Raw genomic sequence first — 144179 nt, 5'->3', positions numbered from 1 at the left:
AGACAATAAGACCCATTTTGCAAGAAGAGATCACATATAGAAAGGGTTTCACGGAGAGTGACTTGTGCACAATCACCTTCTCCCTGCCTGGATCGGTGCCTTCATGGGGCCATGGACACCAAGGGCAAGTACATGGCACAAAAAAAATCAAGAGGAGAGCCAAGAGGAGGACTAAGCAGGCAGCAAAACCACCCCGCCTACACCTACAATGGATGGACCCCTCTTTCCTTAACTGGATGAGGTGGATAGCTCCAGATCAGTGTCTTCTCCTGGACACATGTCCACAGCAGCTGCAGAAGGAAGCCTAGCTCCTTAGCTTCAAAGCCCTTCTCTGTCTGGCCCACAGTCTGACAGGATGTGTCATGGCTAAGAACACAGTTGTGAGTCATCAGTCTTCCCATCTTTGTAGATTCTGAGTCCCAGAATTCCTTATATAAGGAGGAGACAATCATCTCGGGGTGGACTGGAGGGGAGGAAGACATGAGATAAGGGGGGTAAGACATTTGGCACAGTGCTAAGTACACAGTAAGCGCTCAATAAATGCATCGTTATCAGGGATGTTTTTGCCACTTCTCTTACAACCACTGCCCTCATTCACCCTCTTCTCCTCCTAAACCAGCCTTCTCACCCTCACTAAAGTCTGCCAAACCCTGGGCCTTTGTTTCTGCCCAGTTCGTTCTGGTGGGGTTGTCCCTTCTCCCACTTTCCCACTCAACAAACACCTACTCCTCCTTTAAGTGTCCATTCTAATGTTAACTCCTCTGAGAAGTCTTCCTTGACTCCTTGAGCAAAATGAATGTTTCTCACTATGATGCTTTCAAAATACTTTCTTTATGTCTCTGTCATAGGGCTTTTGACAGTGTGTTATAAGAGGTTCTTTATGCACCTGTCACCCTCCTCCTCCCCAAGAAGATTTGAGAAAAAGAACCATATCTTATTTCTCTTATTTCTCCCATATCTTATTTCTCCCACAAGAAGATTTGAGAAAAAGAACCATATCTTATTTCTCTCTGTATCCTCAATGCCTTACACAAAGGAAGATGCTGGTTGAATGAATCAACAGAAAGAGGCACGAACATGGGTGGATGGATGGATGGACAGACCAACAGATGGATGGATAGATGAATAGATGGATGGATGGATGGGTGGATGGATGGATGGATGGATGGGTGGATGGATGGATGGATGGATGGGCAGTGAGCAGTCCTCCTGTCCATGTCAGCCCAGACCTCAAACTCAGCTCATCCTCTATGGGCTCAGGCTCAACCAAGACCTAGTAATTACTTGAGTGATTACTAAAGTGAGCAGTAATATAGCCCAACTCGCCTGGACTGGAGCAACACTGCAGACTCAGAAACGTGGGAAAGAGAATTTTGAGCACCCCTTGGAGCCAGAGAAAACCACTCAGGAAGAGCCAGGCTCTGCATAAACCTGCAAGGAGCCTCAATGGGAGAAAATGATTTAATTATCAGAGTGTCACCAAACAAATTGTACACCTCATTTTTGGGTACTTAATGCTTATGGTAATTAACATTACAAAGATTTTTCTTCTCTCTTCTGTTTATATTTAGTTTAGCCATTCACAATAGAGCTAAAATTATTTCAACTAATTTTAGGCACTCTCACTGCATTGCCCCTGTGTTTTCTTCCCCAGCACTGATACCCAAATGCAATCTTTAACTTTAGAGACAGCCAAATGCAGGACAAATTGGAATCAATGCTGCCTTTGTCTTCGCTAATAAGTGGCTGCCACACAGAGGAGTGCAGAACTGCTAATTGGCCGATCTCAATAGGGAAGAGACAATGGTGGCAAGGGCTGGGGGATTAATTATAGGGCCGCCTTCTGCGAGCCCTGGCTTCCGCTGCTCCTGCCTTGCAGTGCAACAAGGGTGGGCCTCCCCACCCATCTTTAGAAACAACAAGCTTTCCAGCTGGAATTCTGCTACACTGGAGATTCAGACCAAACAGCCGGCACACACAAAGGTCAAGGGAGAGAAAGGATTGGAGTGAGCAGGTGGCCACCCATGAGGGAGAGGACCAGCATGTGTGTTGGGGAGGAGGGTGGGAATGAGTACGCACTTACTAGGATGGGGAAGATACGTGTGCCTGTTCAGGCATGTGCCATCCCCCTTCCAAATGAGAAATGAGGCCCCCTGAGACCCAGAAAGTTGAGGGACAGGCCCAAGTATGATAGGTCAGCTCCTTGAAAGAGGCACAGCCCGAAGCAGCCAGCCTTAGAGAAAGCACTCTTCCGAGCCTGGATTTCAACTCCATTTTACCTGATTTCCAAGCCCAAGCTCTTGGCACTGCTTTGGAAATCTTTCCTCTGCCATTAGTCTGTGTCCTCTGAAACCTCATTTCATTGTCTTTGGGGTAAAGAAATTACCTCCTAACTGTCCCTGTTAAAATGCAAATACCTCAGCTGAGCAGAGGAGCTGTGCATGTTAGCCCAGATTTGCTGTTTAAATTAGGCACCTGACACCAGGGAGAGTGGCTTCTCGAGGGAATGAGGCACGCAAGTTTTGGGAAGGGGAAGGGGGAACTGCTAAGAGGTAGCAGGCCCAGATGGAACTCGGTGGTCGTCTTGGGAACAAGGTGGAGAAGCACAAAAGGGAGGTCCCAAAGGCAAACCGGGCCAAATCCAACAATCCAAAACCGAACTTGGCATTCTCGTGCCAAAAGCCACACGCCCTCGCTGATTCCACATCGCGGCTCCCCTGGGAAGCCTGAGGAGGGTCCCGATGACGCCTTCCTGTCCTTGCCCTGCAACCAGTCTTGCTTACTCTACCTTTAAAGCATGCTCTCCCCTTCCTGACTCCCTCCGGCCCGTCTTATGCTTGGTGCGGAATTTGCCCCGTGTCTAAGTCAAATTGCACCAGACATTTGCTAAAAATGGCAAGACAGATCTTAGGTCAGAACAGGGCTGAGCTCAACTCCAAATATGGCAGGAGAAATTGGGGATGTATAGCCAAAGGGCAGGGTGAGAGCATGGTGGGGCAGGTGTGGAAAATGACTAAGAGGAATTTGGTTAGGTAGTGAAGGTGCCAGGAGTCTTGCTTACGTGGCTTTGGCGGGATTCTTGGTAAAACTAGGCTCAGAGACCAATGGTAGCAAACCAGGGTCAAGAGAAGGGCTCAGAGGAGCCTAACCAAAACAGGTCAAGGCCCCAGTCCCTGTCACCTCTCCCTGAGCCCTCTGTCTCCCTGCTCACTCCTCCGGCTCAGCCTCCATCCACACCCAGAACTGTCTGCCTAAACCCAGTCTGATCTCATCTAAACCGACACCCACTCCCCCACCCCCTGCCGCACTGTCCTCAGAATAACACACGAACTCCTAGTATGATGGATCACATAAGGTAAGTCATTTATACCCAGAGAGTCCTGGAAAACCTGACCCAGAAGAAAGAGAATTCTTTGGTGTTCATTCCTGATTCCATCTGGGTCCTGGGTTCAGAAGGGGTTAAACACACCAGAACAAGGGTTTCCCCAGCTAGGACCTCACCTTGCTACAGTAGAACTCTTGTTTCCAAGATCTCTTGTGCTTTATCTCCTTGGTTTTCACACCTCCCTAAGTACCAGGTTAGAGCTTCCTGACCGTGTCACAGATACAGGACTCTGGACCAGAGTGGTTAAGTGGCTTTCTCAGGTCACACAGCAAAGGGCTAGGTTCAGCCAGCATTCAGACCCAGTCTTTCGAGCACCATGATTGTAATTGCCCCTTTACCCTTCTAGATGATAAACTCCAGGAGGAAAGATACCATGGCCGTCTTGTTTATCCTTTGTCCCCGCTCAGCATCCCTGAAACACAAATACTCGATGGGAAAGGCAACGAAATCACTACTATTTATTGAGGACTTTTTTTTCTTAAGATTCTATTTATTTGACAGAGAGAGACACAGCCAGAGAGGGAACACAAGCGGGGGTGGGGGGTGGAAGAGGGAAAAGCAGGCTTCCCGCAGAGCGGGCAGCCTGATGTGGGGCTCTATCCCAGCACCCTGAGATCATGACCTGAGCTGAAGGCAGACGCTTAATGACTGAGCCACCCGGGTGCCCCAGGAATCCAGTTCTGGAGCTCTTTTCCAGCACGCCACACCTTCATTCGAAGAAAATACCTCCTCGCTTTCCTCTACACCCTGACCTCTGGGCTTATCTGCATGTACACACTTTGCAAGCAAAAGAGAACTCCCAAATATTAATGCTTCTAGCTAACGTTCTTTGGTAAAGATAATTTCAATGTTTTAAGATATTAATGTTCTTTTGAATGGTGTCCTTTCTAAGCGTTTCTGAGTAAACACCTCTATCTTGTGCTGATTGATTCTTGCAATCGTGCTATTATAACCTAAACTAGGACAGTCTGAGTCACATATTCAAGAGGAGAAATGGCTCAGGGTATAAAAGTGTGTGAGTGTGTGTTAATATTTTTTTTAAGTTTCCTTTTGTGCTCAACTCACGAGAAATATTTGAAATTCAAATAATGAGGTATTCATAGTGAATTTGCCTTCCTTGAGCCCAGGGTAAAAATAAAATAAAATGCTAGACCTTTTTCTTCCTCCATTATGTGATGCTGACTTTCCTCTCTCATTATGTTTACCTCCAAAATTTGAATGAGAGTAAAATTTACAGGAATTACTACCATTCTTCAGTACATTTGCAAATCAATTAAGAGGAGCCAAATTATGCTCCCGCTTTTTTCTGGGGCGCCCGACTTCCCCAGCTCATAGGAGCGCTGCAGCCCACAGCTGCCCTGCAAACAAAGCCCAGCTGTCACGTCAAGAAGCAGGCTTGGCATTTCAGTGTTCATCTCCGATGGCCAGGGCCACCAGAGGAACCAACCCCTTGCCTTGCCAGCAGCTCCACTTACATGCCAGAGGCTGAGTCTCCCACAGGGTGTTAATGGTGCCAGAAAAGCACAGGCTGTCTTTAGAGTCAGAGACCTGGCCTGTGCCGTCCCCAGTCTGCTACCTCCAGGCTCCATGACCTCTGGCAAATCACTTGACCTCTCTGAGCCTCCCTTTCTTTGGCGGCAGGGGAAACAATAATGCCTCTCCCAAGGTTGTCCCAAGACTGCGCTCTGGAGGAATGAGCCTACCAGCGCAGACACACATGGGGCCAGAAGCGTTTCCCTTCCTTTTTCAGAGCTGGGAGAGAAGGTGGGTGATACCCTCTATTTGCTCTCCCCGGTCCCTGAGAGTGTTCTTGCCTCTTGTCCCCAAATCCTACAGGAAAGGAGGATCCAGCAAGACCCGGAAGTTAAAATGCCACCTCCTCCGAGAAGCCCTGCCAGGTTGCAGCAATATCATGTCCTCCTTTCTTAATTCCCTCTGAATTAGGAGAGTTTTGTTCTCTCCCTTGTATTGTTTCTCTCCTCTCTGCAATGAAGCAGTTCCATGGAGGCAGGACAGCAGGTGATGGCTCTTTGCTGTTTCGCTTTCAACCGAACAAAAATTGTTGTGGTTTCTGTGGACTCTCTCACTCGCATCCCTTTGCTCACACCGTCTCTTCCACCTGAAGCGTCCCTGTCTCCACTGTCAAGTGGACAGGCTCCTACACCTGGACCAGCTGTGGGTTTGCCCCTGAAGATTCAGGGCTGCAGAAAATGTCCCACTTTCTGTTTTTCTTTTTTTCAATCTTAACTCCACCCAGGGCTGAGCTTGAAGGTCAGCTCATCGCTGACCCGCCTAGAGGACCAGATTCCAGGCTCCACCATGCCTCCCCCCGTCGGCCTAAGCCGGGCACTGCACGAGCTCCCCCAGCGCTGCCCTTCTCGTCCTGGAGGAGGGGGCCCCATGGGGTTTGGACTCTGACGTAGGCAGTGAGGTAGCTCTGGGGAAGAGGCTGGAGCCCATACGGGGTGATCTGCAGGAGAGAATGAGGTAAGACCGGTTGATGAAGGTTTGGGGGGAGCAGCAGAGCCCCAAGGAGGGGCAACCAAGAGAGGCCAAGCACTAAGGCAGGGCCTGGCAGCCACAGTCTAGTTCTGGGCAATTTAATGACTCAAGGTCAAGGCCAGCTGGGAAGAGAGGGAAAGTTAGAACAGGAAAGACAGGCTGCTGCAGGCCTGGGCCTCCTTCTCTGCATGTCGGCTTCCCACCTGTAGATTCGATGACTTTGAGTCACTGACCTCCAGGAACCCTGACAACGCGAACATTCTGGAATCCTCAAGGGTAGGCACAGCCCAGAGAAAGTGTGGCTGGCAGGGCCAAGACACTTCCCTCCCGTCTTCCATGCAAGCAGTCGGCTGACCTTGAAAGCATCATTATGGCCCCACGCTCACAGGGGCTGGGTGAGAAGTGTGGCCCAACTTTCTTTGTTTCTTTTCAGCACCGTGGACTAAATGCAGTGCCAGGGCTTTGCACACCTTCCTTACCAAGGAAAGTAGACCGCTGAGTTCCGATGGGCTCTGCCTGGCCCAGGGGTGCCCAGGGGTCCCCAGGGGTGACCTGCTTCTCTCACGGAGGCCCTGGGCTACAGGTAAAGAAAGCAGGTGAGTGGGTGGGGGGTGGGCAGGACTGGCCCCCCAGGTCCTCTGGTCAGAGTATGTGTCATCTTTCCCTCACTGGGGCTCAGGGAGCACTACATAGCTCCTCCCTGTCAGCCTCCTGCCCCAGGGCATCAGGAGCCTGGTCCCCGGGCCCCAGCCAAGGCGGGTCCCGCTCTACAGGGACGCTCCAGCCAGGTGTGCAGAACTGTGCTAAGCAGCCTGCCAGCCCCAACAGATGGCAGAGCAGAATCGCCATCCATCACAGCCGTAAGTGGCCAGCTCCCCTCCCGGTGCCCCAGACAAATGGCTCTACTCCACCCTCCCTCCCCCAGTCCCTCCATCTACCACCCCTGCCAGGCAGCCGGGTAGAGCCATTTACTCAGCGAGCCCTGCGTGCAGAATAAGGAGGGAGGCAGAGCTGAGCGACACACGGAGAGGCATCCATCATCCCCGAGAGCCAGCAGCTCGCTCTGCGTGGCGATGCAGAGGGTACCAGCCCTCACGTGCGTGTGTGTGTGCACACGTGCGTGCACACCAAGCGTCATCCCATCTGCCCAGTTCTCTTCAGTGGGCCTTGTCTTCACAAGGAAGGATGTGGCCTTGCCTCTCATGGAAGACCGGTCTGCCTGCCTCTGCCCTGGCTTTGGCTCCAGAGAGCAGGGAGGATCAGACAGCTCAAAGCTCAGGGCTGAGCTGGATTTCAGCTTTTGTATTCATCTATCCACAGGTTAGATTGTGTGCCAAGATATAGGCCAGACCGAGGGTCCGCTCAACAGTGGGTCATGTGCCGGGCCTCTCGGCAGCCTGTAAGTGAGAACGTAGGTCAGCCCACCTAGCAGTTGCTCGTCAGGCTCCAGAAATGACAGCCGTTGAACTGAGTATGGAACTTGAATCTCTGTCCGAGGGCTCTGCCCTGAGGAAAAGGGAAGCGTGGATGGGATGCGGTACCAAATCCCAGCTCTCCCACTAACCCTGGGTTAGCAATAGAAACTTCTGTGGTTCCAGCTAACAAACTGACCAAACTGAACAGTATCTACCTCCAAGGACTCCGTGTCCCCAGGCACCTAGTAGAGAGCCTAGAAAGGAGAAAGCACTCAACACGCAGCACTGATAAACCCTAGGGCACCAAGGGACAGCTAGGTAAGCACGTAGAAGGAGGAGAGTGGTCAGGGCAGCAGGTAGAAGAGGGGCAGGGCTAACCTCCAGTGAGGGAACGGGTAGGAGGCCATGGGGGGCAAGTGAGGACAGAAGAATCGATGTGTGCAACTGAGCCACTGAATGAACTTGCCAAAAATTCTCAGACTGGCCCTTTCCTCTTTATAATGTTCCAGAGTAGCACAGATAGAACATATTAGGGCACCTGGGTCTATTCTGTGGATGGCCCAAAACAAGACAGGGAGCTCATTTACTTGGATGGCACGTCCCAGGCTCACCACAGGTGGTCCAGCACCAAGACAGCTTTTCATGAAGATCCGCCTAACATCCTGCCCCTACTTTCAAGTACTAGAGTCTCTGTCACAAAAGATGGAAGGACTTGAACTGACAGAAGGTCTCGTGAACACGAGCTGCCAAAGTCCTGTCATCCTTCCTGGTCCAGTTCACCTCACGCCCCCAGGGGCAGCCTTCCCCAGAGGTCCCCTTCACACTTGCCTCCCTCCTAGTACTGGATCCCATGCCCATTCTCCCTCTCCTTGTGTAGTGTGTGCCTTCCACCGAGGCTGGGACTAGGTCTGATTCATCTTTCACTCATATTCCCAGAGAGCAGCAAAATACCTAACACAAATAGGAAACATGGGAAGGAAGGAAGGAAGGAAGGAAGGAAGGAAGACTTTCATTGCAGTTTTAGCTGTCCACAAGCTCCGAATGAGCCAAGAGAGTTATACGGCTGCTGACAAAAGTGTAACCTTAAGTTAGGCTGGATCAATAGAGGTATAGTCACCAGAACAATGGAGGAGAGTCCTTCTCTGTTCTATGCTACTCAGAATGCCCAGAGAGGGAGATGAGAATGTAGGTAGAGTCTGGGGAGAAAATAAAGCCATGAAAGTATTCAAGAAATCCAGGGAAAGGCCACACCTTGGCACAGCTAGTGGAGGTGTCGGACTTCCTGACATCCTCCAGGGAAGGATGGAAGCAGCAGGTGGAGTCTCGGGGCTCAGCTGGTGGCTTCTGGACTAGAGGGTGATCCTGACCCCCAGCTAGGCAACTTGCCGTTGCTGGGTCAAACAAGAGCATTGCCAAATCTCCTGAAACGGATAAATCTAAATTCCAAATATAACTTCATTTTAACTTTCTTTCCCAAACTTATGTGTTTACTTCAGGGAGGAGGTGCTGTTTTGTGGTTTCCAGGACAATGCAGTTCATAATTTTTTCACACCCTTCAGAGCAGGTGACAGCTTGCTTACAAAACCTAATTCACTGCCATGCAGGGCCCCGAGCTGCACTCTGATACACGCACCAATAACACATCACAATAAGGTTAGAGACAGACACTCCCTCCCTCCACCCCAAATGGGCATTTTCTGGATCCAGCCATCCAAGAAGAGAGCCACGCCAAGTAGACACCTTGAGTGAGGCCTCCCAAAACTAGCAATAAGGGAGGCCTCCCTGTGTAATTTCCTCTTGGGCCAAGCACCACCTCCTCACCCCCCCCAACTTAATTGCAGGATGAATTGTTATGATAATTAGCATTATTCACAGAGTTAACGGAGCACGGGGTCTAAATTTAGATTCCCTGCTGTAGAGGGGCTCCAAATTTCCGGGGAGCTGGCAAAGATGCTGGTGGGGAAGGCGGGTCTCTGGGATGGGGGTGCCCGATAGGGGTGCCCAATGGGGCTGCAGGAGAGTGGAGGGGGAGGCGGGCAGGGGCCCCTTGCCCCATTTTCAGGCCTATGGGGATCTTTAACTTCCAACAGAAAGCCCGTGGCTTTTGGCAGGGAGGACTCCGAGGAGGGAGGCCTTTGCCAAGGGAATATTGAGCAGAAGAGAAGGGAAACCCGTGTGTGCCGAGTGCCCGCTGGGTGCCAGACCCGATCCCTGGGTGACAGTGTGGTGGAGCATCTCAGGCTTGTGTCCAGGCCTGACTGTGACTTACAGGCTGGGGGCGCCTCGGGGAAGTGACTTTGCCTTTCTGTGCCCCAGTGTCTTCCTCTGTCGGTTGGGGGGATCCTAACACCTCTTTTGCAGGGCTGCAGGGAGGGGGGAAGGGTCAATGATGAGAAGTGCCTGGAACAGGTCCTGGCCAGCAGGTAATGGTCCCTGCTGGCTGAGAGGATGGTGATAAAGGAGAAGGAGAGTTGGGAGGGGACAACCACCATCACCACCCCGGTGGGAGGAAGGAGCACTTTGTCTTGTTCTGTGAATGAGGAAATTAAAGCTCAGAGAGGCTTGCAGGGGCGGGGGGGGGGGGCGGTGGGGAGCGGTGGCGCTGCCCAGGGTCAGAAAGTGTCCCAGAGGGGGCTTGGGTGGTTCAGTTTGTTGAGCGACTGCCTTCAGCTCAGGTCATGGTCTGGGAGTGCCAGGATAGAGTCCCACGCGGGCTCCCAGCTCCGAGGGGAATCTGCTTCTCCCTCTGACTTTCTCCCCTCTCATGCTCTCTCTTACTTGCTCTCTCTTAAATAAATAATTTTTTTTTTATTTGACAGACAGAGATCACAAGCAGGCAGAGAGGCAGGCAGAGAGAGAGGAAGGGAAGCAGACTCACTGCTGAGCAGAGATCCCCGATGCGGGGCTCGATCCCAGGACCCTGGGACCATGACCTGAGCCGAAGGCAGAGGCCTTAACCCACTGAGCCACCCAGGGACCCCTAAATAAAATCTTTAAAGGAGAAGGAGGAGGAGGAGGAGGAGGAGAGGAAGAAGAAGAAGGTGTCCCAGAGTCCTGATCCCTGCTGGAGGGAACTCTGCCCAACTCTGGCCAACCCTCCTGTGACCTCCCCCTCCCCTCCCATTGCCTCGTGGAAACGAAAGGCCAAGATGGATCCAACGAAGGCGAGGAGAAGCTAGGCCGGGTGGTCCTGCCCCCTACCTCTCTGTCCCTAACATCGTAGGGATGAGCAGAAGTGGCCCAGCGACTTACATTACACCTGGGCCCTCACCTAAAATGGGGAATATCAGTAGGAAGTAGTACCTACTTCCTGGGGCCATTGTGAGGAGTCAATGAGTTACTTTTTCTTTTCTTTTCTTTTCTTTTTTTGACATTTTAAGGTTTTATATTTTAATAACATGTATTATTTTTTTAATTTTTTTAAATTCTATTTTATGTTTTCAGTGTTCCAAGATTCACTGAGTTACTTTATGTTAAGCACTCAGAATAGAGCCTGGCACATATTAGAAGCCCTATTACTATAAATGACTATAACATTCTGGAAGGCCGGAGGCCAGCCCTGTTTAGAACCTTTGCCCTGAGATCCCACCTTGAGATTCCAAAGACAGTTTCCACTGTCAGCTCCTCATGGGTGGGACGTCGATGAGATGCCTGAGACTGCGGAGTGTGGGGCCTTCCTTTCCTCTGAGAAAAGAAAGGGACTTGGGTCTGAAGTTCTTTCCCCATCTCTGTAAGTCTCCAGGCCCCCAACACACCTGGGGCCCCCTGGGGTTTCCCACCTGTTACTGGAATTCCCAAGGGATGCTCCGCACCAGGGCCTGGGTCTGTAGTCTGAGCACAAAGCCAAGTCTCAGCCTCACTCAAAACATAGCTGAAGAAGGCCTGTCACTGGGCAGCCTGGAATGTCCACATGCATGGGGTCTGCGCGAAGGCTTTAGAGCCTGCGGCAGTCAGGAGATGTGGATTCAAACCCTTGCTCAGACCTCTACTCGCTATGGGCCTCAAGAAAGTCTGTGGGCCTTATGGAGCCTCGATATTTTCATCTTAAAAGTGAAGAGGTAAATCCCTCTAGAGGGTCGGTCGGTTCTACAGATTAAACCCAGCGATGTGATACTGTTGGTTATACCTGTAAGTTCCTCGCAAATGGGAGGGATGTTTCATGCCACGCAAGTGTGTCTCCAGGCATACAGACGTGGATGAGAGTCCTCTGGCAGGTTCAGCTGCTTGTGGATGAGTGTGAGGGGCTGCGTTCTTGGGCCTCCCCCATCATGACTATGGCTCCTCTGTCGTTGACCACTCTTCTTCAGTCCCATGAACACCTTGGATTCCTGATGGCCATCTTCCATCCCTCTCCTTCCCGCTGCAGGGCTCTGACCCACCAGCAGGCTCTCAGGTCCCACCTCGGCTCTCAGAAGCTGTCCCTGGCCCCATTTTCTCCCACAAGGAGCAGACCCAACTATCTGACTCCCTCGAATGTTCCTGCCCTGGCACTGGCATTTCTAACACAGCAGGCCCTGAGCTGAGCTCACCATTTCCCACCCCCTAGAATCGGCTCCTCCTCCCTGCTCCCCATCTTCAGTCAATGATGCTAACTTGTCCCCGGCAACTTAAGTCAAAAGCCAGGAGTCATCCTGGATTCTTCCCTACCCCATGCCCCCAACCAATCAAGCCCTCCACCTCCACCTCTGAAATGGTTCTTGAATTGAAACACTGTTCCCCAGCCCAGGTCCAGTCCTGCTCATCTCACTTGGACTAAGATGCAGCCTCCATTCCATCCCCTTGGCACCTTCTTCGTCTCCTACAAGCCACACTGTGGTCAACAAGTTCATCCTAAACAATGTATCTGTCATGACCCTCCCTGGCTTTCATAGCCCCCAGGGCTGCCTACAGCCACAGGTCTAAGTCTAAACTCCTGAGCAGTCCCTACAAGACCCCCATTATCTAAATTCCAAGGTCTGGTACATTCTGTCCTCAAGCTGCAGGAGGGTGTGAAGGAGGAGGTGAGTCACCTACAGGATGAATATTTAACTTATATCTGTTGAGCTCCATCTGTGTGCTGGGCTCCATGCAAAGTGCTCATGAGGTGAGCTTCCTCACTGAACCTTCGCCATGGGCCTCTGAGGTGGGCAGAACAATAGCCCCCAATGAGGTCCACATCCTCACCCCTGGAACCTGCACATCTGTCACCTTCATGGCACAAGAGACTTTGCTGGTGTGATTAGGTTAGGGATCCTGAGTGGAGGACGTTATCTTTCTTATCTGGATGGGTCTTATAAGAGGGAGGCAGGAGGGTCTGAGTCAGAGAAGAGGACGAGGTCACAGAAGACCATTATTCAAGTGATGTGTTGTGAAGACGGAGGAAGGGGCCATGAGCCAAGGAATACAGGTGGTCTCTAGAAAGGCAAGAGTTCTCCCTGGAGCCTCCAGAAGGAACATGGCCTGAGACCTCTTAATTTAACTCTTTAAGACCCAGTCTGAACCTCTAACCTCCAAAACTGTACAATAACAAATTTGTGTTGTTTTAAGCCTCAGTGTTGGTGGTTACCTGTTATAGCAGCCATAGGAAACTAATACGCACTATCTCCTTTTTATAGATAGGGAAATTGAGACTCGGGGAACTTCAGTAGCTGCCCGGCATTCAATAGTGAGTAAGTGTCAGAGCCTGGATTCGAACTTGAGCCTCTGACTCCAGAGTCCTGGGATGGGAATCCCGTGCAGAGGGAGGTAGACCTGGGTCTGACTAAAAGTCTTGGAATGAGTTCCACTGTCATTGGAGGTGCTCAAAAGAGGCTGAAGAATGATTCACTGAAGTGCTCTGACAGATTTCTCTATCAGGTGTATGTTTGCTCACACATACAGTGGTTTTCAAATCACACAGAAGCCGAACCCTCTACCAGAAGAGAGCTTCCTGGAATCCCTCTTTCATAGAACCCAGATTGAAGAGAAGCTTCCCTAGGTGGAGGGCATGGGAGCCCTGTCTGCTGGGGCTCCAGTGGGACCCTAGGGTCCCATGGAATAGTGTTTAAAAACATTGGTCTGGAGGCTTTCTGGGGTTGCTCCAGATCTGAGGTCCCAGGAACCTTGGAATTTCTCAGGAGACACACAACAGGTGACATGTGGTGTCACTCTGAGCCCCTACAGCGGGAGCAGGAGCAGGGAAGGTTTAAGAGCTTCTAACGATTTTTAGTTACTTAATTTTCCTAGAGCTTTGACAGGTCCCCATAACTTAGGGTTTATTTGCTTTCTCTTGAATGTCACATATAATTCTTGTCGAAATGTTTATTTGCCTAATGCAACTTTTAGTGCCTGGGTAATTTATTCCCCCTATTTGTCAGCCAGGAGGAAGGAAGGCTACTTTTAGCCTCTGGCTCAATTGTGGAGAGTAATACAGCATCTTCCACTTTTTCATCTCCATGACACGATGGGGTACCTTGGCAGCCAAACACCTTTCCCTGGGAAAAGCAAGGTCCACTCCACCTCAAGGCTTCCTGCCCCTCCCGCACAGTCTACAAGCTCAGTTCTGTCCAGAAGTGGGAGTTTTGTTTCCTGGAAAAAGATTTTTAAAAAAGGGAAGCCAATGAGGAGGTGAATTGTATCATCACAGGCCCTTGGGGGAGGCAAGAATCAATTCTACGGATGCAATGTTGTTTCCAAATTGAATCAATTCCATGAGTTCTGAGGAAATTCAATTCAACCGACACTAATTGAGCACCTACTATGTGCTGGGCCCTCTGCTGGGCTGGGGATTCAGCAATAAATAAGCCTGTGTTCCTGCCCTCCGGGGGCTGTCGGCCAATTGAGAGGCAGGTGTACAAAGCAATAACTGGTTGTAATCCGGGCTGTAATAGGGAAGCGAACAGAGTGCTGGAGAAATGTGGGGAGGAAGGTGTGCCCTGGCTCTGGGAGCCACCAGAGTTCACACGGCAGCATGGGTTGCAGACTGTTGTCCCTGGGGGAAGAAGGGAAGGCACTGCAGACACGGGGGTCTGTAATAAGGAAAAGCAGATTGGTCTGGAGCATGCCATGAGGACCTTCAGGGCCAGGGGCTGGAGAGGGAGATGCCAGGCATGGCAGGCCTTGGATGCTGTCCCTCATAGGCAACAGAGAGCCACGGATGGATTGTCTTAGAAGACAACTGTGGCCGCAGTGCCATAGTGAACCGGGATAAGACTGGTGCCAAGTGCCGTCCTTGGGGGTCTTTGCAAGAATGCAGAAGAGAAGTGGTGAGCTAATCCAAAGCAGCATGGATAGAGGAGGGAGGAAACAGCATGCCTGGGAGAGATTTGGCATCCGTTCGATGTGGCAGTGAGGGACAGAAAGGGGTCACGGATGCCATCCCTGAATTTGGAGTGCTGTCAAACACCAGGTCTGTGGACAAGAGGAGGCCAACTCTGGACATGTCATGTCTGAGTGGCCCGAAGAGCCCCAGAGAGAAGGGTGACCCAGTGGTTGCTGGAAATGAAGGTCTGAGAAGGGCCTGTGTGTGCCTGGCTCACTGGCCAGAGAGGACTGGGAGAGACTGCATAGAACTTGGGGCCCTGGGCTGGGCTGGGGCAGCAGTTTTCCATACCCAGGCTAAGCCTTGTCCCTGAGACACAGTCCTGGCCTCTCCAAGCCCCACCAGCGGAAACACATCTGGGGCCGGAGTCAGTCTCCAGAGAACTTCCCTGAGGCTTTGAGGTCCCTCCACAGGTGGGGGAGGGAGCCACACTGAGGAACCCCTGGTGAGGAGCTCCAAGGGGACAGGAGAGAAATGGGGGTACATGAAGAGATGGTGGGTTCCCAGAAATCTAGAGAGGGGCTGGGCTGGAGGGCAAGTTATGAGGGAACTGATAAAAACCTAATCCACTCCAGACCCAAATGTCCAACAGCCTCAGAAGACAGACTGTGATCAGGAGTGAGATAGGGCCACCCTCCCAGGTAGAGCAGGGACTGCCAGCTTCCAGAAACTTCTGGACGTCTCATGGGGTCATTTGGGCATGGTCAGGGGTGTGCATGGGCGAGACAGGAATATGAGAGCAGGGGAGCATTACTTACGCCACACTCTCACGTGATGCCCCACAGGGAAGACCAGCCTCGTGGTTGGCAGTGTAGCCTTCAGAATGAAGCTAGGCCTGAGTTCAAATCCTGCCTCTGCTACTGATGGAGGGGACCTGGAGAAAACTGTTTAAACATTCTGTGCTTTTGTTTCCTCTTCTTTGTTTTCAGTGACTTCCTCCCAGTTGTACTGAGATGTAGCTAACACATAGCCTTGGATAAAGCATGCAGCAAAACGATGTAACATGTATTGTTACCTGATGACCACAGTTAAACTGAGTTAACATCCATCATCTCCTATTGTTTCTTAATCTAAATAGAGAGATGATCATAACGGCACCCGCCTCATATAATTGTTAGAAAAATCAAATGAGGTGGGCACAGCACCTGGTATTTAATAAGTTAAGCAGGTGCCTCTTTTTTTTAACATTATCATCTTTATTTATTTTAAGATTTTTATTTATTTGTCAGAGAGAGGGGGAGAGAGAGCATGAGCAGGCAGAGGGAGAAGCAGGCTCCTCCCTGAGCAAGAGGTCTGATGGGGGACTGGATCCCAGGACCTGGGATCATGACCTGAGCCCAAGGCAGATGCCCAACCAACTGAACCACCCATGTGTCCCCAACATTATCACATTTATAAAAGAAGCTCTAAAAGCCAGAGTGTGACATCCGCAGTGGTTTCCAGAGAATGCCTGAATCTGGCAGAACCTGTTGTGTGTTCCAATCCTGGGAAGAAACATCCTTGCTGCAAATTAATACACACGGCCCCAGCAGGTATGAAGCCACACCAGACTTTGACTATCTCCTGGTGGTTCGCATAGGCACAGCCAAGGTCACACCCTCAAACCATGGTGGTCTCACCAGACCCTTAATAGGGGAGCCCCACTAGGAACCAGCCATCCTGGGACCACACCTCCAGCTCATTTTGCCGTGTGTTCAGCTCTAGGCTGGAACAAAGAGCCCTTTCCCTCCTGGGGAGCCTTATCAGCAGTGAGGGCTGCTCCCTAGGACTCCTCCACAGGAACTGGCTCTGGCCGGAGACCCACAGACACCCCCAAGGGTGATTGACAGAGGATCCCCCTTCCAATTGCCCAGGACTGCAGTCCCCTCTCCCCACTTCTGTGTTCACGAGCTCCCATTTCCTGAGCACCTGTTAAGAGTCGTCCCAGTGAACATACCAGCCAACTGCCCACATTTGTGCCAAGGAAGAGAAACTCTCAGAAAACAAAGAATCCAAAAGTCACTGCTAATCACATTTGCATAATACGGTTTTTTTTTCCAGCAGATTTACCTTCCTAATTACGCTTGTCTCTAGCCAATATTAAAGTGATTTCACATTCCCGGAGCACACCGGTGATGAGTGAGGCCACTTCCAGAGGTGGGCGAGGAGCTGGGCTAAGTCATCTTGGAGGCTGAGATTTTGCCACAAAGTGAAGAATTCCCAGGTGAGGAATTAAAAGGCCTACCTACATTCCTGGTGGGGAAGAAAAGTAACAACTGACTTTGCCCCCGGGAAGACCCCACATGAATTTAGCCAGAAATTCAAGGACAATCATCCAAGAAAACTAAGCAAGAGCTTGGAAGGCTTACAGGCAAATCTATACAGGCAACAAGGTCAGCCTTGACCAAGCCCAGGCACAGGTGATCTCCATCCTCTCATTGGTCTTATAAGGTGGCTCTGCCAGAAGCCAGACCTGGACTCTGATCTCCAACAGTGCTGGCCCAGTCAGGAACCAGGAATCCGCTCCACGCTCCCTCGAAGGTGAAGAGTGTGGATTGCAGAGTATGTGCCTGGGTTCACCTCCCAGCTCCTTCTCTTAATAGCTGTATGACAAACTGTGTTTCAGTTTCCTCCTCTGTAAATAGAGATTGTTCAACACCTACTTCATAAGGCTGCTTTCGGGACTAAATTTATGTATGTAAAGCTTGGAAGAGTCCCCAGCACGTAGGAAATTCTGCATAAGTACCATTTCCTACTACTTCTACCATTACCTCTGCTATTATAATGATTAGGGTTGTTTTTCTTGTCTTGTCTTCCATGTCTCAGAGGAAGGACCCAGGAAGGGAAAGATCACATTCATGCTCTTGCAAGAAAGTCCTCACTTCAGCCTCATGGAGGCCCCCTTACCCAGGGCAGGACGCTCAGGTTCAAGGTCCCCCAAAATGCCATTCTTTACCCTGCCTTTCCTTTTCCTGGCCCTAAGCCCAGTATGTGTTCTCTGCAGGGTTCTCTTTCTGATTCATTTGTCCTAAAGTCATTCTGAAATCCATGCTCAGGACTGGTTCCGATTCTGGGGCCAGGGTAGGCCTTCTTACCAGTTGCACCCCAGAAGTCCCATGATCTGTTCTGTGCTTTCCCCTCACTTTAAGGTCAGAGTGAAGGAACTCTCCTCTCTGAACCTGGAGTCGGGGAGATCTAGGTTCAAACCCCGGCTGAATCACTTAGTAACTGTGTAGACTTGAACAAAGCACTTAACCTCTGAGTTTAGATTTCTTTACCTTTAAGATGGATCCTTGATACCTGCCCTCTACAGGCTGTTTTGAAGATTAAATGAGATAATTCTACATATATGTGTTAAAGTAACAAATACGCCCTGCTATTTCAGTAGCTTATCACAAGAGAAGTGTATTTTTCATTTCTATAATAGCTGAATAAGATTGTTTCTGTTTAGTTGGTGGCTTTCCTTCTCATGGTGATTTGGGGGCCCAGGCTACTTCTATGTAGTGGGTTTCCCTCGCTTAGAAGCAATGAGCCCTGTGCATCCAGCCAATCAACAAGAAAGAGGGGTTGGAGAAGATATAGCTGATTCTCATTGACGTTGGACCAGAATGAATATGCATGATCTCCCCTCCCATTCCATTAATGAGATGAAGCCATGGGTCCCATCTGGATGTAAGAAGGATTAGAAACAGAAACAGTCTCTGGCTTGGTAGCACTTCCCAATGACAGCTCTACAGTATGGGAGGGGACCATAGGACACGAGCCTCTGGTCATGTCCGCTCAAGTCTGCAAGTGCTTACCGAAGTGTCTCAGGTGCATGGTAAGTCGACACAATGGCTATTTCTGCTACCACCAGGACTACCCCCACTGCTACTTTTGCTATTTATAAATAGTTACCTTGGGAAATTGAGATAATAATACTGATCACACAGAGTTGGGGTGAGCACAAATGGTGTGAGTGCATGAATGACACCACCTCTTCTTCCTCCTCCCACATCTGAGTCCCCAACTGCCCCTAAAGCCCTTCCTAGGGCTAGGCCTTCTGAGGCTGAGCACCTGCTGGGAGCCACACGTGGGACTCAACTCCCTTCTAAGTTGGAAGCCAGCCCCTCCCACTGGCTCCATGCCCACCCCAAGTTTGTCTAGGTCACTCATCCTTCTCCGTTACCCTCCTAGGAACCACTAGAGGTAGCTCCCCAGGTCAGGCTCACCTGATTTGTGCACAGTCAGAACACAATGCTCTCTGCCTGCTTCTCTCTGGAACTAAAAACTGGACTCAAAGTAAAGGGGGGAAAATGGGATTTCCTACATTACCTTCCTCCCATTCTCCCATGACTATTTCTTTTTCAATACAAATGATGTTTCAGGGGATTTTTCCAAGTCCTCCTCTCACCAGCCCACTCATTCCATTTCTGTTAATTCCTACTCCCTCCCACTTTTTTTTCCTGGACTGTTTACTATGGAAAGGATTTTATTTTCAGGAGCAGCTCTCCTAGAAGTTTTGGGCCACCCATTTCAACATGACTCTTCCTAAAACCAGGTTATTAAAGGGCAGAGTGGGCTTCCCAGGTAGGCAGTAGGGCCCTCCACATGATCTTATAGATTCATCACTTCACAAAAGGGAAAAGAAAGAGGCCCAAGTTGGAGACACAAACACAAGGGGTCTTCTGGGAGGAAGGTAGGAAGATAAATCCAAAGAAAAGGATGGAGAAGGTCAGCCAGGGCTCATCAAATGTGCATTCCGCCTCACTCTCTTTCTCCAGAATGATGCGGGGGGTGGGGGGGGGTTGATTTCTTGTTCCACCGCCTTGGCCATGTGTTTTTCAACAAAGCCTTCAACTTCCCTGCACCTCAGTTTCTTCACCTGTAAAATAGGTCCAGTTGCCCTCCACAGAGTATTATTGGGACAATTAAATAAAGTTAATACACGCAATACAGCCACACAGTGCATGAAGAGTAGTAAGGTGGCCAATACACAGTAATTCCCTTGCCTTCCTCCTTCCAGAACAAATGCAGGTTAAACTTTCTGAGCCTAAGGTTAACTGGTATTTTTCTAATAAAAAAGTACTTTTTCTGAGCACAAAAATAGCACCTTGATAGTATGTCATCAAGTAACAGACCTTTGCAATGTTGCTGAGGCTGTGTCTGGGCCTTGGGCTAAAACCAAGTGGCCGCAGAAGAAAAATCTTGCTGTACAAACTTTATATTTAGTTGTCAATATTGGATATTTTATCTACAAAACACCAGTTTTATACAGTTCAATAATCTAAATCCTGTAGTAACAAGAGCAAATGCTTATACAGTACTTACCATGTACTGAGCCTTGTTCTAAGCATCTTAGTACTCATTAAATCCTTACAACTCTGGAGGGTAGGTTGTACAATATATTCATTTTTTAAATTTTATTTATTCGCTTATTTGAGAGAGTGGGGAGGGGCAGAGGGGGAGGAACAAGCAGACTCCACGCTGAGCTTGCAGCTGGTTGTGGGGCTCGATCCCACGACCCTGAGATCACACCCTTGAGCCAAAATCAAGGTCAGACACTCAACAGACTGAGCCACCCAGGCGCCCCAATAAATTCATTTTATTGCTAAAAAATTCAACACAGAGAGGTTACATGACTTGTCTGAGGGGAAGAGCTGGGATTTGAACCCTGGTATTTAGCTCCAGAGGACATGATTGAAGCCTCTACATTTTCCTGCCTCCGGTATGAATAATCGAAAGGCCTCCAGAGTAAGATCGCGTGTATCCATATTGCTCTCAGATGAACAGGGGAAAAGGAAGCTGCAAAGCCAGGTCAGCATGGAGAAGAGGGCAGCTATCACACCCAGCAATCAGTCGGCCTGCAGTTCTTAGCCTGCCCCAGGAAGGGTGAGGCCGCTCCTCCAGAAGCAGAAGGCAGGTACTGGCAGGCTCCCGGCCCCACCCTCTTTCCCAAGCATTTCATTTCCCTGTCCTTTGTGACATGACTCTCATAAAACTATTCATTTCTTAATTCTGATGGCAGAAAGGAATTTAATCAAGTTGCTTGAATATGACGACAGCCTCCCGCTAAGCCAGCTGCCTCCCGAGGGTCATTGGGAGACAACGCCCTGTTAATATTTAGCTCCAACAGCAAACATTATGGCTTTCAATTTAGAAGATTATGCTTCTGGTTAGTTATGTATCATATGTGCGCGCGCGCGCTCGCTGGGTGGCTCATCTCATCAGCGCGGGAGCATTTTGCCAGGGTTATAAAAAATGCCATTTTCTCTGCGAGCCCTTTCCACTCAGTGATCCAGTGAAGTAACATCGAGATCAAAACCATGTTCTGAAAAATAATTGATCTATTCAGCAGCTCACAGGCCTGCATTCCAACCGCCCCCAAAGAGCCATTTTCGGGAGAAGCCAGGGGCCAACGTGGGAGAGGGTTGCGGTCTGCTGGCTCCCCGAGAGGGAAGCTTGGAGCTGTCCGTGGTGCTGAACCCGAGCTGTCCCAGAATTGCCAGTGAGTGGAAATGAATACTGGCTAGAGGGACTGGCTGATTGTCTGGGGAGCTGTGCCTATTCTAGGGTCTTGGATCATTACATTTTCCTTCTTTCCAGAGCTCCCAATCCTCTCTCTAATTCTGGATCCAACCCTCTAGTGCCTTCTCTTGTGCTCACTCTCTCTGGTGGCTGCCTTCATCCTGAGGAGCTCGTTCCTACTAGTCATTTCATGATTTTTCTTTCCTTTTCTTTCCTTTCTCGTCTGAACTCTTCCTTATGATGACACAGAGCCTCTGGTGGATCTGAGAAGCTTTATGTTTTAGAAATACCGACCCATCTCTATTTCCTCTACTCAAGCTTCCTCTCCCTCAATTTCTCTTTCTGTCTCATCACTATCTCCCCCACTTTGCTCCTTCCCCTTCCTGCCTATGTCCCTTTCCTTCTTGCCTTGCCTCCTCCTTCTCTACCCCTCCTTCCTCCTTGACACTTTCAATCCCTCTTTCCCTCCCTCCATTCTCCCTCTCTTCTCTTCTCTCTCCCACTCTGTCCTCAGAAATCCCAGCCGACTCCATCTCTCTATTCCCCTTTTTGCCCTCCATCTTCTGTCTCTTTCATGGTCTTTCCCAGTCTTTCTATCTTGTCTCTCTCCATTACACTTTCTCTTTTTCCCTCTCTCACCACTTTCTCATTCCTCTCTATTTCCCTCCCTCACTCTTTCAAGATCCCCCTTCTCTCCCTGCTTTGCCTCTTTCTCTCTCTTTGCCCACTTCTCTCCCCCTCTTTTCTTGCCATTCCCCTCCATCCCTCCTTCTATCTCACCCCATTTCTTTGTGTGTTGTTTCTCTCCCTCTCCCTTTCTCTCACTCTCTCCCTGCTCCCTTCCTCCCTCTTCCCATTTCTCTTCCCCCTCCCATTCTCTCTTTCTCTGCACACAGATCTCCTCTCTAGGAGCCCCCAGCTGCCTGGTGAATTCATTTCAGCAGCTATTAGGGATCAGCACCTGCCCTGATACTTGGTGGGGAAGATGAGTTTGAGATAAGAAGGGCTGTTTCAATCTCAGCACATCTGTAATTGCATTACCATTAAATTGCACCATTTTCCAAAGGTGAGAGCCCAGGGCCCTTGTACTGAGTCTTCTGTAAATCCACTGCCAAGTTCTGCATGATGTGGAAGCCCCAGGCAGAGGGGAGAGTAGAACCAGCTTGATTTGACCACCATATTAATCCCTCCTTGTCTTCAAGGTCTCTTGTTTTCCATTTTATTTCAAAGGTAAAAGAACCCCTGGGAATCATTATTTCCAACCTTCTCATCTCACAGATAAAGAAACTGAAGCTTAAAGAAAGGGAATTGCCCAAGGTCACATAGGCATGAGCCACTGGGTCTGCAGATGTCCCTCATTCTGCAGCCTTCATGTGAGCTAGGACTATAGCAGGGAAAGTGGGCAGAGGGCAAAAACAGGATCCAGAATTTTCAGGTTCCAAGGGTGTGACCTTGGTCATATATGCAAGGATCTGTCATATCTAGTGGGCATGATACAAAATGGGTCATAGGATAGCAACACCATGACTCCTTGTGGCCTGTCAGGTTTGGCCAGGGATACAGAGAACAGGATTCAGTCCCGAGGAGAGGACAAAGCTAGCAAAATCTGAATGGGGGCGGGGCGATTTGTGCTCCAGACAGATGGGCTGGTATACAGGGCAGGACTCTGTTTCCAGCTAGGACCTGGGAGACACAACCAAGAAATCAATGCAGAAGGTGGCACATAAACCAAGGCAATAACACAGAGGCTGGCAATGGGGATTGCAGTCTGGGGGCTCGCCCAGCTTGTGCCTATAGAGGGAGAAGCCGGGAAAGATGGAGTCTGGAAGAATAGAGTTCAGGATGGGCTGGAGCCCAGATGCAAGGGAAGGAGAACGCAGGTGGTAGTTGGGGATTGGATACAGAAGGAGAATTAAATACACCCTCTGGGTTCGACATCAGGAAGGGCTCCACATGGAAGGTTATGAGAGAAAACCAGATGAATGCGGGAAAGGGTCAGTACTGGCACAGAGCACTAAGCAGAAGAGCTCCAAGAGACCAGAGATGGTGTCACCTGGCACAAGGGTCTGTCTCTTTAGGCTCCATTCTGTCTTGTTGTCTCCCTATTTCCTGCTTCTTAAGGAAAATACAAGATTACATGGAACCCAGACTTGTTCTATACTAAGAGATCATTCCCAATGCCCACCTGCTGTTGCCCAGCCTGAGGAATTATGGGTTTGGGGTTGAAGGGGATGAGGAGGGCAGGGAGATCATTACCTCAGTGGCCTCTGGTACCCAGCGATCCCCACTCTGTAGCCTCCTGCACCAATAGCAGCAGGAATTTAACCAGGCAGGCTGAGCAGATACAAGTCCCCACCACAGCATTCCCAGCTCCAGGGCTGGGAGGCCAGCGAGCAAACAAACAAACAAACATCCAGCCAGTGTGTCCCTATGCCCCAGGGTCAGCCTGCCACAGTGGCTACACCTGCTTTGACAAAGTAGTTACTTTGAAGCCCAGCCTGATGCAGAGAGCGGGCAGCACTCAGGGACAAAATTGGGGGCTTTAATGATGTGAAATAGCTCCATGCGCAATCTGGGTGTGCTACAAGGGCTGCTGAGAGACTCTAAAAGCTTCCCGGGCCAGCCTGCCTCTGAGGCTGGCCCATTATGTTGTTTTGCTGCCTTGTGATCAGGATGAAGCCAGCCCCTGCCAGCCCTAGTTCCATGCACACTGCTCTTTCCCCCCAACTCCAGGCACCCATGGGGCCCCCACCACAGGTCATCGGGCACAAGGTTGGCTGCCCCAGCAATTCTTAGATAAATCAATTAGGATAAATGAGCTTAGTGATGTATGATGCCCTTGCTCCACTGCGTGCCTTCTGAACTATTAGTTCTCGGGAGAAGATTAATTACGGGACTGCCATGCTAATGCTCTTTTAATGGAATCTGTTATTTAAGTTTAAGAGCAGGTATCGAATATATGGGAGTTAGATACCTGTTATGTGCATCTCAAATCAGAAGCAATGGATGGAGCTAACCTCAGGATGGACCTGTTGAAACAGAGGAGCTAATAATCACTCTGAACCCTACAGAAGGTTGCATCAAGTCCTGGCAGATTTTCCTAGAATTAATCAAATGTATTTGTGGCATTAACTTTCTACTCTTCCTGGACAGGAATTAGGTTGGTAGAAACAGAGTAGAGAAGTGGAAGAGCTGCTAAAGGGAAGAGGCTGGGTGAGCTTAAATAAACCATGTAGGAGGATATAGACAGAAAGAATGTATTTGACTTAGGGTCATATTAATAGAGATATAAAATCATGAGCAAAGGAGGTTTGGTCTTGCCCTAGACAAAGAAGTCATGTTTCCCAAGTGACATTGACTAGTGACAGAATAGTGAAGTGGTTAGAATAATGAGAGGTCTGAAAACTGAATCCTATAAGAGTTGCAAGTATCTCCTGGGAGATGTGGATGGGGGGAAGCAGTGCTCCTCAGCACTGGCTACTTCTTAGAATCATATGGAGAAACATTTAGAAAATACCAATGCACAGACCTCCGTCCCAGAAATTCTGATTCAGTTGGTCTGAGGTGGATTCAGGCATTAGTAGTTTTTAAAATCTGCCCAGGTGATTATAACATACAGCCAAATTTGAGAACCACTGCTCTAAAAGCTGTCACAGGTAAGAGGGATTGCACTTAACCATGTGCAGCTCCAGAGAACAGAATACATGTGAATGGATTTTCTTCCCAAGACATTGGAATCCTGTGGTGGCAGGCCAGCAGTTTTTGTCCCAAGACATTAGAAGTTTTTGCCCCAAGACACTGTCCCAAGACATTGGAATCCTATGGTAGTGGACCAGCAGTGGATGGGAATGGAGTAAGCTGGTATAAGGTGTCGGGGCCAAAGTCTGGCTCCTCTATAGAAGGTGTTAGCAATTGAGGCACAGCAGGTAGGACAGGTAGAACAACCAGAGAGAGTCACATGGAGGTAGAAATAATTTGCAACCAACCTCACATTCGTCTACTGAATCTTTGTTAAAAAAAAAAAAAAAAAGAAAGGCAGAAAGAAAGAAAGAAAGAAAGAAAGAAAAAGAACAGAGAGGAGTCAGCCATATGGCCAGGATTCCTACTTTCCTGGGAGGCCCATGGGTGAGAGGTGATGTGACAGGCATCCCTGGGCAGAAGCAACACTCCAGAGCAATATGGAAGTGTCAGAGCATTATGGGCCAAGCAGGTCTTGACTGAGTATATTCATGGCTCCTGTCACTTGCAGGTGCACAGGAGATAGCATGGTCCTGCCCCCAGGAAGGAGGAGTCTGGCAGGAACTCAGCAGAAGAGCCAGGGCCCCACTTTCCTGGACCAAAGTTGGTACTCAGATGCTGTCCTGGAGGAACCAGTCAGAACCAGAAGCCCCTCTGGATGGGAGTAGTGGAAGCATTTGGAGAGAAGGGAATGAGTATTCCCTGCACACCTCCTGGAGGCCAGGCCCTGTGCAGGGGTTTCATATACATCATCCCTTTACTACTAATGACCGCTGTACTGGTTGGGGGAAGTTATGAACACATTTCATATACAGATGTGAAAATTGAAGCTCAGAGAGCTTACATGCCCTGCCTGGTCATACCCAGCTTGTGACTGCAAAGCTCTTTCTGTGGCCCCAAGCTGAGGACAATGCTGCCAACAGTCTACACCTGGCACTGAAGCCAGAAACAGCAGGCAGGTTGGTCGGGGCATGGAGAGCCACACCAACCCCCTGTCAGGCCTGGTCCTCCCTTGTCCCCAGAAGAGAGGAGAGAGAACTTATTGGGTTTTGGAGGCCTGAGAAGTCAAGGCAGAAGCGGGGGACATATAGGGTGCTGTGTGGGGGATATGGGATGGAGGATGAGCAGGAGCTCGGTGCCGTGTGGTGCTGGTTTCTCTAAACCAGAGATCCGAGGAAAACTCAACATCATCAGCCAAATGGGAATGGCAGCCTCTGTGCTGTTCCTTGCCATGGTATGGTGGGGTATAAGAGGTTTAGAGATATTACAGACTCTAAATGGGACAAAGTCACCTTGCCCCCGAGGTGAAGCATGATCCTCTAACACACCCCCATACACACACAAATATGCACACGTACACACAGACACAGACAAAGAAAAAGTTCATTTATACACAACCTTCAAATTATACCATGTTTATTTCCCTGTTGTCATCCCCAATACTCTGGTAAAGTCTTGTTTAACTATTCCAGTCCAGTCTCAACTAAGCCAAAGTCTTCCTATGCTCGGGGCAGAATAGCAGCTCAGGAGTGGAGTGCCCCTTAATGCACACAAAAGCCACATGATAAATATTTGGTGAATGTAAGAATGACCTCCCATTGTAATTGCAGTCTTAACAATTCATATATAGAGAACAGTGAACAATGAGATTTGATACATTTTATCTCAAATAATCCTATGACAGATATTATTATTCCCACTCTAACTTTTTTTTTTTTTTAAGATTTACTTATTTGACAGAGATCACAAGTAGGCAGAGAGGCAGGCAGAGAGAGAGGAGGAAGCAGGCTCCCCGCTGAGCAGAGAGCCCAATACGGGACTCGATCCCAGGACCCTGAGACCATGACTTGAGCCGAAAGCAGAGGCTTAACCCACTGGGCCACCCAGGTGCCCATATTATTCCCAGTTTACAGATGAGGCATCTGAAACTCAGAGAGGTAAAGTCACTTTTCCAAAAATACACAGCTAGTAAATGGAGCAGGAAGATATAGAACAGTGAGCCAGGTGAAGCTTGCACTTACACAATCTTAAGAATTATTTCGGCCCCGGTCTCTGGAAGCTCTCCTAGTCTCCCCCCTCACCAACTCCCATCTCTTTCTACACCATTACCCTGCCTTCTATTCTCCAAAGGACTTTTCACTGCCTGACTTTAATTACTCATATATTCCTTTGTTACAGTCTCTCTCCCACTAGTTAGTTAGTGAGCTCCAAAGGGCAGGATCACTTCCCTTGTTGTTCACCACCATGTGCCCAGTACCTAGCCGAGTAACCAGCGCACAAATGTCCCACTGAACTGCAATTCGTGCCTGGCTGAAGGACTGCTCTTGGGGGGTCTGATGGGGGGGTGGGGGAGTGGAGATATTCCTGGGGACATGACTGACTCCTCCATGTCCTCCTTTGCAAAGGTTCAGTAAACAAATGTGAGGCTGGTTACAAATTATTTCTGCCATCTTTCATACAATGGAGTTAACAGCTGGCTGAGCTACAATATATCAATTGTATAAATTTTGAGGGCATTTTCATGTTTCAATCTCCTTATGTATTTCTAGTTGACCAAACTTGTTCAAATTGCCATTAACTGCAATCCCATCACCTGGCTCACTGGGCAGGAAGGCAGTAGCTTGGGTTTAACTCCTCAAGGACCATGGAAGGGAGAGAGGAGAGGGGAGAGGTCTGGCACTGTCAAGGCATAGAGGAGGGCCTGCTCTTAAAAGTCAAGCAGCTGCTTTCATCTGTAGATCTCATGCTTTGCTTTTCTCTGGGGCCTCTGAGCACCTTCCATCCAAATCTGTATCCCCTCAGATCCTTCTCTCTTGAGACCTTAAAGCCATTTCCTGCCACATTTCCACCCCAACCAATGACTGATAGAGCCCCTCCTTAAATACAATCCCACTTCAAATTCAAAACCATGTAATAGACACGGGGAAGGAGCGATGTTGAAAAACTAGGGACTCTGTTTGGAAAAGTCATAATCCAGTGGGAGTAGGGAGAAAGAGGAGAGTTAAGAGTATCTTAGAGCAGGAATAAAGATTTGTGCTTCTCTCCATTCCCCGTGCCTGGCACAGAGACTGGCACATAGCTGAGATTAAACAATGTTTCCTGAATAAATGAATGAATGAAGGCAATATAAAGACCATGCATGGGCTTGGAACCACAGAACTGGCTTCAAATCCCGGTTCTACCTCTTTGTGATCTTGAGCCAACCACCTAACCACTCTGAGTGATGGTTTCCTCATCTTTAATGAGCAAAACATTCAGAGCGGGAAGGTGTCACATGACTCCTTCCCCCAATTTTCCAGAAGGAGAGAAAATCTTGTAACTGTCAGTAACATGCTAGAACTGCCAAAAGTACATAAAGGAGCTACAGCAATTGTGAAATAGAAGTCATAGTTCTATTTATTTTGCAATAATGTAAACTGCACAATGTTTTACTTTCAGATTAAAAAAATAAAAACCCTTCCACGAAAACTGTGAGATAATAAATGTAAATGGTTTTCAGCTGCTAAATTTGGGGGAGGGCTGGCTATTTGCTATGCAGCAGTAGGAAACTAATAAAAGTATTATTCCCATTGTATAGATGAGGAAACCAAGACTCAGAGAAATCACCAAGCTTGTCTCCCTTATTCACACAGGGAATAAGTGGAGGAGCCCAGATTAGAATTTAAGTTTATCTGACTTTGACGTCTGCATTCTTGCCCACCATGCATTCCTGCCTCCACTCTGGGGCCTTACACTCCAAAGCTAATTGGCCTTCCCATCACATGGTATGAGGTTATATCATCAGTCCCTTTATGTACTTGTCTGTGGCTCTCCTGTTCAGGGATTTGCCTTTGTAGGGTTTTAGGTTTCAGTCACTTCTTCATGAGAGTCAGTTGAGGCACATTGATCCCATGACTTCTTTTTTTTTTTTTAAGATTTATTTATTTATTTATTTATTTGACAGACAGAGATCACAAGTAGGCAGAGAGAGAGAAGGAAGCAGGCTCCCTGCTGAGCAGAGATCCCAATGCGGGGCTCAATCCCAAGACCCTGGGATCATGACCTGAGCCAAAAGCAGAGGCTTAACCCACTGAGCCACCCAGGCCCCCCGATCCCATGACTTCTGATGTCACCTTGGATATATGCACATGACCTCATCCCCTACCTGAAGAAGGTGATGGTGTACAAGACAGTGGCAAAGAAATAGGGGAGGGAGGGAGATGATGGCAAGGAGGTAGGAGAGCCAATTGTCGTGTCCTTTGTAAAGCACCCCTGTCACTTTTCCTGGGATGGAGTCCTGCATCAGGCTCCTTGCTCAGCAGGGAGCCTGCTTCTCTCTCTGCCTCTACCTATCACTCTGCCTGCTTGTGTTCTCTCTCTCTCTGACAAATGAATAAATAAAATCTTTTAAAAAATAAAAAACAAAAGACTTTGTTGCAGGGGCGCCTGTGTGGCTCAGTTAAGTGTCCGATTCTTAGTTTAGGCTCAGGTCATGATCTCAGGGTCTGAGACTGAGCCCCACCTTGGGGCTCCATGTTCACTGCAGAGTTTACTTAAGACATTCTCTCTCTCTCTCTGTCTCTCCTTCTGCACCCCTCAACTGCTCCCACTCTCTCCCACTCACTCTTTCTAAAATAAACAAACAAATAAATAAACTTTTTTTAAAAAGAAAGACTATATTGCAAAATACAAAGTATTTGAATGCATTTAAATTATGTATAGATTCCTGGCAACGCTGTGCAAATAACTAATTTTATTTAGTAGATGGTACCTATACATTGTCTTCAGAGTCTTTCGGCCATAGTATTTACACATTTCTCTTCACTTGTGGATTTGACTTTTTTTTTTAAGATTTTTATTTATTTATTTATTTGACAGAGATCACAAATAGGTAGAGAGGCAGGCAGAGAGAGAGGAGGAAGCAGGCTCCCCGCTGAGCAGAGAGCCTGACGTGGGGCTCGATTCCAGGACTCTGGAATCATGACCTGAGCCGAAGGCAGAGGCTTTAACCCACTGAGCCTTCCAGGCGCCCGGTGGATTCAACTTCTTGTCCAGCATCACACTTCTCCAGTTTTTACTAAAATGTCTTCCTTCAGAAGTATCTGTTTCCAAAAACTAGGCTACACGTTCATAAATGAACTTTGTATTACGATATGAAATCCTTCTCCACTGTTGTTTGTTCTTGGCATATTGTCCCATGTCCCTTGACAGTCAATCCAAAGTCCTCTGGGAAATGTGAGTTCAAACTTCGCATCCCAGTCCAGACCATTATGAGGGCTAAGAATGATATAAAATAAAAATAGAAGGATTGTGTTGGCGGAGAAATGAAAACAAACTGCCAACCAGTCAATGAAACAAACCATCAAACCAACCCATCAATAGGTAATTTTTTTATGCTTTAGGGCAAAATTGCTTGATACCAAATTAGTTATAGGGTGAAAATGCTAGCAGCAAAGACACTTAAAGTGAAATACTGGACATGCCCCCTTTCTCACCCCACCCTCATCAGCAGTTCCTCAGAGACCCCCAAAGCCATCTCAGCCCGTGATGCTACCTCACCTGTGCCACATTGCTGAAGGTCTGAGTGAGTAGGTCAGCATCACATGTGCCCTGCTCACAGCTCTCCCCCAGGGCAGATAGACTCACTGGCCTCCCCAGTGCATCCAGAACCCAGAGAGCTGGAGTCAGCAGGATTTGGTTCCAATCCCTGCTCTACCATTCATGCTCTGTGTGGCCTCAAGTCCTCTTCAGCCTCAGTTTGTTCATCTGCAAAATGGAAATCATCATCATCATCATCATCATCATAATAACAATAAAGTTCTTACTCTAGTATCTGGCATGTGTTCAACACTTAACAAGTGTATTAACACTTAGTTATTATAGTTACTATTTCCTTATCATTCCTTATTATTTCCTTATTTGCAAAATTGGGAGAATTCTGTATTTCATAGAACTATCTGTTGGTGTCAAACACGCCACTGTTGCATAGACCACTGAGAAGGAAAAATGCTCTCCGATATAACCCCACCGGCCAGAATAACCTTTCCCACCTCTAAGACTGTATCTCAGAATCAGTGAACCACAGAACAAGTGTCCGCCTCACAGAGCTGCTGTGGAATTGAATGGGGGTAATCCCATGGTGCTCAATAAATGTGTATGGACTGGATGGAGGCTGGATTCCCGTCCAGTGCTCTTCCTACTCTGCAGTCACTGACCACTCTGCTCACCCTGAAGCACCTGCAGGGCAGCAGGACAGACCAGCCGAGAGGTGCCTTCCATGAGCCCACTCACTGCACATCGCTTGGCTCCAAGACCCCCACCTGGCAGAGCCGTCCTTCCTGCTGCCCAGGGAGATGGCCCAACCGCTGTGAGCGGTCTCGTCTTCTGCAGCCGCCCCACAGGGAGCAGCCTTGTGGGACAGCACTCAGCACTGCATGCCTGAACAGCAGCGTCCCTAGTGCTCCTCCTGAGACTGTCCCTTTATGCCTCAGTTTCCTGCTCTGCAGAAAACTGGGGCTGATGACTCCTACTTCTTGAGACTACGAGAAGCCCTCAAGGCAATGTCCATGCTCAGATGTGAGGAGATCTTCCCCCCAGAAGGAAGTCCGCTAGACCTCTCCACTGCCCTCCTCACCTCCTCCCAAGCCCAAGGAAGTTCAGCGACTTCTCTCTCCTTGTCAGACCCAGCCAACCCCACTCCCCCAAAGCCAGTGTCTGCTGGGGCTCCAAGCCGGGAAAGGAGGCATCAACCTGAGGCCTCTCCCTAAAGGCCACCTGAGGCTAAGATTGCACAGGCCCCTCTTGATGCTTCCTTAAGAAATTCTTCCCAGGATCTGCTTTCTGTCCTTTCAGCAGTGGGAGCCCAGACTGCAGGTTGAGCAAGCCCAATGAATAAAAGCTTCTGGATCATCCTCCCTGCAGACCCTCAGTCAAGTTCAGTGTTGGGGGAGGGCCTGGGGGAGGGCATAGATACAGGGCAGCCCAGGCTCCAGTTTATAGCCTTATATCCCTCGGGCAGGACCGGCATCCACAACACCCAGTAACTTGTCCAGTTTTCAGGAATATGAGTTCAGGCTCCTCTGCATTCACGTCTCTCTCCCAAACACCTCTGCCTGGGGGCGTCTGTCCCTCCCCTGTCACCTCCTGCCATGGTGGCCAGAACGGAGATCACCCCTTGCAGGGCCACTGAGGCAGAGCACATGCTGGTCCCCCTACCCCCAGCACAGAGATTCTGGCTCACCTAGACCAGCTCGCAGCAGCTGCTTGGAAATAACAGTCCCCCTCTCTCAGTTATGATGAGCTCCTTATCTCTCTGTGCAAATTAGGAGCACTTCATGGTAATCCAGCCCCGCTCCCCGCCTCAGCAGACTCTCTGAAATAAAAAAGCTGGAACTGAGTCATCAAACATTTAAGCTCCCCCACCACCCCATCCCCCCAGCAGTCATGCTTAAGAGGAGAGAATGATGCTGCCTGTCCTCCCCAGCCTAAGCCCTTTGCCAGGGATCCAGGTGTCCGAGGGTCCGTGGTCAGCTTCCCCACAGGTCATACAGTCGTCTGCCCCTGGGAGCCCGGCTCACAGCCTACAGAATGCACCAATACTAATGCCCACTATTTATGGAGACCTCAGAACCAGCCAAGCCAAGCCGGGCACAGGGCCAAGTGCTTTGCATGAGTAAGTAACCTCATCTAAGACTCAAGACAGCCCTGTGAAATAGGGGTGTTAGCCCCATTTTTCAGATGAAGGGCAGTGGGGTATGGTGCTTTGGCCAAGGTTGCAGTGCCCGCAAGGAGTGGGAGAGAACTACAGCTCTTCCACCATCTGAACCACCCTGCTAACTGTGCCCCAGCCCACTGGCACACGCCCCTGGGGATGGTCAGGGCCTCGTGTCGATGCAGCTGTACGTACACACTCCCAGAATATGCCCACTCCCAGCCTCATGGGTCTAAGACTTAAAGTTAGATCTTTTTCCCTCAAATGGACCCAGAAGGAATGTGAGATGGGCTGCAAAACAGGCGGTGAGGCTATAAAGTGGAAAATCAATTTGTAATGGATGGAGCCACGATCTCCCGGAGGTGCCTGGGATGGCCGGCCAGCTGAGGAAGCCGGGCACCTGCCACCCATGCAAGCGGGGAGAACCCCACGTGTATGCTTCCCCCGCACTGCTCCCTGCTCCGGGGGCAGGACCCTCGCAGCCCTGCATTGTTTCCAGATTGCTGCTGCCAACAGGTACCCGCTTCCCATCTTGCTTCCCAGGGGTGGCTCCCTTGCAGGCACTGAATTCCACATGCAGCAAAAAATAAATATTTTAAGGCTCTGTGGCCTGAGTCACCGGAGTTTGGTGGCAGTTACTGCTCTGCAGCTGGCCCTGCCCACGGGCCTGCTTAGCATGCAATTAAGATGCAAAATAACATCCTTCAAAAGCTTCCCTCTGGGCCTCTTGCTTCTCCCTTCAAGGCCCTGGTGGATTAAGAAGATTCGGAAACAGTCAGGAGGCACTTCTCCCACCAACCTTAAGGAACAAGTCTCCCCCCACCCTCCCGCTGGGTTTATGGCCTTGGCTCAGAGCCCTGCCTAGGGTTGGCTGCCGACCTCCTCCTGGCTCCCTGCAAACTTCCCCCCGTACACAGCACACTCAAGTCTGAAAATTCAGAACCCTTCATTGATGCCCCATTGGTCTTGGTTTAGAATCCAACCAGGGACAGTGATCTCCAAGCCAGACCACTTGACTGGCCCCTCCTGAATTTGATCTCCTCTCCCTTCCTTCACCTGCTCCAACCACACAGGCCTTCTTTCAGTTCCCCAAAACAAGCCAAACTTTTTCCTGCCTCAGGACCTTTACATTTGCTGTTCTTCTTTCTCCTGATCTGTATATGTCTGGCTCCTATTCAACCTTAAAGATCACCTCTTCCAAGAAAGCTTCCTAGACCACCCCCATGTAATAAGAAGCACTCACTAGATGCCAGACATGGCACTTGGTACTTTATAACAACCCAAGGGTCAGCAAACTGAGGCATGGAGCTCATCAAGGGCCACACAGAGATGGTTTGCGTTTGAAGCCAGGTATTCTAGCTCCAGAGTATGGGTCCTTAGTCAGTGTGCTACACTGTCTCTAACTACAGTGGCTTCCTTCCCCCATCTGCCTCCCTGGCTTCTCCCCTTCTATCTTTATTCGGTTATCTTGTCTGTTACCCCTGTTGAATGTTGTTAGTTCCTGAATATAGAAGTTTCTCTTATCTTATTCTCTCCTGTTTCCCCAGTGCTCACAGCAGTGCCTTGCCAGTGTAAGTTCTCAATACTTGCTGGATGGATGGATGGATGGATGGACAGACGGACGGACACACGGATGAATGGAGTGTTGTAATTCATTCTACCTCCTCCTGCCCTTTTTTCTCTAGAGCATTGTGCCTGGCCTCTGACTCAGTTTATCCTAAATATCCCCTCCCCCCTCCCTCATCTCACCCGACACCAGGCACCCAGGCTCAGACTCGAGACAAGAGCTCCCCTGTGCCTCTCAGATGAGCTTTCCCAGGAAGGCCTCTCCACCCAAACAGATGCTCTGTGCTGGGCTTTCAGCCAACCTCTGGGACAGGGACAGTAAACAAGGAGGCATGGGGAAAGCACATCTTTCTCTAGGATACAGACTCTGGATCCCAGGATGCCAGCTCTACTTCTTACGTTGGGCAAGGCACTCACCCTCTCCAAACACCAGTTCCCTCATCTGAAAAATGGGCACATGATACCAACTTCCAGGGAAAGGTCATGACACAGTGTCAGTGGGCCAAGAGGGTCTTTCCTGACGCCACCCAAGGAGAACATAAACCTGAGGGTCAGACTGGGTCAGGAGTGGGTGAGGTCACCCTAGAAATGCCCAGTGTTCCTGGAGAGCTGGTCCTTGTGGGGATGCCAAGGTCACAAAGAGGAACTGAGCAGGAGTCCAGAGATGGAGCCCATGGGTCTAGGATCCCAGAGCCCCGGCCCCCAGGAGACGCGGGGCAGCAGCCTCAGACCCCGCCAGCTTCTAGAGTAGTAGAGTGTGGGGGCAGCAGCTGGCATTGAGGGGAGGAAGCAAAAGGGGCAAGTTCAGGGGCAGAATCAAAATGCCTCTCACAGCTGAGGTCCTGCCAGCCTTCCCTTCAGGTGTGACAGGCTGCCCCGGGGGACAGCTCACAACCCAAAGCAGCCAGACCACAGAAATGTCACTAGGAAACATCAAGGTTGGCGACCTGCAGGGACCGCAGAGGGTGGAGGGTGAGAACAAAGCCTGCTGGCCTCAACAGCCTGGAAGCCGGCCCATAGGATGGAAGAGGGAGCTCAGGCAGTCAGCTCCAGGCCTCCCAGGGAGCATGACCTCAGGCATGTGACTTGCCTCTTGTGAGCTGCACCAGCCCCATCTGATAAATGGGGTCCTAACCCAGCCTCTGCGCCACTGCGGCAACGAAAGGCCATGATGAACAGCAAGAACTTTGCAAATTCTCCGGTGCTCTGTGTACACTAAGACCCTACAGATACATTGCACCGTCAGACTCGCCTTTGTCCTTTTTCCACCGCACCCATCACGACTTGCTGGTAAGTATTTATTGTATGAAAAGTAAAAGTGTTGTCCCTGAAGCCAAATAGCCCAGGTTCAGAAGTCAGTCCTATGACCTCTTAGCTATGCAAACCAGTGCAAGTTGCTTACCCTCCCAGTGCCTCTGTTGTCTCATCTGTGGAATGGGAAGAACAGAGCAACACCACAGCGATAGAGAGGATTGAAGGAGTTAATAAGAGTTCAGTCGATGTGAGCTAGGATCACTCCTGCTGGTGCTGTGACTAGCACCGTCCACTTCCCCCCACCATGTGCATGTGCAAGGACACGCACCAGGGCACATGCGTGGGCACACATGTACATGAACACGCCATCGCTAGATAGTAAGTCCCACAAGAGCAGGCTGTAAGCTGCGTGGTTCACAGAGGTGGTGCCTTATACACAGCACTTTGCCAGTAAACACTTGTTGGCTGAAAGACATGTAAATATTTGAGTTCAGTAGCTGGGAGGGTCCAACTCCACTCTGCCCTCCTGAGCTGCTGGAAGCTCTGGCTCCTGATGGATGGCTGCTCCGGCTTCCTCCTCCTCCCCCTCCTCTCCCTGCCTCCTCCAGCCTCTGCTGGGTCCTACAGGGAAGCAACGGTGGTCTTAAGCATAAAGCAGAATCATATCGCCTTGAGCAACTTCTTTTCGTGCCCCTCTGAGCCTATTCCTTCCTCCGTACATGGAGGCTAACACCTCTCAGTAGCCAGTACAGAGGCTGGAAAAAAATAGGCTCTGCAACTGTCCCCAGGGATGTATCTTCCAAATGCCACCCCTACCGGACGTCGGTCACCTCTTTCTGACTCAGATCTGACCACAGCCCTTCCCAAGGCCATCTCCCCACCCTTGACCCTGTAAAGGTCAAGGACATGATCCACGGCTTTCACACCAACTCCTGCCCCGTCTAGCTGTTGCTTCCCTCTAAACTGAGCCTCCCAATCATCCCTGAGGACCAAGATTGTGGCTCTTGTCTCATGTCTCTTCCCAGACCCCTCATACATCTCTGGGCATCCAAGTGGCTGTTCTAAGAAGGCCCAGCTTCCCCAACCCCTCCAGGACCCATGAAGGGGTCCTGATCCCCACACATGGGCTGCGACGTGCCGCATGAGCACGGGTAAGGTACGTTTCAGTGTGTGTGTGTGGGAACCTACCTGCACAGACTGGTCCGTGAGCACCGAGGCAAGGACAAGCATTCACGCACACCCACATGACTGTACATGCACAGCAGTTTGTTAAATGTGCACACGCACGAAGGCGGACTGGAATGGGTGCCCACTGCCTGAGAATGGAACTCAGGGAACCACATCAGGGAGTGTCCCAAGCCCCCACCATACCTGTACCCCCAAGCTGCACCCAGGAAAAACCATTTAGGACTGAGGGCTTCAAGGTTGGAGGTGGGCCAGGCAGTTTGGGTAGGAGAGACAGTCAGTCCTTCTGGCCCCCAGGGCCAGCCACCGCGTTCTCAGAACCCATCCCCCACCCCCTACCCCCCCACCCCCCCACCCCCCCACCCCCACCCCCGTCAGCTTCTCCTGCAGCAAGTGGAGCCACTGAGGGCTGGCTACCACCCAGCAACATGCTGTCGCCACCTAGAGTCATCTCTGGGCATCTCTGCTGGCTGCCAGCCCCACCCCCAGCTCCAGGCTAGCTCCCACATTTGGCGGGGATTTGGGAAGAGGATGGCTAGGAGTGGAAGGAGCGCTAAGACAGGGGGAAGTCTAGCGTGGACACAGGTAGGATGGGGCAGGAGAGCTGGGTTTCAGCCCTAGCTGGGTCAGTAGCTCTTTATGTGCCCTCCAGCCCGTCTCTGTCTTCCCTGGGTCTCAGTTTTCCAGTCTATAAAAGGACAAACATTCACATATGCCTAGAGATACTCACGGGCTTTTCTCTGGCTGGGGAGTCTGGGGGGTTAAGACCTCACAGGGAGTGGGCAGGCCTTCTAAGGAGTAAGAGGCCACGTGAGGCCAGGCCAAAGTGGACACTCTAGCTCGTGCTGCCTCTGCCACCACAGCCGAGAAGCCAGTGCTGCCTTGGGTTCCAATCCCAGCTCTACCAGTTTCTCACTGTGGGACTTCGAGCCAGGTACCCAGTCTTCCTTCCTCTTTACAATGGATGCAAATGAAACACTTGGCATGGTCCCTTGGCCCCCGTGTGTCTAACTACTATTGCTTGCCCAAGAGGGCCAGAGATGGCTTCCCATGGGACCAGATAATCCTCATGTGCTTCTGCTGTGCTCCATTTTACCCGAATGGAATCTGCCAGAAGCTGAGTGAGGGGACAACTATTTCCCTGAATTGGAAGAATTTGGGTCACACGGTGGAAACCCTGGCAACCAACTCCAAAAGGATGGGGGATGGGAGGCGCCTGGCTGCCACATCCCATCTACCTCCATGGTGGTCTCCTAGACAACAGGAGGAGAGCACCTCCAGCCCCAGCCCCTCCCCTCTCCGGGAGGCCAGCCTAAGGCTTCCCCCCCCCCCCCCCCCCCCGCTGCCACCCAGGAAGGGACAGCTCACCAGCAAGGACTTGACCCACTACCCCAGTCTCTCTACATTTAGCCTGTGCAGCTCACAAAGCTCCTCTGGCACCAGGTCCAGGCAAGTAGAAGCTGTCTCACCCTAGGTATTGGGACCAGCAAGGCTACAGCTGCACCCGCAGCCCCTCGCTCCTCATCACCGCCCTCCAGGATCTGCCACGGGCTCCCTGATTGCTAATTTAGACTTTCCTGCCATCCCACGCAGGGGAATCAGGGGAAATCAAATTACCGAGTTATTCACTCTTTTTGTACAGCTGATGGGCTGATTAGCTGTCAATCACAGCTCACATTAACATCTGACACTGTGTGCATAACAATTACCAGTCACATTAAGGAAACCTTTCCCTTTCTCTCTAAAGGGAGAGACGGGAGGGGAGAGACAGGGGAGAGGAGGAGGCAGAAGGAGACACTGGAGAGAGAAGGAGGAAATTCAATCAGCATAATTAGCTGCATCAGAGGAGAGCATCACTTCACCAGCTGAGCAGAGCTCCTGACCCTGCCGAGGCCCCCGGCTGACCAGCTGCTCCCGGAGCCTCTGCCCACCTTGCGCTCCAGCAAGCTCCCGGACTCTCCCTGCAGCCCCAGCTCTGGCCACCGCAGCGGGTACCCCTTCCGGTCAGTCAACCGCTCGGCCCCGCCTCCAGGCACTTTTTGCTCCAATCAGGTGGGCTCATTCCTACTTACTTCCCTGGGATTGGCTCAGCCTGAAGAAGGGGGAATATAAAACTCCAAGGACCGAGGCAGAGGCGGAGTTCGGGTGGGTGTTTGGAAGGCAAAAACCTGGTAAGGTCCTTGGGAAGAGCAGAGCTTGTCCGGGACCCATGGACTGATGGGCGGGACGGTGTGTTTGCAGAGGTGCGCAGGAAGGCGGGCTCCTTGCTAGCTTTCTTTCTTATCACGGGGACAGATCTCAGGAAGGATGCCCTCAGCCTCCTTGTCGCTGCCCTGACCGGAGGAGCAAGTCACAGACAGACCAAGTGATGAACTCCATCCAGGAGGACCCTCCTGTCACCCCGAGGTGGGGGTAGGGGTGGGCTGTGGATGGAATCAGGAAGGTCCAGGCAGAGGAAAGCCTGGACTGTTCCAAGGCTGTCCCCACACCCGGGAGGTCCCAGAGCGTGAGGACACGGCGGGTTCTCCGGACCGCTGAGTTTCCTGACCCCGCGTGTTCACTTGTGCAGGCTGCCATAGCAAAAGACCACAGAGTGGGTGGCTTCACCAGAAGGGAAGTATTCATTTTGTTACAGTTCTGGAGGCTGGAAATCCAAGATCAAGGTTTCATCAGGTTGGGTTTCTCCTGTGGACTTCCTCTGTGGGTGCACGTGGTCGTCTTCTCTCTGGGTCCTGTTGTGGCCTTTTCTCCACGGGCGCATTCCTGGTGCGGACATATGTCTCATCTCTTGTAAGGACACAAGTCAGACTGGCTGAGGACCCACCCCAATGCCTCATTTCCCCTGAATCGGCTCTTTAAAGCCCTTATGTTCAAATAAAGTCACTTTCTAAGGTACTGGGGGTCAGAGCTTCAACAAATGAGTGGGGGTGGGGAGGCACACAGAGGCCCAACTCAGCCCCTAACCCCCAGAGAACTAATAGGGACACTGTTGTTGGTGTTGTCAACACCCAATCCCTATGACACTTGTCTAGGTGCTTTACAGGGTCTCTTGAAATCCTCACAGAGCTCAGCAGATCCTACGGGACGGGTATTGCTGTTGTCCCAACTCTACCGATAGGAAAGGTGGGGTACAGAGAGGTCAAGTAATGTGCCAAGCTAGCAAACAGTAGAGCTGGGATTCAAACTCAAGCAGCTGGCTCCAGAATCCACAATCCCAGCTGCCTCTCTACGAGGCCCTCAGAGGCTCCCTGTCCATGCAGGCAGTCTTTCCCAGCTCTCCGGAGCAAGCTGTCCCCTGGGCCCAGGTCCAACAGCCTCCATGGTAGGGCCACCTCAGGCACCCTCAAGCCCAGGCCTGGTACCCAGTGATCTTCAGCCCAGAGAGCACACCTCCCACCCCACCACGCTCAGGAGGGGCTCCACATGGAGCAGCAGGGAGCACATCTGAACCTAACAGCGGCCAATGCTCACTGAGCCCTTGATAAAATGCCAGGCCCTGGGCTGAGCGCACTGCAGGCACGGTGTCATCCAATTCCTGTATCAACCGATGATCCAGAGTCCAGTTTCTACACCTGTTTGCTCCCATTCCCACCCAGATTGACCTCATTTAAGCACACCCAAGGTCACTTCTGAGCCTCTGTTTTCTTTTTAGGCATTGTAACTAATTTACTCACTCATTCAAAAAATTAGTGAGTGCCTAGGTAGCAGACACTGTCCTGTATGTCTGGGATGAGTGGGAAAAAAAACAATAGAAAGGATTCCTGCCTTTGGGAAGCCTGTAACCAGGTAGGCTCAGATGGAAAAAGAACAGGTATGGAAATAAAGAAATACGATAATTACAAAGAGTAATATGCAATAAAGAAACAAAAATAGGCAATGGTCTGGGAATGACTGATGGTGTGCCGTCACTTTAGAGGGAGTGGGTAGGGGACACTTCCCTGAGGAGGCAGCATGGGAACTGAGATCTGAATAAGAAGGATCCCATAATGAAGGGGAAGGACAACCAAGGCAGAGAAGACAATGAGTGCAAAGACCCTGAGGTACATTTAAGGGACAAAATGAAGACCAGCTTGTCTGGAGTGGAGAGAACAGGAAGACTGGCAGGAGCTAACAATGAGGTTCTGCCCCTGAGTCTATCTTCACATCATCATATAGGATGAGATGACAGTTCCTCCCAGCATCTAATTCCAATCCTTCCAACTGCCTTGCTCTGTCCTCAGTGAAGAACAAACTGAAATTTGAGAAAACTCATCTGAGTGCCCCTCTCTGACAAAACACATCCCACCTGAAAGACAGGAGCCTCCCCTCTTGCCCCAGGTGTGTCCAGGTGGCATTTGAAGTGTGGCAGTGTTTGGGTCGGAGTCTCTACCGGCTCAAGAAAAATCTTTCTCATGTTTTCTGCTGCCTCCCTCCGTAGGCTGGCAGAGCGTGACAGGGAACATTTCTCGCCAAAGGTCCCCTCGTGTTGCTGCCTAAACACACTCATAAATCTTTGCCTGAACCCAGAAGCAAAGCCCTGTGTTTAAAATGAGAGGCAGGGAGACCCTGAGAGAGCTCTGCCCCACCATCCCCCCTCCATTCCATTCCCCTTCCTTTTCCTTCCCAGCTCCCAGATGCAGAAAGTAGAAACTTCAGGAGTCAGGATGCCTGGATATTTGTGTCTACATTCCCAACTACCAACGATGTCTCATGGGGGAGACAGGTGCGTGAACAAACAAGTCCAGTGACCTAGAGGCTGGGGAAGCTCATGGTTGGATGGGGTGGGCAAGCTCCATTCGTGTATTCATTCAACAGCTATTTATTGAACAGGCACTCTCTGCCAGGTGCTGTGCCAGGCACTTGGCTCATTTAGGGTCTGGTTAAGAAAACAGAAACCATTCTAGGCATTTCACACCGTGGGAACTCAATGCAGGATATGGGTTACACAGGTGATGGAGGAGTTTCGAGGTCAAATTAGTATGATCAAAAGATTAGCAACAGCAGGAAGACACCAGGACCCCTAGGAATAGAACGATAGGGAGAGGAGATGGTTTTAGTAGATCCTAGAAACCAGAGTTACCCTGCAGGGAGCTAGACAACACCCCCCCCCAACCCAGGAAGGCTGCCCAAAAGAATCTGGAACCACAGAGGGTACACCGTCTAGTGGGAGAGGCAGCTGCTGCCAGAGATGTATCCCAGGTGGCGAAAAGGTGAGAAATGCCCCCCAGCTTCTCCCTTCTATCCTCCAGTCTCTTGCCAATGCCTCTTATCTGCTAAACCCAGCCAAAAGACAGCTCGCCAGGAGCCTGGAAAACACAGCCAGTAGGAGTCAGCCGTTGCCTTCCCCTGTGGTAGAGGAAAGAAGGGGAAAGGGCAAGGAATGGATTGGAGGGCAAACAGTCAAATCAGGGGCACAGTCCTAACAACTTTGCAGAGAGAGGACATAGGACATTTGACGTGGGTTTTAAAACATGAATAGGAGCTTTCCAAGTGGGAAAGAGAGAAAGGGTGGAGGGAAAACCAAGTTCAAAGACAGAAGACGGGCGCCTGGGTGGCGCAGTGGGTTAAAGCCTCTGCCTTCGGCTCAGGTCATGATCCCAGGGTTCTGGGATCGAGCCCTGCATCAAGCTCTCTGCTTACCAGGGAGCCTGCTTCCTCCTCTCTCTCTCCCTCTCTCTCTCTCTCTCTCTCTGCCTGCCTCTCTGCCTACTTGTGATCTCTGTCTGTCAAATAAATAAATAAAATCTTTAAAAAAAAAAAAGACAGAGGAGGTGGCTTATTTAGCTAACAGTAAAATATTCTTGGCTGCCAGGAAGGGTGTATGAGCTGCAACAATGAGAAACTGGGGCCCATCTTATAGGGCCTTGAAGGCTGAGCTCAGGGGGGTGGAGTTTACCCTGTAGGCATGGAGCACCCCATTGGCTCTCAGTCACAGACAACTCACTAGTAAAAAGGAGGTCCCACATGTTGGGATGAAGGGGAGTGAGGAGCCTTTGTAACGGTTCTAGAAAATGATGAAGTCTGAACTAGGGCTCTTTGCATGAAGACAGGTGGTGGAGGAGGAGAGTGGATTTAAGAGAATTTCAGGATGTAGAGCCAACAGGGTTTGGTGGTTGACTGACTACAGAGAAAAGAGAGAGGGAGATGGAGAAACAAAATCTGGTATTTGTGGGTGTCTCCCTACCTTCTCTTTCCTTCCACCTGTGGGAGAGACCTCTACTTACCTCCTAATATCCAATATCCCCTCTTCCCATTGTATTAGAATCCCCAGTTTCTGGTTGGACAAAATACCGCCCAGGATAAAGACTACATTTTCCAGCATCCCTTGCAGCTTGATATGGCCACACGACTGAATTCTAGAGAATGCTACATAAGTGGAAGTGTCATGTGATTGCTCATGGAGCCTTCCTTAAAGGCAGCTGGGAAATGTTCTTTGACCCCCTCTTCATCTCCCTTCTTCAACCTGCTTCCTGCGCAGTAGGTATGATGGGTTGAACTTTGGCTGCTATTTTAGACCAGGGAGATAGAAAGAACCTGGGTCCCTGGGGGCTTGATGGAGTAGACTTGGCACCAACCTTCCATTGCCTGCATAAGACTTGCACGTGAAAGAAAGAAATATCTAATTGTTTAAGCCACTATTATTTCGAGTTTGTCACAACCAAACTTAATCCTGAATGATAGAATAACCCCCAATAAATCTCTGGCAATTATCTCAGTTCCTCCTCAATAATCCAATGATAGAGACAATATTAAGACTTCCAACTTATAGATGAGAAGACTGAGGCCAGGTGGGGTTAAGTCACTCGTCCAAGGTCACACAATGAGCAGATGGTGCCCGTGATATCCAAACTCTGGAAGTTTGACTCCAAGTGCTCTGACTTCCTCCGAGGCACCTTCTTTTCCCTTCCCAGATGTTTTTCATCTTCCCTCCTGCTTCTTTCAGCCTGACACATGCTTCGAGCAATAATAATGGCCTCAATAATAAGGATAATAATAATAAGAGTGCTGAGGTTTGTTCTTTCGTAGAACCGAACAACTTCCCATTATTTCTGCCAACAAATTAGTCTTAATTGCACTCTGGCATCATTAGGCAGCATTTGGGAAAACATAGAAGGTCCCCAAAATGTCAAGAATATAATTTGATCAACAAAACATCTGAAAGAAAAAAATCAGTGGATGCTTATAAAAAAAAAAAACCCACTGGGATGAATTTTATAATCTGTCCTTTTAACTCCTCTCTTTGTAAAAGACAAATTACACCTTGGTGGCTTCTGGGCTCTGCCTCACTGAACAGTCGCTGAGCTGCCTGTGACACTTCCAGCTGAATTTGTTCCCTACTGTCAGCCGGAGGGAGGAGGTGACTTCACTGAGAGAAAAAAGGGTTATTTGGGTTATTTCCCTGTTTCCACTCTTGCCCCTCTACAGTCTAATCAGCAGAGAGCAGCCAGATGACGCTTTAAAAACCTAAGTCAGATCATGTCTTAGATCGTGTCCTCTACTTGAAAACTGCCAGTCGCTCCTCCTTCGATGTAGAATAAAAGACTGAGTCTTATTCGTGACCTACTAGACCCAGCACGATCTGGTCCTTGCCCATCTCTGGCCTCACTGCCAAATCTCTGTTCTTCATTTCTGGTGCTCCTGCCTTAACACACCAGATACTCCTGCCTCAGGGCCTTTGCACTTGCTGCTCCCTCATCTGGGGATATCCATGTGACCGTCTCTCTCACCTCATTCAGCTCTCTGCCCGGTTACCTCCTCGGAGAGGTCATCACTGCCCACCACAAAACAGTATCCCTTGTTGCTATTGACCGTCTTGTTCTGCATTTTTTCATTGATCACTACCTGCCATCGCAATGTAAATGTATGTGTATATATATTTTTTACTGCCTTGATCCCCAAGTCGAATGTAAATGTTGTGAGGGCAAGGACTGCGTCTGATTTGCTCAATGCCTAGAACAAGGCACAAAACACGCTAGGTGCACCATAAACATTTGTTGGAGGAAGGGAAGGAGAGAAAGGGAAGGGAAGGCAGGGAGGAAAGGAAGACAGGAGAGAGGGAGGGAGGAGAAGGCTGGCCAGTGCCTGAAGAAGGGGAGAGGGAAGGCGTCAGAGAGGTTAGGGAATAAATTGCTCTTTAGGATCAAACAAACCGAACTTCAGTAAGAGGGTTCAGAGTTAGAGGAAGTACTTTTTGACAGTGAGAGTCATAAGTGAGGTCCTGGAGCTGGATGGTGCAGGGTTGGGGGAGGGGTAGGAGGAGATTTGCAGTTAGGAAGTGGGTTCCCAGAGCGAGGGTCAGAGGGAGGGAGGCCATCTAATTTTCCCCGGGCAGTGTGGGGAAGGCCAGGCAGAGCTGCAACCTGCCTCCCTCTCCCTGCCTTCCCGTGGGAGCAGCTGGAACAGAAGGGATCTGGGACTCAGGGAAGGGAGAGGGAAGAGGGTGAGGCTGTTCTTTTCTCTTAACCTCCCCACTAAGTTACAGAAGAAATCTCGAGGAGTGAATCATCCCTCTTTACAATCAAGCAGTTATTTAAAATGGAAAAAGGAAAAAAGACACAGAGAAAGAGAGAAAGCGGGAGATTATCACCCGCCAGCTCTCTCCCAAATTCCCGGCAATCAGCCACTGAGATGTGTCTAATCTCACGATGAGCTGCTATCCTGATTGAGGGAGCTAATTGCGGGGCTGACACAGCTTCCCGGGAAAGTACTTGTAGACAAAAATGCCAAGTGCTACCACCACCAACAAAAATACATCCAGCACACTCATAAGGGCTCAGGATCCAAGAGGCCCACGCTGACTGAGACCACACCCCACCCAGAGGAAGGGAGGGATGCTCTGGAGGCCAATTGAAACTCCAGGAAACCCTCCAGGGAGAAACGGGTGCAGGACAGGAAGAGTCCACAGAGTGGAGAGCCAATAAACCTAAGAAGGAAGGTTCAAACTCACGAGAAGTCAAATGCCAATTACAACCACCACAGTACCATTTTTGTGGGTGAAATTAGAAAACGTGTGGGGGGGGGTGCTTATGTTGCCTGTGTAGATAGTGAGGAAAAGACAAGACCCTGAGTAGATTTCTTAGGTGTTGAGGGTTTATCATCAAGATACCTGGGTGGAATGGGTCACAAGGGAACAATGTTTTTGGAACCTATGGGCACAGAGCCCTACTGAAGTAGGAAGAAATGGCTCTGCCTGTCCTGGGTACAGCTGAGCCACCTTCCTCTGCTTGTCTGTACCTGCCTAAATGGTACCCGGAGAGTGGGTTTGATGGTCACTCCACCCAACAAGGGCCTCCCCCCTGGTCTCCCTGGGGCCATGTTCTGGTCTGGTTTAGGCTCCTTCCCCCATCCCAGCAGTAACCCACTGTGGCAGGAGTGACTAGTTTCTTTTCACCCGGCCACGAGTCAGAGTCTCCAGAGCCTGGAGATGGCATCCAAAGCAAGCTGCTCGAGGCTTCATCGCCCGCCTGACAAAATAATAATACTCCTTCCTGGCAAAGATGTGGTGAGATGCACATTCCTGTGTGCTTTAGTGATGGAGTAAATTGATGCGAACCTTCTGGAGGACAATTTGACAAAACCTTCAGAATGTTCATTCCCTTTATATTCTTGGAATCAGGAGGGGGAAGACATGCTTCAGCCACTCCCCGCATGCCAGACACCCCTTTTTTCCCAATCCCCTTATAACTCCCATGCCCTCCACCCCATCAAGAAGAAGAAGTCACCGTCTGACTGGTCAGAGGCATCCGTCACCCCAAGTTCATTAGCAGCAGAACCCCAAAGCCAGGTGCCTGCAGTGTGCTCCAGGGCATGCTCCCTACGCTTGCGATGGACTCAGTGAGCACACCTGAGGATATGGCCCCAAGACTTAGACCCAAGGAGAAGGGGAGTACTTGGCCCCACGGGATCCTCGAGCCTAAGCCCCATACCCTGTGAGGGTTAATTTTATGTGTCAACTTGACTGATCATGGGGTGCTCAGAGATTTGGCTAAACATTATTTGGGGGTGTTTCTGGATGAAATTAACATTTGAATCAATGGACTTGGTCAATGGTTAGTCCTCCTCAGCATGGCTAAGCATCACCCAATCCACTGAAGACCTGAATAGAACAAAAGGTGGAGAAAAGAGGAATTCAGCCTCTCCTGCCTGATTGCTTGAGCTGGGACATCGATCTTCTCCTGCACTTTGCACTCCTGGTTTCAGGCTTTCGGACCAGGACAGAATCATACCACCAGCTTTCCTGGGTCTCCAGGCTGCAGACAGTAGACGACAGCTTCTCAGCCTCCATAATGATGTGAGTCAATTCCTTACACTAAATCTCTTCTTACATATATACAGACCCTAGTGATTCTATTTCTCTAAAGAACCACCGCTAATAGGAACCCCAACTTGGCCTCGCACTAGAGTCAGAATTTGGTACTGTGGGTGCTTGCATGGTCATGGACAAAGTGGCACTTAATCCCAGTCCTGCTGTGGTTCCTGCCCTATGGCTTCTCAGTATCCTCAAAGGCAAGTGAGCCATGACGGGGAAGGCTGGACTCCAGCATGTCTGAATTCCTGGCAATAGTAACAGCATTGAAATTTCACCCTAATTTCTGTATTTTTTTTAATGGAGGGATAGCCCATACAATGTACAAATATGAAGTGTAGTTGTTTTCATTGTGTAGCTTGATACTGGGTTTTCCCGTTCTCTAGACTCATGTAATGTCTACCAAGATCAAGATAAGGAACATTTCTAACACCCTGTAAGCTTTTATCATATGCCATGTATTTGTTTGTGTCTCCCGCCAGACGTGATCAACTATTCTGGTTTCAGTAAACATGAACTCATTGTGCCTATTATAGAAGTTCATATAAATGAGGTCATGCAAAAAATTTTTTGCATTCAATATAATACCTGTGAGATCCACCCATGTGGTTGCATGTGCTTATAGTTTTCTCCTTTTTGTGGCTATATAATATTCCACTGTATGAAAGTAAGACAACTTATTTAATCCATTTAACTATCAGTGGTTACTTAGATTATTTCTAGTTTGGGACTATGATGACTAGAGCTGCTATGGATATTCTTAGATATGGCTTTCTATGGACACACACTCATTTCTCTTGAGTACGTACCTGAAAGTGAAATTTCTGGGTCATAGCATAAGTATGTGTTTAACTTGAGTAAAAACCGTTTTCCAAAATGACTATACCATTTTCAACCACACCAGCCATGTATGAGAGCTACAGTTGCTTCCTATCTCTGCCAACACTTAGCAATCTCGGTATTTGGACTTCTAACCATTTGGTGTAGAGTGGAATCTCATTGTGGTTTTACTATGCATTTCTATGATGAGTAACAATACCGAATGCCTTTTCATGTGTGTATAGCTGTCTGTATATCTTGTTTGTGAGGTGCTTCTTTAAACTGTTTGCCCATTTTTTAATTGGGTGACTTAATTTCTTTTTTTTTAAGATTTTATTTATTTACTTGACAGAGTAATAGAGAGGGAAAGAACACAAGTATGGGGAGCAGCAGGCAGAGGGAGAAGCAGGCTCCCCCCTGAGCGGAGAGCCTAATGCCGTGCTCAATCCCAGGATCCTGGAATCATGACCTGAGATGAACACAGATGCTTAAACAACAGAGCCACCCAGGTGCCCTGGGTGACTCAATTTCTAGAGGGATCAATATTGGAGAAATAATCAAAGAAGCAACTTCATGCATGAAAACATACAGTCCAGCATTGCTTATAATATCAAATTTTTAAAAAAGAAAGAAAGAAACAACCTAAATGCTTCACACAGAGAATTAGTTAAGTAAATCATGATAGAATCATATATCCCAATGCTAAGTAGTCATTTTATTTATCTTTTTTTTTAAGATTTAATTTATTTGACAGAGAGAGACACAGCGAGAGAGGGAACACAAGCAGGGGGAGTGGGAGAGGGAGGAGCAGGCTCTCTGCGGAGCAGGGAGCCCGATGCTGGGCTCCATCCCAGGACCATGGGGTCATGACCCAAGCCAAAGGCAGACGCTTAACGACTGAGCCACCCAGGTGCCCCATAAGCAGTCATTTTAAAAGATGCTTATGATGAATGTTAAAAAAATGAGGAAATGCTTTTAACATAACGTCTTGATAATGACTTTTTTCTAATGTAAGCATTAAAAGACAAACTGGAAGGAAAACCCCCAAAATGTCAGTGCTGGTTATTTCTCAATGTTCTACAATGAGTACATACTACTTTTGTAATCAGGAACACAATAAACATTATTTTTTTTTAACTGCCGAGGCTATTAAGTCTGACTGAAATTGAGTATTATGAACAAGCCATTGCCTGCACAGAAACTATTCCTGTGACTTTCACCATCTTTGGGCACAATTTTCTCAGCCTGAATACCTTACAAACACCTTCTCAAGAGAAAATTGTTTTGTTTACTCCACATGCTGTAAAGGTACTTTTGTGTCTGTGTTCCGATTAGGTCTCTATCAAAGGATGCCAGTATACTGCTCGAATTTGAAAAGACCTAAATGGGTCTCGGTAATGGGGCATTTAGGAACAGGAAGGCTCATCTGCAAATGGACACAATTCCAATCCTAAGCAAAGGAGAGAAGGACCACAAGGTTCATGAAGTCAGGGACCTCTATGCCTGTCCTCTTCACGTTTGTGTCCCCGGTGCCCACCTTGGGAAATGGGTGCCATAAATATTTGTTGGATGAACGAGTGAATGAATTTAATGATAAGAGGACTGATTTTCCCTTTCAAACAATCCAGACCTGCATATACAAAAGAGTGTTTTCTCCACAAAGACCTCCCCTTGGGAGACTATAAATAGGTCTTACAAAAGCACTCCCATGGCATACTACATTAGACATTTCTTTTATAGAATTACTTCCAGACACTATAATATATTCCTCTGAATAGTCTCAGGTTGACAAATCAGGAAGAGTAGAAGGAAGGTGTCCTAGAAGGGGACGTTGGAGGTGAGGCTGGATTGAGCCACCATCTCTTTCTCCTAGGCACTGAGGAGACCCCAGACCAGGCAGGACTGTATGGAAAGCTAGATCCAAACACAATGGACCAGAATCACCTCCTCCAGGCTTCTGCACACCCTCTTCCACCATATCAGTCCTCCTAAAATTCCTTTTCATCCTGTAAGTTGCCTACCTCCAAACCATTAATGGCTTCACAATAGAGACGAACGCTATTGGGTCTTTATTATGGTCCCCCAGGGTCTGACTCCTGTTCCAGCCTCATCTTCCACGACTACCTAATGTGCAGTTCCCCCAGGGGAAGAGGGCTATATCCTGAGACTCCCTGTGCTTCCCACCCATTCTGGCTGGGCTCTGAGAAACAGAGCCCAGCCAGGTTTCTCATGGTGTTAGAAGGCATGGCCACCCAGGAGGATATTCATCCATAGCTCCATTGCACTAGAGATTGGGCAGGGAAGAGTTGGAATGATATTCTCATCATGCCGGGAAGCTCTGGACCAGTGGTTCTCAACCTCAGCACACATTAGGATCACCTGGGAAGCTGTAACAGAGTGGCCAGCTGGACACCAAGGTTTATGATTCCCTCTGAGTGTGGCTAGGAAGCAGCCTCCCTGCCAAGGACTAGATTTCCAATTTCCCTTGCATAGAGATGGGACCATTGACTGAGCTCTTGCCAATGGAATGTGGATAGAAGTCCTGTACATCGTATCTAGAGCTGGCCCATAAAATCCTCCCAAGCAATCCTCCATCTGCTGACTAGACGTAGAAGGCCAGGTGACCCTGCAAGCCAGGAGCTGATGATGACAGAGCCTCCAACAGCTGGGACCTGAATGACAGTGCAAGCATAACCTCTGGACAGAATGAACTTTACAGGAGCAAGAAATCCTTCTCCCACTCTAGGCCATTAAGATTTTCAAAAGTTTGTCTGTTAGAATCCCTAAGGCTACCTTAATATAGGACTTTTTAAAAATTTTTTATTTTTTATTAACATATAATGTATGATTAGCCCCAGGGGTACAGGTCTGTGAATCGCCAGGTTTACACACTTCACAGCACTCACCATAGCACATACCTTCCCCAATGTCCATAACCCAACCACCTTAATATAGGCAACCACCAAAGGGGCATGCCTGAGCCCTGGCCTCAGATTCTGACTTTATTCCCTAGGATGGAGCCAAGGTTCTGGTATGTTTTCAATCTCCCCAGCTGTCTCTAATGTGAGGCCAGAGAACCAAGTTCTAGGCACTCAGCAGTATTCATAGATCTTCAGAGAGTTGATTTACTAAATCATGGAGCCCCACTCTGGGCCAGGCCCTCGGCTGCTCCCTGGAAGTTTTTTCCCTCAAGCCAGTAGAGACTCAGCTTCTTTCCCACCCTCGACCGTGGCCCCAAATCCTGCTACCTTAGACATGAAGGCAAATAGAGATCTCTCCCAGCCAGTGCCTGCTTGGGGGGGGGCGGGGTGCCTGGCAGGCCTCTCTCCCCACCACACATCCCAAGACCCTGCCCACCACCTGAACCAGAGTGTGGATTATCCTGCAGCTGGAGAAAGGCTTAAACATTTCCTCTGGGCAGCACATGGTGTAACCTCAAGCACGCCAACGTCTTAGAGCATCACCCCAAACACTGGCAGTCCTTGAGCTGGGATCAGGAACAGAAAGATGGCTAAGATGCGGCCCCAGCCCTTGAAAAGCTCACGGTCCAGTGGCAGACGTAGACTATGGTGCTGGAGATGGAGCAAAGGGTCATCCAAAGCCATTCTGGGTTCCTCACCTACTGGGTGTCTAGGAAGAGCACCAAACCCCTAAAAGTGCCGATCACACTGCCCTCAGCTGACATCAGCTCACGTGGCCAGAGCCACCGTAGGTGCTGAACGGGGCATGGCAGGGGGCCTTCAGGAGGGTGTGGCTGACTCCTGGAGGGTGTCAGGGAAGACCTGAGAGAGGGCTTGAGGTTTGAATTGGGCCCTGAAGGAAAGCAAGAATTCGTTGGACAGACAAGAGGGACAGGCAATACAGATAGAAGTCGCAGAAGAAAGAGAGCACAGGAAAGGGTTTAGAAGTCCACCTGATCTGGTGGGAGACAGAGGAGCAAGGGGTTGGGGCAGGAAGATAAAGCTGGAGAGGGAGCTGGGATGGTTTGAACAGAGCCCAAAATCTGAGGCTCAGGGGTTTGGATGGCAACCCTTAGGCCCTCTGGAGTCCTGGATTCATGGTTTATGATGTGGATTTATGGTTTACAAAGAGGGATTATAATGGGGGGTGTACCAATGAGAAGGAGAGAGGCGGGAGGTGGGAGCCCAGGGGAGAGGCTATTAGTCATCCGGACAGAGGTGATCAGGGTAGTGGTTATGGTGATGGAGAAAAGGGGTACCCTTAGGATCCCCAGGGCTCCCCCCCGCCAAGAGGCGGCAGCGTCACTTGGAGAGAATCCTGAATTTGGAGCCTCCACATGCTGTACTCTTGGTCCTTCTCTTTATTCTCACCCTCTGGTTCCGTCCAAATCCCTCTTCCTCAAGAGAGGCTGTCCCTGTCCATCATATCAGAGCGGGTGATACCTCAGTTTGTCCCCATCGCACCCCCCTGTGATTTCATGACCTGTGACTTCATTCGTTTGTTCACGGGTTTCTGTAAGCCTGTGAGGACAGTCACCGTGACTGTCCTGTTTACTGCGAATCCCTGGCTCTGGGCACAGTGCCCGGCGCTGGGTGGTTGCTCTGCAGGGTACGTCACTGGCCTCTGGTCCTTGGTCTCCCTGCACCTGTGCTCTTTGCCATGAACTTCACCGTGCTCTCCCACTGCGGCTGGGATGGATCTCCCCACCTCTCCACTTGAGCCTGGCAACGTGACTCGCTTCAGCCGGTAGAATAAGGAGGAAAGGGCCATCGGCTCTCCGAGCTTGGGCCTCAAGAGACCTTGTGCACATCTGCTGCCGCCCTGGCAAGGATGTGCCAGGCTTGCCCATGGGTCTCAGAAGGGGGAGGAGAACCACCCCCAGTCAAGCCCAGCCCAGGGCAGCTGACCCCCAGATCCAGGAACAGAATTAACTGGGCTTGTAAGCCACTGTGATCTGGGGGTAGCGTGTTATGTCGCCGTCTTCTCTGCCTATAAAATAAAGGTGCTTCCTGGGGCTGGTTTAAACATCTCCATCCAAGGTCTCTGGTTTTTCTTTAACCATGGCAGCTCCCAGCTTCCCAATTCTGCCCTCTCCCCCTTCTGACACTCGCCACTGCCTTGTGTCAGCCCTCATGAATAACCATGCGGCATCCACTTTCCCAAGGCCAAGTTCATGGCTCCTGAGAGCCCCTCTTTACTGCTGCTGCCTCTTCTCCAGCTACTGCACCAAGGCCCTGGTTCTGAAGTGCAAATCAGAGAGCCACAGGCAGCGCCAGGAAGAGCCCTGTCCTTGCCAGGACGGCTCAGATGAGCCCGGGGAGGGTGGCTGGGCTGGATTATCCATATAAGGGGCCCACCTGAGCTGGTTATGAGACAGGAGGGCCTCAAGTCATGGAGTCTTAGGACTGCCTGGAACCAACCTTCACCTAGCATATGGGGAAACTGAGGCATAATTCATCTAACGTATGGAAACACACCAAGGCACGAGGAAGTAAACAGACTAGCCCAAGTCAATGATTCCGAGCCAGAGCCAGGAACCAGATTCCCGGACTTCCAGCTCAGTGCTCCTTCCACTGCCCCCTGCTGGTCAGAGGCGGATCAGCGCACAGGCAGAGCTTGGAGGCTGGGATAGATTTACTTCTTTGCTGACTTAGGCAACCCTCGAGGCAGGGGACCTCGCCATAGGCCAGATCTGTGCTGGGGGGTGGGGCATCTATTCTATGTCAGGTCCTGTGTTGGGGAGCTTATACCAGGATCTGGGCTGGGTGAGCTCCTGGGGGCCAGGCCATGAGCTGGTTGAGAGCCCACTATGTGCCGGTTCTATGCCAGGGGCCACCTACTCGATGACAGATAGCCCAAGGACTCCGCCACCTCCGCCTCCCGGCCAGTCACTCCGCCATCCCTCCGTCTCTCTCTGGATGTTCTGTCTTCCTCCCCTTGTTCTCAATGGGCTTCTGCCAGCTTGCTCTCCTCCCACTTACTTCTCTTCTCTGCCTCCGAACTTTTCTGTCTGTGTCTGTGTCTCCGTGCCCCTCCTCCGCCTCCCCGCCTCCCGCGTGGCTTCTGTCCCTCTCTGCCACCATCACTGCACTGGGGTTTCTGGTTCCATCTCTTTCCTCCCTGAGCATGAGCAGCCCTTCTCTCTCTTTCCCAAGATTTTCAAGTTCCCCGTCTCTGTGACTCTAGCACTCTCACGGTCTCTGTGCCTCTCCCCCAGCCTGCCTCCCCTCGCCCCACCCCCTGCGCCCTGACTCAGGGCTGCCTTTTCCCGTCAGCTACAGTGGCAAGCACGTTTGCTGAAGAAGCTCCGCTCTTTCTCCATGATGAGTAACAAGAGGCCGCATGTTTGCACTGGCTGGAAATCCTGAATTCCTTCTCAGCAAAGAAACACAAGCACCCTCTTGGTTTATAAATATTAATTATAGGCACCGGGTAATGAGAGAACAGGGTGGCTGTTGGCTGTGATCTCTGATTGTTTGACTAATCCTAGAGACAGTTTAAACAAGACACTTATTACCTGACGGGAAGCGGGAATGTGGAACGAGCATTGTGTCCTTTCATGAGGATCTTGGCTTGGCAAAATGGCAAGGAACACGCACTCACTAAGGACACCTGGACGGTGACCTTGGGCAAAGCCCCTTCTCCTTTCTGGGCCTCAGTTTCCCCTCTCCTGAGAATATGACCTTCTAACTCTTACCTATTAATAGGAAGGTGCCGCTTTGCTAGAACGTTAGGCAGGCCATCTCAGAGCACCTGCCAAGCAGGGATCGTGGACCCACAGAGGGAAGTCCCAGCTCAGAGGAGAGGAGCCTCGGGAGTCACGTGGGGGAGCATCCAGCTCCTCTAAATCCTTGGGGCGATTCATGGGTCAATGCCCCACCCCACACACACACCCCAGGGAAAGATCCTGGCTTGAGGCAAAATCTTGAGCAGGAACTGAGGTGTGTCCCGTGTTGCAAGCCAGACTTTCCAGATCTATCACCGGCTGGACAGGCCGTACCTCAGTTTCACTTTCTGCAAAATGGGAGTGACGAAGCGTAAATGTATGCAGCCGTCCTCCATGCCAGAGTTAAAAGTCGATCTAAATTGAATCTGAGAAGTCCCAGACTGGCCTTGTCTGCCAGAGGCCACTCTAACAATTGCCCTCTCTCCAAGCTCACATCTCAATTCAGTAGTTATTGACATTATGTGCAAAGCAGAGATGCAATTCCCAACACCCAGCCGGGAAGAAGGCTTGGTGGAGGAAAAGGAGAAGCATCTGGAACACGGAGTGAGCCTCTGAGAGGTCCCTGGCCAAGGTCCCCGTGGTGAGGTAATGTGGACTATTCCTTCTAGAGTATGTATTTTCTAAAAGATCTTTACATTTGCAGCACACCACACCGTCATGTCTTGGGAACACAAGTCAGCCTTCAGGACAGCCACTGGGACATATGTGGTCCCCATTAGGCAGACGCAGAACCCGAGCTAGGAGGCATCCCGATCTCTTGCCCAAAACCATGCACATAGAAAGTGGCCAAGTCAGGAGTCAAACCCTGGTCTCTGATTCCAAAACTCAGCTGTTGGTCCTCAATGGGTTCCCAGCCCCATTGGCCTGCAATGTCTCCTGAGGGCACAGGAGCCCAGCAGGCCTCCCCTCCCTGAGACTCTCCCCTCCCTGAAACTCTCTCCTCCCATCACTGCAGTGGGGCCCACGCCAGCCCATGGGAGTTCCTCACAAATATTTACTGTTGGAAGCGAAGAAGGAGGGAACGTTCTTCAAGGTTCTGGTTGTGTTTCCACCAGTGACTCCTTTCCTGATAGTTTAAAGACTGTGTACCTGAATTCAAATCTTAGCTCCAACACGTGTGTGAGTGTGTGAGACCTTGAGCAAATTAGCCTCTCTGGGCCTCAGTTTTCTAAAGTGTAAAATGGGAATAACATTAGGAAGGACTTTACTTCCATATAGTAAGTGTTCCATTGGTGTTGGCTATTATTACCAATAAGTGCCTCCTGGCAGCCCTCGTTCCAGATCCCCTGAGGACACCTTACCAAATTTCACATAAGGGCAAATGAGGAAGGAACATCAGGCTGATCTTGGGATCATGCCAGATGCCTTCGGCTAGTGTGGTGAAGGAGGTTGGGGAGGAGGTTCAGCTCGACCCTGGCCCTCGTGAAGCCAGCGGCGGGCAGAGCCGCCCCCACTGCCCTCAACCCTCCCAGCCCCCGGTCTGCGGACAGGCACCACGGGCCCCTCCTGGCTGACCCTGGACAGGGAATGAAAGCTCCCAGCCCTGTGGCCTCATGAAAGTCCCAATCCCGCAGGACTGGGAGGGGCTGGGGGGACAGTGACCTGCTTAAACAAAGCTTCCTTCTAGAGTGCCCCCGCACCCCGCACGCTCAGGCCCAGCTAAGTGCTTCCCGGGAACCCTTTCAACTCCAAGTACAGAAGCAGCAGAGCGAGCCCTTGGGGAGCCATGGGCTGGGCCTGCAACACAAATCAGAGCGCAGCCGGCCCAGACAGCGCCAGCTCTCAGCAGAAAGGAGTGTCTTCTGCCTCTTCCTGAGCTTTCTCTTCTTGCCTTCCGAGCGGCTTGAGAGGCTCCCCAGCCTTAAATCTTTCATGAGGCCCTCAACACACAGCAGACCTTCCCCAGCACTTCCAAAGCAGACGTGGTCGGCTCGGGGGCCGAGGTGCAAGCCCATTTTCACGCTGGGCAGCTCGAGGGTCCAGCCCTCCTGCCTCGGGTGCTCCTGACACTGCTCAGAGGTTTGCAGTATCAGTGAAATATGTGTGCGGCTCCCTCACATCTGTGTTCCTCCCCAGCCTCCCTCCTTCCTTCCTGCCCTCCCACCACCCCTCCCCCAGCCCTGCCAGACTCCTGCCTGCAGCCCAAGCCCTCACAGCTCCTCCTAAAGATTTCCTGGAAAATCTTCCTGCAGATTCCAAAAAGCTCAACCCCAGTCATTCACATTTTCCGCCCGAATCCATCCGTGTGCACGTTCATTGAGCTCCTATCCTTCCCCTTGAGTAACGTGGTCATCTGGGGCCAGCATCTCGGTCTGGGCCTCGACCTCCTCATCTGTAAAAGGAGGGACAGGTGGGTACCTACATCCGAGGGTGAGCGAGAAGCCATGAGAAGTTGCCCACAAAGCGTTTAGCCAAGTGCCTGGCCCACAGAGCCGGTGAACCGGGCGCCGTAGCTGCTACTAGGCACATTTCATGTTCGTGGAGCCCACATTGTGTGCTCGGCCCCAGACCCACGGAGATGGAGCCAACCTGCCTCCCTATTCTCGATGAGCTTGCTAGGACATGGAAGAACAAGACAGGTAAACAAAAATGCCCATACAGTGGGAGACGTTTGCAGCAGAGAACAACGGACCTGTTACGGGGAGGCCGGAGAAAGGGAGAGCTTGAGAGAGAGATGTGGGTCAGTGTGGAGGGACTGTCGAGGACTGGGGAGGAGCTCACCGGGCAGCCAAGGTAGTATAGATACTGCAGGCAGATGGGGCGATGGATACAAAGACTCAAAGGGAAGAAACAGAGCCTCTGAGAATGAGAGGCCCAGAGACAACGGCAAAGCGAGCTGCTGGAGGCCAGATTCATGCGGACCCCGTCGTCATAGGTGAGGCTGGACTCGGGCGGCAGGCAGTGAGGTTGTGGTGTGAGGAGGGTTTTCAGCAGGAGCGTAACAGGATCACACTCACGTCTTAAGCAACGCGCACGTTCAAGCCTGCAGGGTTTACATAACTTTTCTTTTTCTTCTCGAGCATTTATCCAGCCTAGAAATTTTAGAGCCAGCATTTTTCCCTTAGTTCTATTCAACCTGAAAGCGGCAGTCGTGTGCAGCTTGCGTGGTATTGAAATGCAGGTGGCCTCTGTGCAACAGTGTTGCTAAAATTACCAAAACTAACCACAGCCAGGGAAGGGCCATTATCGGAAACAGATTTTATTACCATGGAAACCAGCAGATAATGCCAAGTCCGGTCGTTCTTATTCTCCGAAAAGAGAGAGAGACAAGGAGAGGGGAAAAGAGGAAGAGGGAAAGCAGCAGGCGAGAGAAAGGGATTGGAAGGAAGGAGAAGCCGAGCAGCCTGGAGAGGGGCGGGGAGGGCTGGGGCATCTGGCGAGGGTTTCAGGCCGGACAAGCCTCCGTCCGTGGTCCCTGTCCTCAGTCCTCAGCTAATGTTTACGGAGTGCGTACTGCGTGCTGCAGGCTGGCAGGGAGCCGCGGGGAAGGCTTTGCCCTGTGACTTCCGCTGCCGACCCAAAATGCGGGGAAAGGTATAAATGCTGCCAGAAAGAGCTGCTCCAGATGTAGTTCAAGGCCACCCTGAGGGTCTCTGCTGATAGCATCGGACTGGAGGGTCACAAGACCTGGCTTAGAGTTAAGGCTGTGCCCAGAGTGGCTTGTGACCTTAGACAAGGTCATGGACATTCTCAGAGCCTCAGTTTCTTCGGGTGTCCCAAGAGGGACCTCCTGGGACAGTTATGAGGGTCTAGTGTGCAGGGCTGCCAAGGCACTTGGTAAATGGAAAGGGCTGTGGGCACAGAAGGCCCTGCCAGGCTCCAGGATTCCTGTGTCTGTATCAATATTCTGTCCCCTGATTTCAAGGGCTGTTTTCTCCAGTTGCCCTGCTCCCTGGCCCGCTGCAGCGGGGGATCCAGCCCACATAGCCCCACATGTGAAGGTGTAGGCACGAGGTCCCACTGAGAGCTCTAGGGGTGCTGAGCGGAGGGGCAGCAGGAGAATGGGGGGCCAGGGGGGGTTCTCAGCAGGGCTGAGACGAGGCATCCGCTGGCTCAGTCCAGGAGAAAGGGACACCAAAGACAGAGGGGGCATTGGTGGGCGAGACAAAATGAGGTATGCCAGGAGACCCCAGGAGGGGAGGGAGAGCCTACAAATACTCTGGGATCCTGGGGAAGGACTGAGAAGGAGGTTTCAGCTGCCAAAGTGGATAGTCAGGGGGAGCGCGGTTAAAAGGAAGCCTCAGAGAAGGTCCATCACAGCGCAGGTGCCACACAAATGTCGACCCCCTACAAGCTGGTGTCGGTCCCCTACGAGCTGATTCCAGATGCAGATTCTGCCCTCCCCCGCCCCCGGGCCTCCTGGCTCATCCCCACATTCCACTCTGAGAGGTGTCGAGTCTAAGTCACGTCCCTTCCCTGAGTCTCAGTCTCTTCGTCGAGGAAATGGGACTAAGAACACGCTCCCGCACACACGGGCCATCGGGAGGATTCCAGACAAAACAAAACCAAGAAATGAGAAGCACCCTATGACTGGAAGCCCCTGTTCCAGTGTTATGCAGTTCTGGCTATTTATACATAGGGAGACGAGCCTCCCAGGGTAACAAGGCACTTCCGTAACAAAATGACTTGATTAGACTGTTCTCTCAAAAACACTGCTCCCCAGCTCCCGCTTTCCTGCCGCCGGGCCGCGCCTCAGTCTTGCAGCTGCATATTAAATCTTCATCCCATCAGCACTTGACTGAATTTGTAGAAACAAAATGGAAGAGGGAACTCAGGCATGAATTAGCAGTTTAAGACAGGAATGAGATTACGATAAAATCCCCACTCTCTCCATCCATCAAAATGTAATAAGAATAGAAAACTAATGTGAAAATATCAACATGACCTATTGCTTCCAGCCTGTCATCACCATCCTTTATGATCGAGCCCCGCAAGACGCGAGCATCTCATTTCGCCGTAAACATCACGCTGTTGGCAGGAGACACAAACCGTGTCCGAAGCAGGCTGCACACTTGGGCAGAGTCTTAGGGGGGAGACGGGAAGGGACCAAGGGTGACGCAGCTCCCTGGCTTCCCGAGTCATGGAGCGTGAGAATGAATCAGGGTGGCTGGAGACCAGGGCTGTTTGGTTTTGTTTCTGACTCTCTCTCTGGGTGGGGAGGCCCCAGCCCTATCCAAGGATCCTAGCTCCTATCCTAGAAGCTGTCCAGGAAAGGACGTTTCCTAAGCTCTGAATGTCCCCAGCTGTGGCAGCAGTGGTAGCTGGCAAGCTGTCTAGCCGCTTGGGCACTGCGGGATACCAAGCAGGTACATGGGGGACAGTGGTGTTATCATTTGTCCTTATGGCAGCAGATGAGAGGCGGATAGGCTCAGAGAAGCAATGGGACTTGCTCAAGGATGCACAGCAAGTGAGGAGTGGACTCCAGGGCTGCTGTGCTCCTTGTCCAGTGCTCTTGGCCTGGCCAGCAGCGTGCCAGGATGGAGCTTACCCTGGAGACATACGAAGCAGGAGCTCATAGCCCCATTGCTATCCTGACTTTCTTCTCCCTCCAACCACCTCCCCCTCCACTCTGCTCTGGCTGCCCTGGCTTCCTATTACTCCATAAAGGCACTGGATTTTTTCCCAGTCAGGGACTTTGAACATTCTCTTCTTTCATGCTGGAATGCTTTTCCGGTCCCTGCTTACAGAGAAAACTCCCCATGCTTCAGGTCTTCTCCAGAATGCCATCTCCTCAAGGAAGCCCTCCCTGATGGACTTTCGGCCTCCACTCTCCCAGCTTCAGGGCCCTTGATTAGTTCCCTGACATATCAGCCTATGCTGTTCCCCCATAGTACATTCCTCAAGAATTATATCATTTCTGTTATCATTTAATATGTATCACCTCCCCAGGAGAGAAAGCTCTAGAGGTCCAAGACCCTTCTATCCTTGTTTTCTATCATATTCTTCAGGACCTAGCAATTGCCTGGCATCAATTCATCAATCCATGCAAACATCTTTAATGAGTACCTACTATGTGCCGGGTGCCTATAGCATGCAGGCTTCACTCTAGGGGAGGGACACATAAAATAAACTACCACGTATCAGCTGGTGATGAGAGAGAAAAGAAAACCAGAGCAGGCTGTGCTAGGTTTACATCTGATCTTCAGGAATGTTCTTTCAGAAGGTGTTGCTTGAGTGGAGCCTGGATGAGCTACACCAGTACTTAAAGGAACAGCATTCTCTGCCATAGGCAAAGTAAGTGCAGATGCCCTGAGGCTGGTAGGTGCTTGGCCTGTTCCTGGACACAGGAGTGAGGGGCCACTGGAGGACATAAGGGAAATTGACAGTTCTCAGAGGGTCATGGGCAGAGGAGGGGCATGATCTGATATGGGTCCTAAAAGGACAGCTCCAGGCTGTGCGGCGATCAAGTGCGGGGGACGAGGGCAGGAGCAGGGAGGGCCGTTAACAAGCTACTGCAGCAGTCTGGGTGAGAGATGCAGGTGCCTGGGACTAGAGGAGTGGCAGTGAAGCGGGACCCAGAGTATGGACTCTGAAGATGCTACCAGTGGGGTTTGCTAATGGATCTGATGTGGGTTAAGAGAGAGAAGAGTCAAGGATGGCATCAGGAACTTTGGCCTGGACAACTGGAAGGATGCAGTTGCCATGAACCAATAAATTGGTTTTTGGTTTTTTGGGTTTTGGGGGTTTTTTTGTTTTTTGGGGTTTATTTTTGAGAGAGACGTGAGAGAGCTAGCCTGCGTGTGCATGCACACACGTGCGCGGTGGGGGGAGGGGCAGAGAAGAGAGAGACTCTGAAGCAGGCTCCACGCTCAGTGTAGAGCTGGAGGTGGGGCTCGATCTCACGACCCTCAGATCATGACCTGAGCCAAAATCAAGAGCTGATGTTTAACCCATTTATCCACCCAGTCTTCCCCTCAAGAAATTGTTTTTTATGCTTAAGCCCATTTGAGCTGGAATTTTATCACTAAAAAAAAAAAAAAAAAAAAAAAATCTTGATGAATACAGAAACTAACAGGCCAGGGATAGCTGGGTGGGGAGTGGGAAGGAGTGGGAGGAAAGGACTCTAGGGTCTCCCCCCCAGGTGCTTAGGAGTATGGCAGCCTCATTCATGGGACATACAGGCTCCACCGAGGGTATGACTTGTCATCCTTAACGTCTTAAATTTTAGACACCAGCTGCTGGAGCTCTGCAGAGAGCTCAGGGCTGGAGGGAAATCAGTAACATTTTCCGTGTGCCTTCAGTGAGCCAAGCCCCGAGCCCAGCTCACTGTGTAAAAAACTCTATCAGGTTAGAACACCTGTCTCCATTTTATGGATGAGGAAACAGAGGCTCAGAGAAGTTATAGGGCTTGACCAAAACCATGCACTCAGAAATAAAGATTTGGGAGCCACCAGGAGAAACAAAGCCCTTCGCCCATGGTGTGTCATCATGAATCTGGGGCTAGAGGTGAGGAGACAGGTTTCAGCCCTCACTGGGCCACTCACTTCCCATGTGACCTTGAGGGAGCTCCCCTCCAGCTCCGTGCTCACGGTCCCCATCTGGGAAATGCCCAGCTTGGGCTTGACGATCTCCTCAGTTCCTTACGACTCTCATTCCTCCTCTTTGGACTTTGGGGGACCAGGGTAGGCAGAAAGAGTCTGTCGCCTGGGTTGAAGACATAGTGTACGTAGCACCTTCTCCAGGAAAGAGACCAGAGAAAGGAAGGGCTGTGGGCTTGCCGCAGTCTGCCGAGGGTCCCGGCACCCACCCACAGAGGGCCCCCAGTATGGTGGGGGCTGAGTAGGTGGGGCCGCAGTAAACAGCTCTGCTGGGAGAGTCTGGGAAACCAAGCCAAGCTCCTGCCCACAACCACTCACAGCATATGCTCTGCATTTCATTCATCATTTGCAAGGAGCTGCTACCCACTTTAAAGTCCCTTCCTGCTCCAAGAGCATTTGGGTCCTGCCTCTTCTGATCCAGCTTCTGCCCTTTACTCTGTCCCCTTCCACTGCCACCAACAGCTGGGGAAAATATTTTCCTGCAGGTTTGGGTGGTTCAGGTAGAAGTGACTCAGTTCATTATGGGCTCCATAATGTAAAGAGCGTGTGATCCAGGTCCTGGGAGATGTGCCTGGCAAAGTTCCCGCCACAGTGTGAGGGATGCGTCGGGGAGGGCACCCTCAGTGATGAGCGTGAGGACCACCGGAGGGTACACGGAGTAACTTAAGCAATGGCTGAGGTGGGATTTGCTGAGTAAGGCAGAGACTGCCAGGGTCAGGTTTCCACGTGGCGCTGCCGTGATTTGCTAATGTGGAGAAACGTCCACAGCTGGGTCCTCTGCTCTGTCAGATGGGATTGCAGCAAGTACATCGCTGTGTCGGAGGGTGGGGGATGTGAGGGGTACCACTGTTAAGGGACCCTGGAAACGTGGGCAATGTACAGACAAAGCAGGTCTGAGCCTTGCTCGTGGTTATCTCTGGGGCTTGGCACATAGTAGGTGTTCAACAAATCATTGCTAGGCAAACGGATGAGCCCAGTGAACAGCACCGCGCCCAGGTGCTCTAGGTGACAGCACCCACCATTGAGGAGGGCTTCTCCAAGCACCGCTCCCAGGGCCTGCCCCAGATACGGGGCCACAGATACAATGGAAGCAGGTCATCTAAGGAACCAACCCTATCTCTCCTTGCTCTCTTGCTCCCTCTCTCATTCTCGCTCTCTCTTCCTCAGTCTCTGGCTTGTGCCTAGAAAGAAAACAAAGAGAAACAAAGTATGTTACTCCGTGCACCCTCCCGTGGTCCCTATGCTCATCACACAGGGTGCCCACCCAGAAGCATCCCTCACGCTGTGGCTGGACCTTTGTCCCCCTCATCCCTGCAGAGACCCACCCACCAAGCCAGACCTTCCCAGGGTGGAAGCTGTCTACCCTCCACTCTCCTTCCAAAGCTGGCCCAGCAGCTCAGCACCTAGGACAGGGAAAGTGGAGCTTTGAGCTCCCCCGAGTCCCCCTCATAACCCCCATCCCCCACACCTGGCCTAACTCCTGCGTCATTACAATGGCCATGGAGCCCACAGGGCCAATGTCAGGCTCCAGTCTGGCAGGATGCACACGCATCCCCTCCCTGTCCTGGGTGACCCACCCCCAGCCTAAACCCAGGATGGACCAAGATGGCCTAGGGAGCCCCAAGCAACAGTGCAGATGGGCTGAACCGCAAGCCTAATGCAGAGCCTCCTTCTTTCCCGATTCTTTCATTCAGTACAGGCATCGATGACCTACCCTGCGCCAGCCACCTTGCTCAGCACTAACAGTGCCGTCGTGGCCAACCGGAAAGGTCCCTGCCCTTGTGGGGCTGACATTCTTATAGAAAAGAAAGCCAGTAAACAATGAGCCAACCAAAGAAATAAGACTATTTCAGATGGTGTTATAAGCACAATAAAGACAACACAAAGGTGTGCTGGGTCTTCTGACCTCAATTCCATTCCTCTCCCCCTCCCGCCACCCCCAGTATTCTCTGGGCTCTGAGGGGCTGAGCCCTGTGATGCATCCCTGGGTTCCCATCCCACCTGCTTCTCACTGGGCTCAGACAACGGGCAACCTGGCAGAAATGAAAGCCCCAGGGAAGAGAGGTCTGGGAATTTCTCTTCTGCTCCCCCATGCCTTGTCACCTGGCCCCGGGTGCTGACAGCCTCCCATGGTTGCTGGGTGCTGTGTTCCCTTGTCCTCATCATACCATCACGTTCCCAGCTAAGCGGGCCCTGCCTTTCCTCCCGAGCCCCTGATTGATACAGGCGGATGCTGCTGAAAGTGCTGGGAGACAGGGTAGGCAAGATAGCAGGATCAAGCCTCGATTGTTCAAGAAACAGAAAGACAGTCAGTATGTGCTGAGTGAGGGATAGAGGGAGGGAAGATGAAGTCAGAGATTGGAAATAGTTAACAGCTGGCTGAGCACAACCACCGCTCAGACAGAAGGGACCCCCAGCTATAAGGGACTCTTGGCCCTGGCGGACAAGTGTGCTGGGTGACCAAACCCAGGGGTAGGGGTGCATCAGCCGGGACCCAGCAGAACCACGGTGGCGCCCACCAGCTGGGTCCTGTGAAACCAGTGTAATAAAGGGACCCTGACGCACGTGTGTGCAGGGAAGTCACTGGCCGGTAGAGACCTCTAGGAGTACAACAACCCCAGGCGAGAGGGCAAGAGGACACAGCAGCCACCAGAAGCAGGCGGAGTTGTGTAGACAGAGGATTGCCTTGAAGGAAGCGGAGACACAGCCACAGTGACCACACAGGGAACGTTCCAGTGAAACCCACACCCAGCCTCTTCCCTGTCCCCGCTCTCCTGCTGCTGACAGCCGCTGGCCGCTGCTACCTGAGAGCCAGACAACATGCCCACAGGTCCTCCTCCTGAGACCCGGAACAGCCTGGAGAAGAGGGAAGCCTGGATCTTAGGAGGCAAATGGAAAACGTCCAGCCCTCTCATCATGGAGGACCTGGAAAATCACAGTGAAAGGTTTGGATTTCAGGCTAAGCACAGTGGAAAAATACCAAAGATAAGAGCAATAAAATATCACTAGGATCCTTCGCCTCCGTCCGCAGGGAGGCAATGGAACGGGCTCTGCCCTTGGCAGTCTGGACCGAACGCCTCCCAGAAGCACTTTGCGTTGGGGGTTGGGAGGAAGAAGAAAGTTGAGATAATGTCCTGGAATCAAGCCCCCCACCCCGCACCCCTGGGCAGGCGTGTAGCAGACAAACCAGTGGAAGAACCCCAGGGACCCCAGCCTGCGGGGGGGACAAACACAGGAGAGCTTCCTGAACAGGACGGAATTTGGTCTCCCTAAGAAATCAGAGAATGCCCAAGGCTTTCCTCCAGAGGCTCCCGCAGAATGACCGAGGAGGCCTGAGCGGAAGGCAGAAGCCCTCCCCAGACCCGGCTTTGCCAGGCTGTGAAATGGGGGAGCCGCCCCTGGGAGCCTGTCCACGTGCCTCTTTCTCCAGCCATCATGAAGGTTAAGGCAGGGATGCAGAAGAAGGGAGGGGGTGCGCCGGGCCCTCTCTCTGCCAGAGTGATGGGGATACGAGACAAAGGAAATAAATCATCTCGACTTGGACTCAGAAACCCAGGGTTTGAATCCTAGCCTGCACGTCACAGGTGCAAGAGACAGTGCAGAAGAGAGAGAAGACTCTAATGCTTGGGGTAATGCTTCACGGGCTCGAGGGCCACCTGCCCGTGAGCCAGGCACCGGCTCTGCATGTGTCCCCGACTTCCCTCTTCATATCATTGTACCAAGAGTCCGAGCTAGGTATTCTCACACTTATTTCACAGCAGAAGAAATGGGCTCAGAGGGACTAAGTCCCTCACCCCTACTCCTGCAGCTGAGCAGCACAGAGGCAGGAGGGAGCCCCAGCCTCCATCTTACCAGCACCCTCTCCACCACCAGCACCCCCATCCATAGGGACGGGGTCCCAAAGCCTGGGCTCCCTCTGTAGATGCTGGAGTCTCTATAAAGAGCCCAGCCTGATGCTCCTGTTTCCAGCCTCACTAGGTAGGAGCTGGATCCTGCCTGATTCATTCCTTTAATCAGGGATGGAGTGGTAGCAGCAGCTTCAGAAGAACTCTTCACACTCATATTAAAGTTAAGTCATTGCTTTAATATCCACGGGGCGGAGGCAGCTGCAGCTGGAGGCCTGCGGGCTTTCCGCCATTTCCGCCGATCTGATGCAGGAGGCACTGCCTGCCCCGGGGAGCTGGGGCAGTCCTGTCCCACCACCCCACGTCTGAGGCCGTTCTCTCGCCTCTCTCCCGGGGCCACGCCGAGGGGGGAGCTGTCCCTGCAGGTGCCTCTCTGACCATTCGCTGTGTGGGCAAGCCCTGAGTCCTGGGGGCATCTCTAAAGCAGATGCCCATATGAGTTCTGACTCCAGCCGCAGAACTTTCAAGCTAACCCTAAAAAAGTTATAATCCAGAAAGCTTACACAATTTTCCCAGGGTCACACAGCCAGCTAGAGGAAGCACAGGGGCTTGAACCCAAGTCCATGTACTCTTTCTACTCTGTCACGTGGCCTCGGTGTGTCCCATGCGGGCCCTGGGACAGGTGCAGCACACCTGGGCAGACACAGCTGGCGACGTCACTCTCCGGCTCTGTGACGTGGGGCCAACTGCCCCACTCGCTATGCCTCAAGTGCTTCATCGGTCACAGGGGGTGTCAGGCCACTGCTGACCTCGGAGGAAGTAAGAAAGCAGAATTGTGCTCTGCAGAGTGAGATGCACCTTGAGGATGTGGCCACCTCAGGCTTCAGGGGAAAGGCAGCCTCCCGGCAGATGTCAGGCCGGGGCCGGGAAGTGGCAGAGAAGGGCAGAGCAGGGGACCTGAGCTGGGAATGGATGAAGAAGCCCCAGCAGATTCTGGAGGAGAGGAGCCCTGCAGGACTTGTGAGCAGGAGGAGTGGGGGCCAGGCTCAGGGAGAGAGGGGGTGTCCTGCTTGGACCATCCAGAGGGGTTAGCAGCCAGCAGCCAGGGGCCAGGAGACTGCACCTGTTCAGGGCCGAGCGAGAATCGGCCAGGCTGGGGCGGGCTGGGGCAGGGCTGTGCACAGCACTGGCCTTGTCACTAGCCTCTGAGTCTCCGGCTCCTCTCTGTACAACTGAGAAAATAGATCTACTTTGCAGGGCCACGGGAGGAGTGGCACATATGGGACGTGCCTGACATCCAATAGGTGTTCGGTAAATGGGTCCCATTATGATCACAGCGATGATGATCGGTAGATTACTAAAAATCTCCCAGTCTGTTTTCTAGGCTACGGAGTAGAAATAACCAGATTTATGTCACAGTGTCCTTGGGGAGCTGAAGGTCATAGTCCATGTAAGCTACCAAGCACAGGGCCTGGCACACAGTAAGGGCACAACAATCACCAGTCCAGTCTCCCCTGTCCTCCTTTTTTCAACCCAGTGAGCAAATATGGTAGGAAGACAGGCTCTGGTTCTTTCTAAGATCTCTCCTCTCCCCCTTGATAGAGAGTGAGCTCCCCACCTCTGGACATATCCAAGGAAAAGTCAAATGACGTTGTGTCAGTGGAGGAAGGTGGTAAATTTCCCACAGGAGGCTGGATTCAAAGCCAAAAGCCCTTCCAGCCTGGAGCATGCACAATTCTGCGACTCTGCAAGCTCTGGGGTCACAAGATGGCCCAGGCCTGGCCTGCAGGGAGCACAACCTCGGACTTGGAGCCTGAAGGCTGTAGGCTGAACCCTGGCTCAGCTTCTTCATTTCCTCAGGCGCTCCCGCTGACTGAGGAGCACCTGGGGTGCCGCTGAGTGTCATCTACAGCTCCCCGCATCCCCGCCCCACACAGCCCCGGGCCCAGGCCCACCCCCAGCAGGTGTGTTTGGAGAAGTACATCCCAAGTCTCACCCCGTCCATGTTCCCCGGCTCAATTACAGGCTCAATATTATTTTCCGTGTAATCCCCAAATCAATATGTGTTCATACATATTTAATCGGGAGGCTGTTTTTATTAGAGTGGGGATTAGCTTTACATCTTTCTCCTCACTGCATAGAAGGCAGCCACCACTCACGAGGAAGATGAGCAGATTAATGAGGGAAAGGCCCAAGTGTGGGCTGGGCCTGGTGCCCCGGCCACGCCAGAGAGGCCGAGGGAACACTTCAGGGCCTGCCATCCCCCTACAAGGGGCTGGGGTCCTACCAGCTTCCTGCCTCTGGGGCCAGCCTTGCAGCCCACCCCCTACCCCCAACACCTGCTGGAGGTCCCCACCCAGGGAAGCTCCCCGGGGTCCTTCCAGACCTGCTCCCCACCTTCCCCCAGATAAGGAGCCAGAGGAACAGGGGCCAGCCCCTGTTAGAGGTCAGAGAGTGGAGGTCACCCTCAACCTTGCCTTCCAGAAGTAATAGATTTCTCCTTCCAACTCGGAGTCAAGGCTGAGCAGAATAAATTATCACCCTTCCACAGCATAATCACTGTCACACTCAGCCCCAGCTGCCATCTGCTTCCTCACCAGCATCCCCACCTAGCCAGGATGAAAGGAAGGTGGGGGGACGTGGATCTGTAGGTCACCGTGCTGGCCAGAGAAGGACAAGGGCAAGAACACTCTGAGGGCTGGAGCAGGAGAGGGAAGGGCTGGCCAGGTTCCTCGGGTTCCGCTAAAACAGGGCTGGAGCCGCTGTAAGTGGGTGGGTGGTAAGGCACCAGGCCCCAGCTCCTCGTCGTCTGATCTCAGCCTCACGGCGTCTCTGAGGGGTCTCTGAGGCATCTCGAGAAGGCAGAGCCCGTTCCCATCATCCACATGCCGTCCACATTTCGCAGAGAAGGAAACGGAGGCTCGGCAGTCTCTTAAATAGGAAGCAGCGGACCTTGGATTTGAGCCAGGAAGCGTGGCTGTGGGGTTTCGCCCTAAGTGGGTGGACTGCATGCCTCCCTCTCTCCCTTACGCAGTGGCGTCCCCTCCCCGGCACAACTTGGGGGCCATTCAAGGTGACATTGATAGATGAGAATATTTGAGAAGCGCCAGTTACTGGCAGGGAATTGCCAGCTACGGGGGAACGTGGGGACGGGGGGCCGGGCCCACGCCTTCACTCACAGCCCCCCACCTCTCTCCTCTACCCCTTCATGGACTCACACCTAACTACGATCGCCTCCACCTGCTCCGGGCTCACAGCTGGGTGGCGTGGATGAACAAAGCCAGGCACAGTCCCCGTCTCACGCAACGAGCGGCTTTACGGGCGAGGCTACCATCAGTCAAGTCGTGACATGCTAGGAGGTGTGTCTGCAAACGTAGCCAAGGGTCTGGGGCCCGCATGCGCCCCCCCCAACCCCGCCCCATGCACTCTTTCCCTCCCGAGCCTCACCCTGTCCGTCACCTTGCACCTGCAGCTTCCCCTCCAGCAGCAGTCTGGGACTGCCCTGTGCCTCTCCATCCAAGAACGCACCCCATATGCGATTACTAAATTGCAGAGACCAGGTCTGTCTTATTCGCCATTGGCTCTTACTCATCACTGTAACAAAAACTGCGGGAAGAGGAGCACAGGAAGGCAGGGAGGAAGGGAAGAAGCACAGGAGTGGGAAAAGGAAGGGAGTGAAGGAGAGAAATGAGGCAAGGAGGAAAAAAGAATAAGACGAAGGGAGGACATGCGGCCACTTTTGAAAACCCAAATGCACCCCGAAGGCCCTCTGCTTTCCTGTGCTTCTGCCTGCAGTTCAAGCTGCCCCCGGGCACTTGCGAGGTGGGAGACAGCCGTCAGGAACACAGTGGTGGGGGAAAGAGTTAAGTATCGGAGGGTTTCCCAAGAGGACAACTGTCACTGAATTAACTCCTTCCCAGAGGTCAGCGATCGTGCCTCTCTTCTCAGAGCCACCAGAGGCAGACCTCCGTCTGGAGGGCAGCATGACCTCCAATCACTGACTTCATGTCTAACGTCACCATGAATTTGACCAAGGATTGGGGCAAAGCCATCCCTAGAGGGTTCTTCTGTCCAAGGTGCCGCGGACAGGGCTTGGGGACAGGCAGAGAACATCAGAAAGCTCGTGTTTCTCCTTGCAGGCCGCCCTCTCCAAGCAGGTGCCCTGGGAGATGCAGCTGGAAGGACCGTGCTGACCCTGGGGCCGTCCGGGGTGGGGCAGCCCGGCTCCGCTCACCCACAGTCCGTGTTTGACGACGGGATTAATTCCCGAACAAAACAGATAACCTAGGCATGCGATTCCTCATTTCGCTGTCAGATGGGGATAAAAAACGTGTGAGAGAGAAAACCCAAGGGAAAAAAAATTAGGTAGTGATAAATTGGGAGGGAGCGCGCCAAAGAAACACAAGCCGTCTCTCTCATCCTGTTGCACCTGCTGTCACTTAATTTGAAGATATTCTAAGTGTGCAGGGCCTTCCCCTTGGCCCCTTCAGCCCTTCCTGAAAAGAGCCTGGACCCCTTTCGTCCACAGTCCCCGTGTCCTCCCCAAATGCAGCAATGCCTCAGAGATCCAGACAGAAATGCCAGCCAGGACGCCCTCCCGCCACCCGGACCGCACACAGCTGCCGCCGCTGGGCGCAGCGTCTCTCGCTGCCACTCCCCAGAGGAGAGGCCTTTGCTCCGAAGCCTTACAGTGTTAGTCCGAAGCACACAGGGGAGGGAGACGGAAGAAAGAGGAAAAAAAAAAAAGATGTTTTTGCTGTGATAAGTGTCAACCCTGCCTGCATATAAAAGGACTGGTTGTTTTGCAAAACGGAACATTATCCAAATACGCAGAAGCCATCCACTGAAGCAAGATTTCTTGGATGAGGAGTCAGTCGAGGGGCCGCCCTAGGGGGGAGTCAGAGCGGGAGTTGTCTCTGGGGGTTTCCTCACACCACACAGGGGCCAGTTGAAACAGCAGGAGGCCTCAGAGCCTCTGAGGGGCCCCTCTGGTGCCCCTTCTGCCCCAGGAGGGCCCGGAAGCTCCCAGTCTCCCTGATAACCTCTAGGAACAGAAAGTCTTCTGCCAAGCAGAGATCCTGGGGCCTGAAGACAGAGGGTGGGGACATAGTGACTTCAGAAAGTCAGCCTGCCTGAGGACATGTCTGTGAGCTCTGGGACACCAGCAGGAGTGGACAACAGGTCCTGTGCTCTGAGAGACTGTTGGTCCCTCTGTGGACAGGAGGCCGGCCTGGATGACCTCCGGGGCTAAAACCCGCAATGTAGGGATTGCCTGGGGCGTAGGTTAGGAACACCCACCGAGGGTGGATGGGCCCAAAACCTTCTAGAAAAGAGCTGTGGGAGAGGAAGCACAGACACAGAGGACTCCAGTGGTGATCAGAAACGGAGACTGTGTCAGACTGAGTCACACGGCCCCGCCCCCAGGAATCGTCATCTACACTTTAGAGATGGGGAAATTGAGGCAGAGAGGGGTAGAATAACCCGCCCAGGAATGTGGGGTTATGCATGCCACTCCCTCGCCCCAGTGTTCAGTCCTCCTCCAAAATACCTCTGGACTCAGCCCCCATCCCTCCGTACCCACCACTACCCTGACCCAAGCCACCGCCTTCCCTTCCTGGAACTGCTACCGTGGCCTCCGGTGTCCCCGCCATCAACCAGAGATTGCCTGATATAACGCAAAACAATCTGAGGGTTTTGAAGGGGCGGGGGTGAGAGGTTGGGGGAGCCAGGTGGTGGGTATTAAGGAGGGTACATATTGCATGGAGCACTAGGTGTGGTGCAAAAACAATGAATACTGTTACTCTGAAAAGAAATTTAAAAAAAAACAAAACGCAATGTTGTATCACCCCGACCTGAATATTTCCATGGCTCCCCATTGCCCTCGAGGTGAAATCCAGCCTCCCTAACCGAGCTCTTAAGGCTCACCCTGGTGTCCCCAACCTCTGTACCCTCATCCCTCACCTCTTCCTTCGTCACACTCCAGATCCAAGCCAACTGAACCAGTCTTAGTGTCCCCCCAGGGGGCACGTTCTCTTTGCTTCTGTCCTTTTGCACATGCTGTTCCCTCGGGCTGGCGCACCCTCTTCTCTCCCTCTCATCTGGTTCTGTCACCCTTCAGGGCTCCCTGTAGGTGTCACCTCCTTCAGGAGCCTCTGTGACCCCCAAACCAAGTTAATTCCCCACCCACTCTATTCTTCCAGAGCCCCCCATACCTCCTGCATCACATTCTACCAAAATTGCCCACATGCTGTCCGGAAGCCTCACTGGCCCGTAAGGTAAGGACTCTCTCTCCCTTCTTCCTTATTGTGCCCTGAGCATCTGGGGCCATAGCTGGCACACAGTAGGCATACAGGAATGATTTGCTGGACCAGGGATCCAAGGAAGGAATAAGTGAATGAGGGAACGAACGAGAACACCTGAGTAAGTGCTCCTTCTCCGCACACCCAAATGTGTAAAACACACAGGCAAGTCCATCAATAAGGCAAGCACTCGCTCCTCACAGCCTGTCCTTGGCTGAGAGTCGGGTGATGGATTTCCGGAGGTGATGCATGGGAGCGTGAGAAGGGCGGAGTGGACGCATGGAAGAATAGAATATAGATTTCTATAGATTAATCATTTGTCATTCCTGCTGCTCGGCACGCTCATGCACACACACTCCTTCCCTCCCAGGTGCCCCTCCTGCCCTGAGGAAGCACAACGCTTACTGCCCTTGGACCGTGCAATAGGGGTGCGCGTGCACGCGCGCACACACACACACACAGAACAACACAAACACACGCAGAGAGACATCTCATGCAAGTTTACCCATCACAAAACCCCCCAAACACGCAAATTCAGACACATACTCTGTCCCCCACATACATGTGTGCACGCTTACTCTGACACACACACACACAGAGGAACCTACATTTTCTGTGTCCAATCCCTCCTTCATAGATAAAGGGCAGAGGGGAAGGCCGAGTGGGCTCAGGGCAAAGCCCCCGGTTCCCTCCACTTGCTGTACCAGCTGGGGTCAGATGATCTCATGTGTGCCTCACAGGTCACTACCTGCCTTAGGCAAAGTTGCTAAGGAGGGAACTGGAAAGGAACAGAACCTCTTTCATCCCAGCTGAAGAGGAAGGAGCCCGCTGCCCCAGCCGCTCCCTGGCCAGCCACTCTGCTTAATGCTGGGCAGACGTGGGTCAAAGGAACAACCCCCCCAACTTCCCACAGACCATGCACCAGCCCCCCCAGAGGCCCTGTCTGGCACCCCAGGAGCCCCAAGGCTGCCCCACCTCTCAGGACCACACCCTTTACTCCAGCACCTCGCGGAGGAACCCCCAAATGCCTCCTGTGGTCCCAGATCCAGAATCTTCCTACATCTCTCCAAACTGTAGAGCCCCAGGACACGGACACACACACACACACACACACACACACACTCCTCCAGTCTCCAGACCCACCAGCCATGTGAGAGCTCTGTGTTCCCTGCAGCCCATGGGCTCCTCCCCGGACTTCCTCATCCTGGGGCTCCCTCTGCCTCTGTAACACTCAAAGACTTCCAGCATACCCTGGTCACTCTCCAAGGCCCTCCTAACCCACTGGCTCCCCACATTCCCTCTCGCGGTCATCTACATAAGCACTGAGCCTTTACCTTGAACCATCAGGAACATGGCCCGTGTCTTCCTCCAAGTCCCCATCCTGATTTCCGGTTATTAGAAACTAAACCCTCCCCAAAGCCTAGGGACCCCAGCCCCCAGGTCCTTGCTGGTTCCCAGCGAAGGCTATCTCTTTGTTGCTCTGACTGTAGCCCACTAAGAATATCCATAGTTAATTCAGTCCCATAGTCCCTCATTTGTTCACTAAGCAAACACGTATTATTGCTCGCTTTGAGTTACATCCAAAAGGATGGACAGTACTAGGGGCCTGCCCCCAGGGAGCTTGCCATCCGCGGCAAGACCCAGACACTCACAGAAGCACCAAATCCCAGGGCAGAGAGGGGCCTCGGAGCGGGACCAGGACACTGCTGGCTACAAGTCAACAGACAATGACCCTGCCCGATCCAGGGTCCCCTGGAGACATAAGAAGAAGAGCTTGAAACGAGAGGACCGACTTGTCCATGCCCCTGCTCCCAAGCATGGCAGATCTCAAACCGGCCAGGCGAGGGGAGGGCAGTCTCCAACTCTTAATCAACCTCAGAGATGCATCAGAAAGAACCAGCCTTTCCTGAGCACATCCACTGGGTCCCCGCTTCTCTGCCACATCCCACTGCCACACCAGTGTCTCAGCTTCCCCAAGGACTGGATGAGAACGTCGGGCACACACAAAGTCACACAGAGGGTGCCACAGAGGCTCAGAGAGGGTGTTGTTTCCTCCTGGGAGTCCCTGATCATCTGCCAGGGATGTCTGGGGGAACATCAGAACTCCGGGAACCTGAACTCCGCCAACCCTACAAGAGGGGCTGGGCTGAGCTGCCCTACAAGGGACTTCTCATGCCCCTTCAGCTGGACTCAGTTTCCCCCCTGGAGAGCACTTCCAAGCCAGAATGTTGGGGGGGGGGTGCTGAGACTGGGAGGGGCAGGTAGTGGCCCATTGCATTGTCTTTGATCTCAGCCACACTCCAGTCGCTCTGACACCCAGCCGCCTCTCCCTTCCCATCTCCCTTTGAAGTTGCTGTGTAAAGATGATGATAGATTACAGCAGTTTTAGCTGCCTGGGGTAGGACCTTCTCCGGCTGCCTTCCCTTTGCTCTTAGCCTATTTGCTCTGTCTGGGGGCCCCCCGAAGACCCTGCTCCAGACTGGCCAATGCCAGGGCTTCTCCGGACCACAAGGCCAGGGCATTTGTGCGGGGCTGACCCAGCACCTTTGTTTGCTGTGCTCCCAGGAGACAGCTCTGCAGACATTGAGCCGAGCATCCCTGGGGATGCCATCGAGGTCCCAGTGCTCCTAGCAATGGTGTGGTGAACTCTTTGTGGTGTTGGAGCCAGGTCCCACACCACCGCCATCTGCAAGTCTCAGATCAGCCCCCTGCGTGATGGTCGGCTCGGCACTGCACGGTGTGGGAAGACAGCCAGCATCCCCGCTCCCTGCTAATGCAGTGTTGATTCCCTTCGGACAAACTGCCTCTCCCCCATCCTCCCCAAGTTTCTGTCTTCCATCCGGCTGTTCTCTCTCTGTTCTCTCTGCCCCCTCCACCACCTTCCCTGCTGTTATGTCCCTCCCGGGCCACGAGAGTGAGCTTTGCAAAGCATAGGTCGCTTCCCCCCACGGAGTAAACCCCGCAAGAGCTTCTCAGGGTTCCCACACTGAAGGTTAAACTCCTTAACTTCTTGACACACGGGACCACCCACTCAGCCTCATCCCACCAGCCTCTTTGCTGTCCCACCACAGCCCCTCTCCCCCTCCCTGGGGCAGGCCTGAGCCCGTCCTCCACTCCCCACCCCCCACATCCCATGGCACAGATCCTGGAAGTCTCCAGCCCCAGCACACAGGCTCAGTCCTCCGGGATTCCATGCTCCCGCCCTCTCCCTGGGTGTAAGGAATCACTCATCCATGCGCCAGTGTGATCGGGATCTGCTGCCCCACTAAGTTCCATGAGAATAAAGACTTGGTGTACTTTTATTCAGAGCCATCACCAAGGCCTAACACCCTGTCTTGACCATCACAGGCACTCGGACCTTGTTTACCGAGTGAATGAAGGAAGCGGTGGTTTTGAGTTTAAGGGAGCCAGCAGCCCTTGGCCAGGCCACGGTGAGCTCACATCCTGCCATTCCAGCAGACCACATGTGAGGTTGGCTCCTGGGGAAAGAAATCAGCAACAAGGCCTTCCTCTCGGCCCCTCCTGGATGGCCCAGAGGCGTGCCACTGACGACTGAGTGCATGGATGTGGGTTCAAGTGCTAAGCGCAGCCCTTCCTGGGAAATCCACACCTCACTTCAAGGAAAGTCAGTGATGCTGAAGGGCCTGAGCTAGTAACCCCACAACTTCACACCCCAGGCCTCCTACCAGTGGTGCTCAGCTTAAACAACCTACCTTCAGCTTTAGAATCAAGGCCAGAGAAATAGGTAGACCAGGAAAGTTCTGGAAGCCACCAGAGGTGCTGCAGCGCCAGAAGGGGCCAGAATCTGGAAGTCCAGACCCTTGACTTCAAACCTGATACCACTGTCCCAGAGCGTGACCCGAGAGCTGTCCTCTTGCCCTCTCCTTCCTGTCCCCAAGCCAGGCCTCGGAAAGAGTATGCTTCCTCCTGCTGAGCCCAGCAACATGAGGCCTCCTGGAGGGGCGACAGCAGCCCCTCACCTCCTGGCCCTGTCCCCACCCACACCCAGCTCCACCCCACCCCCTCGAGCCCCGGGTTCTGATGTCTAGAGCCGCCATGCTCTTCGACGCTGCCAGAAATTAAGATGCACTGTTCTTGGTTAGTCACCGTGCGTCACTAAAACCAGGAAAGAACCTGCTTCTTGTCTTCCCACCCTCTCCTTCCAAAGCCTTTTCAAAGGAAGGGGGAGGAAATCCAGGCGACACCCTCTCGCTGCTCCAGGCGTTTTAATGAATTCCAGCCTTCAGGGAGAAGGACGGCTGTGTTAACGGTGCCCGTGAAAAACGAGGGGAGGAACAGTAAAGCAAATTTCTTTTTATTGACTTTTAGTGAGCTATTTAATCCAAACAGCTCATTATCTGCAATATAAATATACTATATAATGGATTTTGCAATAAGAACAATTAGTTTTGCAATTAGCATGAGAATAAGCTCTCCCCAACCGCAGAGAAGGCAAGGCCTAGACTTTGAGGGCTGTGGGAGTCTGGCTGGGGGGAGAGGAGAAAGCGCCCTCCAGAGGGAGAGGGCCGGGCTGCCCTCACCACCCAGTCCACTTGGCAGCATGGCCCTGGGATGCACGGGGACCTCCTCGTCACCGGCGGACAGGAGCACAGAGACACACGCGTGGGTGCTCAGAGCACAGGCTTTCCGCAGATCTGGGCTCAAGACTCAGCTCCATCACATGGCAGCTGTGCAACCTCGGGCAAGTCACCTAAGCTCTCTGAGACTCGCCTGCCTTGTTTGAGAACCAGAGCAGCACTCTGCTACCTCTTCGTGGAGCTGTGAGGAGGACAAGAGGAGGGGATGTCCCTGTCCCTGGCCGAGGACGTCCTCTGTGAACACTTGGAGGGTGCTGAGCTGGGCCTTCTTTGTAGCTCCTTGTCTGGCTTGCCTCCACGAAGGAAGGAATCATGTCTGTTTTGCTCACCACTGAATCCCAGCACCAGGCCAGTACACACTGGGCACTTAATAAATACTTATTGAGTAAATATTACAAAACGAATGAGACCCAATGGCTGCTTGGACCAGGGCCGGGTACACAGTAGGCACTCGCTAGACCTTCCTTGAATGGTGTTGCTCAGCAAATGAGACCCAGTAGCTGGGTCCTTCCTGTCACCTGACAGCAGGCTTGTCTCATGCAGCCTTGCAGACAGCATCGTGGCAGAGATGACAATCCGCTGCAGGCCCCATTTCTGGAATCTCCCGACCTGACGCTCTCTGCAGACTCTGAGGTTAGCTACTCAGAGGCAGGGCCTCCCACCCAGGTCCCCTCCTGTCTGTAACCCCAGAGCATTCAGGCCTTGTCCCTCCCGCTGCCCACGGTCCCCCATCCTTGCCCCGAACTGGAATGTGGAGCACACTGGTGCCCAAAGGCAATGGGGCCAGGGTTGGGGAGGGTGATCACACGGTGATCCAAAGGCAAAGAGAAGAGGCTTGAGGTCTTCCCAAATGTCCCAAATGCGATAGAATCGATGAAGGCACAGACTCTCGGCCACGTGGCCTGAGTCTGTATCCAGGAGCTCAGTCTTCCAGCTAGGCAATGCTGACAACGTGGCTAACCTCATTGGCCTCATCCGTAAAGTGGGAACAGAAATGGATTATCGATGGCCTCGAGTTTGGGGAGAATTACATAAGAAATCCATGGGTGTCACTCGTGCCTGTCACAATCAGAGCTCAACAGACATGAACTCCCATCCTTATCACCATCCTATGGTGGATTCCAATCACGACCCATGGACCACACTCTTGGGACCCAACGCAGCCCCCACCTGGTCTCTCTCCAGGAAGCTTTATAGAAGGTATTTCTCATCTTAGCCAGTCCCAACCAGCTAAGCAGGCTGGCCTGGGGATTCTCCAAACATACGGCACCATCTAATCTTCGCACCTTCGTGAGGGAGGCCTTGGTAGGGCCCAGGTGGGGACACTGAGGCCCCCAGAGGTTCCCCCACACACAGACTTTGTCCTGATGCTCCTTCACTCCCCGCCGTGTCAGAGGCTCCCATTTACAGCAGAATATGAATGACAGCAAGCGTTTTCCATTGATGGGTGCCAGAGTCCCCTTGGCACTTTCTACGCTTCATCTCGCCCTGGGCTCATCCTGTCTGCAGGTGGTGGAACCAGGACTCCACCCCAAATGCTCCTAAGCTCCAGCCTCTTCCCCAGGCACTCACTGTGATCCTGAAGACCCTTTTGTTCTCCCACTTGAGTCTCCAGATGTTTTATCCTGGGCCCTGCTGGGTAACTGTCCCACTGGCTTGAGCGAAACCAGCATGGAGCAAACGGGGATGGTGTCCCAGGATCCCAAGCCCTAGGGTTCCCCCGAGGCAGCCTCCGGGATACACAGTCCGGGCTTGCAGAAGACCCTGACCTTGGGCTGTGGCTAAAGTGACCTTCAGGCCCCCACCATGGCTGGCTGTGGACCAAAGGTCAAACACCTAGCATACACAGTTGCCAGGCAGAAAAACACAAGGAGCCCCAAAGGCTGATGGGAGTCTCTCTGGACTTAACAGCCAAGGACACTGGCTCCAGAGGCCCACAGCCTAAGGTCAAGTCCCAGTCCTGCCGTTCACTTGCTCCCAGACCTTAGGCTTGTCTCGTCTTCTTCCCGAGCCTCAGCCTCCTCCTCTGTGAAATGGAGACAACAGCCCTGCCTCCCGGGGCTGCAGAGAGATAAAGCATAGGAAACGCCAAACAGACCCTAGAGTCCATGAAATGGAAACTCACTGTCACTCGCATTCTGCTGTAAATGTGACACTCTGAGACAAGGCAGGGAGTGAAGTCAAGTCAGGACAGGGGCCGGGGCCAGCAGTCCCGGGTCTGTTTCCCCACCAGGACCCAGAGTCCCTCCCGGGGGTTTCTGATGCCTTCCACCTCGCCCTGCCCTTGCCCTCGCCCTCCAGGGCTGCAGCCTCTTCCCGTCGCCACCTGATTCCGTGTCCCAGCTGGGTGCGGTGGCCCTTCCACGGGAGAGCAGAACTGAGTGCTGTTAGTCACGGCATGGAGAGGTGCCATCCATCCGGGAGGCCAGGGGGACACGGGAGAGGTCATCTCCATTACAAACTGGCTATGATGAAGCCATTACTTACCGTAATGGGATCCTTTCAGTCGGAGGTGACGCCTGCCACAGCCGATAACGCCTGCCGCAGCTCCCGCAGCCAGCGGCTTGCAATAACACGGGCTCTCCCCTCTGTGACAGGTTCAAGCTCTCACGCTCGGCAGAAAGTCCATTTTCCAGCACAACTGGGTACACTTCCCCGTGACAAATGCCTGTTCGCCTTTAATCTGTTACGAGCCGAAGAGGCCCAAAGGAAGCAGTCCATCACGGGGAAGAATGTTTTCATAAGTGCGCTCTTGGAGGGCCCCCGAATGAGGGGGCAGTGCACGTGCCAGCTCTCTGAGTGCTTATGGGGGGCACTGGGGGGCCCGGAGCCACGTTTTAGAGGAGGGGGTGGGCCAGGGTGTGAGGGTCTGCGGCAAGTGGGAGGTTCACACAGGTGTGTGAGGACATGCCTTTGTGTGTCTGTGCCTGGGAAGGGCAGGGGGCATCCCTGCAAGGGAGCATGTCCTTTGTGTGTGCATGTGGGAGTGCAAATGTGTGTCTGTGAGTGAGGGCAGGAGGTGGTGTGATGTGTACCATGTGTGAGGAAAGGGAAGGGTCTGGAGGTGTGTGTTCAGATGCTCGTGTCAGGATATCAGGAGCCTCCACTGGTGTGCAACAGCGTCCAACGGTAGCTCCATCTGTGTGTGTGCATGTGTGTGTGCGTGTGTGTGTGCATGTGCGTGTGTGTGCTACAGCGTGAGGCCCACACAAGGACCTGGGGGTAGGTGGGGCTGTCCAGGTAGAGACCTGTGTGTGTGCACAGGATGGACCGTGAGTGTATGTGTGGCACAGGCGTGTGAGCATTCAGGTGTATACCTGAAGCAGGCAGAGTGGAGCTTCACAGCATAGCCAGCTCTCCCAGGCCTCCTGGGAGGATGGGGGGGCCACTGAGCATAGGCCCCTCGGTCCTCATAGCTCAACCAGGCTTTGTCCCAACACCTGGGAACTGCCCGGGAGGCTGAGGATTCGCACTCGGCTGGAGGCTGGGGACAGGGGCGGAGGAGGGTTCAGAGGCCAGAGTGTCCTCCTCCCGCCTAGATTCTGGGTATAGAAGAGTCAGGGTGGCGCTCAGGATGGGGACTGAGAAGTCGCACTCAGATCCAGGTTGAAGCCAGAGACGATGAGAGCCATGTCTGTCCGAGGATGGCCATGGGCTGGGAAGAGCATCCCAGGGAGGTCACTGGTGGTGTAGGAGCCCCCCATCCAGCCTGGACCAGGAGGAGGAGGAGCGGGACAGCAGGGAGCACCGATGGTGGGGAGGAGTGGCAGCTTCCCCCCATGCCCGTTCCGTGCCTGTGCCCCACCTCTCAGCAGGCCCTGGGACACCGGTTTACAATCTGAATCCGCCTGGACATCCCAAACCGCCTTTCCCAAGGATCGACTCGGTACCAACACCCCCCGCCGCAAACATGTCGTGCATGGTATTTATAATGAGTGTGAGCGTGATGATTACGAATAGCTAATCCGCATCGGGTATGTGCATGGGTTTCATGCACACGGTCGCATTTATAAATAGCGATTCATAGGGAGAACAATGGCGTATTGAGTCCCTGATGTGAACTTCCCACATGTCATCAACGATAACAGAGAGACCTCACCAAGGAAGGTGAGGGTCAGGGCGGGCAGCTAAGGGCGGCCAGTCCCACAACCGACAAGCAGAGGACCTGGCCTTGAACTGGGGTCCACCTCCAAGGAGCCCCATCCAGGGAGGTTTCCGGCAAAGACATCCCATTTCCCCCGCCTCTCACCCTGGAGCCTCACGCCGGCCCAGCAGAAGGCAAAGCTTCTCTATGCACTGGTTCACTGACGGGGACCACGCTGAATTCATTCAACAGTTGAATTGGGAGAAACAGCTCAAGTCCTCCACTTCGGCAGGAAGCAATAGCAAAGTGCCAAGGAAAACCTCCAGGTCACAAACCAGTCCACGAAATACAAAGTAGCATCTGTAAAGTGTCTCCCGCCCAAGGTTACACAGCCTGTGATGGTGGAGCCAGGATGCGGGCCACTCTCCCGGAGCTCCCGGAGATCCCCAGCTGGGGACCGGCATGAGCTTATTGTTCTCATTCCAAAGAGGACACACCAGAAAATGTATGGTTGTGTCTTCTGTTGACTGTTTAGTGTTCAAAGAGATATGTGCAAAAGGAGTGATCAGGACAAACCCAGGGGAGGCTGAGGAGGGACAGGAGGGGCAGGCATGAGTGGGGACCTTTGACCTTGAAGATGTTCCGTGTGACCTTGAGGGCTTAGGGGTAGGGAAAGGGGACAAACTCTGGGTTGGTGAATGTGAGGACAGCGAATGGCAGGAACTTGCCGAGAGAAGAACAGAACTCAGATGTACGGGACACTAGCCATAGGCCAGGCTCAGTGCTAGGCTCTTAAACCAACACCCCCATGTAACCACCCGACTCTAGAGCACAGAACAGAAAATATCCATTTGATAAAGGAGGACGCTGGCACTCAGAGAGTTGAAGTGATTTGCCCAAGGTCACCCAGTTCATCCCTGAGGAAACAGGCTCTGGAGGCAGATCTGGTGGGTCCCTTCCTCCCCACATCAAACCCAAAGCAACTGTGCACCCCACTTCTGAGCCTTCTGGGCAGACCTGTGGGCCCTGAGTATCCTTATCCACTGTGTCCTCCGCTCTCAACTCCACTGTGAGTGCCCTTCCCCTTCTGAGGCACCGGATCCTCAGCCCGGGGCCTGGGCCTCCATTCTCTGTCCTGTCCTCCTCCCGGAAGAGCAGACCTAAGACCTTCTCTCTGGTCTTTGAAGAAGTTGTTTGCGCCCCCCGGCCCCTTCCAGGGCCTCTCCTCCTCTGGGTGCTCCCACAGCATGGGGCTCAGGCTGAAGCAGGAACAATCTCTCTCCTCCCTCCTCTTCTTACCCCTAGTAGGTTTCTGCTCTGTCCAGCACATTCTATAGGAGGAAAGCAATCCAGCACCGACCATCTGGGGCTCCTTCCCGAGAGCCCCCTCTCCAGATCATGACCCTATCTGAGGGAGAGCCTCCCCCGTGGGCATTTAGCTTACCTTGGAAGGAGGGAGCAGCTGGCCTGGGAAATGGATCAGATAAACCCCGATTTTATCCTTCAGAGCTCAGACCAAACATCACTTCCCCAGGGAAGCCTTCCCTGACCCATTCCCAGGTTCTCACTGCACAGTACACCGGCTCCTGAGACACAATTTACAACCAAACCACAGCTGGCGGAATGCGACATTGGGTATTTGTCTCCCCTACTGGGCTGTGTGCTCTATGAAGGGGGGACGGCACCTAGGAACCCCCAGTATTCAGCACAGAACTCTGCACACAATAGGAAGGCAATGAACACTTACTTGCTGAATGGACGAATGCATGTATGCTCCGGGCAGAGCTGGGGCTCCCCTCTTCGGGCTCCTACAGTCCCCTGGACATAGCTCTTCACTGCCCCCTCATGCCCAGCCACTGGCCTCCCTTTCGCAGTCTCAAACTCACAACCCGAGGGCTGAATCTGGCCTGGGAATAGATTGGAAGTAAGTGATCTTACATATTTTTTTTAAAAAATCAGTATATTAATTTCTCTTGAAGAAGAGGACAATCTGTCAATACAAAGCCATCTTTTCACCTGACAACAAAATCAGGTGGAGTTGAGTGGCCAGTATCCCCCAGTAGCTGGGTCCCAAGGCTCCAGATGGCCGAGGCCCCCCAGGTCCCTACCCTTCTCACCCCAGACCTGCGGCACTCATCTCTGTGCCCCGCCCAGACACTGTAGCATTTGGATTTGGGACCTCCTGCTCTGTTTGCATCAAGCCTGCCCCCGCTAGACCGTGAGCTTTTTCAGGACGGAACATACCCTGCACAGGGCCTGGCACAGAGTGGAAGAATGGTAAGTATTGGCTGAATAGGTGAATAGAAGCCAGAGCAGAAGGAAGCCGCAGGGGGTGGTGAGACCAACTGAAGCAAACCTGGGTGTTAGGAGAAGAGAAAGCCTTCTCTGAAGGAACGGGAGCACCAGATTATACGCTTTTTAGGGATTAGCTGAGAAAAGATAATTGAGTGTACCAAACACTTTGTATTTTGTCTCATTAGCTGCTGTGATGCTTGCCATGCTTAACGTTGGGGGTGGTGAGTAGGTTAATCTCATTGAACTGATTTAATAAATAGAAATCCATTTTTAAATATCTCCCAAGAATGGAAATCGTGGACGCTGTGTCCTGGCGCCGACTGCCAGGGACTCTACTGCCACCTGGTGGTGAGGAGTACATATTGCAGGAAGAGTGTTCTAAAAGGAAAATCCTGCCAGAAGCCACAAAGAAGGTTCAAGAACCGGGAACCCTCCCACTCCCAGGCAGAAAAAAACCTTAGCAAAGGGAAGGAACAAAGTAGGGCATAAATGGCTAGTTTAAAAGAGAAATTAAATTAAGTGTATTTCAAACTACAATGACTGAGTATTTGAGGTACCTATGTCAGTTAAGGGCGCCCCAACCCTCTGGGAATTCTTAACCATAATCAAGACTGACATAAATAACTAATTCTAGGAAGACTGAGGTCCAAGTTCAGACCTGTCAAATCAGTCCTCTGAGTGAGGGCGTTGCAGGTTAACTTGAACTAAACACGATACCTGCAATATAGGCCAGACATCAAGCAAAATGCTTTACCTGGTATTTTTTCCCCAGGAAATCTCCTATTATTACTATTATGTTTTGTATGTTAATTCCAATATAGTTAATATACAGTGTTATACTAGGTTCATGTGGACACTATAGTGATTCAACAATTGTATACATTACTCCTCCAGTAAATCTTTACAAAAATCTTTTGGAATAAGCCCTATTATTGCCCCATTCTGCAGATCAGGAACTTGAGGCTCAAGGAGGTAAAGTCTCATGCCCATGGTCAAAGAGCTAGAGCACGGTAGAGAAAGGACTCAGACCTGAGTCAGGCTGGGCTGACTCCAGACTCTGCCATTTTGTTGAAGGCTCCTACCTGCTCTAGACCCAAAGTGGCCCCTTTGAGATTCCAGGCTTCCCCCCCACCCCACCCCCTGAAATAAGCACGTACTCTTCCAGTAGCCGCAGCAGGTCTCTGGAAGGGAGATATAAAAATACAGAGAAGTGTTAGCCCTACCCGCCTCACACTTCAATGGTCCCCACCCCCCACCCCACCTGCCCTCACCCTCCAGAGGTTCTCCCGGGCCCTGCCTATCCCATCCTGAGCCCGGTGCCCCAGCCCCCCGTCGCTGCCATGCTAAGTCCACAGCCCTTCTGGGTAGCGTGGAGCCTCGTTTGCTGATTGGCAAGTTCACACTATGGGCCTGTGCTCCAGAGAAAAATACAAAACCATAATTGTCCCCAGATTAGCTTGTGTTCTTTGTGGAAAGAAACAATACACAGCCTTTGTGTTTAAAGAAAAAAAAATTACTGAAACAAAAAATTTCCAGTTCACACTCTTTTGAATTGAGAGAAATAAGTAAACACTATTTCCCAAATCTGTGTTCACTGGGAAGCCTCCTTTTATTATATTTATGCAAAAACACGAGCCAAATCTCATCCTACGCCACTATAAAACACATTCGATAATAAAATGCAAAAGCTGTTTGCAAAGAATTACAGAGGATCAAGTTCTAGCCTATTGTGAGGAGTATTTTAAAATTAAGAGTTTTAAGCTTCATGTATCCCAATTTTATTTTGCAATAATCCATGCCTTTAACTTACCCTGTTTATATTTGCTCCGAATAATGTAGCCAAAAATCCACTGAACATTGATTGTGAAAAGGGTAACTCATTATCTGCTTTTGCCCAGAAATAACTGAGAAAGAAAGGAAGGTGTTTGCTTGTGCTCCCACAATTCTTCGGAAATATTTGCTTTCAGACATTTTGTAATATTGCGAAGTGTGCGTATTTCTGCATGGGAGCTTTGCAATTTTAAAAAAGATACCAAAAGGAGCAGAAAGGAGGCTAAGGAAGTCTGCACCTGTCCCCCTGTACCCCAGGTCACAGCAGAACCTAATCTGCATGCCCACCTGGGGAATTCTGGGACACCCCCCACCACCCACTCCCACCCCCTTCTACCCCCGCTCTCCTGGAAGAATTTACATGAAGGGTCAGCAGGTAGGATTTAGGGTGGTTGTTAGAAGGATTTCACACACTACACCCCACAGCCATGAAAGGAGTATAGAGAGACAATCCCCGGTGCTGGGGTGAGTGTGAGGACTCCCCGGGGAGGATGGTGGGTGCAGGAAAGCCACCCTATGTCCAGGGAGTCCATGAGTATACAGCTCACTGTGACAGTGAGCTGCCAGCAGCCTCCATGGGGCACTGGGAGCCCCGGTCAGCCAGCAGGGGAGGATGGACCGTCCCACTATTGCAGGATGAGGTTTAGCTCCTGTGCCCGCTGACCAGCTCCTAGGGATAGGGACCCCCCCCCCCAACCTCCCAGGCTCTACAGAAATCCCCTGGAATCATAGACCATAGAGGCTCAGACCTCTCCCTCTTTGGGGTCCAGCAGAGGTGCCCAGGGAAACCCGGGAAACGGTGGGCAAGGTCTGGTTCCTGGCGCCTGCCCCCCACCTCTCTTCCTTCTCTTCCGGCTCCGCCTGCCCATCTCTTCCGGCTCCCGTCATCCGTCTTACTCCATCTTGCTCACCTTCCTGTTCCCGGAACCGCCAACAGTCACATTAAAACTCTCTGACCTTTATGTAGAATTTTTTGCTCTTTGAGAGCACTTTTTCTCACATGCACACTTCTTAAACTGGGGGGCACACACCCTCGGGGCTCCTGTCCATGGGCCAGGGAGTTTGCAGAGCCACGTGACAAGCACGGCCCGTCTTGCCTGCATTAAAATTACCCAGTGGTAAGTAACTTAGAACACTCTTTGTGTTACCAGAAACAACACGGATCTTATATGCAACAGAGTGCAAACGGCACATCAAATTTTAAGCGGCAGCATAACTTCAAATACCTTGTGAGCTAGCAGCAGGCTGCTTCAAGTTCCGCCCTCAAAGCCCCAGGGTACCTGTTTACTCACTTTTGCCCTTAGGTTTTGCTTTAGTGGAAAAGTTGGAGAAGCTCTGACTCACTTTATCATATAAAATTCTCACAACAGCCCTTGAAAAAAGTGAGGCAGTTTTAGAGAAGCAGAGATAGGGACTCAGGGAGGCTGAGTAACTTGCCCCCAAGTTACCCAGCAAGGACTGGTGATTTCCAAGTCTACAGCGTCCTCCCCAAACCCACGGCTTCAAAACACATAGGCTTCTAACTCTATAGGCTTCAAGCCTGTAGAGCTTAAACCCAGGCGGCTGTAATTCTGACGTCACCTACAAAACCCACTGTCAACCCTGGATCCCCAGGCTCATAGGCTGAGGGCAGGAAAGCTAGGGCTGTATTGTACCCCCCGTTCTTGCTGTAAGACTCAAAGGGCAAGAGGCAGACACACAGGGACAAGGGGGGCCTGGCCTCTTCCTCAGTCCCCAGTGCCGCACCATATGAGGCTATGAAAGGGGTCCCACCCAGGAGTCAGGAGGCCGGAGTTCCAGCCCAGCTTCTCCCACGGGAGCTGTGTGGTGGGGCAGGCGTCTTCCCCACTCTGGTCCTAGAACAACAGGGTCCCTAGAGCTCCCAGGGGCCCAGAGCCAACGCTCTGGGTTCCAATCCCAGGTTTCCATCTACCAGCCAGGTGGCCCTGGCGTGTCCTTTCCCACGCCTGAGCCTCAGTTCCTCTTCTGGAAGTGAGCACACAATCCAGGCCTGGCTCACGGGATTGCTGGGAGGACTGAGTGAACTGATTCAGGCAAGGCCCTTAGAAGAGGGCCCGGTACTGAGCAGCACTCAGCATATGTGAGATGTATACAAATGAGGGTAACTAGGGTCGAGTGGAGACCCCAAGGACCCCCGCCCTAGCATCAGTGTGCCTGATTGGCGGGGGGGCAGGGGGAGAGGGGGGAACCACACAGCCTACCCCTTCTTCCCACTCCTGCTGCGTCAGACTCAAAAGCTGCCCCGTGGTTTGTTCGCAATGGGTAGCAAAGTCTTTCTGGGGTGCAGGGCTCAGGTGGGAAAAGCTTTTATGAGAAATCACTAGTGCCTCCCTGCCCCCAGGTGCCTTTGCTGGTGTCTGCTCAACAACCACTTACTGAGCATCTTCTCTGGGCCAGACACGGCCTGGGATGTGGGAGATGCCGCCATGGAGAACAAAGCCAGACACAGTCCCTGTGGGTCTAGAAAAGAGACGATCAACCCACAGTGCAATGACAGGGGGTGGTCAGTTCAATGATGAAAACTAAACCAGAGGAAAGGGACAGCAGTGGGGAAGGGGATTAGATATGGTGCTTCGGGAAGACCTAGTAAACGAGCAAGTTTACCATCGACTGATGGTAAACCATTGACTAATACTATTTGGCCACTCGGAAGCTTCTGAGCATGGCTGTTTCCCTGGCTGGGGAAACCACTGGCGTGACGGCCACCCAAGCGATCCCAACAGCCTACAAGGAAGAGGAGGAGGGTTCGAGCATAGCTGAAGGGGACAACCTGATATCAGTGGATATCCACCTTTGGAAAGATGCCAGAGGTGATTTGCCACGAGGAAACTCAGGTTGAAAATAAGAAGCTGAGGGGCGTCTGGGTGGCTCAGTGGGTTAAAACCTCTGCCTTTGGCTCGGGTCATGATCTCAGGGTCCTAGGATCGAGCCCCGCATCGAGCTCTCTCAGCAGGGAGACTGCTTCCCCATCCCTCTCTCTTTACCTGCTTCTCTGCCTACTTGTGATCTCTGTCTGTCAAATAAATAAATAATTTAAAAAATCTTTAAAAAAAAAAAAAAGAAAAGAAAAGAAGAAGCTGGGATTGATAGGGTGGGTCCAGACAATTGCCAGGTGCTGACTCCAAGGCGTCTCATATGCTCAAGATGAGAGAAGTCCCGAATCACACGTGGGCAGAGCCAGTTTCAGCAATGAGAAGATCATCTGAAAGCTGTATCACTCACTTTCCAAGTTGTGAAATAATGGCTTGAACTCAATTTTTCCAAGATAAACTTAGTGGTTTGTTTGTTTGTTTTAAAGATTTTTATTTATTTATCTGAGCGAGAGAGAGAGAGAGAAAGCACATGAGTGGGGAGGAGGCGTGGAGGGAGAGGGAGAAGCAGGCTCCCCGCTGAGCAAGGAGTCCAACGTGGGACTCGAACCCCAGACCCTGGGATCATGACCTGAGCTGAAGGCAGACACTTAACCCACTGAGCCACCCAGGCAACCAGTGTTTTCGGTTTTTACTGTTAATTGAGATAGAAATATTCTATGTTCAGTATTAGAATTATTGGTACCTTATTTTAGTATCAGATATTTGAATGTTCCTGAAAAGTACATGTATCAAAGGATCATAACTGCAGACAATTCCAATCAATACAAACACATCAGAACCTTAAAGTGATATTTATGACACTGTAATATTATAAAAAATATTTATTAGAAAATAAAGAAACAAGTTTATGGGATTATCTAAAGAACATTCTCAGTAGAGGAAACAGCAAGGGCAAAGTCCCTGAGAATGAAACAAGCTAAGGGGTTTGGTTTTATTCTCAGTGTGAGAAGGCAGTTTGCTCTTTCGAGAAACAGATGTGGACCATGTCTAGTAAATTCAGTCCAGGAGTCCAGAGCGTTGACCTACCTTGTCCAAGATCACTCACCATCCTAGTTTCTTCCCATCCTATTGAGACAGCAAAAAGCCCAAAAGACTACCTAAGAGCCCAGTGCATGTTCAAAGCTCTGTCTTCATTAATAGAAAGGAAAAAAAAAAAAAAAACCCACAGATGAACACAGCCTCCTCCTCACGCTGAACAGTTAGCCGTATTTAACGTACAGATCACAGCAGCAGGTAACTCATACATGGTTAGTAGCAAATGAAAAAATCAAAGCAAAATAAGTTAAAAAGAGACACAGCAAAGAAGAGAATTCTCCTCCTAATTCAGCCTTTCAGAACGCTTCAGGCACCCCGGAGGGCCCGGGGAGATGCCAGTCTCAAGCTTGCCAGGATTTCTGATCCTAGCGTATCCCCCATGAGGACAGCTTCTCTGACGCCTCCTAGGAGTTCAGGGGGTCACAGGCCAGAGATGGCTGAGGTGACATGGACCAGGTGTCACGGACTGGCTGTCGTGGGAGGTGCCTTATCGGTGCTGTCTCCTTCAAATCCCCCCCAAATCCTGGGAAGTTAGGGATTATCCTTCCCATTTTACAGATGAGAACCCTGAGTCCCAGAGAAGTTAAGAATCTTGCTAAAGGGAGTTAGTTTACATTCATATGAATCCTAGCCAATTCAGGATTTGTGTGAGCTCCCGGTTGAGAACGGGAGACGGGAGGCTGGAAACGGTGAGGCGAACATTTGGGGAGAGGAAGAGGGACAGAGGAGCCATACAGTAGAAGGACAAGACAAGGCATCTTTCTCCCGAATCTCACTCAGACCTCATGACTGTTCTGTGGGACAAGGACTATTAGTTCTACAGTCAAGCTGAGGAAACTGAAACTCAGAAGCCTTGATGGACCCGCCCAAGGTCGGCGGCCAGGAGCAGGGGCCAGAGTCCGGCCAGGTGTGACAGGCCGCACAGCCCACGGCTGCTCTGCACCTGGTCACGGCGCGTGGTGGTGGGACCCGGCTGTCCTGGGATCACAGCGCCTGGGATGCGGCCTCAGATTTTCCAGTGACTTCCTGTGAGACCTTGGACCCAAAGCTCGCCACTCTGAGTCTGAGTGTCCTCATCCATAAAGGGAGGAGGTGGGTGGACTGATCTTCCTCTTGACAGTAAGCCTCAGGGTCTGTGAGAATCATTAAGCCAAACACAAAGTGCTCAATGGCTAATTCCTCCCACCCCAAGCAGCACGCAACAAGGGTGCCTTGACTGTGTCCCGTCCTCACCCTGATCCTCCGCATCCCTGGCTTTTGGAGATCCTGGAGGCTCCCATCCTGGACAATCAGAGATCTGCCCCTCATCTTTACCTTCCCCCCACCTTCCCTGCCCTCACATCTGCTCAGCATCAAATCCAGTCCCCTCCGTCTCATTACTCAGGCCCCAAGAGGTGTGCCTGGGCTCTATCCCTCTCCACCTCTCCCGCCAGCCATGCAGAGCCTTCTGCCTAGTCCCCTGGCCCCAGTTTCTTCCATGAAACGGCTGGAGGGATCTTTGTCGGACCAGATTTTTTGCATGCTCCAAACCCTTCAAAGGCCCACCAGATAAGTCCCTAAGCATGACATCTGATATTCAACATGCTTTAAGATTGGATGCTAGTCCGTCTTAACACATTTCCATCCACCTCCCTCGTCCTTCTCACTCCCACCTCCATGTCAGCTGAGCATTCTGCTTTTCCACTGAACTGCCCCAATATGCTGTTCTTCCAGACTGGAATTTCCAGCTCCCTCCTCCTCTCCACTCCCTTCCCCTCCCTGATCTGGTTCCAACACCTTCCTCCCAAGCACCCCAGAGAGGTCACCGTCCTTCCCTCCTCTCTGTTCCCATGAATCTTTTTACAACACTTTGTACAGACCATGATTTATTCGTTTCTGAATCTCCAGTGCCTGGCACGGAGCCTGACACACAGAATGGATGTAGATGCATATTTGATGGATGAATGGAAGTTTGACATCTCATTCCCTCATGGGCCAGGGATTTGTTCTCGTCTAGAATGTCAAGTTACCCAAGAAAGCTCTGTCCATCACCCAGAGCAGCGCTGCCTGCACAGGCAATGCCTCCCAATGTCCCCTTCACCCACGTCTGGGCATCATGCCAGCTTGGTGCCCGGAAGGCTCCCTCTCTCCCTCCCTGGTTTGTGAGGACACAGCTTCTCTCTCCTTTTCTCCGTCCACCTTGAACCCCAGGTCCCTGGGTCCACGGGCAGGCCAGAGAGGAACAAGATGAAAAACCCATAGCAGGGGGACATGAGAAGTTACCAGAACTGGTTCCTGAGATGCAAACATCCATGTTTTAGGAAAGATATACAACCAGTAAGATCTGCCTAAGTGAAGATCCAGCCAACAATGAAAGCCCATACAACATGTCAAGTGACAAGATTGATCCATGGCTATTTCTGGGAGATGACCATGGTTCGCTGTAAAGGGAGAGAGAGGTTCCTAGGGGATCAAGTGTGCATGACCTGAGTTCATTCTGGCAAACATGGAAGGATCCGAAGGGCTATACACCAAAACGTCAAGGGGTCTATTTGTGGATGGGGGGAGATTATGGATTATTTTTATGTTCGTCTTCAAACTTTTATACTTTTTTTTTACAAAGAGCATAAATTTTTCTGTTCAGAAAAACAATAATGTTGTCTTCACATTGGAGGAAGAGGGCAGAGGGGAGAGGAAAGGAAGAAGAGCTAAATCAGAAATGGATGAACACAAATGTAACTGCCCCCAGAAGACCCTTCGAGCTTCTCCTCCCAATCCATGTGAGGACCCCAGGCCCAGGGAAGACTCCCAGAGCTTGACTCCAGCACTCACTGCAGACCCTAATCTCCCGCCTCCCGCCCACTCCTCCAGGACCCCTGTTCCTGCAGCACTAACACTCAGCCTCACCTCCTGGCTGATGCTGATGGGTCAGAGAGCTCGTCGAGACTGTTGGCTCAGACCAGCTTCCTTGTTTATCTGACTCTGAACAAAACACCAGGGCAGGAACCCAACCCCTTGCACTGGTACCCACAAGGGGGGACTCATGCAGAGACACTGCACTGATGGTCAGCTTGGCACCATGTGAAGACAAATTCCTGTAGGGCACATGATGGGAACCCAGGATGGAGGGTTCAAATTGATTAAAACGTGGACACAAATCTGCAAGGCTCTGGGGTTCCCTACAGAGGCTGAGGATCCCGGCCCCTCACCCTGCTCTAGTGTCCACATTGCACTACTCTGGTTAGTTAACCCCCCTACACCTTGGTTTCCCCACCTAGAAAGTGGGCCTGGTAATAACACAGGCATCACAGGAGGAGTGAGAAGGCTGAACCAGACTACACGTGGACAGCACTTAGCGTGGTACCCAGCACGCAGTGGCATTCAACAGATGACAGCTTTCATTACTGTTAGCAGAACTGTCCTCATCCTGCACTGGGTAGGTCATAGACATGCCGAGGCCACTGGCAGTCCCGCTAACAATGGGAGCCCGATGTGTCCTCATCGGTTACCATTAGGAGGCTGGCAACGCCTGAGGGACTCTGACGGAGGGAAAATCAATTGGGGTTCATGCACGGAAGAAATAACTACATTTGTCAGGGGACAATTGTTGCACAGAAGAAATATGAATGGCTCCATTCAGCTCATCCTCTTTCCTCCTTGAGAACATCTAGCCTTATTAAAAAAATAATGAGGAGCATGGTTGCCACCTTCATCATGGCTAGTTGGGAAGCAGAAGATGCCAGGCAAAGGAGGGAAGAAGAAAGGAAACCATCTATCTGCGGGGGGGGGGGGGGGGGGCGGGGAGGGGGGCAATGCTCAGGAGCTGCAGGGGAAAGAAGACGGTGTGTGCTAAGCACCAAGAGTGCTCCAGCCAGGAGTCAGGTGCAGGGGCCCCAAGTGGGCCTGGGATATGGTCCTGGATCAACTTTTGGTACCAGAACTTCTCCTCTTGCCTCCTGAATCCCATATGTCCCAGCCTATGGCTCTCAACTCAACCACACAGATGTCTCCAGCCTACCATGGCCAGGCCCATCCAGAGGTCAGAACCTGTTTTTTCATTCAGTCCACAGGTCTATGTGGATGAAGCTGTTGTAGATCCTTGGGGCCATGTCTTCTAGTCAACGAGATATGGCAGGTGCACAACTAAGCCCAAATCATGTCAACCCATCATGTCATGTTTCAGCTGAAAAATCTTCTGGGGATCCTTAGTGCCTACATGACAGTATTTGAATGCTTGAGCATTGCTTCTGAGGGACTCTGCAATCAGTCATAATGGACCCACTCCATGTCAAATCCAGCCCCATTCCTCCTCCTCTCCACCACTTGGCCTCCCCTGCTTCAGCCTTGCTGAGCACCAGTCTGTTGATGCCTTGGGGTCTTTGCCCATGCTCTACTCCTTTCTTTTTGACAAACTTCTGCCCCTCCTTTGATATCCTATTTGAGTGTCCTCTCCCCCACCCATCTTCTCAAGCAGCCCCCAAAACTCTTGGTCTCTTTTACTTCTGTGTTCCCAGAACAGTGGATGCAAATGTTTATTCTAGCACCTACGATACCACTTCATGTATTTTTATGTTCATCTTCCCCCACACAAAGCTGTGAGCTTTTTGAAGGCAAGATCCATGTCCTATGAACCCCTTAACGATATAAAGTACCTGGCACACGGTAGGGGTTCAATAAATGTGTAAAAAAAAATACAGATGGACAATAAATAGAAGAAAAAGTGCTCAACCTCCCTAGTAGCAAGAGTAATGCAAATGATAACAAAAACAAAGTGCGATTTTCACCTACTGGAGATGCAAAAATTGTGAAAGATTGATAATATTTGGTTCTAATGGAGATGTAAGGGCATGGGCTGGTGGGGGCAGGAATTGCTACAATCGTTTGGAAAGAACAATAGCTCCATGTGCTAACAATTAGGATGTGTATACCCGCTGACTACTCAATATCACTACTGCGAATTTATCCTATAGAAATAAAAGCACCAGCATATAAGCTGGGGTAGTTGTCTGTTGCTATGTAACAAATTGCCCCCAAAACTTAGGGGCTTGAGACAACACACATGTATTATCTCACAGTTTCTGTGGGTCGGGAATCTAGGCACTGGGTATTCTGGCTCTGGATTCCTCGCAAGTTGCCCACCGGGGTTGTGGTCATTTGAAGGCTTGACTGTGGATGGATCTGTTTCCAAGCTCACTTATAGCGTTGTTGGCAGAATTCAGCTCATTCAGGGATTTTGGTCAGAATTCTTCAGTTTCTCACCAGTGGTAGACCAGAAGGCCATCCTCAGTTCTTTGCCAGGTGGCCTTGTCTATGAAAGCAAACACATGAGACTAGCCAAAGAGAAAATACCAAGAAGGCAGACGTTGGTATTTTTTGCAACCAATTATAGGAGTGAATCCTATTAGTTTTGCTATATTCTATTCAGAAGAAGCAAGTCACTAGGTCCAGCTTGCATTCAAGGTGGGGAGAATACACATGGCATGAAGATAGGAGGTGAAGGTCATGAAGAGTCATGTCAGAAGCTGTCTACCACAGTTCACGCATGTGGATGCGTGTGCATGTGTGTGTGAGAGAGAGAAAGAGAAAGAGAGCATGAATCATGAATAAAGTTATCAAAGAACACCCCAAACCCTTAACAGAGGTTACTGGCAAAAGGAAATAGGTTTGGATAGATAGGAAAAGTAGGAGGATTTTTTTTAATTACTTTGATTTTTTTATTTTGATTTTTTTAAATCAATCTCTATTTTGTTTGACTTTTTAAAATAAATAGACATTCTTTTTATAACTTAAAAATTAAATGAATAATAATATAAGGTCATCAATGCCAAAAGTGTCTTGGGAATTGAAAGAGGGAAAATTCATCCTAGCTTGGAGAGAGGTGAGGAGAATCAAGGGAGGCTTCATAGAGGAGCTAGTGTTTGAAGTGAGCCTTGAAATATGAGCTGGGTTGGGATGTGCAGAAACAGCAGGAAGGACATGGGGAGGGAAGAGCGCAACAGAAGGCACGTTAACTGTCCCAGGGCCAAAGAGTGGTCAAGATGACACAGATAGACAGAGCACAGGTGCACAGCTGAGGCACCCAGGCCAACCTGGCACCTGTCTCCATCTCTCTGTCCAAGTTGCTGCAGAAAGTTCTGTAGAGACGTAGGCTGCAACTGAACCACTGGGTATCTGCAGAAAGTTCTAGACCTTTGTACTTGCTCATACTGCTGCCAAACTCAAGCCACGGCACTGATCCCGGTCTGAGAGGCCCAGGGGGAAAACCCTTAGGAGCTTGAATCCCTCCAATTGGGTCTCTCCAGAGGGACACTGCAAAGGAAGGAGAAATGCCAACATTGTCCTTCTCTCTCCATGGCTCCACTTAAGGCAGCCCTCCCAAAGACTGAGTCCACACTGTGGTTGTTCTAAGGACAAACCTCTTTACATCTCCTTGGCCATTAACTTCATTAAATTCATGAGCGCACCTCCAGAGGGAACTGGCTCCATCAGTACCACAGAACTGGGGCTGGCCCCAGTTCTGTTATCCCTTGGACAAAAGGGAAATTAGAATCAAAAGGCTGGACCCCAGAAAAGGGTCTTGGTTATTAAGTAAGTGTAAACTACAAGAAAATTCATCCTTCGGAGACTCCTTGATCACCAGCTCCTGGACAGGCCCCATGCTGGGCTCCAGGGAGGAGGAGAAGCGAGACCCAGCTACCTGCCTTATAGGGGCTGTATAGGGATCAAGAGACATGAATCAAATGATTCCAGAGTAGGATGGTGTGGACCATAAGGGAGGAGGGGAATCAAAAATTGGTTTCATCATGAGGAAGAGATGCATGGACTGAGTTTTGAAGAATGAGTAGGAGTTTGGTAGAAAAAAAGGGAGGACAGGCACTTCAAGTGGAGCCAACAGCACAGACAAAAGACATGGCAGTTCAGTGTGGCTGGAACTTGAAGGAGGGGGCAGGGGATGAGACAGGATTGGCAAAAGGTGAAAGAGGAAAGGTAGGTAGGGTCAGCAAGTGAGGAGTTTATAAGGCCAAGTGTAACAAGGCTTCTTTACTGTAACCGAGGGGTTTGTGGCTCATAATGTTCCCTCCAGAAAAGGAAGAGACTTTCATTTACATCCTTCAGGGTGTTTTATAACAAGTCTGTATTACTATTATAATACATTGTTAGTATTTTAAACTTTCTCTCTTGGCTAGTATCACAAATAATTCACAACAGCTGGCATTTATCATGGACTCATGAACATGATCGTGCTCATCCTCACACTAGCCCTCGGAGAAAGATACAATTATCCCCATCTCCCAGATGAGAAACTGAAAGCCAGAGAGAACAAGCAATGCTGAAGGTTACACACGCACAGAGACAAATGTGCCAGAATTTGAACCTGGGTCTGCTGACCCCAAGCCCATACTCCTGACACCCACTCCATAGCCTCCTGAGAGCACACGTGACAAGGAGAGGAGTTCATCACTTTCACAGAGGCCCTGAAGCCGGAGACAAAGCACAGACTCGGGAGAGCAGAACCACACTCAAACCATCTGGAGAGCCCGGTGCCCTGGGCACGGAGCCAGTGTGCCAGGATGGAATGTATCAGGCGCAGATGTGAAATCCTGGACTTGGGAGCAAAGCCCTGCCCCAGGACAGGTGGGAAGTGTGCATCCTGCCTGGGATTGCACACCCTGCTGAGGTGTGCACACCCGGAGGCCAGACCTGTGTCCCACTGGAGCTGGGACACAGTTGGCTGATGGGATGAGCTCCAGGCTGACTTCAGCCCATGCTTGTGGGGACTCCCTGGCTCTTTTGTCCCCATGGTCATCCCTGCTCATGTCTCCTCTGGGGGTCTGGTTGAAGCTGGAGCCCAGTCCTGAAGCACCCCAACCAAATGACAGGCTGACACACGGCTGGGACTCTTGGGGAGTTGGAGGAGCCCACTGCATGACTTCGGAGAATTGTCCTAAGTAAGTGATTTTTTCAAAGCCCCTTCTCCAGGATTGAATCTTATCTAGAAACCAGTACAAGAACTAGGTAAGAAGCAGCCAGTGGCGGGGGGCGAGTGGGGAGGGGGGCAGACTCTCGGCTGGTCTTTCTATGTGTCGCGCCCACCCCACCCCAGCCCCCGCCCCACCCCACCCGGCCCCAGATCTCTGAACACACTGTGAAACCCACTGAACTAGATCCCTTTGCAAAGCCTCTTAGTTCAGAAAATACTCTGGCCCTTTGATCCCTAGTGAATAATCATAGAACACACTAACACCTATTGAGCACTAACTATGCGCCTGGCACTAAATGCCGGCTTCACGCAAATCTTCTCAATTAATCCTCATCAGAAACCTACGAAATGCGTTCTATCACCTGGCAGAGACTGCACGCTGCCCGCCAAACTCTCTTCTCCCCCATCTAATGACAACTGAAGCCGGACACACGGCCAAACTACATTTCCCAGCGTCCTTTACAGCGCGGTAGGCCACGTGACCAGGCTTTGTCCAATAGCACGTGTGCAGAGGCAACTGCGCCACTGCCCGCCAGGGCGGCGAAGGGAGTATGTGGCGTCCTCCACCCTCTCTCCACCTCCGGCCTCGGACTGAGACCAAGGCCACCAGAGCGACTGTAGAAGCCTGGCGTTGAAGTGGTGGGTTGGGGTCCCTGAATTTACCCAGTGTGGCAGCGCCCTCTGCTGACCTGGAGCCCACCCACCTGTACCATTACCTGAGTGAAATTGCCACTCGTTTTTAGCCACCACCGTGTAGATGGGTCTGTTGGGCGCGCTCTGACCTTTCAGATCCTCAGTCCTCTGAGGAGGAAGATGGAAGAGATGAAATAACTTTCTAAGATCACCTAGAGAGCGGCAGAGTCTGGAGCCATTGAGTCTGACACTAAAGTGCCTGCCCTCAATCCATGACACTCACTGCCACCCCCCTCCCCCCGGGGAGGGTTATAAAATTAGAAATGCCCAAACTTGGAGCCCCCGAGATGTCCTTCAGTAGAGCAGGTGAATGGAGAAGTAAACTGTGGCACATCCATACAATGGCGTTATTCAGTGATAAAGAGAAATGAGCTATCAAGCCATAGAAAGACATGGAGGGACCTTAAATGCAAATCACTGAGTGAAAGAAGCCAATCTGAAAAGGCTATGTACTGTCTGATCCAACTATCTGGCATTGTGGAAAGGGCAGAACTATGGAGACAGTGGTTGCCAGGCATTCGGGGGAGGGAGGGATGAATAAGAGGAGCACAGAGATTTTTAGGGCACTGGAACTACCCTATAGGATACTGTAATGGTGTCATTTGTCAAAACCAACAGAAAGTATAGCACAAAGAATGAACCCTAATATAAACTGAGGACTTTAGTTAATAATAACGTTTCAACTTTGGTTCATCAATTATAACAAAGGTATCACACCATCACAAGATGTACACAATAAGGAAAAGTGGGGAGGGGATATATGGGAAAATCTCTATGCTTTCAGATCAGTTCTCCTATAAACCTAAAACTTCTCTAAAAATAAAGTCTATTCATTAAAGTATATAAAAAAATAAATATATACAACTTCAAGGAAAACTCGTGTGAAAAACTTAATATTTTGCCACATGCGATACACTTTGATTAGCACCCATTTAATTTTCCCAGCAAGCTGTGATGTGGCTACTATTATTATGTCATTTCTCAGATGAAGAAATTGAGGCTCAGAGAGGCCAAGTAATTTGCCCAAGCCAAAATTCCCATTTCTTTGACTTCCCATCATCCTCCCTCCATAAGACCTGCTCCCTCTACCTTCCATTGACGGAGGTTTGTCCTCACCAAAACAGGGTTCCGGTTCCCCAGCCCAGAAGAGCCTGCATGCAGGTGGCTGGGTGTCAGGCTGCATGGATAAAGGCTCACAACAGCCCATGAGAGACACTCCAAGGTCACAGGTCACCTAGCAAACTAGCCCCTCAGCCTCCCCGTGCTGTGCTCCTTCATCCGAAGAACACTCACTCAGAACAGATCAGTGCCCCTGCGCCAACCAACACACACACACACACACACACACACACACACACATGCACACACAACCCCTTTCACTTTGTCATTGACACTCTAACACACAGGCTTGGAAGGTCCAGGGGACAAGAGGCCCTTCAGTACTCACACAAGCCAGCATTTCTCACCAAGAACAGAGGGTCATTCGGGGACATTTTTTTTTTCCTGGAGATTGTCAAGACCTCCTTCAAAATGCATAACCACACCTGCACATTAGCTCAAGGCATCACTTTCCCTGCTCTCTGTAACCCCTGGAGGGGAACTGAAGGAATGTATCAAATTCTTAATTTAAGAAAAAAATCCCTGGCGCCTGCATGCGGCGAAAGGGCCATTTCGTATGTTGGAGGCGTTATGAAGAAAGTCGCTGCCTGGAAAATTCTGACTGACTGCGGTTCCTGGGATGCTGGGCCTCCCTGTGAAAGAAATAGGGCCTGATCCAGCTTGGGTGTTTAAAGAACATAAATGCAGGCCAGGGACAGCATGACGTCTGACTGTCGGGGTTGTGGACCATCCATTACCTTATGACAGGGTGAGATGACTCGGAACCTACCGGATTTTATTAAATGTGCTGGCTCTGTCCCACCATAAGGGGCAGGGACAACACTGGGGACTGGGGCGGGCAGCCTCAAAGCTGTTAATGTCTTTAAAAATGAGGTGTCCCTGGGCTTCCATCCCCTGCCGGAAGGGCCCACCAAAGTTCAGGGCTTAGGCCCCATCGTTTCCTGGCTGTGTGATCCCGGGTATACTACCTAACATCTCTGAGCCTTCTTTTCTTCCTCTGAGAAAGATTAACAATGCTGACAGGCTCTAATGAGATACACAGGTCAAACACATGGTTCGTGAAAATGTTCAGTAAACATTAATAATTTCGTGGTGATGGTGATGGTGAGAGAGCTAGGTAGGTTCTTACAGATGCTTCATCCAATCCTCTCATTATGCAGATGGGAGAGTTGAGGCCCAGAGAAGGGAAGTGACTTGCCCAAGATCACATAGCAAGCTGGGAGACCTGGGGCTAGAACTCATGTCCTTGTTTCTTAGACCAAAGCTTTCTCCTCTGCACACACTGGTCACCCACTGAGAATATCTCAGATAGGTAAATACTATGCCAGCAGCCATGTGAGTTCTGTACCAGAAGCCAGGCCTGGAACAAGGAAAGTCTGGGGTGTCCCCTTCCTCCAGCTCACCTAGAATTCCTGCTCAGCTCCCCTAAGGGCTAGGGTCGGCCTCGGCCCCTCTGTGAGAGCAAGTGGTTGAAAGAAAGCAAGGCGAGTAGAAGCGAAGCCTTCTGCCTTAGGCTAGATCTCTCCATTCCTAGAAAAGCCAGCAGGAGGAGACCCGGGTGGGTGGGTGGGTCATCAGCCCTTCAACCCAGCCCCACCTTCTTAAACTCCACTCCGAAAGTTAGCCCTTTGCTGCTCAGGCCTCCTGGTAGGCACCTCTTGTCTTCAGGACTAAACCAGACATTGAGCCTTTGCAGGTGTTTTGCGTAGACACTGGAAAATCACATCCACAACCTAGAAGAGGGGCATTGTCTGCAGGGGTGGCACTACCCAGGGTCCCCCAAAACCACTCTTTCATGTCCCTTTCTGAGTCCTTCTAAGTGGGCAGCTTCCACTACTACCCTCCTATCTTGGGAGCACAGATGGGTCAAGGCCCTATTCCAGTAAGCAGAAGGGGAGGAGATCCAGGTAAGTGCCTGGCTGGGTTTGCTGGGGTTTGGAGAGCATGACTAGCCTGTGTTCTTTCCTAAAGCTAGCCATCATCATCAGCCCCCAGGAGCCTCTACTAAGTGGAACCAACTTTGTTCTGTATCACAGGACCCCATCAGCACCTGGCCACAGCTAACTGGTCAAGAAGAAGACACCTGACTCAAAGACAGTTCTCACCCATTGACTGTCCAGCTGTCCTGTGAGCAGACCACAGTCGTATGGAGGGATTTGAACTAAGAGATTTGGAGTCAGCAGCTGTGTAGTTGGCGGGGAAAGGTGGTGTGAGGGTGGGGCTGCTTAGAGAGTCATGTGATCTCAGAAAGCTGAGAGAAGGTGAACAGTTTTACAGGAGTGATGGAGTGTTGGTGCTGATGGAGGTGGGAAGGAAGAATCCCAGAGGGACCTCTGCAGGGCGCTGAGACAGGAATGCAGGCCAGATGCTCAGATTAATGGAAATCAATATTACTTAGGGTTCCTCTCCCCAGCAAGGTGGGAGGATTCCCAAAAGGGCACAGAAACAGAAGCTCTAAGGCCACCACAGTGTCCACAAAGCAATGAAAGCTAAAGATATTCATGAAAGAGGTTGGCATTAATCCCTAGGAAAGGAGATCCCCACAAGGCCCCCAGGTATAAAAGGAGTAGGTCCCTGGGGTTGAGAATTGACGAAAACAAGAGAAATTCTCTCAAACCCTGAGCCAGAGCTCACCCAGGGGCTAAAGGCCACGGCTTCCTGACCTCTGGCTGCTGTTTTCCAGTACCTGGATGGGTATCTCTTTCCTGTGGAAAGTAGCAGACATTTGGACGTTTAATTTCTGAAAATACGTCATAAGGGCAGGAGAGACCCTTCTGCCTCCTTCTTGTGTTTAGAACGAAGACTGGTTGAATGGTCTCAGCTGGGGCAAGAGAGAAGGGAGGCTTTTTGCAATGAGAAGCTGCTGTGGGTGATTGGGCAGCACAGAAAGCCAGAGGGACCCCCTGAATCATCACTGCTAATGAAGTTAATTAGGGAGGAAGGCAGGAAGGAGGGGGCAGATGGCCTAAAGAAAAGTTATCTGGCTGCAAAGTCAACAGCGAAGACCTGACTCAGGTCTTGGTGTAGGTCTCATGTAGCTATGTCCAGCAAACTGGGTCACATCCATACCAGCCAAGGCTTCCAGGGCTGGAAAGAGCCCAACCCAGTCCCAAAAGCTAAGCCACAGGTGCCAAACAGAGGAGGATCGGATGCTGGAAACATCCCCCCGCCCCCCAAATTATACAGTGAATATGGACAAAGTGAGGAAATGTCCTGGGAGCTGCTGCGGGAAATCTACTCGGGTAGTCTGGGTAGCCTGCTTCCTCCTCCCTGGGGCCTTGGGGGGTGCGGGGGATGGTGTGCTGAGAACACCAGGAGATTAGCAGAGAAGGGAGACCGGGCTCTGGAGGGCCTCAGAAGCAATACATGTAAACTCAATGATCTGATTTGGACACTGCTCCTCCTCCCTCTCTTCGGGGGCTCGGGAATAAGAGAAGAGCTGGACACAGGACACAGGATCCATGAGGATACGGAGAGAAAGGAGAGGCTTCTGCAGAGCTCACAAGCTTGGGGGACAGGCTGGACTTGATGATTTTCCTTATTTCCAAACATGAGGTGCCACACTCTGGGCAGAAAAGAGGACAACCCTTGGCTCTCTTCCTTCTTCGTGTGCCTCATCCAGACAATGCCTTAACCTGACCCCAGCCATCCCCAAGGCCAGTTCTCGCCAAGCAGATCTGCTGTGAGCTGGGCAAGGCAGCCAGGCATAGGACCGCATATCTCCTTTACACAAGTAGGGCTCGATGTATGTCTGAGCAAAGCACTGCTTGCAGGGCATGGGAGAATGCATTCTTAGTGTTTAGCGACCAGCGGGACCCCATTAGGAGCCATTGAGCTGCAGGATTATCCATGGATCTCACTATCCATTCACCACTCCAGCTGCGTTCCCCAGGACAGCGATCTGGAGAGGCCCAGAGACGTCAGGATGGTGAGGGCAGCTGTGCCCGCAGCCTACTGAGCCATGCCCGTGGGTGATCAGCAACACGGGAAGACACGTGCCCGGGTCCACTCCCTGCAGGCACCACCCGTCTCTCTGGACACCAGGAGACCATTTCCATTGATGTCATCAGAATCCCATTCTTAACCATCACCTCTGACTCCATTCAACTTCCCTCTTCGTGCTTCGGCCTTGGGGTCATGGGTGGCTTGGCTCTGAACTTTCTGATAAGCACCTGCCTACGCCCAGAAAGGCTGACCTTCCCCCGTTTCAGGAGGCTTTTCTAACGTCTGTCTGTGTCTCTTCCACTTACTCATTCCACCCATCTTGGCTAGAATGAGACCCAAAGTAACAGTTGCCTCTGACCAAAGGCAGGCACAATCTCATGGAGGACTCTCTGTCCAGCCAAATAGCCAGCAAGCATCCAGAGCTTTGCCGATTCCAGCTCCACGTGGCCCGCCTTTGGGCCCACGTGATGATTTGCCCCACGACACTCCCTCATCTTCCCCAGGAGGTTGAGACCCATCCCCCAGCCACGGCCCATCGGCTTCCCCTCCCTCGAATGACGGTAACAAGAAAGCCATCACCTCTCAAAGGGCTAGACAAACCAGGCACTGTGGCAAGTATTTCACATAAATCACTCAGGGAATTTTCACAATTGTCCTGAGGATAGGCACTTTCCCCATTTTACAGGTGACAAAACTGAGGCTCATAGATTCACCAAAGGGCACCCAGCTAACAAGGGGCTGGACAAGAATTCTAACTCATGCCTATTTAACTCCGAAGATAGGGCTGGTCACCCCAGTCTAGACATCCACCCATGCCCTGAAACTCTCACAGAAGGGGTCAAGCCTTTCAACATTTTGTGCCCACATCGCCACTTCCTGCCCCTGCAGATCTTTCAGGGTCTACATTCAGTGCCAGTAGGCACCCCACAAATATCTGACAACAAAGGGATGAAAGGGCTAGCGAACCCTTATATTGCCATTCCAGGTTCAAGTGTATATCTTTTTTTTTTTAAAGATTTATTTATTTATTTATTTGACAGAGAGAGATCACAGTAGACAGAGGCAGGCAGAGAGAGAGAGAGGGAAGCAGGCTCCCTGCTGAGCAGAGAGCCCGATGCGGGACTCGATCCCAGGACCCTGAGATCATGACCTGAGCCGAAGGCAGCGGCTTAACCCACTGAGCCACCCAGGCGCCCCTCAAGTGTATATCTTGATGGCTCCAAGGCCAAGAGGATGGGACCCAGCTCCTTTGGTAGATCCTTTCTCCTGGGGGGGTCTAAGCACCTTCTCTCTGGACACCCTCCATGTCAGAATTCCTCTATACATTTTTGGGTTTTCTTCCTACAGATATTTGATTCAACAAATCCCTATTAAGATCGGCTGCATGTCAGGTTCCAGGGACTCAAAGATGAATCACAAACTACCTGGCTTCCTGAAGCCCACAGTCCAATGGCCAGGTAGGAAGACCCAGACATGGCAACAGGAGTTCAGGTTGAGCTAAGACAGCACCAGTGAGGCTTGGAAATGCCGGGGGAGAGGCTGTCAGGACAGGATCTGAGCCACCCTCTGGTCCTAAAATCAAACCTCTGCCTTTATCACAAGTTCCCCCCAACAGGCACTCACCTGCCCCTGCCTCCTTTCTCTCTTTGGTTCCAAGAAGGGGTGGAAAGATCACCAAAGCCCTTGCGGCCACTCAGAAGCATCAAGTCCAAGATCCCACGGGGTGACTTTGCAGGAAAAACTCAAGGGGTTAGAAGATGCTGAGCTCAGCATGAACTCTACGGTTGTATTAACAGAAGAATAAGCCCACTCATAGGAGGTGATTATCCATCTAGACCCCAGGTTGAAACTCAGATGCCTAGGTGCCAAACAGCCTATAGAGCAAATGGTGAAGGGTCCTGGTTTGGACTGGAGCAGGCTGGAGAACACAGGTCTGACCCAATACAGGCAGCTTCCACTCAGCCCAGCAAGAGCTCTGTCCCGTGGAAATACAGGCCAAGTGTGGCCTGGTCATGCTTTTAAGTGTTCTTCCTATTCTTGAGTGTTTCAGTTTTCTACTGAGGGGTAAAAAAAAAAAAAAAAAGGCAGCCCCAAATTTAGTGGCTTAAAACTACCCAAGGCAAGGAGGAACGGGGAGGGGGTGTGTGACGGGGACACAACTGGGCTGACCTAAAGTCTCAGGAGAGGGATAGTGAGGATAGTCACACAGCAATGCAAATGTACTTAATGCCGAACTGGAGGCTTCAAAGGGGCCGGAAAGGTAAATTTTCTGTTATATATATATTTAGCACACTCAAAAGTGACAAATTTTATTAGTGTTGTTAACAAAGTTGATAAATGCTTTAAATTTTCAATTATTCTCATCAGATGACACTACATTTCGCTTAGTGTAATTTTAACTGACTATGCAATGCAACATAATGGCAGATCGATCCACTAACAGAGAAATCAAGAAAATATCTTCTCTGCCCCCAAAAAATCCCCTGCAATGATTTCTCGTATTTTTATATTTCTTATTTTTCATTTTGTGTGTTGACCTCCTCAATTCTCCTTCATGTTGCCTCTCAGCCACTGGCCGGTCCAGCTGGGTTTCTTCCCAAGCAGGACAGCCTCAGGGTGCTGAAAGAGGGAACAGAAGCTGCCAGACCTCTTGAGGCCTAGTTCTGAAGTCATGCGATACCACTTCCACCAGCATCCAGCCATGGGAGCAGAATCCATGTGAGTGCCTTGAGAGAAGCCATCTATTATAGGAATCAGACCTTACACAATTACGGGGGGAGCTAGAAGCAAAAGTTGGGAGGAAACGTTGGAGGACAAGAGAAGGAGCCACTAACCAGAGAAGCCAAGTGCATCCAGCATCAAAGTGGGACTGTGAAGGGGGAGCTGATGGAGAGGTTGGAGCAGAGCCCCCAACTCCATGCGTCAGCAGCCCAGCGTCTGCTGGTGGGCTGAGCTGAAGGTCAGCGGGCGAGGCAGCCAGAGGGAGGAGCTGACAACAGAGGGAGAGAAAGGGACGAGCTGAGACCCACTGGACGCCTCTGCATCTGTCATTCCTTCTAGGATGACCTTCAAGAGTAATGGCCACCACGTCCCTTCCTCCTTTCGATCTTCTGTGGCTTCCTCTTTGGCCAACTCTAACGGGGGTCCGCACAGGGAAGGGGGGGTCTGTGTTCACCAAGTCCACTCAGTGCAAACCACCACAACCAGGGCACTTATGGGGACAGCATAGCAGAAGGCGAGAGATCAGGGCTGTCCTGACAACTCTGGGAGGTGTGCTCCCCAGACACGGCGGGAGCCTCCACCCCATAGGGTAGACTTGTTTTCAGCAGCTCCAAAAGAGAAGACATTAGGAAGACAATATGGAGCCTTAGAAACCCAGGCAGACCTGGGTTTGATCCCAGCACCTCAGTGTACAGGTCTGTGCTCAAGCTCCCTGAATCTCAACTTCTCTATCTTCAAAATACACAAGAAGAGCCCTAGCTTCATGGAGTTGCACCTGGCACAGTGCCAGAAGCCAGAGCCAGTACTCATTACTCTCAATTTCCCTTTCCCCCAAATCCAGGGAGTAGCTGCACCTACCATGGGCCAGGTGCATAATGGAAGGCACAAGAAATATCTGCTTAATTGTGCAATTTCTGGGATGACAGATTTTGGCTGAGATAAAGGAGACCTAGCACCATAACCACCCAATCCTGGCAGGGGCTCCGTTTGGGGGAGGGCGCTTCTAATTGAAAGAGGTATGCAAACCCATTGGGAAATGAGCTGGACTGGTGAGTTCTAAGAACTCCTAAGGTTCCAATAAATTACAACTCTACAAAAAGCTCAATGAGTCGATGAAGCATTTTCCCCATCAATTTTAGAAACGTTGCGCGTTTACTATAAAGCGCCCACCTCTATTCACTGCTAATGGGATTATAAATTAACACAAACTTTCTGAAGGGCAATTTGACATACTGTATCAGGACCCTTAAAAATATCTACACCATTTGACCCTGTGGGAATTTGTCCGGAGGAAATAATCTGTAATGGGCTCAGAGATACACGTACAAGAAAGTGGCTTGTTATTTATAATAGCAAAAAAAAGTGGAAATAATTGAACTGTCCAACAACGGAGGAATGATTAAATAAATTAGGGCACAGCCAAAAGATGGAAAACCACGCTTCCATTAATCTTAAGGATTTTCCCCACAATTATCCATTAGAAACAAGAAAAATCTCTAAATTCTAGTTCTTAGAAAGAGTCTCCTATTAAGTGCACTCTCTCTTAGTTACTTTATTTTAAACAACAAAGTACTATTTGGGGAAATCACATTAGCCCTCCCTGACCTCAATCAATGCTAGTCTGGGATATTTAAAGAGGTCACCTGCCAGAATCGGCAAAAAGGAGATAGAGAAATTTAACAGGGATTTAGTAATTATTCCGGGGGTTACGACCTCACAACTGCAAGTGTTGGCTGTCATTGTAAACAAGCTTTTAAAGATCACTTTTAAAAGCAATACAGTAAGTAGTTATGTTGTAGAGATCACTAATACACACTTATGGGACGAATAAAGACTAACCTAATGTTATGTAAATAGGTACTTGTGGCTTGGAATACAATTTCCAGAAATAACATTGTACACAGATTTTAAAAGTGTTGCATCTCAATCTCAAACAAGTTAGACCCCAAGATGGAAAGGCTGCGACCTGGACAGCTCTGCCAGGTAATTCATAAAGGGCTCTGTGGATGATAAAAGCACAGACATCCAAGATACCTGTAGAGTCAGTATAAAATATGAAAGTGGAAAAAAAGAATCTTTCTAAATTTGAGATTCTTCATGTTATCCAGTTTTAAATATCCATGTGTAACTGCATTTATAAATTAAGCATTTCGAGTCAGCATTTGGTGATTTCTCTAAATATTTGCATATTCAAGCCGACCTCAAAACTTTTTATTGAAACTTCCATTTGGGAGAACAGGGTGTGATGTCCTTGGCTACCATATATTTAGGCCTATGTGATATAAAGCCAGGAAAGAAAAGGTCTATGAAATGATATTAAATAGAAAACATAATTCGAAAATGTTATAGTGTGATTCTGCTTTTGTTTAAACACACACATGCACGCACACATGCAGCTATGGACACAGAAAGAAAAGACTAGGGACACCTGGGTGGCTCAGTCGGTTAAGCGTCTACGTTCAACTCAGGTCATGATCCCAGGATTCTGGGATCGAGTCCCTCATCGAGCTCCTTGCACAGTAAGGAGCCTGCTTCTCCCTCTGCCTCTGCCTGCCACTTTCCCTGTTTGTGCTCTCTCCCTCTCTCTCTGACAAATACATAAAATCTTAAAAAAGAAAGAAAGAAAAGACTAGAAAGAATCATACCAAAATGTTAACAATGACTGTACCTGGACGGTATGATTATGAAGTATATACAGCTTTTTCAAGTTGTTTTTTTTCTTTAAAATATATTAATGTGAGTATAGTATACGTAAATAAATATATAGTAATATATAGTAATAAACATACAAATAAATAAACATATAGTAATATACATATAGTATATTACATATAGTAATAAACAAATAAATAAACATATAGTAATGTTTTAACAGAGGGAGATAGTTTCTTAAGTCTTTTGTAAAAAAGTGCCTGCTTTCCTAGATTCTCCCTTGGGGCTATTGGAATATCTTTTGTTCCTGTTCATTTCCTAAATCATCGGGAACTGCAAATATATGGGGACAGGAGGATTTTAATAGACACATACGCGCTGGCCTGGGAACATGCACCTGCCCCATGAAAGGGAGAACAAAGCAGGCTATGACGCGATGTCAGTAACATGTATGTGATATGATTCCCCCTCTGAAGGAAGAGGGGTCGGGGGAGAGAGCGAGAGCAAAGGAGGGATGGAAGCAAAAGGATGTGTGTATCTATACGAGAAACATGTTTCCATAGGCAGAGCGGCAGGTCCTGGAGGAAACCCACCAAACTGCCAAAAGCCCCCTAGGGTAGAGAAATCCCATACTCTTCTGCATTCCTCATCTTTTTACTTGTGTGGTGCATGTTTATAATAGGATGTAATCGGCTTTTTGCTGATTCTACTGAAACGGGGGAATGCTGAAGGCGAGTCCCATCCATTTACATGGCTTCACTATTCCACAAAAGAAAAAAAAAAAAATTAACCAGCATTTCCTAGACCCCTCGAGGCTGTAGGGTACAAAGGAGTTTACAATTACAGTAACAAGCTGCGTTTCTGAGGTCCCATCTGCTAGGGCAGGACTTCTGGTCTCTAAGAGGACACAGAGACACAATTGAGCATAAAGAGCTGTTTGCTGAGTGTTTCCTGCGCACCAGGCACAGAGCCAAGTGCAATGCAGGCCTTAGCCGAGTTAACCCTTACGGCACCCTTCTATCCATTTTACAGCCGGAGAAACTGAGCAAGAACAGGGTGAGCTGACACAGCTGGTCAGTGGCAGGGCTGAGATTGGGCTCATGCCGCCTGGGCTCCTCTTGGGTGACTCCTATGTGCCCACAAACACACCTTCAAGCCACAGCCCTGCAGTGACAGCCTGTACCCCTCACAGAGGCCACCAATATGGAGACCAAGGCCCCCGAGGTTTCCAGCACCTTTTACCACCACTGGGCTGGGGCTGTGTAGTCAGGGAGCTAAGAGCCCAAACCGCAAGGACAACCTCTGAACCAGTCTCCAAATTTCCGGATTCCACCCTGGCCCGGTCAGTATCCTCCTCCTAAGAGATCCTCAGGGAAAAGAGGCCACCAAGGAACCACACAGGACCAGCAGCCTCTTCCTAGCTTGTCTCCAGACCCAGCTCCACTGGGAGCACGCTGGGCTTATCCAGACTTCCTTCTCCCAAACTAGGCTGAGCCACTTGCTTCCCCAGGCTAATTTCCGTCTCAGGACCCCGAGGCAAGATGGGCTCCAGTCCCTCCCTACCTCTCCCTTTGTTCTGTTTCTCCTTCAAGGGCCAGCAGAGAGACAGCCAGTAAGAGAGAGCCCCAGGCTGAGCAGACTCCACCCCCACAAGACCTTCTGAGGGCTGCCCAGCTGGGGAAGCAGGAAGAGAGAGCCAGGCAGAGAACTGGACCTTCTCCCATTTTGGAGAAGCCCTAATGAGTGCTCCACCCTGTCTCCTGCAGGGATGGAAGAGAGAAGAAAGAACATGCCCACAAGCCCTAGAGGTGGCCTCCTGATGTCCTTAACTTAGACAGGAAGCACCCTTCTTCCCTTGGGGGTAGGGAGGGGCACAGTTTCTGGCCCTCGATGCCGATCTGTCCTCAGGGAGGACTACAGGGGAGAGGGGACCCCCTCTCCACCTCAGTGCCTTAGTGCTCTGTTGCTGCTGCAGATGGTGGCCCTGTCACTGTCAAGCCATCAGTGAGACAGCCTGGGCCTTCAACACACCAAGCCCCCATGCTAAGTTGGGCACGATGCCCTCCCACCCTTTTGTGCCACACGGCATGGCACAGATGACACAAGCTAGCCTCTAAAAGCACCTCCCTGTTTCCACCTGCAGACCTCCACCCCCACAGACAGGAGCCCAGACGAGGACAGAATCGCCCCCTCCCACTACCCTAGGATGCTTTCCCCCCTTGATCGCACCTACAGACAGGCTCCAGCCAGTCCTCCTCCAGCCAGTCCTCCCTAGTCTCTGTACCCGCAGTCCTTGCCTGATGGTGCCTGACCCCACATTAGCTCGGGGTACAAACAGCCCTGCCCCCATCTGCAGCTTCACCTCCCTGTGTTCCCACATTCTTAAAAGGTAACAGCTCCCCCCACCCCCAAACCTCCATCAGACAGAGGTCCATGGTCAGTCTGCCCCTGAACCGGCAAAGAGCCTTAACTGACTTGTCGGGACGTTAGGAAAGGTCAGAGGAAATGCGCAGTGACATGCCCGGCGGGGGCCCGGGGCTCCCGGTCTGCGACCCCCTTTGGAAATAAGAGAAGGACCTATGAGCCTCTGGAAACCACTCTCCATTTCTCCTCTCAGATTTCATCTCCTCCTTGGTCTTCCTTTTGATCTTGTTTTCAAGCCAGAGATGAGCATTTCCACGTTGACTCAGGCTTGATTATAACTGACTCTGAACCTTTCTAGTGATTAAAGTAGCCGCGAGGCGATGTTCTCCAGAGATCTGTACTGCAGGTTGAATAATTCAAGGCATCCCTTCCAGAAGGCTGAGAAAACTGAGAGGAAAAAAAAAAATCAGAAAACAGAAAACTTTTTTTTTTAAAAGAAAAGAAAAGAGTAATTTCCCCCCTGCTGGCAACACAATAAGTACTTGATAAACGCCGGTTAATTTCGATTGACAGAAACACTCAGACAGAAATCTGATGGAGGACCAGCAGATTCTAGAGCAAGATACTGGATGCTTCCAGCAAGTGGGGCAGTTCAGGGCTCATCCTCCCTTCCTACCACAGGGTGATATGCTTAAGAGCTTCTGGTATTTTCCAGATGAGGACAGAAGCTTGAAATGGGGACAGTAGGGGAAAGGGTGAGGTGGCAACTGTTGCCTTGCTTGGCCTGATGGGCTGAGGTTGAAGCCAGTGGAGAAGGGCCTCAGTCCAGAGGACAGACCTACTTTCATGAAGGCTGACTGTGTGAGACTGAGTCCAGGCTGGGCTGTTCCGCTGCCCAAGTGGCTGGGTGTGACATGGTGAGGAGGGGGAGGGGGCCCTCTCTTTTCTTCAGCTCTAGCATCTTGTAGCAGAGTCAGGGAGACCTGAAGCAACGGTAGAGCAGGATCAAGCCATCCCTACTGGGCAGAAATCCTAGAAAGCAGCCTTCTCAATGACGACGTCAGCAGCAACAGAAGTGACCGGTCACCACCATCAAATGGCGAGCAGAAGGCTGCCCCAGGAGAAGAAGGAGAGGCATGGCTATGAGAACCAGCTACCATGGGTGACCTAACAGAAGCAAGAAACACTCCAGGGGGAAGAGGAGACCTCCCAAGAAACAGATGGATTTGCAGCTCTTTTAATCAAGGACTAGTGGTACTTTGACCTACAGGCTGGGCAGTCCCAATGGTGCAGGTTTTAGAATGTCCTACACTAGACTGGTCCAACGTTTGAGCATCAACACCTACTGGAAATCTCTAAGCTAGGAAGGCTCTGAAACCCTTCTGTCTGACCCCTCGTGGTACAGAAACTGAAGCCCAGAGAGGCTGGGTTGCCCAAGATCTCAGAGCTTGTGAGGATTGTGTGGGGGACAGACAGACAGACTGAGATTCGGGCCCGCTGACTGAATCAGGGCCTCTCCCAGCAACTCTGGCCATTGCGCCGTCAGCAGGTCGCTAATCTGGACCCCAGCTGCTGCCCCTCCCTGAGCCGGCACAGTCAGCATCCACAGATACCATCTACCTGGGCTTTAATGAGCTTCTGATGCTGCAACCAGGGACCTGAAGGCCCAGAAAATTCCAATTTCAAGCCCACTCTTTAGAGTCAATTAGCTTCACAAGCCCACATCCTGGAGACCCTAGGGCCCCAGGAGCCACAGAGCCAGCAGCTGGGGCATCTCCCCGAACACTGAGCCCCGCTCCTGGTGGGACAGCAGTCTTGGAAATGCCTCCACTCCTGGAAAATAGCCAGACGACTGGAAAATGGAGCCTATGTTAGTATAAGAATGGAATGAGAGCAGGGGTCTCATCCCTGGGCAGAACAAATCATCAAGGAATAGATACACTCTCTGCTTTCAGACCTCCCTCCAGAATCACTGCAGCTTGGCAAACCAGCCTCAGTTAACTCGGGAAGAGCCCAGAGAGGTTCAGATAGGTTGACCGTGCCACACCTGTTGGGTTCGCTGTCCAGCCCCCCTCCCATTTCCATTGACCTCCTTCTCCCTCCACCTGCTCAGGGCCGGCAAAGCAGGTGCTCTGCTAACCTGCTATGGCTCCGCCCCTATGACCACTGTTGATTGGACAAGGAGTGGGCATCTGGTCTAACCTGGACCAATCAGAGTCCCTTCCCTATGGATTGTGGGAAACTCCTGATGAGGGTGGAGAGAGAGGAAGAAAGAGATTAAGTCTCTGGTACCAGGGGCTAGAAACTGTGCAAGGGGCCTATTCCACCCACCCTGTGGACCAGAGAAGCGAAGAAATTCTGGCTTCAGAGAAAGAAGCAGGAATCCGAAAGGAACAGAGAAGAACTACTGAGAGTACAGGGACATTCAGAATCGATCCCGGTAACATCCCCTTCCTCCCTGGTCCTCTGGGGGGCACAGACACATTTGTTCTGTTTTCTGCTGAATTGTTTTTCTTCTGGCTTAAACACCCTTAGGTCCTTTAGCTGCCCCTCACTGGATATGATCCAGGATGCCGCCCCCATATTTAAACAGACTGGGGTGTCTTTGTTCCCTCTGGAGAGGAGCATAGGAACTCAGCCAGAGCCCCAAGTTCAAGTGGTCCAGGCAGCTGTGAGGAGAGGGTGACCCCAGCACCTCCCTGCTCCTCTGTTCCAACGCCCCGAGTCTGTCAGCCGAGTGGCAGCCACGCTGCTGCTTGGTTGGCTCATGGGAAGCCACATTTTCTCACCTTCCTTCATTTCACTGGAGTAGGGCTTTCAAGATGCTACGCCCTCATCGTCTGTCCCTCTCCATCTGCTCTCATCTCCTCGTCCCCTGGCTCCCTGCCGCTACTCTGCTTCCTGTCACACCCCACACAGAAGCCAGGGGTTGCTGCCTAGGACACAGAGCTGACCACCTCACACCCTGGGTAAGCCTTTCTGTGGCTCCCCTGCCCTAAGGAGAGAGTTTGGACCCTTGGGAGTAGCCAGAGTCTTCCAGGCTCTGCCCATCTCTCCAACCTGTCTCCTCCTCCACACCTCACGGCCGATGGGGACTACATCCTAGCATGCTGCCACACTTGGGGACCTGTCGCTCCTTCAGCCTGCATTGTCCTTGTCGCTACATCATGGCAGGCAGCTCTGGATTCAGACACGCTGCCTGGGTTGGGATCCGAATTCAGCCAACCAGTAGTCTACAACCTAGAGAAACTTCACTCCCTCTCTGAGCCTCTGCTGCCCCAACTATAAATTGGCAATAAAAACAACCTTCTGGGGCACCTGGGTGGCTCAGTGGGTTAAGCCTCTGTCTTTGGCTCAGGTCATGATCTCAGGGTCCTGGGATCAAGCCCCGCATTGGGCTCTCTGCTCAGCAGGGAGCCTGCTTCCACCTCTCTCTCTGCCTGTCTCTCTGCCTAATTGGGATCTCTCTCTCTCTCTGTGTCAAATAAATAAATAAAATACTAAAAAAAAAAAAAAAAAAAAAAAAACCTTCCAGGGCACCTGGGTGGCTCTGTCAATTCAGCGACTGATGCTTGATTTCAGCTCAGGTCGTGATCTCAGGGTCGTGAGATCGAGCCCCATGCTGGGCTCCCTGCTGGGCGTGGAACCTGCTTAGGATTCTCTCCCCACCCCACTTGTGTGCTCTCTCTCTCTCTCTAAAAAATGAAATAAAATGTAAAATAATGAATTTGCTGGTAGCCAAACTAAAAGGAGTAAAAAGAAATGGGTGAAATTGATGAAAACAAAAAACAAAACAAAACAAAACCTCCTTGCAGGACTGTGGAGAGAATTTGAAATAAGTAAAGCATCAAGCACAACACCTACAAGTTGCCTATAAATTGCTCTGCCCGCCTACTAAGGTTCTAGGTAGACCTAGAAAATTCCTATCCTTGTATCAAAACCCAGTGCCTGTGGTAGCATATCCATGAAGCTTTTCCCCACCCAGTCCTAGACTCGGACAGAGCTCCTGCCTCTGACCTGTAGCAACTTAAACATGCCCCTTTAAGCTGCTTGTCCCTCTACACAATCATCATCTACATCCAGATCTGTCCCCCTGACCTTTTATCTAAGTGACACCAGGGAAAGGACTGGGTCTGATTTCTCTCTGCAACCCCCAGTCCAGGCCTGGCATGCAGCAGAGATCTGTAGATGTTTACTTAATCGAATCACATTGGATTGCTCAAATCTTATTGAATTCTGTCACCCAGCATACTCTCCTGGCTTTTAGAAGTGGGACTTCCTTCTTCATCAATAACAATAATCATAGCTAAACCCTATTGATTGCTTCTTGTGTGCCAGGCACCTTCTGTGTGCATCTCGTGATTATCTCTTTTAATCTTTACAGTCGCCTATGAGATAGGCACTGTCACTAGCCTCGTTTTATAAATGGGGAAACTGAGGCTCGGGGAGTTGTGTTGGATGTCCAAAGTCAAGCAGCCAGGAAGTCGAGAAGCCAGATCTGAGTCTATGTATTCTGTTTCCTCTTTTTGCCTCTTTTGCCTCTTTTTTTAGCTTTTTATTTTTAAATAATTTTCAATTTATGGAAGAGTTGCAAACACAAGACAGAGTCCCCATCTGCCCTCTACCCAGCCCCCGCTAGCATTGATGTCTGCCTTAACTGTTGTGTATTGATCAAAATTAAAAATTAATGTGGACACAACAATATTAACAAAACTACAGACATTACTCCAGTTCCTTCCGTTTTTCCATGAATGCTTCTGTTCCATGACCCAGTCCAGCCTCCCAGGTCACAGTTAGTCATGCTATCTCCTTAGTCTCTTCCAGACTATGACCGTCTCTTGGTCTTTCCTTGTCTTTCATGACCCTGGCACTTTTGGAGAGTAACAGATAGATTTTACAGATGCTCCCCAGTTTAGGTTTGTCTGGTGTTTCCTCGAGAACAGTCTGAGGTTATGGGTTTGGGGGAGCACACTGCAGAGGTACAGTTCCCATCTCCTCGCATTGTACTGGGGATGCATGATACCAACATGGCTTGTGACTGGTGATGTTAGCACTGATCCTTTGGTTTCTCTCCTGCAGAGTTGCTATTTTTGTGCATTTGCTTTTAACCAGCATGCTCTAATGCCCCGCAATCAACATCATTGGTGCTGGGAAAGAATAGTGCCTAGTCCAGTGGGATAAGAGCCCAGAACAAAAGGATTCTGGATTGCCCAAGGCAAGGCCAAAGTGTCAACTGCCCCTCGTGGCACCCAGAGCATCAGGAAAGGGCAGTCTCCCCACACTGGGATCATCAAGCAAGGCTTCTCCAGATCACAGCCCTTAGGAGTGATCTGTAAGGCAGCAGGGAAGGATGACCATGCCAAGCAGGGAACCGGCCCCAGAGCCGGCATCCTTACAAGGAGAAGTCAGCAGGGACAGGATCTACATAAGAAGACAGTGGCTCAACTAAAATCACAAAAGGTCATCGTAGCCATCCCCCATCTCCAGGCAGGATTGGCTCTGTAACACCCCCCCACCCCGCCACCGCCCGCCACTGTCCCTTCAAAACATCTCTGTATTTATATCATAGAAACACAGAGCAGTGGTTTCCAGATGGGAAAAATCAAGCCAGTGGAGCATCTCACATTCCTCCCCAACCCCCTCCTGCCTCTGTGCTCCCAGCACACTTTGACACCCCTCCTGGCATTTATCACAGCCGCCTTTGCTCTTAGATGCAAGCAAGCGTGGTAGTGTGAGCACCACCCCCACCACCCCCACCACTGGACCGCAGGTTGCACCATCCTCCTTTGCCCCTCTTCCTCCAGGCACTGAGCCCAGGGCCTGACACACAGTAGGGGCTTAGCAAAGGCTTGTGGGCAGGTGGGAAGGGAGCAGACTCGCTTCTGCAAGAAGCTTGGAGGAGAATATTCTGAAGACATTTTGTGACTCCTACCACCTTCCAAGGCTCAAAAAATCATTTTAAAAACTGATGACTGTGAAATTTCAATTATATTCACGAGGAGAGCTAGAGTGAACCACAGGAAGCCCTGAATAGTGGCTTTGCATTCGAGGGGCCAGAGAGGGTGGAAGGAGATGCAGAATCCCCTGAGCCTTGACCATGAGAACATGGCCCGGTGGGGAACTAACCAAAGCCACCATTTGGCGGCCTGCGTTCACTTCTGGACCTGGCCTTCAGGGATCTCAGAGAACCAACAGCTGGTAGGAAAGGCTTTCTGCAATAGAATTACATGATGTCTACTTTTTTTGCCGGGGGGGGGGTGGTTCACCCTGTAGAAAACTGGGCACCAGAGCTCATCTCTTTCCCACTGGACTTCCCTTAAAATCAAGAGAAGCAAACACCTATTACTCCACTCTTCCTACAGCGAGAGCAGCCATGCCTCCCGGGCCAGCACACGGTGGGCACCCGTCTGGGTCCCCAGAGACAGCTTCAGAGGCATTTCACTGCAGGAAACTCCGGACTATTAGCCTCCAGCCCTGGACGCAGAGAGTCCGCTGTCCTCCTCTCCACACCCCGAGCCCGGCCCCTCTCTTCCTGTTTCCCAGGTGCCCCTCCTGGAACCTCCGCCCTCAGCAGCTCCCGAAATCAGGTGCAGCTGCCACTGTCACTGCTGCCACATCAGCGGGAATGCGCTCTGCAGGTCCCTGCTTTGTCGCTCCCTAGCCAAGGTCCAGGATGGCTGTGTGTGTTCGACCGGTCCTTAGCCTGTATCCTGCCGGCGAGGGAACCTGGGAAAGTGAGTTTTCTGATTGTCTGCTGAGGCTGTCTTGTTCTAAGACTCAAAAGCTAAAACTCTTAAATATGGGGACGTGGTTCCAGTGCAGGAAGACCAACAAGAATGGTAGATGCCCACTGCGGGGGGGCTTCACACAACCCGGAGTCTAGTGCCCATTTCTCTCCTTGTTGAGCTTCTCTGAGTGTGAAGCAGCAGCGAGCTCAAGACTGGGAACGATTGGCTGGATTGTGAGGTTCAGAGAACCCGCAAGGCAGGGGCCACCACATAGGCAAATCCCTTGGACTCTGTGACCCCAAGACTCCATGAGACCCAGGATCCCCAAAACTCCTGCTAGCAGTACAGGGAAGGGAATTGTGGGTCCCACGTGGCCAGACCCTCCATGTTGAAACCCCATGTTCGCTGCCCATGAAAGCAGAAGGTCAAAGCCAGAGGCAGAACTTATGTGATGAGCTGAGCTGCTTCCTTTCCCCCGAGGCAGTCAGTCTCAGAGGACCCCAAACCAAAAGCTGCACAGACTGCCTCAAAGCATAAACTAAGGTTCAAAGAGACTCCTCAGTCCCTGCCTCCCTAGAAGCTTCTGTTTCTTTAGCCACAAGCCCACATCAAGACACAGGAACAGCCATGTCTGCCCCAACATGAAGCCAACTGCACCCTCTTCCTGGAATCCTAGGTGCCTGACCCCTTGGAGTCTATCTGCACCCCTGCACCCTTCAAAGATGGGAAAACCATTCCACGAGTCCAAGCCATCCGCTTTCTGGAAAACTCCCACACCTTATAAAGCCCTATCCTTAGAGTCCAAGCCCAGAGGATCCTACCTGACAGCAGCTGGATAAGAGGCCAGTTGTCGAGCTGGGAGGGAGAAGCATCCGCCAGCCACTGGTCTTCCTTCCCAGGTCCTTACCCAAGACTCCGTGGGAGTTGGAAAGAAGGGCTACCCCAGGGAAACATGCTACAATCAAACCACCGTGAGAGCAAGATGGCTAACGCTCCCCCCAGCCCATCCCCCTACCCCCTGTGATTAATTAGGGATTTGCCACACTGGCCATCTCTTTCAGAAATTAGATGAAACCTTTAGGGAAGAGGAGCAGCGATCTGTGTTGCATAATCACACACTTGGGACACCAGCCCTCCCCCTACCCCACCTCCCCTTTAGCCTAGAGAAAAGAATAATAATAATAATAATTAAGCTGGTCTATTTATGGTCCTGAAAATCAGCAGTTCTGGGCCACACCTGCTAGGGTCGAGCTGAGCTGCGGAAAGACTCTGTGAGATGTCCCCAAGTCTGCCTAACTGTAGCGGGCAAGACGCAGGAGCTGCCAACATCCCTCCTTCGGGGAGAACACAAAGGTTATTTAGAACAGCTCGTTGATGGGGTCAAGGAGAGGAAGCCGGAGACTCTGAAGGGCATTTCACATCGTGAAATCCAGCCGGCGGCCCAGGCTCATCACTCAGCATAAGCCATACAGATTTATTTATATTTTGCACGAAAGAGGGAAATTACTTAGCCGTAGGGATCAATTCTTCAATCCAATGTTTCTAACATGGCAATAAATTTATTTCATCACCTCCCTTTTTCTTTCTCCTCTTCTCACAGCTTAAAGAAATAAGCCACCCTCTGGGGAGGCCGGGAACGGGACGGGCAGAAGGAAGGCGGGAAAGAAGGAAGGCGCCATGCCAGGAAACCACTCACTGGGCTGCCCGGCTCTGGGGAGCGAGCTCTGGAGTCGGGAGTCCCGAGTCTGGGGTTCCGACCATGGTTCTGCCACTTTTCCATGGTGGAAGTGACCCTGAAGAGGTAGGTCCATGAAGAGGGGTTAGCTCTTCGGGGCCCTGCTGGGTGGGAGTGAGGAGTCAGTGAGACCAGATATGTTCAGGCTTCCTGTTCACTCCCAATAAAGCAACATGATTGACTGAACATGAATTGTAACCGGATAGGATGACATGACCCATCGCTTCTCCCGACCCAGGCTGAACCATCTTCGATGTTACAGAGACATCATGGCTTGACAAGGGTAACCCCGGGGCCATTTCCCAAGGCCAGAGCCTACTTGGATGTCCATCCCCGTGCTAGGACCGGCTGAATCAGGGATGTTTGTGACGGTTCTGGCCAAAAGTACCTCAGAGTCCAGGGAAGCCTCCAGCAGCTGGACCATCGTGGTAAGTGGTCCCCCGGCATGGCACCCCTTTCCACTGGAGACAAGCTGGGGCTGATGTATGGGTCATGTCCGCACAGCTACTGGTTAACACAAGGCTGTGATGGAGAACTGTGAATGTGGAAAGGCCCGAGGAAAGGATGTCACGGAGATCAGGCCCAGGGACGCACAGGAAACCTGCAGCTGCAGTGGTGGAGCGGGGTGGGGGTGGGGGTGTCTAGATAGAGGGAACAACTAGAGGAAGCCAAGGCACAAGGGGGTAGGAGGATGCTCAGGAGCCTGGGGTGCGGGCGGCAAGGAGCAGAAAAGAACATCCTTCAAGGCCTGTGCCAGCTGTTTCCTCTCCCAGGAAGATCGTTCTGACCTCTGGTTCCGCACCTGCTCCCAAAGTAGCCACAGCCCACGCATCTGTAAGACTCCTTCCCAGTGGCTTCCAAGAGCCTCCAAATCTGGCCCCAGACCACCTTCATTCCCCCAAACCTTCCTTCCCCAAACTCAGCCCCTCCTGCTTACTCCCAGGCCTTTACTCCAGGCGTCTCCTCTACTTGGAATGCCTACCTTGCCTCCCTTCCTTGCGCCAAGCCTGAGTACCATGCTGTCCAGCTCACATGCCTCTTACCTGGGACACTATCCCACGGCCTTCCTCCTGACCTGTTGTCATCCCGCCACCCCCAAATCCTCAGAACGCTTTGTCATTTGGGCCGGCTCCTTCTCTACCTTGTCCTGGTGCACCGACATTCATTCCTAACCAAAAACTGATTGAGGAAAGATAAACAAACATGGCATGTGCGTTCCGTGGAATACCGCTCCGCAATAAAAAGCGACAGATTACTTGTACACACAGCAGCAGGGACCTCAGAAATTGTACGCTACGTAAAAGCAACCAAACACCAGAGCACACACCGTTAGTGAGTCTCATTACATCGATCCCGGAACAGGCAAGATTGATCTCTGATGCTAGACCTCAGAACCGTGGTTGCCTCTGGGGACAAGGGAAGTGCTGAAGAGGGAGGCAGGACCTGGGGGCACTTTCTGGGGCGATGTAAATGTCCTGGTTCTGTGCCACCCAACACAGCAGGCGCAAGCCACAGGTAGCACAGGAGCACCTGAAATCTGGCTAGTCTGAACTGAAATGTACTGTAAGTATAAGTCACGCCCTGGTTTTCAAGGACGTGGGATGAGTGAAATGATGTAAAATATCTCATTAACAAATTTTTATATTGATTACATGGTGAAGTAAGAGTTTGATTATATTACATTAAGTAAATATACCCTTAAAATTAATTTTACCTGTTTCTTTTTATTTTTTTAACAAGGACTACTTGTTTTTAATGACCCGGGTGGCTCACATTATATTCCTATAGGACAGCCCTGCTGTAATCTCAATTTAGGTGTTGCTCCATGGGGGGACACATTTACCAAAACTCATTAGAATATACCCGGAAGATTGGTGCATTTCCCTATACGTAAATTATATCTTCATAACAGAACAAATTTTAGTGAGCACCTACTACGTGCCAGCAGACACTGTGTTAGGTGTTATTGATACTGTGCTGTCAAAAGAAAATAGACCCAGGACACCTGGGTGGCTCATTTGGTTAAGTTTCCAACTCTTATTTTGGCTCAGATCGTGTGTGGTCTCAGGGTTGTGAGATCAAGCCCTATATCCATACTCAGCAGGGAGTCTGCACCAGAGCCTCTCCTTCTCCCTCTGCCCCTCCCCCCACCACTCTCTAAGTAAACAAATAAATCCGGAAAAGAAAAGAAAAAACCAGACCCACTCAGTCTAGTTTAAAAAACTGACTTTAAACAATTGCTCCAAAGCATGATTTTATCTCATTCTCGAGCTTAGTGCTGTTGAGGCAGGAACTGCATTGGGGAATCTTTGTCCCCATCACTGCCCAACACAGAGAGGGGTGCATGTCGGGTGCCCAGTGTATTCTGATGCGCTGAGCTGAACCACTGAACTGGCTAAAATTCACTTTCTGAAACAGGCGGGTAAATAGAGTCTGCCCAGAGAATGTTGCTGCCTTTCAACCGGACCAGCTAATATGTTACAGCTTTGGTCTCTTTGTAAAATTTCCATGACAGAAGGATCCAGGTCTATCACCATTCTTGGCTTGCTTCTTGGGATACAATCCTAGTCTAAGTCATGGAGCCTTTTGGTTAAATACTCTGAGCCTCTTGGGTAAACATTGTGAGGAGCAGGGTCGTCAAAATTAATATTTTTAAAAATATTTTTCTCATTCAAATTGGAGCATGTATATATGGACTGCTTTTTCCCTCCAGAGATTTTTTTGAGGTAAAGTATGTTAGGAAATATCCACGCAGGGCAGGTGCTCCCCGCCGGGTGGATGCCCTTAGGTAAGGTGTTTAGGAAAGGTTTGTAAATAGGCATGAGCCGGATTTCTTTCCAGACCCGCAGGCCTTGTTAGCAGAGCTACTCCTTGTCTATTGGCTCAGCGCACTCTTTCCACTGTGCCCACTTCTGCACATCTCGGGACAAAAGGGGAACCACTCACATGATCCCCGTTTGCTGATGAGGTTTTAAGGAAAGCCACCCCATGACTTGGTAGGAGTGACTTGGCTGTGTGGATCCATTAGAGACCACCGAAGTGAAAATCCCACTTTGAGCAGCAGCAGGAAGAACATCTGTATTAACTCATTTTAGGGCTGTTATCGACCTCTGCTCTGAGCTGAGCCTATGCAGGATCCAGGGGTCCAGGAAACACATAGAAGGGTCAGGTCCCTGACCTCAAGAATCCCACAGTCCACTGGTAGAGTGGTAGGAGTATAATGAGCATAGTCACTGCCAAGTCACAGGTAAGAAGGACCCAAAGAGACCATCTGGGGGGCATAAGGAAGGATGAGATTCATTCCCACCTGGGAAAGGCTGAGCCACAGCTCCTGGCTACCTCCTCTGTGCCGGGCACCATGCTGGGGTCAGGGTCTATACGGATGGCTTAGAACAGTCTCCTCCTCCCTTCATACACCTTCCCCTCCTCACAGCAGCCAGAGAGAAGGCTTAAAATCATGGATCAGATCATCTCACCCTGCTAGTTAAAAACTTTCCCTTTTTTGGCTTTGTTTTGTTTTTTTAAAGCACAAGGATAGGACCCATGGGCAGAAAGAGAGGCTAATTAAAAACTTTCAATGACGGGGCACCTGGGTGGCTCAGTGGGTTAAGGCCTCTGCCTTCGGCTCGGGTCATGATCCCAGGGTCCTGGGGTCGAGCCCCGAGTCGGGCTCTCTGCTCAACAGGGAGCCTGCCTCCCTCGCTCTCTCTCTCTGCCTGCCTCTGCCTACTTGTGATCTCTGTCTGTCAAATAAATAAATAAAATCTTAAAAAAAAAAACAAAAAACTTTCAATGACATCCAATTATACTTAAAACATAGCTCCATTTCCTGAGCTTATTGCATTGGTCAGCTCTCGCTGTGTAACACACCACTAGCTACCGCAACAGGTACTGCCTCGCAAACCCCAAAACACAATGGGCTCAAATGACAATAAAGTAGTATCACATGTCTGTGGGTCAGCTGGCTCAGATGATTTAGTCTGACTCTGTTCCACATGTCTTTGAACTGAAAAGTCCACCTGGATGTGTTTTTTCCATGCGGATGGCATAGTGCAAGAAAACAAGCAAAATATACAAACCCTCTCAAGGCCTCTGCTTCGAACTTCTGGACAAATATCACTGACCAGAGTAAATCACAGGGCCAAGCCCAAAGACAAGGAGCAGGAAGGATATTCTGCCCATAGTGACTCCATGGCTAGGGTGTGGATACAGGGAGGGGTTAAGAATTAGAGCCAATAAGAGTGTCTGGGTGACTTGGTCAGCTAAGTGTCTGCCTTCAGCTCAGGTCATGATCCTGGGGTCCTGGGACTGAGTCCAGCATTGGGCTCCCTGGTCAGCGGGGAGCCTGATTCTTCCTTTCCCCTGACCTCTCCTCCCTGCTTGTACTCTCTCTCACACACTGTCTCTCAAATAAATAATTACAAAGAAAGAAAGAAAAAAGAGAGAGAGAGAGAATTGGAGCCAATAATGCAAGCTATGATCTATCCTCTACCCTCATCTCCAAATTCACCTTGTACCACACCATTCTCTTTCTTCACTTCAACCACACTGGCCTTTTTCATTCCCTCATATGCAGCAAGCTCTTTCCTGCCCCAGGACCTTTGCACAGTTCTTCCCTCTGCCTAAGACAGTCTTTTCCTCATTTTTTGTGGGATGGTTTCTCTCATCCTTCTATTATCCCTTTAATGTCACTTCCTTAAAGAGGCCATTCACAGCTCCCAACTCAAGTGGGACCCACTCTTAGTGTTTGTCATGGTGTCCTTCGACACACCCTTCACAGTCTGGAGTGATCTGTGGCTTTTCCATTGTTCATTGTCCGTGTCCCCATGAGACCGTAAGCTCCACAGGGAAAGACAACGTGAGTTTTGTTCACTGAACCACACATCCTGAGCCTTGCACAGCCACCGGCACCTAACAGGTGCTTGGCTCCCATTTGAGTGAATAAATGAGTTGCACTTGAGCTGGCCTTTGGAAGAGGGTTGGAATTTGAGATGCAGATGACAGAAAAAGTGTTCCAGGCAGAAGAAGCAGCCCAGGCCAATGGTTCTCAAAGTGTGGCCCCCAGACCAGCAGCTTCAGCCCTTACCTGGGGAACTGTTAGAAATGCCCATTCCTAGGCCCCAACACAGCCCTCCTAAGCCAGGATCTCTAGGGGTGGGGTCCAGTAATCTGCCTTTTTTAAAGATTTTATTTTTTTTATTTGACAGAGAGAGAAAGAGATCAAGCACAAGCAGGGGGAGCTGGAGAGGCAGAGGGAGAAGCAGACTTCCAGCTAAGCAGGGAGCCCGATGTGGGGCTCGATACCAGGACACTGGAATCATGACCCAAGCTGAAGGCAAACATTTAACCACCTGAGCCACCCAGATGCCCCAGCAATCTGCTTTTTAACAAGCGCTTTGGATGATTCTGCTGCAGGCTGAAGTTTGAGAACTGCAGGGCTAAGCCAGAGGCCGGCACATTTTTTTTTTTCCTGTAAAGGACGAGACAGTAAATATTTTAGGCTCTGCAGGTCAGACAGTCTCCGTTGTAACTGCCCATCTCTGCTGTCGCAGCAGGAAAGCAGCCACAGACAATGTGCAAATGCATGGGCGTGGCCGTGTGCCAACCAAACATTATTTACAAAAGCAGGCAGATCTGCCTTGCGGAGCTGTACTCTGCTGGCCCCCGGCCCAAGCAAAAATATTGACTATGTCCCAACGCACATTACTGAAGCTCACGTTTCACATCTTCAACCAAAGAAATGAAAAATTCAGAGCTAAACAAATTTCTTTTCTATAAACATTCCATTTATTCAACAAATCAGTGTCTTCGTGCACCAGGCGTTCACGGTATGACAGTGAAGAGGACTCATCCACGGTCTTCCATAAGGGGAACTCAGACCATTCGGAGCCAACAACTTTATACGTGCTGTCCTTTTCATTCCTCACAGAAGCCCCACCAGGGCGCCTGGGTGGCTCAGCGGGTTAAGTCTCTGCCTTCAGCTCAGGTCTTGGTCCCAGGGTCCTGGGAGCGAGTCCCGCATCGGGCTCTCTGCTCAGCAGGGAGCCTGCTTCCCCCCTCTCTCTGCCTGCCTCTCTGCCTACTTGTGATCTCTGTCTGTCAAATAAATAAATAAAATCTTAAAAAATAAAAATAAAAAGCCCCACCAGGTGGTGGTATGCTCCCCATCGGACAATCAAGGAAACTGAGGATGGGGGTGGTGGGGCAAAGTGACTTCTCTCTGGCCACCCAGCCAGGAACCAGCAGCCCGGGGATTCAGACTCTGAACTAGGACTGCGTCTCCCAAGGGGTGGATCCCACAGTCAATCCAAAGGGACTGGGCCTGTTTTTTTAAAGCCGCCTGATTGCCTGACCAGCAACCCCCCCCCCCCCCGCCGCTCCCCCCACTCCCGCTCCTGCCACCAGCACCTGCTCCTTCTGCCCTCAGGAAAGCCAAATGCCGCTTGTCCCATCTGCCGACAGAGCCGCAAAATGCATCCAAACGAAATCGCCGAGATAAATCACAACTTTGCTGTGTGCTGGGTACCTCTTCTCCAATGCAACCTGCGGATCCTGGGGGATGGGGAGTGTTGCTATTATTCAATAACATGCAAAGTAATTTTTTAGGAAGAATGCACTTTTTTGGATGAACATTGATTGAATCCCATCTTCCTGACCAGAGAGTTAAATCAAGCCTTTCAGACAGGTGATTGAAACGATGCTAGAAGTCGATTTGGTTTCACTCAAACTCACCCTTGTGAGAAGTGAGCTAAGAGCTTCCCCGCTATCTCAAGAATCATCAAATTAAGAAGCTGGAGCTGACTCCAGAGACGCGGCTTCAGCCCCAGTCTCTGCTGGCAGCCAGCACAGAAGAGGCAGGGTCCCCAGGGGACCAGGAACCACTGACTCCCACCTCTCAGGTCTCGCCTTCCTGCCAATCTAATGCCTTCTGCCGCAGGTGAGTTTTGCAGGAAGAAATTCATGCATTTTCTGCAGAAACTGGGGCATAGAAGTGGCCATGGCTTGGGGGAAGACACAGGACTGTGCATGCACCTTGCCAGCAAAGTGCCCAGCCCCTGGGGAGGCAGCTTTTGCAGGGCAAACACTGGGGGGGGGGGGGGAGAGGTGCACTTGCTCACTCCTCCTGTCCCTTCCTGGCCCATCTGAGACCTGGTCCCAGAGAATCACTCCCTGAGAAGGCTCTGGTGCCCCCAGAAAGGCAGAAACAAAGAACCTACCAAAATGCTGGGGGCATTCCAAATTATCCTTTTCCAGCCTGGGCTCCTGGGGGCAGCCAACGTTCCCCCATCAGGCTCTTCACAGAGCCATCACGTGTTTTATCTCCAGAGTCTCCGCCTGGCAGTCACTCTTTCTCTCCTCCCGCTTGGCCCCTCCCCAGGGCCACTTCTTCCTCTTCTCCAAAGACAATGTCAGAAGAGTTTGCAGGTTAAACGCAAGCAAACCGTCAGAACGCCATCAGCCATCAGCGTAGCTCAGCTGGAAGCTTCCCACCGGCCTTCCACCATCACAGCTCCCACGACAAAAACACTTTCCCAGCCAGGTCCGGGGACAGGTGGGCAAAGCCTGAGCAGTGGCCTGCAGGCCCAGGGAGGGAGCCTCCTCAGAAGGCAGTGGCCGTTACCCTGGGAGCCTCCAACACCGTCACTTGAGAGTAGCTGGTGTTCCTGAGGAGCAAGCGGCCGCAGGCTTAGAAGGTGTCCCGCCTCCCTGGGGACTGGCCTTTCCGCACCCACCCTCCTTGGCCTGGTCTGTGACATAGGTGTGGCCAGGAGCTGGGGCCCACAGCTGACCATGACAGGCAAAAGCACGGCCACTGTTCCTCCCAAAACTGGATTAACCAAACGTGAGGCGGGTGTGGGGAATGGGAGTAACTGGGAAGCACCTACCCAGAAGGGGGTGAGCCTCGTTCATCTCCAAAACCCTAGTAGAGGGAGAGGGAAGGATGGAAAAGGAACTTCTTGGAAAGGGCCTTGAGCCAGAGCTCAGGCTAGAAACTGAACCGAGGGAGGATGCCATCTGGGGAGACAAAGGGATGTTGGCACCAGCCTGGACCCGGGGGGCCTGAGAGCCCATGCAGCTGAAGAAGGCAAGATATCAGCCGACCTTTGGGTGGGAGCAAGCCTCTGGCTGCCAGTCAGAAAGCCAGGTCTCCAGCCCCACCAGTCAGCCACCTCACAGCTCCCCCCACCCCAGTCTCAGCCTCCTCATCAGTAAAATGGGCACAAGGAGACCACCGCCGAAGCACCTTCTCGTATGTTCTCTGTGATTGCCTCACCTGTAGCAGCTGGTGTCTTGACAAAACTCCAGCCTGGGCACAATGCTCTGGGCAAAGCAAGGAGTAAGAGTGTGCTGTTGAACTAGGGAGTCCTCAAGAGGAAGATGGAGAGGATGTTAGAGACACAAGAACGTGCATGAGACCTGGTGGGAACAGGGAAGCTGACCTGCTGGGGGAGGGGGGCAGGGGGAGGAGGCACGGCCAAGCAGCCATGTCCCATTCCCACCCTCTGGTCTGAACACCCATTTCTAAACCCAGTCATTCCTCGTTGTCCTGTTTTGCTACCACCCGTTCTTTTCCCTCATGACACCCATCCTGACTTATGTTCTTTTTATTTATTTACAGGCCAAACACTTACAGAGCACTTGGATGGGCCAGGCGTTATTCTAAGTGCTTTACGCATAGTAACTCACTTAATCCTCCCAACAATCCTATAAAAGTCATCCTGTTGTTAATCCCATTTGACAGATGAGAAAACTGAGACACAGACCAAGGAACTGGCCAAAATCAGCACAGCTCGTAAACAGCAAGGCTAGGACTTGAACCCACATGCTTCCTAAGGGCGGGGCTTAGGTCCATTTCATTCATTTGTGTGTATTATCTAGCACATAGTAGGTGCTCAATAAATTCATAAAATCTACCAGGGAATGAAAGGACCCAAGAAGGCTGACGTGGGCTCAAACTGCCACCAGAGACCACTAGGAACAGGTGGGGTCCAACGTGCCCTGAGCTGGGGTCTCCCTGGGCCCTCAAACGGGTCCCAGAGTCAGGCTTGAACCCTCACTGTGGGAACAGGAGCCTCTGCCTTCCCGTGGCTTCTCCTGCCCCCTCCGCCTCTGTGGTTGGAGACTGCAATTAATTATGCCGTGTAATTAGATAAAGAATATTCATTTTTCATTAATGACAGTAAACTCTTGCTCTGTGGCGGAGTTCCTTATGTTTTAATTAAGCGGGGCTCCTGAAAGCCGCGTGGCTCCTTTGCGAGTGCTCCCTCTTATAATGAACAGTCACTTAGAATTTTAAGAAGTGAAGGAATCCTTCCCCAAGTTAATTACCTCAAAATTAGCTTAATCACAGCTCATTTAAACTTATCTAAACAACAGCGCAAGGAGTTTCAGGAAACAGAGGTTCTGACTTGGCTTGTTAGCGTCACAAAAAGTCATAATACCATGAACGTCCCTCTGCAGGGTAGCAGTGACCCTTGCTCCATTAGCTGAGGTCTGCTCAGAGCCAGAGTGATCACAGCATCAGAGGACTGAACCAGGAGTGGGGACATCTGGTCTCTTCCACCACCAATGGCACATCTGCGGCCACCACAGTTCCTGGAGGTCGTGGGGTGCCGAGGACCCCTCTCTTGCCTGCTCTCGGAGGGAGGACAAAGCACTAAACCCAGGGCCTAGACTGCCCTTCCCACCTCAGACACCCCACACACACCACCCATCACTCTCCAGCCTGGTCGTACCTGGCTTGTGGCCACTTACAGCCTCTCTCTACTGAGCATGTCCAGACCAGAGCGTCTGTGCAGAGGAGGTGATCAGGCCCTGGAGAAGGGCAGGCTCTGGGGGCCCGAAATTCCATCTGCAACTCTCTACAGGCATGTCTCCTGCCAGGCATAATGCCTGGCACCCCACGGGTGCTCAGTGTGCATTTATGGAGTGAATGACCAGCTGCATGGCCCCAGGCAGAGCTAGCAGAGCTAAGACCAGTTACAAAACTGCTAGAGATTCACTCCCTACAGAAACAGGATCATCTTCCAGGAAAGGCAGGCTGGGCTGTCCCCAAAGAACATTCATGGAGGCCTCACTGTGCACCCAGCACTGGGCTGAGTCCCACCTGTCAAGCATCTCATTTAATCTTCTCATCAGCCCTGAAGCATCAGGACGATTATTTTTTTTTTAAGATTTTATTTATTTGAGAGAGAGATAGAGAGCATGAGCAAGAGGAGGAGGCAGAGGGAGAGGGAGAAGCTCTGCGGGAAGCCTGGTGCGGGGCTCCATCCCAGGACCCTGAGATTATGACCTGAGCTGAAGGCAGATGCTTAACCAACTGAGCCACCCAGGCGCCCCATAAGGGCGATTAGTATCCTCTTGTCACAGGTGGGAAACCTGGCACAAAAAGGTGACAGAACTTGCCCAAGGTCACATCAGTAATAAATGGAGGCAGTAAACCCAGACATTTGGGCTTCAAAGCCCCTCTAAGGAGTCAACCCAGGCTGAGGGTGTGTAACCACAGGTATGAAGACGCTCCAGAGGGGAGCCCTGGGTTGGAATGCAAAAGAGAGGAGATGGGGTAACTCCTGGCCCCCTGCGTGTTGCAGGCTGGAAGGTTCCGGGGCCTCAGGCATTTCCACCTGCCCCTTGGACACCACAATGTTTAACCCAATACCGTGATTTGGAAGGGTGACGGGAGCAAGCCCCGCAGAGATGCCTGGGCCCCTCTCTCCTCGTTCCTTCCCCACCCCACACCCCGCCCCCACCCAGAGGGCAGGGACTGGGCAGGTGGGGAGGAGGTGGCAGCTCCCCCTCCTGGTAGAGCAGCTTGGGACTTCTGAGTGAAGGAGGCTGGGAAATCATTTATCTGCATCCTCTGTTCCACACAATTGGCTTTCCTTTGCCAACTCCCTGTTGGAGTGGGAATGCTCTAAAAGCCTGGAAGGGGCGTCAAGCCATCATAAAAGGCTTCCAAAAATAAGAAGCCCCCTCCCTGCTGTAGAGATAAACAGCTCTGGCAGCCAGCGCTCCCTGCTCCTCCTGCCCAATCCCGGGTCACCCTGACTCCTCCAAAGGACCCTACAGCTCCTGGCAAGGGGCCAGGACTTCCCAGCCACTACCTGTCCCCTCCTCCATCTCCCCCTTCTCCAGGAGAGGTGGCACCACTGTAATTCCGGCTGTCACTGCCCTAATTACACCCCATAGCCCTCCCGCCAGCACCATGCGCCCCAAACCGCCTGCATAATGGGCTTCTTTTTTTTTTTTTAAGACACTCTCTCCTTTTCACAGCTGCCTTTTGAAGGCGAACAATCTCACACAATGTCGCTTAATGACAGCGCAGCTCCACGATTCCCAGCCCCCAGCCCCCCAGCCCTCTTCCTCCCTCCCTCCCTCTCTCTCTCCCTCTTCCTCACTCTCTCTCTCCTTTTTTTTTTTTTTTTACGTGATAATCATCATAATTGTCATAATCACCCTGGAGTTAAAAGAAGGTACCTGGGACATTTCAATCAATCACAAAGTGACCTAATAAAATGTCAGGATGGTCTGTGCGGGAAGGAGGCTGGGGGGGGAGAAAGACAGATACACAATCACACACGCGCGAGTGCACGCACGGCACACCACACGGTGCACACACCACGCCACGCGCCAGGCCCAGAAGGCTGACGACACGGGAGTCGGAGACCGGTACAATTTCCTCTCGGTGCCTCAGAACAAAGAGCAAGGTCAGATCCCCTGGGAGAGGACCAAAGGCCCCGCCGACCCCCAGCCTCATCTAGAGCCAAATGCTCTCTCCGGCCCCAAAACACACCACAGGGGCCTCGGAGAAGAGCCCAAGAATGCAGGGACAAGGACAGTGAGTTTGGGTCCCTCTTTAATCTCGCAAAGCCTCCCCACACTCATCTGGAAAATGAAATAGCAAACCTACCCACCACAAGATTCTGTGAGAACAAAATGCTCTGATTACAGTATCTAAAATAACCTCTCTCCAGGTTCCTCTCGATCCAGTATATTTATTCTCTTCACAACGTCTACAACAATCTGAAAGTACGTAAATATATGTAATTGGCTTATGCACCCCCCTCCCCATCCCGGCTCTCGGGTCCTCAAGGGCAGCTTTATCCACAGTTTAGAAGCACGGACCCCACAACTAAACCTGCCGAGTTCAAATCCCGGCTCCACCACCTACCGGCTGTGTGACCTAGCGTAAATTAATCAGCCTCTCTGTCTCACATTTTGACATCTATAAAGTGGGAATAATAGTACTTGCCTTCAGGGTTGTTGCAAGGTTTAAAAAATATATTGAACCTAGGGAGCTTAGAACGGTGCTGGCTTATAGGAAGGGCTCTGCCGGATGTTGTGTAGACACTCTGATGAGTGGAAAACACACATACAGTCCTTAGCACTAAGAGTTAGTCTGCGTCAGCATTCCATACGTTTTGGCTATTATTACCATCTTCATGACCTTTATTACTATCACCAGGTACCTTAAGGACGGCTGTCCCCATTGCTCAGATGAGGCGTTGAGGCCAGGAAAGGCTGTCCAGGAAATTTCTCCCCTCCTCCCGGATCGGGGCAGTCAGGACCCACTCAGGTCCTCTCCCAGCCTCGGCACGTCCCCACTCGGGTGGACAGAGCAGCTGGCTCTAGAGGTGTTTAATAAACAGACACAACAGGGTCTGCTCGAGCTGCCCCTCGCCCGCCAAAGCCTGGAGTCAAATCTGCTTCTGATGTGTTGGGGCCACCTAGGAGCAGGCTCTGTGATGGCGAGGCTGAGCCATCTGCCACCAGCCTGGGGCTGTCGGGAGGGAGCCAGAGCTAGCGAGGAGCAGCCAGGCAGGATGTGAAAGGGCTTTGCCCCATTGTGCAGGGGCCAGCTGTCTCTCCAGCAGAGGCGGGGTGGGAGGAAGGGCTCAGACACCACGCATCGGCCACCACCCACCTGTTGGACACTGCTGGCCCCAGTGCCCGACTCAGTGAAGCAGTAGTTGGCAGCCCCACATGGGAAAGAGTGGAAGCCAACCCCAGGGTTCAGACAAAGGGGTCAGACCCTGAGCCAGACCCTTGTACCAGAACAGACGGGAAAGTTCTAGATGGTTGGAGCAAAACATGGAACCCATAAGCCCCGTCTAATAAAAACCAACAGATCAGCTGAAATCAGATAAGGTCAGGGTGTGATTAAATCTTCAGAAGCCCTAAAAAATGAAAAGAGTTTGCTACCATTCTCTTCTCCCACTACAAAATTCAAAATAAAATGTGATTTTTGGAAATGACATAAAATCTACAGGAATTACAAAGGCAACACGCAGAGTGGTTAGGGTCAGGAGCTCTGGCGCCAGGCTGCCTGGGTTAAAGTCTGACCTCAGGCATATTATTTGAATTCTCTGTACCTCAGTTTCCTCTTTTTGAAGTAGAAGGGACAATCACTTCTTAAAGCGGTCCTGAGGATTAAGGGGATAATATACTTAGACCAAAGCCTGTCACAGAGTGATTTCCCTTTAAAGGCCGCTATTATTATGCTTTTTGAAATTAAAATATCTGCCTTCCTGGCTTTTTTGGATTACAAAATTCCGGATGGGCTTCAGCGAACCTTCAGAAGTGTTACCCTTGGCAATGTCCCTGCTTGCAGCTGCCCTTAGCAGGTGCTCAGGTGTGCCCACAGAGGACTCCCCCCAGCCCCGGCAGCACCATGATGCTTGGGGCCAGCAGCTGGCCTGGTGCCAGAAGGGGCTGGGGCGTATGGAGCATCAGCAGGTCCCCTGGGGCCCAGGGTCAGTGTCCAGTCGCTGATCAGAGGCAAGGAGCAGTGGGAGCGAAGCTGTTCCTGTACAAGCTTCAAGGCCAGGCAGTTTCCCTTGCTGGGGGTGCGGTGGGGGTCCGTTTCCCAGGACAGAGCTCAGGAGCACTGACAAAGGGGTAGGACTCCGAGTGCCCCAGAGGTGCTCAGCTTCAATCCCTCCTGGTAGGGAGCAGGGCTGGCGGAGGCCGGGTTGGGGGGGGGGGTGGCGGGGCGAGCCACAGCCATAAAAGAGAGAAAGAACCTCTGCTCTCCACCTTCCTCCTGGGTCCTCTTCAGAGCAGCCGATAAAACACAGGGGACTTAGCTCTGTCTTGAAGTGCAGAGAAAATCAGATTTTTATAGTCACTCTTGGATTGGTATAGTAATTAAGCACTCAAAAGGAGAGATATCTGCTGAGAACAGCTTCTGGGTTGTCTGCCCAGCCAGCTCTGTCTCTAGAAACTGCTCTTTGCCGCCTGCCACCAGGCTGCAGCTGGGGGCTTCCGGCAGCCACGTGGGTCTCCCTCCTCCAGCCACAAGTTGGTGTTGGGGAGCTGGGGGGCCCTGCCAGGGCCATTGAGAGTCATTCTCCAAAAACCGGAATTTGGAGCCAAGGGACATTCAGCTCCTTCCAAGGCATTTGGCATCACTCCATGTAACCCCCAGAGCTGCGGGAGCTGAGATCTCTGCCATGGGGCCCCGAGACACAGAGGAAGCTGGTCTGCAGAGGAGGAAAAAAGCAAGACAGAGATGGGATGATTTGCAGCGAGAAACAGAGACCAAGAGAGATGCTGGTGGAGGGCTTTCTTGGCAGTTCTGGTCCTTTCCTGAGGACCAGCTACCTCTTTCCAGGAGACACTCAACATCCTTAGAGCAAAGCTCCCTTTATGACTGAGCTACTCTGAGCTGGTTTCTATTGCTTCAAAAAAGAGAGGATTATGTTTTCTGTCTCCGACACCGTGAATCTTAAATCCCATCATTAATTCATTAACAATGTGTGCATCAGGTATACATGCGTCCCCTTTTCAGAACAAAATGTGAAGAAGGGGAGGGGAAAGCCATCCTTAGGCAATCCAAATTAATTCCTCTGCCCCGTGTGGCCGGGGCTTGCCTTGGCTCTACATTCAAAGCCACAGTCTGGCGGCCAAAGGCAATTAAAAAAGAATTCTAATCTTTACTTGAATCTCTCAAAGCATTGTAAACGTGACCCAGTTCAAACCCTGCAGACTCTTAAAAACCCCTTTCCTCTTTTCTCTACCTTTCTCCAGAGCCTCACATCCTCCAAATCTTAAAATTCTTACCCTTGTACTCCGGCTCTGTCAGTTCTCCTGCCCGCCCCCTCCTCCCTTTCCTCAGTAACTCATTCCGGGAGTGTTTGAGGCTCCCCTTTGTCCCTTACCTCCATTTGCCATGACAAAAGGGAGCCTTGAAACAGCTGGAACTTCTGGGTCTCCTGCTGCTCCTCTGTCTGGTCTCTCCACCCGCCCCCTACCAGGGGTGCTCACCGAATCCTGAAAATGAGGCTGGCAAGGACTGAGGCTCTCAGGGGACAGAATAGCGGGGGAATGGGAGGCAGGGGCTGGGGGGGGAAACATTGGGCAGGCCAAGGATACTAGCAGTCTTGGCCTTGCCCCTTCGAGAACCCTGGAGACACAACTCAGTGTCCCAGGGGCAGCCAACAAATCTTGATTTCCCTTCCACCTGCGGCTTCCACATCCAGAGCCCCCTACTCCCTCCACCCCATGTCCCCAAGACCCCACCCCATCCTGACCTCCAGTGTCCCAGGGGCCCCACCCCTGCTCCCATTCACACCAAGTCCAGTCCTTCCATACCTCTGGTCCTCCTTCATCCCTGCTGCCGGCTGGCCACTGGTCCAGAAGTTTTCTCCAGGCCATCTCTCTATCCACTCTCATAGTCCGTCCAGGCTGTCATCACAACCCCTCACATCCATCACACCCCTGGAGCCACAGCCTCCCACCTGCTACTTCCTGCCAGCGCAGTCGAACTCCAGCGCTCACAGTGGAGCTGGGTCTTCCTTCTCCCAATATCATCACGTCCACTTTTGTCTTCCAGGGGCACCCCACTGCCTGGGATAACATGCCATTTCCTCTCCTTGGCATTCAAGGCCATCTCTCAGCCCAACCACCCCCCCACACACACACACACACATACACACACACTCCCTGTCAAAAGGTCTTTAGCTCAGCTCTGTCAGCTCGGGGGTAGGCCTTTGTTCAGCTGGCTCCCCCACCCCCCACCCTAACACCACTGGCACCTGTATAAATCCAGCCCCCACCTGCAGGGTCCCCAAACCCATGTTGCTTTCTTTGGGCACATAAATGTGATCGAGGGACTTCCAGTGTTTGATGGCACGTCACTCTGACCGTAAGCTCTCCGGGTCTAGTGCTTTAAGGGCTACAAAATCAGACTTCAAGGGCTACAAAATCATCACCATCATCACCGTCATCACCATCATCATCATCACCATCAGCACAGAACAGTAAGTCTAGTACACTCTGATTTTTTTTCAAGAACAAACAAACGATAACTCATGTTTTAGGTGTGTATGTGTATAAAGGTGAGTAGATGTGTGTGTGTGTGTGTGTGTGTGTGTATGCACACATGTGCAGAAAAAGAGAAGGGCACACTTTTGACATTGGTTATCTCTGGAAGGTGGAATAAGAAACAGGGCTGGAGAAACTTTCACTTTTTATTTTCTCTTAGTGGTTACATTCATTACTGCAAGCACATATCACCTATAATTTTTTCCTCAAAAAAAAAAAGAATAGAGGGAGACAGATTTTGGTCCTGACTCTGCACTACATCACTGCACTTAGCCAAGTGCATTCCCCTCTCCAGGTTTCAGTATCCCATTGTCTGGGCAGGTTTTGTCCTGAGCACACAAGTGCAAAGCAGGACTCAGCTGGTCCCTGGAGTCAGACCCCAGCACCTGGGGCCATTCAGGGAGCACCTGGCTGCTCCACCTAAGACCAAGGCAGGAGCCCCAACCACAGCCATACTTTCCTTCCCTGAGGGCTCCCACCCTAGCACCAGGATGCATGGAACAAATTTACCCACGTGGCTCAGGGAAGGGCGGCTCCTTTGTCTTAAGTCCCCAGGGCACATGGTTGGGCCTCATGAAGACCTTTAACACAGTCAAAGAGAATGTAAGCCTTTGGAGAGCAAGAGATTTCTATGGAAAGAGAAGGGAAAGATTCTGGAAGGTCCCTCAGAGTCAACCTAGACCATCCAGCCTTGGAAATAAGGATGCCATGAGACAGGGAGAGAAGAGACAGGCTAGAGTTGCACATATTTACAGGGGAGGTGGGGGTTTAAGGGAACCCTACAGAGACCCAGGGGGAACCCTACATACTTCCTAGTGCCAGGCTATGCCTGAGGCCCTGGGACAGGGGCCCTGGCCATCCTGGAGGGCACAGCCCTAAGCTGGACTGAATGAAGGCTAAGAACACAAGGAAGGCAAAACCGAAGGTCAGGCCCAAGGGAAAAGTTCTTATCTGCAAAGTGCCATTAGCAAACCTGCCCCCCTTCACTCAGCGCATGCACATGTGTGTTGTTGATGCTTCCTCGATGGGGCTCTCATTGTCCATGTCAGCAGCTGTCTTCACACCCTCTGACACCCTCTGTCCTACAGCCTCACCCTGTCCTGCAAGCACACGGTAGGCACTCAGGGCAGATCTGGGGACACAGCAGAGTGCAATGTTTTGGTGTCCAACCAAACTATGGAGTCAGATAGACTCACGTGCAAATTTCACCCCTGCCACTTGCCCCTGGATGTGTGATCTGGACAAGCTATTTTTGTTGGGATGTTTCTACTGTGGTTTGGCAGCTCCTTCTAGCGCCTTCCTCCATGTCTACACCCCACTCCGGGGTCACCCTACTCCCTCTCCTGAGAGACCTCCTCCCATGGCAGGAATGAGCCCTGTGAGGCCTCTGATCTCCCCACCCTGCACCTTCTGGCTCCCTATGACCCTACCAGGGTCACCACATACAGAGATGAGGAGGGAACAAAAACCCAGCCCACGCTCCATGCCATGCTTTGGCACAGTGCTACAATCCTCTTTTTCTGCAAAGCTCTTTTCCTAATTTGCTGAAGCTATCATAACGAGCTACAGAGGTCCCAGCCCAGGCCAGAGGACATCACTGGGTGTCCTTACCCGAGACACAAAGACAGATATAACACACACTCCCAGAAGAGTACTGGCCTCTTGAACTTCACTGGAAGTTCCTTATCTGGATACAGGGTCCCTGCCCAAGACAGAGAAATTCCATCTAGTGGCACACCCCCAGGGCCAGGCTGAGCTGCCCTGGTCCACAAGAGTCCCCAGTGAGAGCTATCAGAAGCACACAGAGGTGGGTCTCCAGGAACCCAAGCTCCCCAGCATCAAGCAACACTCCACACCAATTGCTTGGTTCAGGGATGCCTCACTGTGGCCCCAATGGTAGGAAATGTCCATTTCCTGGCTCCCAGTACCCAGCATCAGTCCAACTCAGCACATGTCCATTTAGCCAGAAGCGTGGGCCTTGGAGTCAACCTCTTTGGGGTCCAATACAGACTCTACCACTGTTTGCTGTATGACCGGGGCTTGTAACCTCACCTCTCTGAACTGGTTTCATCTCCTGTAAGACATAGCTAATAACTGTACTCATCTTTTAGGATTATTGCAGAGATTAAAAGTGATAATATATATTGGGGTGCATGGGTGGCTCAGATGGTTGGGTGTCTGCCTTCGGCGCAGGTCATGACTCTAGGTCCTGGGATCCAGCCCTACATCAGGCTCCGGGCTGCTCAGCAGGGAGCCTGCTTCTCCCTCTCCCTCTGCCTCTCTCCCTGCTTGTGTGCTCTCTCTGTCTCTCTCTCAAATGAATGAATAAAATCTTGAAAGATAAAATAAAATAAGTAGAAGAGAGAATCTATATCAAGTGCTAAACACAGGGCAGAGCACCCAGTAAGAGTTCAATGTAATTAGCTATTACTGGTATTCCAATAACTATTATTACATCAGCTCACATTGACTTCTGAACTTCTGATTCCACAAAATCATAGGCTCCGGTATCTGGAGGGGCCTCCTGTCAAATAAGGAAGCTGTAGGCAACTGGGTGGCTCAGTTGGCTAAGCATTCAACTCTTGGTTTGGCTCAGGTCATGCATGATCTCAGGATTTTGAGATGGAGCCGTATGTCAGGCTGCACGTTCAGCAGGGAGTTTGCTTGAGATTCTCTCCCTCTGCCCCTCCCACCTCTCTCTCTCTCTCCCCCCGCCCCCCTCTCTCTCTCTCTGTAAAATTAAAAAAAAAAAAATCAAATAAGGAAGTTGAGGCTCAGAGAGGTCAAGATACTGAGTAAGGTCACACAGCTAGTAGGACACTGAGCTGAGTCTCGAAAGCAAACTTCCTACATCAGCGTTATTTTTTCTGCAACATCCCCTGAATCCTCTCTCATTTGCCCTCTTGTTCTGGCTTCAGGTCATACATGGTTCTGTATTATCTTTTAACATCCTCATGTGTGAGTGTACAGGAGAATGCTTTTGTGTTTGTGTCCGCATGTTAGCAGGTGCCCAAGGGTTTGAGAGTTGGTGGGGCTTTGTTGTGTGCTTCTGGGCATACTCGGGTGTGTACGCTTGCATCTGTGTGGGTGAATGTGTCCACATACATTTGTGCTGGGGTGTAGGTGAGTGTGAGCATGTGCCCAAACACATGCAGGTAAGAGTGGATACAGGATGCCTTGCAAGCCTTCACTGTGTGCATGTACGTGTGTATAGCTGTAGGGGGGTGAGTTCTGCCCCCAACAGGAGGGAAAGATCACTGAAGTCAGGGCTGTGTCCTCCACTTCGTGGTGCCCTCCCTGTGCCTGGCACAGTGTTGGGCATGCAGCTGGCCTCAATAAACACAGGTGGAATGGCAAGTGGCGCGGGGAGGATTTCCACCTCCTCGGCAATCTCTGCTCCTAGCTCAGCAATTATAGGAGGGGCATTCCCTGGGGACCCCATCCAGCTGGGCCATCCCGTGCCTTCCCTGAATCAGGCATTAAGTGCAAAACAGCTGGCTGAAGCCATCCCCGGGGGCCAAGATGAAGTGGGTGCCCGGGGACATACCCCCAGCCTGAGGGTGCTTGCTTAAGCGGCAGTAAAGGAAACAAAAGATGAAATACATCAGCCATTGGCAGCCGTAAAAAGAGCAAAATCGCTCAGCGGAAAGCCGCGTGCTATCCATCATCCGGCCCTTCTCCACTTCAGCTGCCGAAGCAAGAGGGTTTTTTTAATGCCCTCCAATTCATTTGCATTCGTACTGCCACTCTTTTACGGTATCAGGGGTTGCCAAGAAGATCTGAGCGGTTTTTTAAAGACGTTGATAAACCATTTCCACCAGGGAATAAAAGTTTTGGGGGGAAAAGGGAAAAGAAAGTTTTCCAAAATAATGCATTCCGTCTGCAGAGTGACGGGTAAGTGATTCTGTAGATGTATTGGCCCCATAAAACAGAGCAAGGAGTTTGGCCCAAATGTGCTCTGTGCTGGTGAGATGAGCAGTTCATTCATTTTGTAGCTGAGTTGAGACCTGAAACTTTGCAGAGTCACTGGGAAGAGCTTCAAAGGCAGCCTGCACCTTGTGTGTGACCAAAGCTTTGTGACCCCTAAAACACATATAAAACTATCAAAGTCTCTGAGCCTTATAGCTTCCTCTAGGCACCCCCACTGGCTTTGACAGTGTAGCAGCAAATGAGTCAGCAGAGAGGGAGTCTCCTTTCCTTCCATGAGTCTGAGAGCCTAAGCAAGTAAATCAGATGTGTACCATACCAATATGACACCATCCCCTACCCTCTTGCAACACTTGACTAAGCACTACCACATGACTCAGTTTTGCAGCCAAACTCTGACTTCATGACCTTGAGCAAATGCCTTTGCAGTCTGGGCTTCAATTTATGCAGCAGGTAAGGGTACATACTGGTCTAAATGTTTGGTCTGCTAAAGGAGTCAGGTTTAGCCACCCCATGTCATAGGCAACTGAGGCTCAGAGAAGGGAAGTTGCTTGTCTAAGCCCACACACTGGGTAAAGGTAAGGTAGGACTTAAACACAGGCTTCCCAGTCCTTGGGTAATGGCTTTCTTCTCCCTCCCTCCCACATTTTGGACATGTGTAATACATCAGGTAGTTGTTCACTACTTCCCTGCCTTGCTGGAAGCTGGGAGTAGAACAGAGGGAGAGATAGAATAATCCCAGAGAATCCTGGTCCTACTGAGAGGACTACAGAGTTTGCCAGAAGACCTTTCAATCAAAAGGGCAGGAAGGTCCCAACCCCACTCAATCCCAAGTGAGAACTTCTAGATTCCCTCTCAGTCTGAGCTTTATATTCATTATCAATGTTCATATATGAAGACATAGTAGATGACTTCTGAATGTGTTGGTCTGACCAGCACCAGGAAGATCTCTCTGCCCCCAAATAACTGTCCTAACTCTATCATCTGGTCAAAGATTCCCACCATTAGTCACCCCCATGGGTCAAGGCACTGAAGATACAATTAAAACTCAAGTGACATCTCCCTGGAACACAAGTGACAACTCTCTGCTTCTCCTTGGTCAGTTGCCCAAAAAGTTGAAGGGATGCTTAAGGAACAAGAGTGTCTGAAGGATGGAGAGGTTTAGAGTACCTATGATGAGTAGCTGAGTATCTAGTACTGGTGGGATGGGCAAGGCTGAAATAGAGAGGAAAGTGCCAAGACAAGGAGGGATGGTCAGCATTCTGGCAGCAGGAACAACAAATAACAATGGACATCATTTATTGAGCTCTTACTATGTTCCATTGTTGATTTATTTTATTTCATTTGACCTTTACAACAACATGCTAGGAGATAATTTCCAATCATCCTCCTTTTACAGAAAATGAAACTGGCCCCCAGAGAGGTTAAGTAACATGCCCAAAGTCACACACAGCTAGGAAGTTACAGTAGAGCCAGGATTCAAGTCCTACAATCCAATTCTAGAGCTATACTTTGCCAGCTCAGTGAACAACCATGTCATAGGATCATAGGTTGTAGCAGATATCAGCACCCTGCCTGGAACTCCTTACAGGCAAATGCTTGCTAGAGACCCTTAGAGACCTGTCCTATAAACTCTTCTCCTTGAGCATTACCAAAACCGAATTCAAGATCCTCCCCTCCTATCCACATATTCTCATATCCCTCCTGTGTTCCAAGGTAACCTAGGAGTCAAGCTGGACTCCTCCCTTTTGTTCACCTCCACATCTCACTGCTCACTAGGCCCTGTCTTGTCCATCTTCTGTAGGCACCCTCCTTGCTGAGCCTGTGAGCTCAGGCTCAGGACAGCTCATTGACTACCATCCCCGTTTTCCTTCTTACCTGCCCCAGCAACCTGCAACTTCCCATGAAGTCAGGCACAGGTCCTTGATGGTGTCTTCCACCACCCACCTCCCTGACCATGGATCACAGATCATACAAGTCTGCACAACATCTTGGGGAGGGACCTGGGCTCTTGCACTTATTAGCTTGTCCACTTGGGCAAAAAGCTTCCTTTCAACCCTTCATATGGAACCTCCCATCTGTCAGCTAAAGAGCTCAGAAGTGGATAAGAGCTGACTATTGCCTTTGAGTGGCTCAGAATATAGCAGCAAGACAGATACATGATAAGATCATTAAAATAGTCTGATAAGGCTCTGGAAGGAAAGCATCTGAAACAGAAAGAGCACAAAAAAGGGAGCAATTAGGTAATTAATAATGACAGCTACTGTTTATTGATTATCTCTCATACGCTAGGCATTTTATTTATATGAGTTCACCTGGTCCCTGCATTGAAGCTTCCAATAAGACATAATTATCCTACTGTTTAGATAAGAACGAATAGGTTTGGAGAAATAAAATAATTCTCTCAAGGCTACAGCCAGAATGTCCTTGGGATTTCCAATGCTCCTCTTCTTCTTATACTCATAATACAGTCTCACCCATGACCTCCTTCCAGTGGTGTCTGGGCCAGCCTTAGTTTCCCCATTTACCCAGAGAACAGCATGAGGTGATAATTTCTCTGTGGCCTCCATTTTCTCATCTGTAAAATGGGGATAATAATAAAACCCACCACAAAATGTTGTGCTAAGAACCCGAAGCAGCTAATATATGAAAAGCATTTAGAGCAGTACCTAGCACAGAGTCAGGGCTACATGGTGATATATTCTTCTTACTAATGTTATGTTTATTGTTATTTCCAAGGCCACAATCTTGCTTTGAGCTTCTGGATCACCTTGAGCTCACCGAGGAGCCCATCATCCATGTTTATCAAATGATACAGATGAGAGGGGCACCACCGTGGCTCAGTCAGTTGAGCATCAGACTCTTGATTTTGGCTCAGGTTGTGATCTCAGAGTCATGAGATCAAGCCCCACGTTGGAATCCACACTCAGCAGCAGAGTCTGCTTGGGATTCTCTCTTGCTCTCCCTCTGCTCCTCCCCCGAAGCTCGCTCTCTCTAAAATAAACAAATAATTTTTTTTTTTAAAGATACAGTTGAGGGGCACCTGGGTGGCTCAGTGGGTTAAAGCCTCTGCCTTCGGCTCAGGTCATGATCTCAGGGTCCTGGGATCGAGCCCCGCATCGGGCTCTCTGCTCAGCAGGGAGTCTGCTTCCCCTCTCTTCTCTCTGCCTGCCTCTCTGCCTACTTGTAATCTCCACCTGTCAAATAAATAAATAAAATCTTTAAAAAAAAAAAAAAAGATACAGTTGAGAGTCACCTGCACTGACTGAGCTCTAAGTGAAAGCTTCTATCCCCCTCCCACCCAACCAGCTCTTCCCCAAACCACAGTAAGCAAGCTTCTCCCACAACCCATTTCCACCATCACTGGGGGGGCTCGCAGCCTTCTCACTTCCCCAGCCTCATGAACCAAAAAAGAAAAGAAAAGAAAAAAAGTGGAGGGAGGAGCCAGAAGGGCCTGAGAGAGGCCAGTGGAGAAAGGGAAAAGGCTGTTTTTCCCCAGGGGTCTAAATTTAGTGGTAAAAAGTATGCTTGCAGTTCATGATCAAAAACCCTTCTGTCTCCAAGAGCACCAGTGTTGGCAGCTGTATCTATGACCAGCCAAGAGACTCATGTCAGAAACTGCCCATTCCTGGTGAATTTCAATGAGGTGCCCTTTCTGCAAGGAAGAGGAAAGCCATCATTTAAAAGACGAAGGCTGCTTTCACTTGGCAAGATAGGGTGATAGAGCAAATGCTGCCTTGGGGCACAGGAAGAGAAGGCTAGGGGTCTATGCCACCACAAGTCATACGCAGTGCATGTCAACAAGGTCCCCGCTCTGTGCCTTGTCTTGGGTTGGGTGCCAGCACACTGGCGTGCATCTGATACCATCCCACATGTAAACAAGCAATTACTAGACAGAGTAATATGTACCAGGATAGAGATATGCACAGTGAGCTCAGGAGGGAGGGGGCAATGGATTCATCAACCCAGCGTGGGACAGAGAGGGTTTCACGGAGCAGACATGCAACATGCATGAATACATTTGAGAAGGGTATTGAAAGAAGAGTAGGAGTTCAGCCGGTAGAGGAAAGGGCTGGGGTAGGTGTGGGGAAGTATTCCAAACAGGAAGGACAGCATGAGCTAGGTTGAGGATGTTTGTGAAAGCCCAGAGTATCTGGAAATGATGCCTTGTAAGAATTTGTCAGAGCACCAGAGAATAGTGAGGAGTGAAACTGGAAAAGAAGCCGGGGCCAGGTTGTAAATGGCTGTATATACAATGGTTAAAAATGCAGATTTCCAAAAGGGTGGTGGGGGGCGCCTGTCTGGCTCAGTCAGTAGAGCATGCAACCCTTGATCTCAGGGTCATGAAGTCAAGCCCCACATTGGGCATGGAGCCTACTTGGAAAAAAAAAAAGTGTATTTCCTCTTTTAAAGGACTGAAGGATTTTTAAAAGGAGATGATATGATGCATGTATGCTTGAAGAGGTATGGATCATGGATTCAGGAGTTGTAAGAATGTAAACATTCTTGACACTTCCAGAGAGAGAAAATGAAGTGTTCAACTTGGGTTTCTGGCTTGAGGCTGGGCTGGCCAGAGGGGGAAAAAAGATGCCGAACAACTTACCAGCAAAGAAACAAATAATGCCATTAAAAATGGGCAGAAGATCTGGGACACCTGGGTGGCTCAGTCATTAAGTGTCTGCCTTTGGCTCAGGTCATGATCCCAAGGTCCAGGGATTGAGCCCCACGTCAGGCTCCCTGCTCTGCAGGGAGCCTGCTTCTCTCTCTCCCACTCTCTCTGCTGTGTTACCTCTCCTGCTGTGCTGTGTCTCTCTCTATCAAATAAATAAATAAAATCCTTTTTAAAAAATGGGTAGAAGATCTAAATAGACATTTTCCCAAAGATCTACAGATGACCCACAGACACATGAAAAGATGCCTAACATCATGCATCATCAGGGAAATATAAGTCAAAACCAAAAGAGAGATTATCACCTCACCTTTGGCTCTTACCAAAGAGACAAAAAGTAACAAGTGTTGGTGAGGAAGTGGAGAAAAGGGAACCCTAGTGCACCGTTGGTGAGAATGCAAACTGGTCCAACCATTATGGAAAACAGTATGGAGGTTCCTCAAAAACTTAAAAATGGAACTACCAGTAATTCCAGTAATTCCACTTTTGAGTATTTATACAAAGAAAATGAAAACACTTAACTCAGAAAGATACACGTCCTCCCATGTTCATTGCAGCATTATTTGCAACAGCAGATCATTCACTGCAACATTATTTACAACAGATATGGAAGCAACTTAAGTGTCCCCT

The sequence above is a fragment of the Martes martes genome (assembly GCF_963455335.1).
Source record: "Martes martes genome assembly, chromosome: 4".
Lineage (NCBI taxonomy): Eukaryota > Metazoa > Chordata > Mammalia > Carnivora > Mustelidae > Martes > Martes martes.
The sequence above is the reverse complement of the archived record's forward strand: the minus strand, read 5'-3'. Positions refer to the sequence as shown.